This window comes from Pteropus vampyrus, unplaced genomic scaffold (assembly GCF_000151845.1).
Source record: "Pteropus vampyrus isolate Shadow unplaced genomic scaffold, Pvam_2.0 Scaffold27, whole genome shotgun sequence".
Lineage (NCBI taxonomy): Eukaryota > Metazoa > Chordata > Mammalia > Chiroptera > Pteropodidae > Pteropus > Pteropus vampyrus.
The window spans coordinates 10013833-10138630 of NW_011888808.1; the positions used below are offsets into that span (position 1 = coordinate 10013833).

Sequence of the window (124798 nt, forward strand, 5' to 3'; positions counted from 1 at the left end):
TAACCAGGCCCAATCCTACTTAGCTTCCAAGATCAGACATAAGGCTTGTTCAGGGTGTCATGGCTATAGACCATGGACCGTGGCTCCACTGGGGTGTGAACCCAGGACCTTCTGGTGTGTAAAGCAGACGTGCTAACCGCTACAGTAAGGAACCATGTCCGCTAGGCACTCTTAATAGTTAACTCAAATGACCAAAGTTTCTTAGTTAAAAAGAATGCTCTCTTTTTCAGCAAAGTGAATGGAAAACATTTGGAATCTTAAGTTTTCTAACCAAACTAGTTTTCTGATATGTTCTCTTATGTACAACTATTCCATTTCTCCCAAAATACTTGCTATAAAGCATGTTCCAGTTGTTTAAAAACTTTCTAGAATGCAAGACATTCTCTAGAGTCTTATGAAATGAAATCAAGTATATTATAGTGGAGAAAAGAACTCAGGGACAAACAGGGCTATTTTAAACTTCTCTCAATTTTGTTGCTCTACAGTCTCACATTCCCAGTTATATGGGCAGAGAATGGGAAACAATCAAACCAATAATCCTTCAGAAAAAGGAAACAAACCTAAAAGGTAAGTTAAAGCAAGAAAGATCACAGAAAAAAAAAAAAAAAGAAAGAAACTTTTTATTTTCTTTTTAAGAAACCTGAATGAGTCATCCAAGCAGAGATGAGCAATTGCTAAAGAGGAGGAAGAAAAACTTCATGGCTGGGTTTCTTCCTACTAGTTTCAGGCAGGAATTGGAAGGCCCGTCTACCCACAAATTAAAACCCAGAAGACACTTACCTGTATTGTTTTGTACAGCAGTTGCATAGGAAAACAGAAACAACCGTTTAAGCAGTTTAGGAGCCAGGGTATGATGAATTATGCCACTGACAATCTAGAAAATAACCAAGCAATGGCTACAGTCATGCTTTAGGCAGATAAACGCTGAGCTGTCTAGGTTTTCAGTCATGCTAATAGGCTCCTAGGGGCAGGTCGCAGGACGGGCAGGACGCTAACACTCAGGGAGGCCTGTTTGCATTTATGACAGTATCTCTTAGAATAATGGCCAAATAAATAAATCATTCTGTCAGATTGTCTAAGAGCTTTCAACTTCTAGGGAAATTTTAAAAACATCATCTAATTTCTCAAAAACTAAATGCTAAAAACCTCAGGTGCCATATTCAGATACTCTAAAAACCTGATATTAAAGACATACAGCTGATATAATCGCCAAAATACTTAACTATTCTGATCCACTATGGTCTTTAGGACTTCCTTCTAGAAGATAAGAAATCAACCCATTGTGCTTTTTGTTTGATGTTCCAAACAAAAGTATGTTTGGACAGATGACAAAAAAATCATCATTCAAAATGAAGTTTCTGGCTTCTCGAGGAATTTTCCATAGCTACACCACTCTTTTGCTCAGAATAGATACTGGAGTCATGTTTATTATTCTAACTGAACTTCCATACTACCTGGAAAAAAAAAACAAGGACCTGCCTGTAAAGTGTGCACAACTCACCATAGCCAAAGACAACAGATGAAGTGGCCTCTCGCTAGGTTCTCCTAATGCACTTATCAGGAGAGTGTAAGTTTGAGACCTTCGATTCTCAATAAGAAAAATACGGGAAGTCACAATGACCACTGTAACCACTTCACCATTATACATCTCATTTTGTTGTAGCAACCACATTAAGCTGACCACAGTGTCCAAAAGCCCAGGCTCGTCTAGTGACTTGGCTCTGTCCATCTGAACTGTGTACCTTCTCCTCCTTCCATATACTTCCACTACCTCCCAGATATGAACTCGCTCACCCAGAAGTTGGGGGTCACTATTACTTGGAAAGGCTGTCAGAGGCGAAGGAAGAGGCTTGCTTCTAGCTGCTCCCCCACTTCCTTTCCCCATCTGCCTCCAGACCCTGTTTTACCACTTCCCGGCCTTTGGAGCCTCCAGGAATAAAAAGATTACAAATTGAAGGATTAAAGGTAGCATGTGCCAAGATAACATACAGGCACGCTTTACCAAATTCTCTTTCAATTCCAATCAAAGTATACAGGGTTAGAACAACTTCAACTTTAAACAGTAAAAAGCTCCACTCAACCTTCATGCAATATAAGCAAAAAATAGTGGGGAAAACCTGATGGGAAATAAAACCTAAAAATATATGCAACTAGTTACCCTTTTGACTTCCTCTTCTTTTGTGTACCTCAGACAAAAGTGGAATACCCGGAGGTCTTTGCAGTGGATGATGAGTTTCTCGGGGTATTTCTTCAGTTGTCCAAAGAGAGTTTTTTTTTTCTCATCAAATACTGTATATCAACAATGAAATCAAGAAGAGAAATTAAGTTATATGGCAACAAGTTAATGCTAAAGAAACAAGGCAGACTATTAACTTCTAAAGATACCTCTCGAAAGTAAAAAGAAAGGTGCTACCTTCTAAGTAACTGTCAGCAGGGACCCAAGACCAAAACGGACTGGCTACTGTCAGTGGAACTAACGTTACTAACATGCTGAAAACCCAGCTCCGAAAGCTGAGCTTACAAAAGATGGTTGGAAGAGCACTAGGGACGTGCTTCGGGGACAGTCGACTCCTGGGTTCGTGGCTCCCTCCCTGTCCCAGAGTTTGGACCATGCAGCACCTACTAGTGTTAGGAACGTCATAAATGACTACTGAGTGATTTCCGGAAAAGCTCTGTCTACAAAAATAGAGAAGTAGAACAGAGAGAAGCTTGAAAGCAGAAAAGACATCAAGTGCAACACAACAGATCTTTGTCGGATTAGCCTTTAAAGTAAAACCTACATGGCTAACAGTGACAGCAAAAAGTATGATCAAAAATCTAATATGTAATGACATTGTGGAATGTTAGAAAGAACAGGTTCTAAGTTCAATTCCAAGCTCTTCCAGCTAAGTAACCCCAAACAATTTCACATCTCAATTTTATCTACAAAACTGATTTAAATGAGATATATATGTGAAGAACTTTTAGTAAACTATAAAACACCACAAAAACATTATCTTATCAGCTATACTTTCAAAAGCTGGCAACACCACAAGAGAATACAGACACCTACCTCCATAAATCTGATCGACACAATGGAGTGTAATGTCGTTTTCTCCTATAACCTTATTCTTAAATTGGGTCTCCTAAAAGTCAAAAGGAAACAGGTGTGATTTCTTTGTATGCACTGTTAGATATTTACAGAAAGAGCGAATCACCATTCTCTGCTTGCACATTAAGAAAAAAGGGAAATACAGCCACATCCCTAGGAAAAGGACAATGAAATGTGTAAGAAAAGCTGGTGATCACTGTTTTTTTCAAACCCAGGCAGAGCATGCCATTCCTGGGCTGCTCCGGGCAAACACACCATGCCACACACAATCACCTTGAGAGGTGCTGGGAAGTGGCAGGCAGGTTAAGGTTTCTCCACCACAGCAAGCAGGTGAGTGGCAGTTGATATAGGAAGAAACTAGCAGGGGACTCGAGTTTCTGTAAATGCTGTCTTTGCACAGGACTAGGAATGAAGCCGCTGCAGCGGACAGCAGCCCGGAGACCGCACCCTGAGACAGCGGTGGGGCCGTGGCTGTTTCGGAAGCGAGGGTGGGCAGGGACGGCTGGGTTTCCATGAGCGTACACCGCTCTCCGGGTGCGTGAGCAGTTCTCCCCCTACCACACTGCTCACTCTTCCTAAGTACGGACAGGTCTTCTGAGGACACTGCTATTCGGTGCAGAGTAAACATAAAGCAAACCCTAACTTAAATGCCGCGTTCAGCATCAGTTGCATAACTGAACTCAGTTCCTGAATTTAAGGAAGTGTTTTGTATAGTGAAAACGGGAACTAGTATATCTGGAGAGCTAAGATTCCAATGAGTGATATACACTGTGATGAAATATAAAAGAAAGTAAGAAAAAGCTGATCATCGACCTATGAAGTCAGACACAAGTCAGTGTGACAGGAGGCATGAGTGAGAAATTGCAGAATGGTCTTGCCACCGGAAGGAGATCCTGAGGGACTGAGCGCAGACTAGTGGTGGGGACTTCTGTCCTTCGGGTCTGTGTTTGCTGGGCATGGAGGAACTAAGAAGCTGGGGGAAAAAGACCCTAGGGCCATGACTGCACTGCTCCCCCAGACTCAGCCAAACGCAGCTCAAACGTACATCATTATCCAATGCAGATTCATCATCGCCCAAGAAAGCAATCTTGAAGTCTGTGCAGACGAGTTTCCCACAGATCCCACGCTGACAAGAATCTTCCTGGACATACTTCAGGACTGTGCTGGCTTCGCAAAGCAGCTGCTCACCTGGTCAAAAGCAAAACAAGTCCTCCTCAGAGTCCGCAGGGAATGTACAGCATGCAAACAGTGAAAGCTTCCACGGCTCTATTCACATACAGACCAACAAACTACAGCACAACACTTCAGAAGTTTAAACTTCCCAAAATGACAGGAGCTGCAAAACTTAGGGGAGAAGATAAGGCTGAGTGGGGACCACTGATAAGTGAAATCAAAATGGCTCACATACACCTTCACACAGGGCATTTCTCTATCTTCTCACTGTGAATAACGGAAGTTTCCGAAGAGGTGGAAATGTTCTCAGTTACACTTGCAAGCAAACGATATCAGTGTTTTCGTTACTTGGATGCAAGCAGACGTTCCACAGAATACCCTCAACGAGCGAAGCCAGGAAGGCTCGCCAGCATGCTCTGGAACGCAGATCTCAAGCCCGCTTTCTGATGAGAGCGGGCCATTTCCCACTCTGGGGTTGCTAAAAGTCAGGGAGGTGTCTCCCTGGCCACGGGGCCTTCAAGCAACTTCCTCAGGTACAGAGGATGCAGCACTACCACACTGATTCTGACTCCACAGACAAAGATGGGAGGAAAAAGGAGGCCAGAGGTTTGTGGGAAAAAAACTGTTTCCTCTCTTTCTTAGTTGAGAGCATTTCCTCTCAGTGTGTCACCTTTCCTGCTCTATCTGCAGGCACCCCGCCTGCATGAGAAGCTGTATTTCCTGGAGATAGAGTACTTATCTACACAGTCAAAAGATTAGGATTTAGGGATAGGTAAGCATTCTCTGCTCCCTGGAAGCACGGAAGCTCATGAGGGCTGCACGTGGGGTGAGAGGAAGAAAACGAAAATATATAGGAAATAAAAAACGAAGTGTAAACACTTCGCAACAAAAAAGAAACGAAATTTTCTCCTCCAACAGATAACCATCTTCCCCTCAATCTCCCTCTGGATATTTCCTTCAATATCTTTAAATTTACTTTTGGCTTAGAAATTCATTTAGTCTCACCTTCAGTCAATATATAAACAAAAAAGCTTCAGACAGACTATCGAGGGAGGCCCATTATGGTATTTTTTTCATCTTCCAAGGGTTAATTACTAAGGAGATACTGGAAGATGGCTCAGTCACTAGGTCAGCCTCTAGAGAGACCACAGTTTGAAGAAAACAATGAAGTAAGGGCCTCGTTAGGGTTTAAAATAATCCCAGAAAAAGTGCCTCAGCTGAGTCCCCTGGTTGAAAACATGTGAGCAAGGCTTCCTGTGTTTTCGACTCCGAGCATGAAACAGCTTTTAATAGTGAATCTTTCCCCAAGACCAGCCATCATCAGTCTGTGGTCACGCTCTGGAGACCAGAAACCAGCGTGCAGTGGCTGGCATGGCACATGGGCACGGGGCTGTGCGGGCACGGCGCGGTGCGCTGTGCATAAGACCTTGTGTGTGCGGACTCCTGACTCACGGGAGGCAGGAACTAGAAAAGATCTCAGTCTAGTCTGGGAAACGGGGGCTCACTGCATACCTAGAAGAGGCCATTGAGTAATCCTGGGAAGAGGAAAATATATGTAACCCAAGTGAAAAATAAAGTTAGCACTATCCATAACCCAAGGAAAGGAAAGACAATAGGGTCTGTGGATTAGGGTTTAGGCCATTATTATCCAAAAACCCTTTGAAACTTAAAAACACTTTTTAAAAAGTTACAAGATCCAATATATTTACCAAACAAGGAGGACCAATCAGAAACCTGTGCATATTCATATCCTCCCAGTAATAAAAAAAAAAAGTACCAGAACAAAGCCTCTATTGTTTTGGGAAAATGCTTCTTAAAAACCTCATGGAAAAAAAAGCATTTGGGATTAGAAAAAAGTGGAAGAAAAACTGAATGAACAGCTCACACGACAGCCCCACATATGAAGAGAATACACCACCAAGTTTCTGCTTCTGAATTCAGAAATGATTAAAGCTTAACTTAAGCTAGAGTCACTATCCCCATCTCAAAAATACCCAACCAATCCAGGAGCCTTGGTGATGACCACAAAGCAAAGAAAGCCCTGGCAGCCCCAGTGTGGGTTTGGTAAACCCCAGCACACCTGGCACTCAGATGCACAAGCAGAGACAACAGGTGAGGCCACCCACCAACGCTTGCCAGACAGCTGTGCTGGTCAGCAGCAGGTGGAAGAGTGTGTGGGGTGTAGGGCTTTGTGGGAGACCTGGATTTTCATGATTGAGGACCAGAAAATTGGATGGGACCAAGTAAGGCAACCTGGAAAAGGCCTCATTTGCTTGTGAAAAGAGGTGAGAATTTCCCAGGTTTATTTTCATCAGCTTGGGAAGAAGAAAAGAAGAAAAATTCTTTACAGATGTTGTATTACTCAGACCCAGGTGTGTAATTATTGAACTAAAGACCTTGATAATTTGTCCAACTCACTGCTGTTACATGCTGTCTGGATGAAAACAAAGGCATTTATACATAGTGATACTAGGGATGACATAATTTATCTCTGGCATTGAGTTGACATGAGGTATGAGGCTAACGTGACTGTTACCTGGCAACAAGTGAAGGGTTACTTCCTTCTCTGTTACTTCTTTTTCGTTTGTGTGAATTTCCTAAAAAAGAAGAACAAAGGGTAATATTTTTCTTTAAGGGCTCAAACGAATAACTTAAAGGCATGCTTTCAGAATACACACGAAAATATCATATACCCTCAGGAATTTTTTATTTGAGAAGCTAGTTACTATTTTAAAAAATATTTTTAACTAAAGGAAGACAATTCTAATAAATTAGTTTAAAGTATTAAACTACTTAGGACTGACAAATATTAGTTGTCCCAATAGGTGGGGCAGGGATGGGCACTCCCTATCTAAAGGATCAAATGTCAGACAGCAAAATGAGGCAGCTCAAACACTGAGTCAGAAAGAGAACAGAAGTCATTCCACAGAATGATTTCCATCTGCCTTCAGTGAGCATCAAGGATTGAAAGTAAAACACTGAAGAGAAAATGTACTTAGTCAAAGTCTTGAAGGTTAAGAACAGGAATATATGAATGTATTGAGTCAACACTAATCCATCTATTCTGTAGCATGCAAGGACTCGGTAAAAACAGCTGGGAACAAACATTCTTTGCCTGTTCTAAGTTACCTAAGACCCCAGGACAGTGCCATGGGATACAATCACTTCTAATAATGAATTAAGGCCAGGTTCTATGTCACTGTTTCTCAATAAAAATATCTTCAAAGGCCTCCCTGTTAGGTTCAGTGTTTACTGGATATTCAAAGATAAGCAGTAATCCTTAATGAATTAATGGACCAAAGACAGTCATAAATAACTGTTAACATAACAAGAGAGGCATGGTGGGCCTCCTAATGCAATCTGACATACCTATGAAGTATTCCTGCCAAAATAGCTAACCTCAATCTGTTTGAGCTTCTATGTCAATCTACCAATTTATAAGAAACACTGAGACAGAGAACCATGTTAAATGACACCATGGGGACTCAACCAGTCAAATCTTGACTAGAAAATTCTACAAGACACAACCAGTTTTGTCAACAAATAAAACTGGAATTTTTTTGTTTTGTTTTTTTGGCAGAAAGCTCCGGGTGGTGTGAGTTTGGTAAAGTTCTTAATTCAGACTGAAATATGGCATTAGAAGAAGCTTGGGTACAGCTAAGGCAAGGAGAGGCTAGACAGCCCATCTTGATGCTGAAGAAGAAAGTCATGGCTGTTTCAGAGAACCCATTCTGGACAAGATCTGTTTTAGAGATGGCTACAGTTTCCATCCCAGGATGGAGTCAAGTCCCATTGAGGCAGTGCTTCTCAAACTTGGGGGGTGTCAGATTATCTGGGGAGTTGTTACCTCTACAGACACATAGGCCTTACCACAAGCCTAAGGATTCTGAGTGTAGGGGATGCTGTTGGGCCTCTAGTTTTGTAAAAAGCTCCCCATATGATTGTGATGTATTGCTCTAGATCAGCTCCTATGAGAATCTAATGCCTGATAATCTGAGGTAGAGCTGAGGCGGTGATGCTAGCACTGGGGAGTGGCTGCAAATACAGATGAAGCTTTGCTCACTTGCCTGCCACTATGTGGCTCTGTTCCTAACAGGCCACAGACCAATACCATTAGTCCGCAGCCCAGGGGTTGGAGAGCCCTGCTCTAGGTTATGCACGAGAGACTACAGGTATACTTCACTTTATTGTGCTTTGCTTTGTTGCACTTAACAGATGTTGTATTTTTTTACAAACAGAAGGCAAGACTCTCCACCAGCAAAAAGATTACAACTAGCTTTTTTGTGAACCTTGCTTTACTGCAGTGGTCCAGAACTAAACCCGCAATATCTCCAAGGTATGCCTATATTCTCACATGTGTAAGTGCTATGTATTTTGGTAATTTAGAAATTCTCATTGAGAGTTTTCATCATCTGTCATTGGCAAAGAACTAAACTAAAGCACAATTATTTTTGACAGGTCTATCATCTTTCTCTGAGCAGAGAGCAAAGCTATTCATTAAATTCAATCAGCTGTCAGAAAACTCCAGTGATCATCTTGACTAGTGCTGGGGATTCAGTTCAAACACTGAAGCCAGCATGGAAAGTGCTACCTATTATGTCCCCAGAAGTATCTATCACCTTAGGATGATAAGAATTTATACTATCCAAAACCACCTACATCAATTCTTAAAATGATTAATGGAATTCTTTCTTTACATTCCATAAACAAAACAATCAAGAGACATTTTTTAGGATTCTGTCCTACCCAAAACTCCCTTTCTGCAGACAACGGTTCCCTGTTTCTGTGTCCTGGAGTGAATCCCCTGCTCCCCATCAACTGCATGGGGAAGCAGACAGCGGTCCGCAAAGGGCTAATCATTTTATCTTCTCCATTAATTTGGATGGGGGTGCTATACTTTAACTAGAGACTTGTAGATTTGGCTACACTATGGGGAAGCAGAGAATGAGACACATGAAGAGATTAAGTGGAAATAAAACCACAACCCCCAGACGCACAATCATGGCCTGGACTCCCACGGCTTTCCAGGCTTTAGTGAGGCCCAACCACACCTTTGGCCCACAGTTCCATAAAACAAACCTGTGTTTTTATAATAAATCCTCTTGTTGGCATAAGTTAGCTACAGTGGGTTTCTGCTGATTGTCACCAAGGATATTCGTATTAGGACAACTGCATTAACGATAAAGAAACCAGATGACTAGTAACACATCACACAACATGTCAATGAACAACACATCCAAGTTCACAGAATTAGGAACCACTGCCATAGGCACCACCTCCAAGTTGGCAGTGAAGTCAGATGCCAGAACTAGAAACTAGGATCTACAGCCTCAAGTGTGTGGGTTTTAGGTGGGATGAGGATGCATGAGGCCTCCAAGCTGTAAATCTTCAGAGGATTTTGCCATTATTCAGCGATTAAAAGCCCCTGAATGGCCTTCCTTGGCTGCTACCACCACAATCCCTGCATGACCTCTCCAGGTGTAGAGAGGCACATACCCCTCCTCCCCCTCCCCCAAAGCACAAGATGAAACTGACTTAAATAAGGAAAAAAAACCCACAGTAGTCTTAGCCTTGTCATTTTCAAACTAAGTCACATATGTATTTGCATATACATACACAAACATGTATACGTATTTAAAGCAAAGAATAAAGAAGACAGTGGAGGTTCATATATGGAAAGGGAGGAAATTTATAAGAGACAAAGATAACTTAAATGAATCCCTACCAAGTGCTGCTAGGTAAACAGGAGCTCGCAGTGCAGTGGGGAAAACTGACAATCATTAATACACAATCATTAATACAATACGATGGATGCTGTAATAAGGTATTGATGTGGGGACCTAAAGTGGGAGCTAAACTCCAAAGAGGGGACCTCTTTGGTGGGACCAATAAAGGGAAGAGGAGAAAGAGAGACAATTTAAGCAAGTGCTTCTGGGGAAGAGGCTTATGAGCAATGTCTACCAGTTCAAGAGACGGACAAGCAAACAGAAGAGGAAAGAGAAGGTACAAAGACACAGAGACAAGTAGTTCAGCAAGAGAGGTGTGAAATATGGCTGGACAAGTGGTGGGCTGGTCACAGCCTGAAGCTTTTTAAGCAGGGGAGTGAATTAAGCACAGAGCATTTATTATCCCCAATAAACGTCTTTCAGGAAAAAGCACAGGACTAACTCAGGAACCGGGGTAAGTCCTAGCCTACAAAGATATCAGGAGGATTTGGGGCAAGTGTCCTGGCCTCAGTGTTCCCATCTAAAAGGAATTAAGAGCTGGAATGCCTGTCTTGTGAGATAATGCATACGAGAGCTGTTCAAGGTCAAAATCATGACATGGAAGTCAGCCTTGAATATATGTCCCTAGAAAGGAGGCAGGGTCCTTGGTGCCCTTCCCTTAATGGAAATGGAAAAAGAAGACCCCCATAGACCCACTCGCATGATTCCAAATCACTCTGTCACTACATGGAACCATATTCTCAAAAAGATGAATGTCAGTCTACTAGAGCATTTCTGGAAGAAAAAAGAAAAAGGCTGGAGACCTTTTCCTACTCACACTCATCTCTGTCAAATGCCCCAAACGCTTACTATACAGTTTTCATTTTAAAAGTACTGACTGTTCTTCTTCCCTAGAATAATGGTAAAGAACTTTTGATGTTGGCAACAAGTTGCTGACCAAAAATTGATCTGATAGAGAAAAAGGAAAACACAAAGCGGCTAAGTCAGTGAGGAGCCACATTTTATGAAGCATTTGGTGAATTTCGACATTGGAGCAGGATGACAGAAAAACCACCAAGATTCCTAACAGGACTCAATTTCCTACTAAAATTGCCACCATTCATCAGACTTCCCTCAGCACTGCAGACAGGGAAAAGAGAGGTCAGAATAACAGTAAGATACACATTGCGGCTGCTGAAAAGCCAGCATCCGAGAAAAAGTATTCTACAGTAATCATCAAATGCACATGAGCTGCTGCCTCAAATGCCACTACACAAATTATAACAAAACTTTATTCACGCAAAACACAGATCACTCAGCAACCTCACCTATTTGCAACACTGTTGAAAAATAAAAGTCAATAAGGCTTCTGAGCAATAAAAACATATGTCCAAATTTGTGCATGGCAATCAAAACCTACAATCTCTTTGTCAGTTTTCATTTTGACTGCATGCTTTTGACTATAAGAGCCAACATTAAGCTTTTATTATGTGCAAGATAAGTACTCATTAGTATCTCATTAATTCCCACAACTTCAGTAACTAGTATTATGTCAATTTTACAGATGAAGAAACTGAGGCTTAGAGAGGTTCAGTGACTTTCCTTTTACAGGAAAAAAGCCACTAACCCAGGGTTCAAGCCCAAACCCTGACTCATTCTGGAGTTCACTCCCTTCGCTGCTGGGGAGAAGATCTAACAAACGTGGTCTCCAGTTTCCTACCGCAAAAGAGAAAATAGCTGTAATATCCACTGCCTACAACCGGACACCAGTCTCCTATTACAAAATTGATTAGAACAAATTAGAAAAATTCCCTTAAGAGAATTTTACTTCACCGTACATAGATTTGCCACATACAGGACAAAAGCGTGTGAAAGCTCAAGTCAGCTAACAATCCTGAGAATCTGGTGAGAAGCTGAAAAGCAGCCTGGTCATTTTCATTCCATGGGTTCTCAAGAAGTAAATTCTCTAGTTTCTTACCAAGTTCACGTTCAGGGTATACATCTTTTCAAAAGTATGATGGACTTAGGGTGCATGAGAAGGGCCTGCCAGAGCCCACCAAACTTGAAGAGAATGGGGTGGTGGCAGGGCTTCCTACAGTGAAGTTATCACAGGCCAAAGTACTTATAAATGTTCACATCACCACTTCGCTGCTACCAGAACTTTGAGTCAAAAACTGAAGCTGTTATTCTCAGTTCAATTTAATCCAGCCAGAGGAGCAAATTCCAAGAGGCGACATCCCTAAAGTTTCCAAAACACAATTTCTTTTGATTGTGTTTGGCACCAAAGTGCTAAAAGGACACAACGCAGACATTTTATGTCCTCATCTCTACTTCTCTAAAACGGACATTTAATACTCTTTGTTTTCTGCACTAAAACAGAAAATCTCAAGGGGGAAATGTATTTGCATCCACATAATAAGGGGACCTTAGAACAAAACTGACCTTTTTTAAAGCAGAAAGTTGCATTTTCGAGACAGCATAGTACTAATAATATTTGTTTTTCTCCCTTGTTCCTCCTGACGTCTCTCTGTGCGTGTACTAAAATAGAAATAATACAGACTTGGATGTCACAGTCCAAATCCAGCTCTGGTACTTACAGACAAGACCTTGGGCATGTCACTTCACCTGACTGAGCTTTGGTTTTCTCCTACATAAATGGAAACAATACTACCTAAAGTGAGGATTTGAAGAGATTGCGTGTGTAAATACCTGGCACATGTATTCAGTAAATGGGAGTTGTTACAGCAGCTCGACACAGCAGGATCTGTGCTGCTGCTCAATTTTTTTTTTTTTATCTCCCTTTCCTTTGATGAGAAAGCAATTCAAATATACTATTTATGAGCTGCAATTATTCAAGATTCTGTCCCATGAGTAATTTCTACTTCCTCTCTCAATCCTGCTTCCCACAGGAAAAAAAAAATTAATCTAACTCTACTTAGGAGGCGCCTCAATTCTTTTTCCGTGGATCAGAAACTCCTGCAATTACTACCACCCAAGCTGGCCCTAATTACTAAGCCTTTGACTACACAGAAATATCTGAAGCCACGGAAAAAGAAATGGCATTTTTCTATTAATAGGATTTGTTTTCTACAAGCTCACAATGATTTTGTGTCTTATCTTCTGCAATAGAAAGTACTCTGAATCCACCACAAGACCAAAAGAATAAGCTAATGGCTTTCTTAAGAGAGAACACCACATCCGAGGGACTGCCAAGGCATGCCATACAAAAGTAAAGCTTTTTGATTGATTTTATTGAAACATTAAGTTGCTGAAAGTTGGTAACCAATTAAGAATACTACTCGGACATAAAAAAGATGAAACAGTGCCATATGCAAGCAACATGCATGAATCCTGAGATTATGCTAAGTGAAATAAGTCAGATGGAAAAGGACAAGAACCATATGGTTTCACTCCTATGTGGGGTATGTCAGCAAATAAACAAAACAAGTAAACAAACAAAAACCCAAACTCATGGATACAGACAACAGAATGGTGGTTACCAGAGGGAAGAGGGGTGGTGGGAAGACAAAAGAGAGTAAAGGGGGTCAAATACATGGTGATGGAGAGAGACTAGACTTTGGGTGGGGAGCACACAATAGAGTATACAGGTATTATAAAGGTGTACACCTGAAATTTATATAATGTGAGTAACCAATGTTATCTCAATAATTTTTTTAAAAAAAGAATAAAAACCTATAAAAGCACTTCACATACTGGAATTTAAGGAGCCACACTGTAGACAATCATCACTAATTTCTAACCCCTCTCTGGTTAACACTTCAAAAAAATTATAAATGTACACTATTCAATTCTACAGATAATCAACACAGGAAAAAAATAAGTACCACCACTACTACCATCACCGCCACCCCCCATCAAAATATACACCAGTCCTGAGAAAAGCAATAATCTATAGGACTCCAATAAATTAGGGTACACAAAGAGGAATCATTAAAAAAACACACACACACCTCAAAAAAACTGAATTTTTTCTATATTTTCACAACTGGTTTTGAATACAAAAAAAGAAAAAGAAAGAACAAATATGGAGATGATATTTCAATGTTCCTGAGAAAGAGTTGAAACATCTGTTGCATGTTGATCCCAGGAGAATAAATATAGGTGAATGGAGGAGAGGGAAAGTGATTTCTGACAAGGGTACAGGAGTGCCCACATCTGGATGCGCCAAGTCTGGATATGGATCTGAAAGCATGTCACAGGACACGACGAAATTCCCACATGTATACCCTATTTCTGATAATGCTGTGTTCTGAATGTGTGTAAGCTATGGTCTTCAGGGGCAAACGTACTGGACGAGTGGTTGAAGGCTGTCCAACCTGACCTTTCCAGATGGTAAGTAAATACAATCCCTTCCTTAGCAACATTACAAATTACTACATTGTGACTCAGGGGTCGCTTGTGGACTGTAGAAATCACAAATGTCCAATCTGTGAATGCCAAAGTGGGCACTTTGGAGGAGGAACCCTTACTGAGGATGAGCAGTGAATAATGATGACAAACATTGCAATAAAAACATATGTCCAAATTTGTGCATGGCAATCAAAACCTACAATCTCTTTGTCAGTTTTCATTTTGACTGCATGCTTTTGACTATAAGAGCCAACATTAAGCTTTTATTATGTGCAAGATAAGTACTCATTAGTATCTCATTAATTCCCACAACTTCAGTAACTAGTATTATGTCAATTTTACAGATGAAGAAACTGAGGCTTAGAGAGGTTCAGTGACTTTCCTTTTACAGGAAAAAAGCCACTAACCCAGGGTTCAAGCCCAAACCCTGACTCATTCTGGAGTTCACTCCCTTCGCTGCTGGGGAGAAGATCTAACAAACGTGGTCTCCAGTTTCCTACCGCAAAAGAGAAAATAGCTGTAATATCCACTGCCTACAACCGGACACCAGTCTCCTATTACAAAATTGATTAGAACAAATTAGAAAAATTCCCTTAAGAGAATTTTACTTCACCGTACATGGATTTGCCACATACAGGACAAAAGCGTGTGAAAGCTCAAGTCAGCTAACAATCCTGAGAATCTGGTGAGAAGCTGAAAAGCAGCCTGGTCATTTTCATTCCATGGGTTCTCAAGAAGTAAATTCTCTAGTTTCTTACCAAGTTCACGTTCAGGGTACACGTCTTTTCAAAAGTATGATGGACTTAGGGTGCATGAGAAGGGCCTGCCAGAGCCCACCAAACTTGAAGAGAATGGGGTGGTGGCAGGGCTTCCTACAGTGACGTTATCACAGGCCAAAGTACTTATAAATGTTCACATCACCACTTCGCTGCTACCAGAACTTTGAGTCAAAAACTGAAGCTGTTATTCTCAGTTCAATTTAATCCAGCCAGAGGAGCAAATTCCAAGAGGCGACATCCCTAAAGTTTCCAAAACACAATTTCTTTTGATTGTGTTTGGCACCAAAGTGCTAAAAGGACACAACGCAGACATTTTATGTCCTCATCTCTACTTCTCTAAAACGGACATTTAATACTCTTTGTTTTCTGCACTAAAACAGAAAATCTCAAGGGGGAAATGTATTTGCATCCACATAATAAGGGGACCTTAGAACAAAACTGACCTTTTTTAAAGCAGAAAGTTGCATTTTCGAGACAGCATAGTACTAATAATATTTGTTTTTCTCCCTTGTTCCTCCTGACGTCTCTCTGTGCGTGTACTAAAATAGAAATAATACAGACTTGGATGTCACAGTCCAAATCCAGCTCTGGTACTTACAGACAAGACCTTGGGCATGTCACTTCACCTGACTGAGCTTTGGTTTTCTCCTACATAAATGGAAACAATACTACCTAAAGTGAGGATTTGAAGAGATTGCGTGTGTAAATACCTGGCACATGTATTCAGTAAATGGGAGTTGTTACAGCAGCTCGACACAGCAGGATCTGTGCTGCTGCTCAATTTTTTTTTTTTTATCTCCCTTTCCTTTGATGAGAAAGCAATTCAAATATACTATTTATGAGCTGCAATTATTCAAGATTCTGTCCCATGAGTAATTTCTACTTCCTCTCTCAATCCTGCTTCCCACAGGAAAAAAAAAAAATAATCTAACTCTACTTAGGAGGCGCCTCAATTCTTTTTCCGTGGATCAGAAACTCCTGCAATTACCACCACCCAAGCTGGCCCTAATTACTAAGCCTTTGACTACACAGAAATATCTGAAGCCACGGAAAAAGAAATGGCATTTTTCTATTAATAGGATTTGTTTTCTACAAGCTCACAATGATTTTGTGTCTTATCTTCTGCAATAGAAAGTACTGTGAATCCACCACAAGACCAAAAGAATAAGCTAATGGCTTTCTTAAGAGAGAACACCACATCCGAGGGACTGCCAAGGCATGCCATACAAAAGTAAAGCTTTTTGATTGATTTTATTGAAACATTAAGTTGCTGAAAGTTGGTAACCAATTAAGAATACTACTCGGACATAAAAAAGATGAAACAGTGCCATATGCAAGCAACATGCATGAATCCTGAGATTATGCTAAGTGAAATAAGTCAGATGGAAAAGGACAAGAACCATATGGTTTCACTCCTATGTGGGGTATGTCAGCAAATAAACAAAACAAGTAAACAAACAAAAACCCAAACTCATGGATACAGACAACAGAATGGTGGTTACCAGAGGGAAGAGGGGTGGTGGGAAGACAAAAGAGAGTAAAGGGGGTCAAATACATGGTGATGGAGAGAGACTAGACTTTGGGTGGGGAGCACACAATAGAGTATACAGGTATTATAAAGGTGTACACCTGAAATTTATATAATGTGAGTAACCAATGTTACCTCAATAATTTTTTTAAAAAAAGAATAAAAACCTATAAAAGCACTTCACATACTGGAATTTAAGGAGCCACACTGTAGACAATCATCACTAATTTCTAACCCCTCTCTGGTTAACACTTCAAAAAAATTATAAATGTACACTATTCAATTCTACAGATAATCAACACAGGAAAAAAATAAGTACCACCACTACTACCATCACCGCCACCCCCCATCAAAATATACACCAGTCCTGAGAAAAGCAATAATCTATAGGACTCCAATAAATTAGGGTACACAAAGAGGAATCATTAAAAAAACACACACACACCTCAAAAAAACTGAATTTTTTCTATATTTTCACAACTGGTTTTGAATACAAAAAAAGAAAAAGAAAGAACAAATATGGAGATGATATTTCAATGTTCCTGAGAAAGAGTTGAAACATCTGTTGCATGTTGATCCCAGGAGAATAAATATAGGTGAATGGAGGAGAGGGAAAGTGATTTCTGACAAGGGTACAGGAGTGCCCACATCTGGATGCGCCAAGTCTGGATATGGATCTGAAAGCATGTCACAGGACACGACGAAATTCCCACATGTATACCCTATTTCTGATAATGCTGTGTTCTGAATGTGTGTAAGCTATGGTCTTCAGGGGCAAACGTACTGGACGAGTGGTTGAAGGCTGTCCAACCTGACCTTTCCAGATGGATAAGTAAATACAATCACTTCCTTAGCAACATTACAAATTACTACATTGTGACTCAGGGGTCGCTTGTGGACTGTAGAAATCGCAAATGTCCAATCTGTGAATGCCAAAGTGGGCACTTTGGAGGAGGAACCCTTACTGAGGTTGAGCAGTGAATAATGATGACAAACATTTCCTGAGCCTTATGTGCCAGGCATTGTATAAAGGGCTTTATACTTACTAACTCATTTAATTCTCACAGCAAGCCTTTGAAGCAGGGTTATTATACCCACTGTTATCTCCACTTTGCAAATGAAGACACCCAGCTAGTATGTGGTGGAGGTGGAAGCCAAATCCGGTAGCTGTCTCGGTCTGTTCTTAGGTGATGCCAAACTACCTCTTATATAAATGAAGATACTATTTCTTATATACATGAAAGGAATAAAGGAAAAAAGGAAAACCAGGACAGAAAGGTCAGTGACTGTATCAGCGAGACTCACCTGAAACCAGGCCAAAGCAAGTGTCACCGAAGGTGCCCAGGAAAAGCCAAAGTGTTGTGAAGAGGCAAAAAGAGGCTGAAGGGGAAAAGCAAAGAGCAAAAAAAAACACCTGCCCCCAGCAGCATCGGCCAGCTGCATGGGGAAGAACGTGGGCTTCTTCAGCACCAGTGGAGCTACCTCTTACGACTGACTCCAATGGGCCCTCTAAGGCATAAATCTCTGATTGTCACCCCAACCAACCCTTGGGAGTGAAATGGGAATTTCCTGATGCACCACATTCTAAGAATGGCTCCAACCAGAAGCAACACTGCCACGCACTGCGGACTCTTCTGTGCCTCCCTTCAGGAGCATGTGGTCTACGGGTCAGCCGAAGAGCCCACCTTTATAACTCCTTCTCCTTCACCCTCGATATCTAATCACCAAATTCAATCGATATTACCTACTCAACATATCCAGAATCCATGCCCCTCTCCTATCTCCACCAGCACCACCTTAGCCCACACGATCATCATCTCCCACGAGGCTGCATCTGTCCTCTTTCTAAGCTATGCTCCACCCTAAAGCACCGGTGATCCTTTCAGAACACGGTGTGCTGTCGCTTACTGGCAGGGAAAAGACAATGATTTAACATGGCCTATGAGGCCCCACGCAGCCCGGCCCCTAACCGCTTGTCCGTTCTGGTCTCCTACCATTCTCTTCCTCAGTCTGTACATTGGCCACGCCGCCTTCTTTTACCCTCCCACACCTGCACGCTCCTTCCCGTCCTGGATTGTTTCCACAGGAAGTTTCTCCAAATGTTTCTCCTTTCCCTCTTTGCCCTGTGTATTTTGTATATCCTCCCGGTCTGAGGACAAGGGAAGACTGCTCTGATACCAAGTTCTTAGAGCCCCATGTATCTCTCCCTCCTAGTACTTGTCACAAATGCAATTTCACATCTGTTTATGTAATTATTAAGTCTACCTCCTCACCATCCTATAAACCTTTTGAGAGCAAGTCTTTTGTGTTTTTTTTGCTCACCATATAGCCCCAGAATCTAATACAGGCCTTGCACACAGTAAAAGATCAAAAGATTTCGTTGGGTAGTTTAATCAATGACTTTAAATAGCGAGAGGTTTAAAAAAACCTCCAGCACATCCCAAAGAAACACATGGGATATTGAGACACAGTATCACAGGGCTTGGGTGTGAACATGGATGGCATCAGCAAACTAACCACACTGTAGTACTGGGTAAAGAGTGCATTCCATTTAAGACTGTCACCTATGTGGTGTTAATCCAGAAAGAGCAGTCATGAAGCCTGTCCAGTAAAATCTCCAGGGGCACAACAGCCGTGGTTGGGCCTGCCATCATCGCAGGAACAGCAACCAATTCAGCCAGTGTCCATTGACAGCTGCCTCTGTCCTTCCTATCCCTGTTCTCTGGGGCGCTGGAACCTCTCAAACTGTCACCTGGTTTCAGTGGGCGTCCAGAGGGCCCCTTCACGTTTTGCTCCTTCTGTCCCACTCCCCTTCAACTCTGACACTCCTGACCCAGACTTTTCTCCGAAGACACCTGAAAACTAACTCAGTTCAAAGTGACGCAAATTTTTAACAAATGTGGCAGATTAAACATGGCCCCTGTGCTTTGAGCAGCACCTCTTGCTACTCCATCTGAATTTGGACAAAGCTTGCTACTATGGCACAGAAAAATAGCAAAGACTGCTGGCACTGGTCGCAGAATGTCCAGATTTTCAAACCCAGGGTGTCCCAGTGGCCTGAATTCAGTTAGAATAGCAACATGAACATAAATGGAGAGTAGTTCTGCCAAAGTGGTAGGATCGGGGCTGAGGTTTTGTTAATTCCTTATTTCAACATTTGCCCCAATGTTATGGCGATTCTTTTAGTTTAATTTAACAAGAGGATTAGGGCATGGATAACAAGTTTCCCAGTTTCTGCACATTTAACCCCACAGATCAAAAGGAGCTACATCTGTTCCTGCTCTCACTGTGCTCAACAATAATTCTAAGGGCCCCACCGCTGCCACTGCCCCCACATTATCTAAGAACCTCACCAAGAGCTGAGTCAGAAGCACCCACATTCTGGCCAAGTCGATGCCAAATACAATGTGAGAACTGCCACTCATTCTTCAGCAAGCTGTGGCCGAAGGAGACACACCTAACGGAAACTGCATCACACAGCTGGCCTAGCATTAAAAGTTGCCAATCTGATCTCTTCTCAGAACTATGTTTCTGAGAAGGACCAGCCCAAAGCAGGGGACCAATGAGCCTGAGAAGCGAAATTAGTGTTAACCCTCAAGTGGTATGTCTGGTTACTCGAAGCTGCAAGATGACCCATCTCTAACATACACCAATTCATTTCAACAAACGGTTCCTGAACATCCTAAATACCATGTGCCAAGGATAAAAAGATGAGTAAGAATTGACTTCTGCTTCAAGAAGTTCAGACAGACAAAAAAATAACTGGAACTCAGGATAATCAGTGCAATAAATACTAGAAGCCTGCAAAAGATTGTATCTCTCTGCATCATTGCATTTAATCTTCACAACCTTGTTAGCTACCACTATTGTTCTCATTTTAGAGGTGAGGAAAACGAAGCTGACCAAAGATAAGTGGGACTCGAGCCTCAGTTTACCTGACCACAGTCATGCTCTTCACTACAATACAACTTGCCTGTTCTGCTGACCACATCCTCCCCCAAGATACTGTCTCCTCCCCCTTGCCTTTCCTACACTTTTTAATTGATTGAACTGTCATTTCTTATGCACCTGCTCTATTCCAGCCCTGTGAACCCGGGAGTGAACACAACACAGAGCCCCACCTTCCCTAAGTGCATAAGAGACCAAGCACAGCACAAGCAATAATAAAGACGTGTGCAAAGTGCTACTCTAGAAGGATGCACTATGATGGGAACACAGCAGAAACACCTAGCCACATTCAGAGAGGGTCAGAGAGTACTGTTACCTCGGGAAATGCCATTTATACTGAGACCTGAAAATCAGCAAAAATGAGTTTCAGGCCAAACGACCAATACTCTTTCTGGCTGCTCTTCCTCAAGTCTCCTTTCCAGACACAGACAGGGTTCTCGTCCCTCCTCACAAGCCCTGCTCCCTGGATGAGCGTTCCTACTCATTGCCAACAATATATGCTGACGACCCACAAGTGGCTCTTTCCTCCAGCTCTCTCTTCAGAGCTCCATACTTGGACACCCAAACGGCCTCCAGGCCTCCTGCACTGGAATGTGCCTCCAAATTCACATTTCAAAATCAGTCATTACTCCCCCACACCTCACCGACCCTGCTCATCCTCCTATTGACTCCAGCTCAGTAGATGGCCCCATCATCCACTCAGCTAGCCATGCCAAACACCCAGGAGTCACCTTAACTACTCCCCACCCTTCACATTGTCTGCTCTGGTTTCTTACCAGCTCCAGCACCCGTCCACGTTGGTCCACCCTCCTGCTGCTTTCTTACTTAAGGCCACCATCATCCCTCACCTTGCACGCTCTGTGATTACAGACGCACTTCTTGTGTCTAGCCTCCACTGCACCCACTGGGCCCACCCGATCCACTGTCCCCTAGTCCTGCCCATCCAATTCACTGTCTAATCCACGGTCCACCCAATTCATAGCTTCCTTTGATCCAACCTCCTTCCTATATAGCGATAATTTCTTACCTTATCTGGCTTCCCAATGATGCTAACTGGAGGTGGAAGCTGTAACTTTATGTATTTTTAGCCTCAACTTCTAGCATATAATTTCTGACAGATAGTAAATTGTCAATAAAAGTCTACTGTAGAATAAATAAATGAAAACATACAAAGAGAAATAATTCTTGGTCCTGGTAATATTCTTTAATCCTAAACACAGCTCTTGAGAGATTAAAGAAATAGCTCTATTAAAAATTGCTACCAAAGTATATGATTAGTGCCAGACATTACTCAACTTTTGTCACACTCCTCCCTTAGCTGGCTTTCTGAAACACATTCTAGTCTCATCAACAGGGCAGTGGCATATTCAAAGCCAGACTTCAAATCTGAAGCCTTATCACTGAGGATACAGACTAGAGACTAAGTGATTCAATTGCTGTCCAGTTCTAGGGAGCTACAAATCAAAATAGGATTTGTTTACTGGAGCTGATTCCGAAGGCTGCCGGTTCCCTGCTCCTGGCCAGAGAGCTCTGCTCCCTTACAAGCCAGCCTGACCAGCAGACTCATTCCCCTCTGAGAGCATGACTCGGTGCTGCCATCACAGCTGGACTCACTAACTAGACCACTGTCTTTGGCAATTACAAGCAAAAATTACTCTAACAATAAACTAAAAAAACAGTATTTGAAGCCAAGGAAGTAGACATGAAGTAAGAGGCAAATTGACAACCCTTGTCTGGATTCAAGGTACCAGACCACAGACAGCCGTGCAGGTACCTGGTCTTTAAGGACTCTGCTATTTACTCAGCATGCAAATCAGTTCTCAGCCACAACAAGTGTTCACTTCACAGGGCCAGATGGGAACTTTCAAGAGCATTTCAGACTAAGCATTTATAATCCTCAAAAATATGTCTAATTTAACCATGTAAATATATACTTTGCTGGAGGTTTACTATGTCCACTTTTACATGTCCTATGTCTTTTAGTCTAACAACAATCCTGTAAGATTTTTCACCCCCACTTCACAGATAAGGCCAATGAAGCTCCAAAAGGTTAAATAATATGCCTGGGCTCATGCAGCTAAACAGGTGGTGACCGAACTTTTTCTCAGAAGTTCTGACACCAAGTTTAATACTTTTTATTCTTAACTTTGTTTTTGTAAAAGCTTTAAGACATAATTCACACATCATATAATTCACCCATTGAAAGCGTATAATTCCATTGTCTTTCGTATATTCCCAGAGTTGTACAGCCATCACCACAATCAATTTTAGAACATTTTCATCACGCCGAGAAGAAACCGTGTGCCCATCAGCATTCATCCTCTCGTTCTCCCTATCCACCCCTCTCCCTGCCCCCAGCCCTAGGCAACTACCAATCTTAAACTTTTTCCCTATTACAAAATATTACCATCGAGTGTCCTTTCAACTATAACAAGTCTTCAGGACAGAGAAATAGGCAACCACCTTTGAGAGTGCACTACCCTAATGGCTGAGCAATACTCACTCATGTGTCTATTCTAAATCCTTTCTTGCACATTTACACTGCTTTTTCCCCTTATCTCAGATTTTTTCTTAAAGGAAGGAATTAACTGCTCACTAAGACCCAAACTAAAGCCTTCACTGTTTTGACAGCTCATCATTTATTGAAGGGCAGTGAAAGTATTACTCATCCATGCTTCTTAGCAAGGATCACTCTCACTAGGCATTCCCCAGGCCTTTAAACAATCCAAACGCTTTATCAAGCTCTCCCAAGTAAGACTCTCAAGCTAGAGCTGAAATGGTAAGACCCAAATACCAGTGTAAGCCTCAGAACCCATAGATCTGATCTTACCAATATTTAGCTGGCACAATTCCAATAGAGGGTCTGCTCACTTGATGGAATAATTCGAAACTGCCTGAAGCAAAAGGCAGCCGAGACACGTCACAGGGAACAACTGTACTTCAAGGATCCTTGCAAGTCACTGGTTTAACAAACTATACTCACGGTGACAGCTAAAAAAAAATATTTTTGGGCAAACCACCTCATGCTAAAGCTGACTCTTGGGTCATAAAGATCAAGGGTAGAGTCAGCAGTCACAATGAAGGCATAACACAGTTCTCAACATCGACTCCACAAATCACTCTGCAGAATGATACAAGAGCCTCTGAATGACCCTCCCACCAGCTACCTTCTGAGGCCCCCTCCTGGGATGGCTGAGGGCCACAGTCCTCTCTGAAGCCACCTTGAGCTCCACATAGGCCACACAGTGGCACTACAGCCCTGCTCTGAAGGAGCCTACAGATCTGTTGGGAAAACAAGACCCACAGACATCGAGCAACTGTAACCAAGGAGTAGAGAATAAATGCTCAACTGCATCACCAAGAACCAAGAGCTGCGGACAGCCTGCATCAGAGACAAAAAGAAAGCGAGAATGTTGGGGAGGAAAGACTTGAGTATGCAAAGACGATGGAGTGGCAAGAACCTCTGAGACTGCCTGGTCAGGAGCTTTTCAAAGTGTACTCCTGCAGACTTTCTCTTATTTATGTTTGGGTTTCCCCTAAGATGTCATGTAAAACAGCAGCTCTCAACAAGGGATAGGGGAGAGATCACAGCTACCTGAAAGAAAAGCAGCGTCCTACTGCAGGTGCTCCCCCCACAGACACACACACCCTTCCCCCCACGGCATATCCGATCTCTGAAGTAAAACTTGGGACAGTATATTTTGAAAAAGTTCCTCAAAGAACCACGTTGTTTAATTAAGTTTCTTGTGCAAAACAGGTGTAATAACACTAGCCTGATCCAACTCTACAAATCAGGAAATGAGAGCAAAAGAGGCAAAGGGGCTCCACCCTCCGAGCCACACAGAAAAGACATGGCCACTACCCGGGTCTCCCAAGTCCAAGTTAATACTCTTTCAACCAACCAGAAGCGGGCAGAATCTATGGTGAGCATGAAAGTGTGTTAAGGTTTGGACCAGTGGAAGGGGCAGGGGGAATGGAGGACTCAAAGAGGAAAATGACACACGAAAGCTGCATCCCGGAGCCTGGCCGTACCGTGCAGGGTGACTCACGGTGCCGCAGAGGGAGCAGTGGCAGGTGAAGAGACCAGTTAAGCAGCTGTGGCTGTGGCCCCAAGAACAACAGGAGATGCTAGCGGAAAGGGCGGCAATGGAAATGAAGACAGACTACCACAGAGGGCCCCCTCCAAAGGGCACCCTGGGGACTATGCCTGGTTTAGAGTATGGTGACTGGAGAGAGAGGGGGCCACTGCAGGTCCTCCTAGAAACCTTGAGACAAAGGAAAATACTGTTACAGGAAGGCAGAGAGGGCACCCCTCTGAGTAGATGGGAAAGGTGCCGCTGTGAGTGTGGCACAGTCCTACAAGATGCACAGCACCCCAGCTCCAGACACAGCCGCTGAGAGTGCAAGGGAAGAACGATGCTGGAAGGGAATGGAGGCCAAGGCCTGCCAATATCAGGACCTGCACTGGTGGCCCAAAGACACACACACACCACACCACACACACCTCCCCCGCCCCCGCTACAGCTTCTAGGGAGAAGAGTAATAGCCACTACAACGATTAACATTTAATAAGTGTTTATTATATGCCAGGTACTGTGTTAACTTTTCATGGACCACCTCGTTAAAGACTAACAGCAATCTTACGGGCTAGATACTATTATTTTTATTCATTCTCATTTCACAAATCAGGGAACTAAGGCTCAGAGAGTTAAATACCCAGCCCAAATCCACACAATTAACAAGCAGCATAGCTCTAATTCCAAAGCCACACTCTTAACCACCACATGGAACTGAAAGAGGTGGCACTGAGATGTGTGCAAGTGCTCAGAGAAAGGTGTCAGGTGGCCGTTTGGGGGCTGTGTCATAATTTAAACTAACTGATGTGACTAAAAGCAGCTGCAGAAACACATGGCGTTGCCTTTGTGCCGCCCCTGCCCCTCCCCACCCAGGACTGATATATAAATACTGGGTCAGGAGATGAGCTGGCAAGGAGTGAAAAGCCTTGGAGCGGGAGCTTTTCCATGGTCTTGGAGCATGAGGAACCAGGGGGCAAAGGAGAAGGTGCCTACAGGCTCCCAAAGGGCCAGACCAACCTAATGATAGAGCAACTTCCAGAGAAAGGAAGACACTGTCCTGCACGTACCAGCAGCACCCCTGGGATTCCACTCTTCGGGTCTTCTCTCACTTGCACCCCTGGGCACACGCCTTACAGAAGGGATCAAGGCAGGTGCTCCAGCCACCTGGTACCAACACGTGCATGAGCCTTTCAAACTGTCCCCCTCACCTGCCCGCTGCATCGTTCCCCTGCTCCCCACCCCAGAGCCCACTTCGGCGCTGCCCTTTCCAAGTCCCGTATAGCCTCAGACAAGGCCGGCGCTGTGGCAAGCTCTGCAGGGGGCCCTCCTCCGTGTTGAGAGCATTCTGTGTCCTCTTCTCTTGTGAGCAGGCAGCACCCACCCCCGTGCATTAGAGCCATCTGTTGACTTGCTATCTCTCCAACAGAATGTGAACCTCCTGAGTACACGGCCTATTTTTTTGCATTCCTAATTCAAGCACAGTGCTTGGCAAATGGTAGATACGCAATCAATAATTCTTCCAATTCAAGTTAATATTAATAATAACAGCACCCAGCAATTGTTGAGTATCTACCATATGTCAGGTCCTGAGCTGGGTATGCGTGGTATTTCTTCTCATGCTCAAAATAAGCCTGCAGGGCAGATGGTCATCCAATGCTGCAGGTGAGGAAAGGAAATCTTGGGGTTGAAGTCACAATGGGAAACGGATTTCGAGGGATTAAAGCAAAACAGGAATTCACTTTTATGTCTGGAGAAAAGGAAGGAACACAGTGGGGTTTTTTTCACCCAAAAACTGGGCTCATTCCCTCCAAGGTATTCTTAGGAGTTGTAAAACTCTCTTAGCAAAAACAAAAGCAAAAAAAAACCCCAGCAGCTCTGGATCATTGTCTGAAAAAGGGGTTGGCAGAGGGAAAGGCAGACTTCAAAATACTTCACCGCTGTGGCCAGGGCTTCCATACACAAGGCCCGCTTCCCTGGTGGCTGGCCCTGCCTTTCCCTAAAAGCCAACAGCTGAGGGTTTAGATGCCACCTCTGAAAGGCTGCCTGCCAGCCAGGTCTATGAGGAACAATGAAGGATGGGCACAGGAGGGAAAAGTGATGACAATATTATTTTAGGAAAAGCATTTACATATGAAATCAAAACAGCATGGTCTTGCAACAGCTTTTGAAAGAGATAAACAGAGTTATTACTCCCAGAGGTAATTTGATTTTCCTTACTCATATCTTAAGTAAACCATTGAACAGATGTGATAAATGGAGAAAATCTGGCCTATGCAAGACTCATTAGAAATGAGGGAAGGGGCAGAGTAAGTCCACAGAATAAAAACTAGCAAAATGTCAAAGGCCAAATTTTAACAATGAAAAAAGCTAACCAGTAAGTGTTCTCATTAGGTTGGAATTTTAAATATAATCAAGTCATTCTCAAATGTATAAAAGAACAAAGAAAAGAGGAAAAGAAACTTTTAGAGATAGTGAAAAATATTCTAAGAAAGTTACCACACAGTTAACTTTCTTGGCATGATACCATGGGAACAATCGCAACAACTAAATAGTCCACACCTTAGCAGAGAAAGATGTTTGTATTCTAAGATTAATGATTAAGCACTTTCTGAAACCATCCAAATGGCTCTGACCAACAGCTTCTGAATAGCAACAATGACAGTCCACATCTACTGAAGGCTAACCATGTGCCAAGTATTCTAAGGGCTTTGCATGCATAATCACATCTAATATTCATAAATGTTCACATAAGACAAGTATTATCATTATTCCCGTTTTTCAGGTAAAAATTCAGCTGAAGCTCGCTCACAGCCAACAAAGGAAAGCCACTGACAACTGTTTGCTTCCCCTGGAGCTGTGACACTCAAGGTACGCAGACGAGACTCAAAGAAGGGGGCGGCCCGGTGGTCCTCCCAGCTCTCCCACAACTTCACTTCTTCCCAAGTCCCACTCTATTTTTTACCTCCCCTCTGTTTCCTTCCAAACCAATAGATTAGCGATTGTAAGAATTATTCCAGTTCAATCCTACCTCCCAATCTATCTTAAGAGGTTTATTTTAAATGATTTCATTAAACTACAAACTCACTATCCTTACAGTCTAAAAAAGGGCACATCAGAAGTCACAAGCTTAAGGTACTAATTAACTGAGGGTGGTTTCCTGCTGGAAAAACAACTCAAAGTATATGCTCTACTGACATGGAGCAACAGTCCATCGTCAAACCTGACAACCACATGCAGGTTATAGATTTGTACACATACGATTGCAAGCATGTAAGATACATGTACAAGGACAAAGCCTGAACATGCTAAAAAATGGAAATTAATTGCCTTGGTTAGGGCAGCATAATTAAAGATGACTTTATTTTTCTAACTTCCAAAGTCTGCCACTTTATTATATTGACTTTGTCATAAAAATAAGGTATATATCTCATATAGTGATAAAAAAATTTTGGTCCCTAAAAATCAAGTTTTCTCTAAAGCATGCTGTCATATAGGAGGGTAGAAGTAGTCCAAGGACATCAAACTGAGGATGTTGAGGATATTCAGAGAAGGATCTAGAACTTTACATTCCTAAGTACGGGTGCCCCACAGCCTAAGATTTGATGGCAGCCCTGGTTTAAACACCAAAGGCAGAAGCGGGGTGCAGAAGAGCATCTGGCTCTAATGTGGTGGATGTCCGCGTGGCTGCTGTGTGACCAGCAGGTGCTGCCTCACAGCCTCATGACATCTGCTGGTGCTCCATCTGCAGAAGTTGTGTGGTGCTGGATCCGACCCAGGGAGATGCCGCAGGAAGCACATGCCAGAGAGAAAAAGCGGAAGCTTTGGACAGATCATCAGGCTAAAGCCACAGCTAAGAAAGTGATCATTTTAGGAAGAACTTTTAATGTCCTTTAATGGCCTGTTAAATCACAATTAATGACCTCTAAGCTCAAGGAGATAATTCTGCCATTAAAAAGTTAGTTTGGAATAAAGCAAAAGTTATAGTCTTAAAAAAAAAGTAACAGATCTAGATTTTGCTTTTAAAGATATTTTTTATTGCTAGGACTGGGGAAGTCAGGCTGTTTTAGGATAAGCCAATCCCTTCTTGTCATCGATCCATCAATGTCATCAAAGTTAGTAGTCCAATACAGCAGTATTCTACCACAAAATAATCTCAATTATTTCACCTGTTTTGTATCCCCAACATCCAAAATAGTGCCTGGTACTAGAAGGTGCTGAATAAACAACTGTTGAATGAATTAACTATCTCCAAGGGGCCCCGTAAATGCTCACGACTGGTGGATAATCTAACAAAAGCCAAAAAAGAAACTGCTACTGGAGAACACAAATGAGAAAGCACTCTAGTGTGCAAATGCCAACCATGACTATACGCATGCTTTACTACTAATGTGCCCTGCATTCATAAACATAAGGGTAAGAGAAGGGCCCTGGAGTCAGACTGCCCTAGTTTAAATCCTAGCACCACCCCTTGTCAGCTATGACCCTGAACAAAGTACTTAGCTTCTCTGGGCCTTTCCACATCTAAACACAAAAAAGGGAGGTAATAGTAGTATCCACTGCATAAGATAGTTGAAAGGATAAAATGAGATAAACAGTTTCTGGGACACTTAAGTGCCTAATAAATATTTATAATTATTAAGTTTTTTATTTTGACATATACCCACAGTCATATCTCTGGAAAGAATATAGGATGATAGGTTCACTTCTCCCCACCAAAAGAAATGGCCTTAAATGAGGACCACACCATTAAATGCATTCTTTTTCCTGAGGGATTAATGGGAAGAAAAAAAAAAAAATCAGCTCTTAAGTCTGGATTTTTTTTTTTTGGACTGGTCTCAATCTTCATCTCTCTTCTTGCCTTTTCTTCCCATGTTTTCATAAAACCCTTTCTGAGCTCCTGTGAACCTGGCTTAGCCACTGCCCAGAGACAGCTCTTAACTCTGCCCTGCAATTACGCTGTGGCCCCGGGCAGGACATTTAACCCTGTGGGGCCTCATTCCCACATGTGTACAACAGAGGAAGAGTACAGAGGTTGAGCAGATTAAATTCTCTTTCAAATCTAAAACTCTACAAATAAGAAATTGACAACTATTATTAGTACATTCGAGTCAAACACTTTAACCATATTTGGAATACCACACAAATGTGGGCACAAGTACAGCAGACTCTAAAAGCTGAATTTTTTCTGTTCTTACTTTCTGGGAACAAACACACTAGTACAATGAAGTTTTTATTCAACTCCCTTATCACAGAGGAATGGACTCTTATCAAATCAGAACTTTCTCTAAGACCACCTAATGGTCCTTTACTTACAAGCTTCCAGGTACAGGCACTAAGCATTTCTAATCACTATAAATTACCAAACCAGTGCTTAAATCTCAAGGTAACTGAGCAGAAAGCTGGCAGTTTTGAAGAATCAGTACCAGAGATGACTAACTAGAAAACCATTTAACAGTCATACTACTTTCTTTGTGCTACCTAACATTTCCCCATCACACTAAATCTCTCTGTTGAGGAAAAGAGGTCAGATTAAAATGATGTTACAGGTTAACAATTGACATGGAAAGATATTTACAATATACATTTCTGGTGAAAAGGCAGATTACAAAATAATATGATCAGCAATATTAATCCCATTGGTAAAAAACATACGCATATACCTACATACATATCTTATAGGATATACCTCCAAGTTGTTTTTAAGCTTATAATTTTCCTGTAAAAAAGTTGTTTGCATATTTATATTTTATTTTTCAACAGTAAACACTTACACCTCCTAAAATAATTCAAACAGCTGTTTTATCTAACAAGAAAAATGGATCTGGTACCCAAACTATCACCAGATGCCTCCCTGAAGTGGAGCTCGGCACCCAGCGGTTCCCCAGCACAGACATCCTTTGCATCTTGTACCTGGGGCTAAGCTGGGGCAGGGTGCTGAGATGTTTTAGGTACCAGCCATCAATTACCAAAAAGATAGGCCCAGATTTCTCCACTCTGCTCACTTCAATTTTCAGAGCCATCAACTCCCCGCTTACAAGCTTTACTGATTTGGATGTAACCCTCTGGGCAGAGTTTACAAAACTGACCAAAGGTCCTATATTATAGTTCAAGATTTTAACTTTCACATTCATTGATTAAGGAGAATCAACGACAGAAGAGCTCAAGTTACTCTCGCAGAGATCCAATTTTAAAAGTTGGAGCTATTATCCCTCATTGGCTATTTAATGACAATCCTTTCTTATCGTAAGAAAAAAAAATAAGCCATCATGTTTAAAAGCATCATCTTCAAACACGTTACCCAGTTAAGCACTTTTGTTTTTCACGCAAAGTGCTAACTCTTGATAGACTCTTTGGCATATTCAAGACAGCCACTGTTGACCTTTCCAAGATCTGATCAGCCAAGAACAAGTTCATCACCAAGCACAGGTATCATTACACTGTAAGGTATAAAGATTGTTCTGGCAGCTCAAAGACCTATCAGAAAAAAAGATGTCTGAGAAATTGCAATTTCCCAGCAGATGAAAGCAAAGTACGTACAAAGACGTGATAGGAAGACACACACCCAAGGCAGTAAAGATAAAGGCAATATAAGGAAAAGCAGAAACAGCAGAATGAGTCTTCAGAAACGTGTTCTGAAGAACTCTTCCTACCAAGTAGCAAGAGAAGGTCACCAGACCCAGTGCTCTCAGAAGTACATACGCTGCATGCACACAAAGCTGCTCTCATGCATCTGCAATAATGGGATATCAAGCAAAGGCTATATACATAAAACCAATTTGCCTTCTCACCCTCTCATTCACTTACTTTTAAAAACCAACCACAATTTAGGTCAGGGCCTTATCCTCTGTTACAAAATATATTTGAAGACAGAGTACGACAAAGAAGCGTAGCATTGGAATCACATCATAAATTATTTAAATGTCTAAGCACTATGCTGTACACCTGAAACTAATATAAAAAACTGAATGTCAACTGTAATTGAAAAAAATACCTATCTATACATAAAAAAGACACATATTATCTATGCAGCATTAATTTATTGCAAGAAAAAACTGCCAACTCTAAGGATCTGAAAAATGTGACCACTCAGGCTTATTTTGGACCTGAACCACTCCCCTTCCCTAATTATCCCTCAAAGGAAATACATCAGGCTCTGTGGGCAAAGAGGGAAAACAAGTCTAATTACAACATGTGCACTTGGTGGATGAAAAATCTGAACATTCTTGAACTCTGGCCATGTTTCAGAACACTTTCCACTTGTAGTGTAGCCTCACAGAAGAGGAAAGGTTAAAGATCAGTCGTACTTCCACCAGTCTTCAATGGAAAAAGACACAAAGAGAAACTGACCACATTACTTACCCAAGCTACTACTAAAGGAAGCCAGCTGAAAATTCAAGATGACCCTAACTCCTTATTAAGCATTTACAAAGGAAGAGGAAGTGGTTTTTATTTTTAAATTAGAACTAACAATAAGACTCAATTCAAGAGTACTCTTCACTGGAGAAAATACACATTTTTAATTTAAGTTACATATGCAAAGGCTTCAGGCCCCAGGTGGTCTTACAGATGCATTTCTGGCTCAAAACCTCTCACCCACAGCCCACCTGCCTTTGCTTTACAGAGATGGGAAGACAGCTGAAGACAATGAGTTTGGTAGGTGCTTCTGCACAGTTGCTCATTAAAATGCAGGAGAGAGAAGCAGAACACCTCCAGTAATCCCAAATGAGAATGCATCTCATTAGGTATTTGGATTGAGAGCTATTGCTCAAGAAGCCCTCACCATGGGCTACAAGTTGTAACCTCTCCAGCTTCCCCTCCTATGACTATCCCCGTCACCCACCGGGCTTCAGAAGGCCTGGCTTCCTTGATGCTGCTCCAACATTCCAGACTATTTCCTCTACCAGCACTATTTTCCCCTCAGATCCCAGGCATCCTTCAAGTCTTTCTCAAATGCCATCGCTGCAAGGAGAAAAAAGGTGATACTTCTCCCCATATTTATCACCCTCTAATATATCATACAATTTACATATATCTACTTATCTATTGTTTATTCCTCTCTCAAATACGCTTCAAGAGAGCAGCGATATTTGTTTTGTTCATTGATGTATATCCCAAGCGTTTAGAACAGTACCTGGCACAGAATAGGAGCTCAAAAATACTTTCTGAATGAATGAACTTGACAGTAAAACTCCAGGAGGAAAGCAAGAAGGAGTGGAAAGGGTAATGATTAGTGGGTGAACTGAAAGGAGGAGAAAGCGACAGAGGAGAAGTCACAGGGGAGAGTGTGAAGACTGTGAGGCCGGGGCCGACCCATAGTTTCTCCCTGCAATGCTAATGGGAGGCGAGAGGCGGTGCACCGGATCCCGCCAGCGGCATCGAATAGTACTCTTAACAGGAGGCAGTTGAAATAAGCAAGCTCGGAAGACTCACTGAAAAATTACAAGGGTAGACTCACCCCGGCGGCGGGCTCCCGGCAGGCCCCACAGGGGTCTGAACCACCCAACCCTTCCCTTCCTGCGGTGTCCCGAACCCCAGCTCCTCCAACGTACCCAGGGATGTCCGGGGCCGCAGTACCTTCCCGGCTCGGGCCCCTTCACCTGGACGCCAACAAGCCGGGCCCTGCGCTCGGGCACCTGCCTGCCCGCGCCGGGGGTCCCCACTCCGACCCCTAGGAGGCCCCAGCGCGCCCCTGCGGGCCTCGTCCGGCCCGGTTCCCCTCCAGCACACGGGCAGGAAGCGCCTGCCTCCCTCTCTGCAGCGGGGAAGGGGATCGCGGCACCCCTTGCCCCGGCCACTCCAGCCCGAAGCCCCGCCCGCGCGGCACCCCCTCACCTCGGGGCGCACGTACGACACGAAAGAGGGCTTGGGCGCCTTGGTGCCGCCGCCACCGCCGACTACCCCTTTCCCCAGCATACCACCGCCCTGGGAAGCAGCAACGCGCGGGAATAGACGCGGTAGCTCAGGCTCCGGCAGCGGCGGTGGCCACCAGCACAGGCGGCTGGGGCTCCGCCCATCCCCAGGGCCGCGCGGGCCGCGGCACCGCCCGCATCCGGCTCCTCTGCTGACACCACTCGCCCCGCCCAGGCCCAAGGCCCCGCCCACTCAGCACGAGTTGGAAGGCCACGCCCCCTGCACTCTCGGCCGGCTAGTCTGACGCGCGGAGATTCGCCTACCGCGGTAGGATCTACTGCACCCTCGACAAAGCCCGCCCCCTCTATTTTCTCATTGGCCAGAAGCGCTGACGGCTGAGCCCCCACGCCAAGCCCCTTCTTGAATAAACCCGGAGAGATGTTGCTTCTGACCAATCCAAAGAGCGTTCTCTCCGGACTCTCCGGCCATTGGATAGCAAAAATGTCGCCGTCGTCCAATGATCCTGCGGTCACTAAGTAATAAGCAGTGGTTCCTGGCAGTCGTTCACTCGTTCCTTGTCCTTTTGGAAGTAGGTGTATCGAACCTCTTCTCCCCGTATGAGTTCCAAGTCCACATTAATGACTTTCGGCTTTATTATTTTAAATATGAACAAAACCAAGGATAATATTTGATTATAAAGGGCCTTGTGGATCTCATTTTCCCAACTCTTTTTTGTTTCGTGTTTTTAACAATATCAAAAGCCCTGAAGAGGCTTCTCTTATCCACTCTCAAAAGTTACCGATTAAACCCTCATTTTTAGTGAAGGTCGCGAAGAAAATTCATTTAAATAACACATCCGGCGCCAAACATTGCGTTAGAGATGAATAAGAGTACACAGCTCTCAAGAAATTCAGCGTAATGGAAAACACTAATGTTTGCAGTTAATTTTTTCAGTCTCGGGCACTGGGCTAAGCATTAGTCTCATCAGGAGCTAATACTCTTACCTTCTTCGTTACAATGAGCGTCCCATCATCACCGCTCCTCCCAAAGATACTCCAAATAAAATTAAGTGAAATTGAATGTGCTTATTTTCTCAAACAATATCAAGACAAGTCTTGTAGCCTCATTTTCAACTAAACTGCCATTGTTAAACCTATCCAATATATCGGCACTGGAGCCACCACTGAGCTGCGTTAGCCTCGTTTTTGGATGAAGAAAACAAATGCAAGTAATTCTCCCAGTTCACACAACTCATCACTCATTGACAGAGCTGGGATTCTAGCCCAGATTTGTCTGATTCCAAAGTTCAAGTTCTTAACGTTATAAGTATACAAATTAGGAAGGAACACAATGAAAGCCTCTCGATTCCATTTGGGAAGGCCAAGTCAGGCTTCATAAAGTAAGACACTTCTAAATTGATATAGAAGAAGTTATTTATCAGGGCTAAAAATACCACTTTATATTTCACAGCAGTTTTTACTTTGCAAAGTGAAATGGCAAGGCAGATTTTTACACTCTGAGCAAATTTTTACTTTCCTAAGTTCTTTTTCAAAGAACTCTGAGTTTCCATTATCTTTTGCTATAGTCAGTATGGCCAGGGCTGGCTTCTTGGACATGCAGCTAGTGCAGACACATAGGGCCTGCACTTAAAAGGGCTTAAGGTTTAATTATCTGTGATTAGGGCCTTGAAATTCTAAATCATTATATATCTGAATTTCTGTTTTTTTTAAGTGAAGTTTGATGAGACAATGGAGCAAGCCCAGGGGTCCTTCAAGCCTCATTCCTGCAGGGTTCCACTTCCCATCCTCTCCCTACCCGTTCTCAGGTGCCGCACTATGCTCTGGCACCCTCGCCCTCCCTAGCCAAACCTAAGACTGCTGCCAACCTCTGTCAGGGCAGCAACCCAGCCTCATCGCTGGGGAGTCTCGTGTTCCACCATCGCCATCCACACCTCACCCCTATGCACCGACCAGGAGATGATCAGGGTCTGGCACAGTCCCATGACCAATTCCCATGTCTCTGGGTGGGGTAAGTAGCCATCTCTACCCTAGGCTGGCAGCAGCATGCCAACTGACCAGGGCTTCTCGCCCACCCCCATTTAGATACTGAGGGGTGGCCAGACACATAGGCTTCAATCCGTTGGGAGTCATCCATACCCTGTGGGAAAGGGAATTGACTTCCCTGCCCCAGGCCAGGACCCTACATTTTCATTTTGCACTGGGCCCTGTCAATTATGTAGCTAGCCCTGCCTACACCCTTTATTTGTGTTCTTGGGCAAGTTACTTTATCTCTCTGTGCCTGTGTTTCTACCTAGGATGATAGGAACAACAATAATAATTACCTCATGTATTAGGGGATTGTTTTGAAGATTAAATGAGGTATCCAGGTAATACCTGGTAGGCAACAAAAACTGAATAAATCTGGCTGTCCTTCATACAATCCCACCAAGCGGGACATAATTTATCCTTCACCCAGACTGTAGAAAGAGAAGCAAAGTGACTTTTCTCAATAATAAGCTGTAGGACTTTGTTAAACAAAGAGGTTTCATTTGTTTGTTTTGTTTTTAACTCCTGGTCTAATCCTTGGATTAGAAATAATGGCTTTTATTTCTAATCTACCATACTAAATTTTCCTCCCTTTAAACTATCCTGTGTTATAATAATTACTTTATCCTGTTCTTCGGCATCCAGTTGTTTTGTGATGTGATGAATCTGGAAATTTGACACAACTACCGCATCCACACATGGTCAGAAAACTATAGCCAACAAGTGAGGAAAGTTTTTAAAGACTAAAAGGCCGGCTCTTTCCAAGGTCAGTTTTGACTCAGTGATGAAAACCCATACCTTCTTTAAGGAGCAGTAAGGGAATGAGGATAGAGAACAAGCTAACATCTGTTTCCATCTTGCTCTTAAGGTTCTCCAACTACCAGCATATTTTTACTTAATCTTTAGGGTGTGGGTCAAAACTCCTTAGGAGAGTCTCTCTCAACTGATTGAAAAATTCCTGTCATGTTGAGGCCAAATAATTCTCCATCTATTAATAAACACAGATAGTGGTAGCCCTTAGACTTTGAAATATTTTAATTTACACACAAAAGTTTAATGTCACTCTTTTCTCTTAATGCTGGCCGAAGCTTTCTTGGGGAATTATAAATAGGAACAAGTCAAAGCTTAGCACCCATAGAAACAAGTGCCAGACCAAAGGCAGTGCGATTTCTTTCCACAGACAACTGAAACCCACAGCGCACTCCCAGATGCGGAGAAACATTCTTCTGGCAGATAGCTAAGCCTAGCCATTCACATTTCCTCCTCTTTGGAGTCACTTGAAGCAGCCTACTTGTGTGTGTTAGTCATCTTTGTCTAACAGGTGCCAGGAGTGTAGTAGAAATTCAATAAATATTTGCACCTCAGTGAATGAAATAATAGTAGATGAAAAGCAGCCTGATTAGTAAGCAAGGGAAGCAGGAGTTAAAACTCTAGCATGCAGGTTAGAGCCTGCACTTTTAAATCACTTGGATACAAATTAGGACCTGATTATAAAATAAATAAATAGATAAATAATTATATATGACATATTATATAATACATAATTACATAATAGATTCTAATTTATCATTATAAATACATATTATATATGTATATAAAATAGTCAAGGACTAAAATGTGTTAAAGGCCTCTTGCCCAACTTCAGTTTTGGTCAACAGTCCGGATCTGAAGATTTGCCCTCTTTTTTCACTGGAAATAGAAAGTTCCTTGGCCTCTTGCCTCAACCATGGGTCTTACAACCCTCTTCTGAAGATGGTGAGGAACAGACCTGAATTAAGACACATCTGGATTGTTCCTAGCCTTATGGTACCATGACATGAGGGCTCACTGGGGAGACTCAGCAGTTGTAAACAAGGACTTCCTGATGATTTTTTCCCCTTTGCAAAACACACAATTGAAACTGCTCACGTGATACGGGGCTTGGTGAGCCTTCTCTAGGCTGTGACTCATCTCCCAACTTCTTCCAATAAAACCGGAAGTTCTGGAGAGCAGGGATGGTCTCAACTACAACTAGCACTTAAGCATTCATTGGGTGCTACACTATTAAGTGAACTCCAGGGAGGGCAGGAGAAACAGGGATTCTCATCATTACTGGGAGTGGGTGGTACATTGATGAGCAAGGGGGCGGGCAATTTTGCAATATCCGTCATATATTATATTAGGAATTTCACTTCTAAAAATTTATCCTACAGATCCATTTATACAGGTGAAATGCTTTATGTTCAAACTTACTTACTGTAACAATTTTTGTAACAGCAGATTAGAAAAATACTAAATATCTATCAATAGGGACAGGTTAAACAAATTACAGCATAGCCATGAAATAGGATACTACGTGTTTGTAAAAAAAGAATGAGAAAGTTCTCTAAGTAGGGTCTGGAACGTTAGGTGGTTAAAAGCAAATATTCTGGAGTAGCACTGCCTGGTTCAAGTCCTGGCTCCACCAATTACTAGATGTGTGACCTTTAACTACACATTTATCTTCTTGAATCTCAATTTTCTTGCCTGTAGACATGAGGGTTATGAGGATTATAATGGCACCTACCTCATAGGATTATTGCGAGGATTAAATATAAAGTGTTTAGAGCATTGGCACATAAGGTATGGGAGCCAAGATATATATTCAGTGATTAAAGCAAAGTGAGGAATGGTATGCAAAGTAGACTACCATTTGTGTAAAAAAGGATGGAAATAAAGACTACATATATCTAGCTCTTTATGTTTACATGGAACATCTTTGGATAGATACAACGGGAACATTAGTTCCCTTTTACAAGGGAATACTGGGTGTTAGAAGGAAAGATTGAGAGAAGAGTTTTTACTCTATACTTTACCTTTGGATTTCAAACCATGAGAATTATTACCTATCTCAACAATAAATATATTAAAAAATTACACACATACACATATACATACCTATCTCATGTAGGTTTTTTTTTTTTTTTTTTCTGGTTGTTAGTTAGTTAAGGTTTTATTGAGCCAAAATGCTAGCCAAAAGACTGGTCTTGGGGCATGGTATCTAAACCACCAGCAGCATGGCTACATAGAAAAGATGTCATGTCATGTAGTTTTTCTTTTCTTAATTGAGGCAAAAGTCACATAACATAGAATTAGCCATTTTAAAGTGAACAATTAAAATATATCAAATTTTAATTTTAAAACGAAAGCCTTTAATAAGACCTTGCCATTTTTGCCTCTGCTTGTCTTGACATTGGCCCTCAAATCATCCCATCCATCAGGGTCTACTCCTAATGCCACCACCTCTTTGACATCTTCCTTAGAGACAATTGGAACCAGTCTAGACCTCTTCTGAACTCCTAAGCATCCAGACTCTATGCTGCCTTGGCCTGCGAACTTAAGTACATCTTGGACTCATTGCAGTAGGTCCATGTCTCTGTTTTCTTCCTTAAGAGCTATGCCGAGCGCTCTTCACACTCAGAGGAGGCCCTCCTGTGCGTCTTGATATTTTCCACATTATTATCCTTGGTGCTTTGAAGAGATTATCAGATGGATGGAAAAGCCTTCAAACCGGACGGAACCACCTTGAACATTCCCCACACCGTAGAAGCCTCTGGGACAAGGAAACTGTGCCCTCTACAGGACTATTTAAAAAGTGGCGAGAGAGGAAGGCATTCTCAGCACAAATTGGGGTTTCCTCAGCTGGGGCACAGGATGAAGGAAAATGATAAAGGAGGAGGCTGGGGCCGTTCCTTCTCTGTCTGCCTTCACCAGGCCTCTTTTGGGCACACTTGCTGGGTCCACAACCATGTGAAACATGCAGTAGAAATTTGACTCAAGCCACCCAAGAGCGGTAGGACTACTCCCAGAGCTGGAAAAAAATTCATTTTGAAGAGCTGGGGTTCAGGGATGGGGAAGTCACAAGGCCCAGAGAAGGAAAACAACTAGTCCAAGATCACACTGCTGGTCAGTGCTGCTCTGGGACTTATATCTGTAGCACATGTTCTGATTTCTGAACGTGAATTCTAATTCACAGTGGTCTGACACAGGCAACTTAATCTGGTTGTTTCTGAGTTTTATCTTTGTCATTTCAAGTCTTCTAAGCCAGTCACAATCCATTTCAGAACACTTGTGTTTCAGAACTCCTTGCAGGTCTGGGGGTGGGTGGGACATCTTCCTGACTTGGTCCCATTGCTTGTCCTGTGTGTTCCTGAGCAGAGAACATGTCAGCTTGGGCCTGCAGCCACTCTGTCCTATCCCTGTGCAGCTGGCTGGCATGGCAATTCCTCTGAGATGCAGCTAAGTCCACAAACAATGGGTTTGTGCCCATTTCCTCTGCGGGGAAGCCTCCCAGCAGCACCTTGATTCTCTCCTACTTTCTAGATCTCACCTGGGGGCCATGGAAAACTGTGAATCATGTCCAAACCCCTTAGGAGACAAAGAAGAATCAAGGGATTTTTGCAAGTTCTCCAATACCAGGAAAGAACATACTGCCATTTCAAATACTCTGTGCCTAGGAGCAGGGGAATGGAGAGCATCAGCAGGACTCCCACGCTCCAAAAGTCCCATACAGGGAGGTCACACTCAGGCCCACTCGTCTCAGTTCCCATAACTGACAGGCAGGAAATAAGGGCAGGGAGGACCTACTTCTCACTCTGCTTTCTCTCCTAATACAGCTCTCTCCCTAGCTCAGAGTCCTGGGGTGTGTGTGTGTGTGTGTGTGTGTGTGTGTGTGTGTGTGTGTCTGTCTGTCTATCTCTGTCTGGAATGGGAGGTAGAGTGGGAGGGAGGAAACAGCAGGCATAAAAACCTATTATTTTTGTTGACTCTCCATTTAAAATTTCTCTTGATCCATTCCAGGATAATAGCAGTCAAGATCTGGTATCTGATTTAGAGGTGACCTCCAGGAAAGAGGAATGAACAAAGATTGTTGATGTCTCAAATTGTTAAGACTGATATAACTTCACACTTCACATGTCATCTGAAAGCTGTGTATCACAAAGTGAAAATACTGTGTCGTTCCTTCCTGAATTTTAACTGAGATCAAAGCATTAGGTTTAAGCTTTAGAATTTCTGGTACTACAGAGCTGGTTGGGGGAAAGTAAGGTACCTGGCATCCAGGCTGTTTATTCCCTAATCTGAAGTTAAGATAGCACTGAGAGAATCTTCTCTTCCAAGGTTTGCTTTGGGCCGAATCTGGTTAGAAAATCTGGCACAGCAGTGGGAGGACGCCTCTTTTCCACAGAGGAGGGCCACTGGTGTTTGGAACCTGGTGATGATCTTAGAGGTAAGAAGGAAGCTGTTGCTGTAATAAGGGCCCTGAGAACCTTCTCAAATAAAAACAGGCCAAGCGTGCCTCCCCACTGGGACATTTGATCTTCGCTCAGAGTACAGTCAGGCCTGTTTTGAGCTTGGCTAACCCATTCCCACTCACTGAAAACCTGAAAGGCTTATTGTTCAGGTAGCCATAAAAGAATACAGAAGTTGTGAAAGACCTAGTGTTTTATGTTTGAAATAGTCTTCTGTCCCAAGGTTAAAATGTATTCAAAATTGTTTTTTTAAAAATCCTTTTTGTCCAAAGGCAAAAGGAGAATGTAAGAAATGGAAATGGCTGTGCTGCAAAGAAACATCTCAGTATTTTTTTTCCAAAGTAACTTTCCTTGAGCGCAGTTAATGATCAGCCACTTCCCCATTCCTCCATTTCCTTCCAGAACACTGGAGTCTATTCACCATTCATTCACCTGGTCTCTGGAACCGATTCTGAGGGCAGCCAAGTAAAGCACCAAACAAGTCAATCTCAGACTTTGCAAATATCTTACGCAGGTTTAAGAAGTCTGAAAAGACGTTTTATGGCTTAGCCAACTGGGGGCCCAGAAAGAGGGAGAAAATCCATTCATTCTCTCATCCCATATGAGACGTCAACTGAAGAGAAAATACTAAGAGATATTTAATTTGAAACCACAGAAGGTCAGAGAAGTAACTGATTTGTTTTTAGAAAGAAGTCTCTGCTTTTCCTTTTTCCTGGTCTCCTTATAAGCGAGGGCAACACCTTCCCCCATCCCAAAAGAAAAGCTCAGAAAAGGAGCACCCCACATAGGCCTGTGAGGCCGACCTCAGAGGGAGCAGGACATGCACGAGGTGGAGAGGTGAGAGCAAGGGCTTTGCTCTGGGGGTTACACTGCAAGTTCTAGTGCAGGGAGTGGCAGGATGGGAGGCTGGAAGGACAGGTTGGAGCTACAGGGTACGGGACCCTGATACCATGCTAAGGATTTGGGAGTTTATCCTTAGGCATGTGAAGCTATTGGAGGGTTTTCACACCATTTTTTTTCTTTTAAAAGGATTATTATGTAGTAGCTGTTTAAGAATTATTAATCATTTATTATAATGATAAGAGTTATCATAGAAACATAGAGATTAGCAAACCTCCTACTCAAATAGAAATAAAATTGCCAACCTGAATAAGCCATAATCATACTACACAGAGGTAACCACTGGAAACATTTTTGAGAATGGTCTGTATGTGTATATGCTTATCTATTAAAACGAAGAGAGAGAATACTTTAAACCTGATTTTGTAATCTGATTTTTACATTAAACATTATAAATTTCTTCATGTATTGTTCTATGTAATTATTTTCAACTTTATTCCAGATTTAACATTCCCGAGGGAGCTGATACCCTCTCAAGAATAACAGGGGTTGAGTAACGAGAGGTTTTTAAGGAGGGGGCACTTAGAATCACTGGTCTATAATATTATTTAGGTGGTTGAGCTGTATTTCATTACTTATTGGACATTTTAATTGTTTCTAATCTTACACTTTTCAATAATGCTTCAGTAAATTTAAATTTATAGTTTTGTAAACTTATCTGATTAAATCTTTAAAATAAAATCTTTGAAGTTCAGTTGTTGGGTCAAAGGCTCTCTATCTGTATATATATTTTTTATTTAAAAAAATATGAAAGATCATTCAGATGTTGACTGAGCTAGAGCCTCTCACTTTTGCTTTTGAGATCTTGGTATTACTAGCTCAGACCTGATTTTCAATCTTTATAATCTTTGTCAATCTGATTGACAAAAATCTATTACCTTTTTTTAAAATTCGTGTTTATTTGATTACTGGTAAGGTTGAAAATTTGTTTTCACATGGCTATCAGCCATTTATATTTCTTTCGAGAATATATACTTTCTTTTGAGAATTGTCCACCCATGTACATTGCTCATTTACCCTTTTAAAGCAAGTTTTTATTTTCTATTATTACCAAAGTATTCTATCTTCATTGTCAAATCACCTGTATTAGTTGAAAAAGTCATCCAAAATCTTGTAACCCAGAAATAGCCATGTTAATAGTTTTGAGTTAGGACTTTTCTATGTGTAGTGTGTGCATATGTAGATGCATATCTTGCAAAAGTGGGCTCTTATACAGATACTAGTTTTACATATATTATTTGTGAACATCTAAGCATGCCAATAAATACATTGCTACAACATTATTCCTAATGATCCACTATATGGATATCCCATTTTCCCAATTCTTGACCATTTAGGTAGCAAATCTTTATGCTTGTGTCCAATTCTTTTCTTAGTGGAATCATATTCAAATGACTTGAACAACTTTATCAAAGTCAACTCTTTGGAATATGATGTTGTAATGGCTTCCCTAGTTATTTCTTTAAACTTTATTCTAGGATACAGTTAGTTTTATATTTTCAGTAATAAAATTCATATATTGATTTTCATATATGAAACTAGCCTTGCATTCTGAAGATAAACTCTGCTTGGTTGTGGTTATGTTTTTATCCGTTTTTGGTATCAGGGTAATTAATGATGGTCTCACAAAATAAATTTGGGTTGAGCCTTGGAAAAAAACTACAATAATTATAAAATTATTCATAAATAACTTTATGGGGTCACTTACCCTAACTCCCCCTTCTCCCCAATCTGCTCAGTGTTTCAGTTCTCATTTTCGATTCCCTGACCAGCTTTCTGGGGCTTTACCACACCCTGCCATACTCTTCCATAGCTGTACTCATGTTCAAGGCTAAGCAGTGAGTTCCTTTGGAGGAAGAGATGAGAAACTGTCAGTTTGATGGTATTTCAGTTCTGGTCTTCTCTAATCTGCCTGCCACTAATTATATTTCAGGGTCCTCAAATTGCTGTTCTAAACATTTTATCCAGATTTTACAGTTGCATTCAGAGGGAGAGAAAGGAAGGTGCTTACTTCTTATTGGGAATTGAAAATAAATTGTTTCAATTAATAATTCAGTTGTAGCTCCCTTTCCAATTTACCATATATTAAGCTTTCTACTTTCCATCTCTTTTTTTTTCTTAAAGCCTACAGCACCTGATCTTCCTAGGTGGTCTCCCATCCAAGTACTAACTAGGCCAGACCCTGCTTAGCTTCCGAGATCAGACAAGATGGGGCACGTTCTGGGTGGCATGGTCATAGTACATCTCTTTTGATGTACACTAAGATATCACAAAAAGAAAAAGATTAAGAACTTAGGCAATTAAGAATTTTGCCATCTAGAAAATCTTATTTTTTTTTTAGCCCATCTTTGCTTTCTTCAGCTCCCACAGCCTTTTGTTCAAACTCTTTCAGTCCAACTAAATAGCAGACAGACAGACAGGCAGGCTGCAGCAATGTTACTATGAGGTTTTTAAGAGAGAGATTTTAGTCTCTACTCTGAGATAAAGGATTACCTTAAGGCTGTACCTTGCTTAAATTACTGGTCTCCATCCTGACATTTCTCTTGAAACAATCAATGAAGGAAGTGAATCAAGTGGTTATTTATGACTGTCCTTTACATTAAATATGGATAACATCAAGTGTACTAGTGTATAGGAAATACATGATCAGAACTGAAAGTAATTTGATTCTCTGTGCCTCAGTTTAACAGATGAGGCTGTACACTAAAGTTGGAAGAGTCTATAGGTAAAATGGCTAGCATTGGAGATGTAATAAAACTAAATGCCCACAGGGCCGGCATGGCAGGCAAAATGGGGAGCAGCAGCAGCTGTGGTAAACAGTCTAGAAGCCTTGTCTTAAATTTATCTTCTAGAGGGAGTGGCCATTACTCTCAGTTGTAGCTCATTGTTACCATGTAGTAACACATGCCCTGTGTCACTGTACCTTCCAATTTTTCAAGAGAAGTCAAATTGGAATTTTTGAAATCCTGAATATAGTGCATATCATTTCTGACTTCCGGCTCAGGTAAAGGTTAAAAATGCAGAGCAGAGGAGATAGAATTTACTTTTTCCCTATCCTTAACCATTGACCTTCCAAAGAGAGAAAGCTTCGTAAGTTCTTTAGAATGGGGGTAGGGTAGGGTAGGGGACAGGAAGCCTGATTGGGTAGGCCTTTGGAGTACACCAAGTTTAGGATACTAAAATCTGTTTGCACACTATGTCTTGATCATTAAAATTCTGTAGAGGCTTGGCTAAAAAACACCTATAGGAGGTACATGGCATAAAGATTAAAAGCTCAGGCTTTGAAGTCAACAGAACTCTGCAAGTATGTAGCTTTCTGATGATGACTCAATTCAAGAGACAGTATAATTCAAATGATCTTTTATTGCAGCTAGTTACTTAACCTCAAACCCTGGTTTGCTCGTATGTAATAAATACCTACTACGTAGTACTGCTTTGAGGATGAAATAATATGTACTGTTTAACAGAGGAGCTGCTGAAGGGTCTTTTGAGTAGCAGTGATATATGATCAAACATGTTTTAAGAGAATAATCTGGGGGTTGTAGGCTGAATAGTGTAAATACTGGAGGCAGAAAAAAAAGCAAGACAAATTTGGATAGAGACAAGATTTGTAAGTAATTTTAACCAAAGGAGTATCTTGAAGATGGATGAGATCATCAATAACATGCACATACATATACGGAAGACTCAGACATCACCATGAAAAGTGCTATTTGGAAGCAGCAGAAGCAGAAAGGGAATGTTCAGAGGTAGGAGGAAAAAAACCCAGGAATTTCAGTGCCATGAGGAATAAAGAGAAAGTTAAGGTGTAGCAAAACCAGCACCCATTTTCCAAAATCTTATTTATAAATCTTATATTGGCTGCCATGAAATAATCCTTATCAACTTTGAGGCAATTGGCCGAGTTCTATTCGAATGAATTTTACTAGGTACATGGACTAATAATATAATAGTATTTTAAACTTGGAAAAGATCCGATCATCTTGTATACTATTCATACCTAATGCCAGGACTGCGACCAAAATCTTAAACAGGTGATTATAATTTTAAACACGGGCAATAAATTCTTTGCAAGTGGTCTCCATCCATTTTACTGTTGCCATTAACATTTTTAAAAAGCTGTTTCTTCAACTGATACTTTCCATAGCTGTTCATATTAGAAAACACTTATAATCCTCTCTCTCCATCATCTCTTCCCTTCTGCTCTGTGGTTCCAACTACACACAACATGGTTTTGAACAAATTCACTTTACTGGTGATTGAGTATCACTTAAAAACTAATGCCCAGAGCTGAATGCCATACTTCGAATATGGTGTGACCAATGCCAAGTATAGAACTATATGCAGTAGTCCCTCCTCATCCACAGGGAATGTTTGAAGATCCCCAGTGGATGCCTGAAATCAAGGACAGCACAGAACCCTAGATATGCTGTTTTTACCTATACGTACATTCCTAAGATAGCTTAATTTATAAGCTAGGGATGGTAAGAGGTTAATAAAACAATTACAATATACTGTAATAAAGGTTAGGTAAATGCATTCTCTCAATAACCAATCTAACCAAGATGGCTACTAGGTGACTAACAGGTGGGTAGTATATATACAGTATGAATACGCTAGACAGGAGATGATTCACAACCCAGGTGGAATGGAGTGGGACGGTGTGAGATTTATCATGCTACTCTGAGTGGAGCACAATTTAAAACTTATGAATTTCTGCAAACTTTTTTTTTCCGACAGTGGGTATCCGAATCCGTGGGGTAAAGGGGCGGCAGAACTGTCTCTTCTCATTTTGAATATCATTCAGATAAAGGACACAAGGAAGGTCCTTCTCAGTTGTTTCAATGCTACCCCACAAAAATTAGTTGTGATTGTTAACATAAGTTTTAACTTCCCTCCTAACCCCCACAATATGCATTAAAAGGCAGGCCTCCTGCTTTTACCTGCATTATATTGCATGCTAAGTTGCACTGAAATACAGCCTGCACTTTTTAAACAGCTCATAGCAAAGTCTGAGGTGAATTACAACACCCTGGACTTTTTCTCATCAGGAACCTGTCAGATTGCATTCTTCTGTATATCTTTAATACAAGGCCCACATTGATCCAAGCCACAGGTAGTTTTCCCTTTCTGAACTCTTTAATATTTTGAGTGATCAACCAGTTCAATTTAATTGACTTTTCATACTCTCATTAAACAGACTAAGAAAACATTTCACATTAGCTTAGTTACTAATTAGTCCTTTCCAAACTGAAGACTGGTATTTCTTGTCTTACTTGGGATATTAGAATAGGATGGATATAGTAGCTTTGTACTTAATATGGAACGAGTTTAAGTATTGTTCAAAAATATTATTCAGGCACTTAGTTATATAATTGTTTCCTTTTTTCAGATTTTATTTTATATCTAATATTATTACACTAAGCAAGATAAAGACAACCTGTCCACAGTTAATCAAAATTGCTTGGGAAATGGGGATATTATGATTTGATGAATATCCCAGTTAACTATTGCTACATATAGATAACATGGCTGTTAATACTTTTAATATTAAATTAAAAATACAATTTGGCTTTAGACTATACATTATGACCACTGCTATAAAGTATGTTTATTAAAGCATGATCTGTGTACCACCTGCATCAGAAACACCTGTGATTAAAGAAAAACCTAATTTGAAATGACTGTACAGAACTTCTTAAAAATACAATTTCCCTATGTATACTGATACAGAACAATCTCCAAGACCCCAAGACATAATAAATGGAAAAAAAGCAAGGCACGTAACAACATGTAGAGTACGCATTCATTTGCATAAAGAGCATAGGGGTGCACACATTCATGCTAATATGTGCACAGACCATGTATGGAAAGGTATACAAATAGGCAGAATTGACTGCCTCTGGGAAAGGGCAAGGGGAGGCAGGAGACATTTTTATAACATGGTCTGAACCATCCACGCAAATAAACACCTAAGAGAAAGCCAACTTAAAATGCAGACTCTTAAGCTTATTCTGGCCCTCCTCAGTCAGAATCTCTGTAATTAGGGAGGGCTTAGAAATCTTGACTTTTAGAATGTTCCCCAGATGATTCTCATGGACAAATTTGCTATGAACATTATCTTTCGATAACACTAATTTCCCCTTTATTGGGAAAAAAATTTTTAAATTAGCTATCAAATTCAGTATAAAAAATGGTAGCTGTTTACAACTTCAATTCATATCAACACAACGGCAACATAATAGCATGACCATGCAAAAGTTTATGCTTTTTATCAATAAGAAAATGATTTAAAATGCTGTAAAAAAATCAGATGTTTTGCTATGCTGTATATCCAACTTTGCATTCTTAATTCTAACTTAATTCATTTCCCGTTTAGAAAAAAAAAATAAAGCACAGCTTGCTGCTAGTGTTATTTTACATAAATATGTTCTTTGAGGCTAAAGCAAATCTGATTAGTTTTCAATGTGAAAATAAAATATAAAAACTGTTCTTAGAGTTATCTCTAAACAGAATGTGTCTCTAATGTATACATAAATCGGATTCACCAAATGAATCTTTGGCTAACAACTGTTCAAGAACGAAGTTAACATGGATAGGACTGCTACGTTTTCTAGGATTTAACATTTTCAGTAATTAAGAATTATTATATTTTGAAAATAGAAATAACACTACTAAAAACAGAATGCTATAAATAGAATGATGTCATTTTCCAAAGACTATTGATATGTAGAGCAATGTGAAAATAATAACAAAAGCGAGATTATTTCATAGCAAATTTTGGGAGTAAGGTTAGGACTGTAATCTGTGAGTTATCTTGTGTAAACTCTGCAGCCGCAAGTGCCAATGGTGAGTATTCTTGGGGCAAACGGGAAATGGGTTAAAGAAATAAAAAAAAAAAAAAAACAATGGTAATGAAGACAGACAAAATTCTAATTTGGACTGTATTATATAATTGGGGGTGGGACAGATAAATCAATTTGCTTTATTAGAATAGGTTATCATGAAATTACTGGAACATAAGCATGCACTAATAATAGAGAAAGCCAGCCTGAGATACAGAGAATAACAGGTAAGTAAATTAGTTGTCAAAATAATTGGTTGAAGAATGCAATAGCAAGGTGATAACCAATGCTGCTTTTGACTAGAGTTTAGTTTTCTTTAAAAATTGTGAAAGAAGATACTTAAGAATGTTTCATGTTATTTCATACAAGATGGTTAATGTGGGCCTGCTACAGCTATGAAAACAAGCCATGCAAAAATAATGAAATTATTTTAGTAAAAAATTTAAACGGCATCAATTGTATATCTGGAGGAAGATACCTAAACCAAATGCAAAATTTTTAAACATGAGACAAAAATATTTTTAGAACATAACTGCAAGATGAAGGGAGCAGCCTGGCAAAGTGCTGAGCATAATCTCTGAAACTGCTCAATTTCCACTCTGGCACTTAATGTGTGATCCTTACAGTTAGCCACTCTGAGATTCGGTTTCCCCATCTGAAAAATAAGAAATATAGCACCTTCACTTACTGTTATATTTTAAACAGGAAAATGTGTGAAAAGACCAAGCAGGCATGGTGTCTGTCATTAGTGTGTAATAAATTTCAATTCTTTTATTCTCTCCTGAGAGAACTGTGAAAAACAAAGTTGCAAAAATGTACTGGGTGACTAATTATTCAAAAGAGCAAAATGAGACCCAGAAAGATGAAAATTAAAAGAAATAAAAAAGGTTTGCCCAAGTTACATAGATAGCATGTGACAAACTTGGAAGAGAAGCTCAGCTTCCTATTCTAGTTCCCCAATGGTTGTCTCCTACAGTCTTCTGGTCCCCTAAGAGACTGGGGAAAGATTATGACTCAAGAAAGAAATTGAACCAGTATGGTACTGAAGCATAAAATTTTCTGGAAATTATGAGCTCGGGCAATAAACAGCTGTCAGGAATAACAAGATCTAAGTACCCAATACATTCGAACATGGTTTTACTGAAGTGAAGTCATTTCAAAGCAAAAATAGTTTATGATGTCAATTCTAACATATAATACATTTAAGTCATTACATGAATTTAAGTTTTTATTTGTGTATTTCACTGTAGTGCTGTGACAACAAAATGACATCTGTGTACCAGAGCATACATACATCAACAGTAAGATGTAACTTTTCATTACACCGCTGCTAGAATATTTAGCTTTTTGTAGGACACATAAGCATGTAAGATGGCCACACCAAATAATTGTTTTTTTCCCCTTAGATAATCTTAATTTTTTATCAGTAATACTTTATCAACCTCACTGTTAATAGAACTGTAAATTATCTGGGTGATGGGGTGTGGGGCGGAGGGGGAAGGACTCATTCAACTGTGTTATACTGTAATAATTGCTAGAGTAATCTCACACACACCAATAAGGACTGTCATCATAATTAAGGGCTAGTTACTGTTGTTAGTTGCACAATGATAAAGTTCTTTTCAAAATATTGGTTAGCCCACTTATAGTATGAAAAATGCCCTTTCCACTTATGCAGAAGAAAAAAATATTCAGAAAGTTATTTTTGGCCTTGCTATGTCAAAAAGTCAACTGTACAAAGATCTACGTGTCAAACCTAAAATTATAATTTTAAAAGTCTATTAAAAACAAAAATGTCATGCATTTTATTAATTATGTAGAGGCTTTAAAACTGTTGCAAGACCATATAGTATATATTAGCTTTTATACTGCTAATGCACAACTAACAGCAAACTTGATTAGATTAACAGAAATCTGTCTTAATTACACTTTTATATATCACACTAGAGAGACAAATGCCACAAGATCTGCAGAAACATTCAGTTCTGAGCACTTAAATGGCAGGATAACTTTTTGTGTTGAAATCCATCACATAGAATAACAAAATGAAAGAAAAAAAAATCTGCAGTCTCACGTTACAAAAAAACGTACTGCTGTAAAATATTAAGGGGCAAAGGATATCATCTATAACACAAAGTAACAACTAGTGTCAAAAAACAAACCAAACCTCTAAATAAAAATCTCAAAATACACATAGCAACTGAAGCACAAATACTGCATTAAATACAGTAAAGATTTAATAAGACTAGTTAATAAAAGACACAAAAAATAGGGGGAACTAGGGCAACCAGTAAATAAAAGCAAAATAATGGGGAAAAAAATCTGAACCATTGTTTTCCCCCTAGTTGGAGCACATTTTGGGGGGGATGGGGGGTGGGAAGGGTGGTATCTTTCCATTCATATAATACCTAACACTGTACATTAAGATTTTAATGTCATAGAAAAACTTGGTTCTTCCATGAAATTCTTTAAATTCTTGATAAATGTTTTCAAAGTAGACATTATTATGAATGAAAAAGCCAACAAATGGGCACCTGTTGTTTTAACACTGCAGATTTACAGAAACTTTTTAAAAGTTATCATAATCTTTTTTATCTTTTTTCCCTTCAGCTTCAAATCCATCAACTCCATCGCTATCCCTTCTTCGTTTCCTGTTGTTGTGGATGTTAAAACGTTGGCTCATTTGGGGTAATGGATCCATGCCTAGAACTTTGTGGATCTGGCGGAATGCAAGGAGTCTCAATGCAAACTGCAACAAAAAAGGTAAAAATTTAGAGTTAATTTGAAGAATCAAAGTAACAATTCTTATTAGGTTTATTATACGTCCTACATGTAAAAAATGTTTAATAAAAGAAATATCTTGAATAATATTAGTTTCTCAACTGAAATGCCCTATATGTTCTGTTATTTTCAGGCTTTTCTGTGTACATGCCATTTTGTTTTTAAAACATAACTAAGCTAAAAAATAAATCTTAAAATGTGGTTTTGTGTTCATTAAAAAAAAAATCCTGAAAGAATATATAGCAAAAAAAGTGTCTCACTCATTGAGCGAACCCCTCTTTGAGTCAGTCACATATTTTCCTACTTTTTCTGTGGATGCCCATGTGTGCAGGCTCAGCATGGGACACACACACACACACACACACACACACACACACACACACTTCAACTTGTTACTTCATGAACTAAGAAAAGATTTCACTAAATGGCTATGTATACACAGGAATACGTTAGGCATCGATGTCGTTATGATTTCATGAGATCTTGAAACTAGAGACTTCAGAGATGTATTTCATCTATTTCTCAAATTTATGGGAATATATACCCCAAGGAGATTTTATCATCATCTGGTTAAATGGCATCCTTTAACTATATGGTTATAACCCTCAATGTAACGGTTTAGACTATTTTGAAATATAATTCACGCATCACAAGATTCGCTCACCCCGACAACCACTACTCTGTAGATCTGCCTACTATGGATGTTTCATATAAATGGGATCATGTGGCTTTTTGTGTCTGGTTTCTTTCACGCAGCCTAAGAGTTTCAAGGTTCATCCACAGTGTAGCATGTATCAATACTTATTCCTTTTAATGGCTAAATAATATTCTACTCTGTGGATATACCGTATTTGTCCATCCATTCATCAACCGATAAGCATTTGGAATCTTTCCACTTCTTGGTAACTATGCATAATGCTGCTTTGAACATTCGTGTGTAAGTTTTTGTGAGGATGGGTTTTTAGTTCTCTTTGGTATATAACTAATAGTCAAATGTTTGGTATATAACTAAGAGTCAAACTGTTTTCCAAAGTGGCTGCTGTTTAGGCTATTTTTAACCCTTTATTTTCTTCAGCTGCGATATTTTTAACCTCTATATTTCTGAGAGTAGGGGGTGTGGGGGGGTGGAGCCATAGGAGTTTTACATTAATTTTTTCATTCATTAAGTTCACATTTTTTCCTTTTCCATAATTCTTCTTCCAATAGAACTGACAACTGATAACGCTGATAAGAGCTAACATAAAGCTAGACAATGTAGAAGAGTGATAAAAAACATGAAATATGGCATTGAACCACCAGAAAGACCAAGTAAGTGGGTCCTAGAGAAAATTAAGCCGGAAACATCACTGGAAGCAAAAAATGACAAAACTGAAGCTTTCTTACTCTGGACACATCATGAGAAGGCAGGGTTCTTTGGAAAAGACAGTAAAACTGAAAAAAGTAGAAGGCAGCAGGAAAAGAGAAAGACCAAGTAGGAGATGACTGACTCCATAAAAGGAGCCGTAGCTATGAGTTTACAGGGGCTGAGCAAGGCTGCTGAGGACAGGACATAGTGGACATTGCTCATTCACAGTTGCCAGGAGTCAGAGCTGAATCAATGGCATGCAACACATGTTATAGTTACACGTGTTAGCTCATTTAATCCTCCCAACAATCCTGCTTGAGAAAGATACTGCTGTTTTCTCCATTTTATAGATGAGATAGCAGAACTGGTATTCAAACCCAGAGAGTCTTTACTCTAGAGCTCACACTTTTAATTACTACATTAGATGGCCTTTCCAGTGGCAGGAGGGGCTAAATTATAACAATAATTACATAAACCATTCAGCACATCACCTCTGTACAACCAAAGGAAGTAAACAGTTTTGCTACCGATCTTGATATATAATTTAATACTCAGATTTAATGAGACAACGATAACACAGCTGCACTTTTACATTTATATAATATACTTAGATACACATACAGTTAAAATAAAATTTAAGTTTATATTAGTGAAATGTAGTTTAAATTATAATCCCCTCTAAGGGCTTACTTACTAAAGCAGCAGTAGAATGAATACTATATAGTATTTCTTCTAAAGACAATTATAAAAACAAAACCTTAAGGGCAGTGACCCAAGAAAGTTTTGGGATTAGGAACACACAGGTACCTGTGCACTGGATGTGATGTCTTCACGCTGCTGGTCAGTCATTGTTGCCAAGGTATCAAAGGGATCCTTCTCACAAGGATCCAGAAGTCCAGGACTACCTACAGGAATCACCATAGTGAGGAAAAAAAACATTAGCTTTTTGTAAAAGAAAGAAGAGTTCTTACTCAATTATCAAATACACAAACATTAAAAACGAAGTATAACTTACCTTTAAGAATAATCCCTGAAGAAATGCACTCAAAAACTCTTCTCAGTGCATCTCCAGGGCTCTGAGGACTAGAAGCACTACTGATTGCTTTCTCTACTAGTAACTCCATAGCCTGAAAATAAAAACATAAAAAATGTGCTTAACAGCTTACAGACCAAAGGAATTTACTGATCTGCAAACACCAGAATGACAAGCTACTTAATGCAAATTAAAAACTTTAAAGACTTAAAGTTATGTAGAAATGATAAAAACATAAAATAAAAATTATAGTAATATAAAAACAATCAAAATAAGTAATGAAAACAAAACTCGTAAGGCAATATAGAATTTACATTAAAAAATCTTTATAATTCATTCTTAAGAAAAATGTAAAAGATTAATAGGTTTTTTATTATTTTAATTATTGTTATCCTTTCTTATTAAAATGATAGCCCTTAAAATTCTTTAGTTAATTTAATTTAGGGCTCACATACATTTGTTTTTTATACCTACAGAATGATGATACCAGGGAATTAGAGCAGGTCAATTTTCTAAGTGAAGACCTTTGTTTTTTCTTTACAATGTATATTATCTAAATTTTTATTTAATGCACAACTGAATTTCTATTATTCCTAAAGAAAATACAAATTATACTTTCACTGTAAATTACATTTGAGAAACTAAAAACCTAAACCGATGAATAAAAGAAAGAAGGAAAAATTGATCTAGAAAGCAGCCTATCCAGGAAGTTCCTTGAAAGGTCTATTAAAAAATTTCCTTTTTATTTAGATTTTAAAAATTGATATAATTCCCAAAAGATTCATTCTTTCAACGTGTAGAATTCAGTGTTTGTGAGTGTTTTTAAGTATACTTACAAAGCTGTTCAATCACAATCACTATCCAATTCCAGAATACTCTCATCACTCTCAAAAGAAACTCCATACCCAACGGTAGTCATTCTCCAGTCTCCCTTTCCTACAAACCCCTGGCAACCACTAAACCACTTTCTATTTCTATAGATTTGTCTATTTTGGATATTTCATACAAATGAAACCATGTAAAATATCCCTTGTGTCTGGCTTCCTTTACTTAGCATAATGTTCAAGGTTCACCAGTGTTGTAGCTTTTAACAATTCAAAGAAAAAAGATCAGTAATAACAATTTAAAGAAATCATGTACTGGAACTATGATGAAATCTTTAAAATGATAGAGGCTGAAAATACCTTAGTGAGAATCCATTTTTAGTTGCATCTTTAAAAGCTCATAGATTTAATCATAGGTAAAAAACTAAGTCAAGCTGTTCATTCCAAGGTCATTACTCTTATCTTTTAAACAAGAAATCTTGGATATGTAAAATAAAGGCTGCAGTTCTGCCCAAACAAATTAGTAATAAATTGTAAAAAAGAGAGAGGATTTTAAAGAAACAGTGAGCATTACAGCAGTAATAAATGATAGCTGGCAGCATGAGAGATTGAAATAAAATGGAAAATAATGTTCATAATGATAAATGTAAATCACAACTAAAAAAATAAGGTGGTTCAGTTTATCCAGTTTAGAATTACAGATGTTCAAGACATTTTTTTAAAGGATTTTCATTGAAAAGTTTTAGTATTTTAAGAAATTAGCTTCAGCTTTCCATTTAACTCTATGAATGTGTAATATCTTTCCTTTCCAAACAAATCAAATTATTTTACGATGGTCAACAGACTGAAATCCTGAAGGATAAGGTCAATGTCAAATATTCTGAACCCTTTTGCCTAGCGTAAGTGGTCAGCATATAGAAAATACTCAATAAATGTTTATGAAATGGAATACTCTTGGAAAGAATGTAAAAATAATCCTGCTGATAAAACAAATCAAAGGTAATAAGCAAATTACTCACTGATGTTGTGCTTAAAATACAAAACTGAAGAAGTCATAAAACATGCAACTTTCCATAAATATCTCAAACTTTTACTGAGTACTTTCAGGGATTGTTAAAGAGAAAAACATATATTAAATAATCACCTATAATCTACATGCCAAGATAGAGAATGTGTCAAGTAATTCAAAACTTTTTCAAAATCTGCTAACTGCTTACTAAGTGTGATTTATACTTGCATATAAAGGTAGAAACTAATTAAAAACCAAGAAAAAATATTTATGGAAAACAAAGTCAATGTATTTAAACACACAATGAAACTAAGTCGACTATCTGACTTCTGAAATTATTTACTGTGAACAATTTAAAAATATTAATTTTCTACAAAATATGGTTATTCTCCATACAGTTAGGAAAGCAACAAAAGTAGAATACATGTGGTTTATGAATTCTGAAATGTATGCGTTCAAAAGTAAAAGGACAACATCAAAGATGAACAGAATCAAATTAGGGAAATGATATTTAGGCTGTAATGTAAAAGATCTTGGTGGCTAAAGTTATTTAAAGAGGATTTTTCCTTCTCATCTCTTATAGTATTAATAACGATAATGCGTACTAAGTGGCAGGCATCATGGTAAGCACTTTAAATGCATGATTTCATTTAATTTTCATAACGAGATACTATTATACCACAATTTTAACCCATTTCCTATTTAGGAAAAACAAAGTGCAATTCTCTACCAGCATTAACATGACATGTGAGTGCGATGTTTTCTAGGATTTGACATTTTTGGTGATTGGGAATTACTCTATTTTGTGAATGGAAATACCACTATTACAAACAGAGTGATGTCATTTGTTTCCAAAGTTATTAATATGCTAGAGCAATGTGAAAATAATAATAAAAGTGAGATATTTTGTGGCAATCTTTGGGGGTAAGGTTAGGACTGTAATCTGCAAGTTATCTTGGGATAAATGCTGCGGCCGCCAGTGCTGCCAGCGAGTATTCTCAGGGTAAACAGGAAATGGGTTAAAGATTAAAAAAACAAAACAAAACAAAACTAAACTTAAGTAACTTGTCCAAGGTTACACAGCTAGAAGATGAAGATTGTGTTTAAAGGATTTGAACCCAAGTGTGTCTGATTCAAATCCTGTTTTTTTTTAAACTACAATTATATTTCAATAAATATTCTTTATCAATGATGATTCAGACAAATAACATTAATTAGGTTTCTTGGATATTAGTTTCTAGCTCTGTTACAGGTCAAAGGCCATAAAAAAAAACCCTACGAGATTGTGGTTAACACAGGCACTTTCATTTGGTGGAAGTATAAACTGGCAAAACCTTTTTTAGCATACAACTGCCAAGTTCAAAGGCACCTACCAGCAATGTCGGTACTAAATTATACTTAAATAGAAGCACAAAAAATATTCAATGCAGCTGTTTATCTGTAACGAACTGGAAAAAAACCTGAAATATCTAACACTAGGAATTCTGGTTAAATAATAGCAGTATTAGCAGTTATCTTCTTCACTATTAAAACTAATAACTGAGTACTTCTTATATACTGTTCTGAATCTTTATATACATTCACCAATTTTAATCATCACAATCACTTTTTGGAGACAGATACAACTATTCCCATTTTACAGATAAATATGTTTTTATTAAAATAAGATTTTATGAATACCACTACAGTAAGCAACTGTATACACAAAAGCCATTTCTATATTTCAGTTGACATAGGGTATTATTGATACATGCATGACAGACTTCCATTCCTAAATCCATTTACAGGATGTTATATTTTTGTATTATATTTATGCACAGCACCTTAATCTCATACTCAACAATTCTTAATAAAAACTGTCAAGCCTTGTGAAAAAAGTTTACTCACAGCTACTGGTGATTTGAGAGTTCATATGCATTTAAGTAGGTTTTATTAAGGAGTAATCAAGGGCTGAGTTATTATTTTTAAGCTAAAATGAATGAGGTGATACAGTCTAAGTATAATTTGCTGATTCTTTTGCAAGAAAACATAGTGTTAGTTTTTTGCCCTGAGATGTCAGTGTTCTATCATTTAAAAATTCTTCATTGGTTCTAAAGGTAACAGACAAATTCTCTTATTACAAGCCACTACCACTAATATCTAAGTAACTTCCATCTATCTAAAATATTCTTGAAAATACAATGAAGTACGTGAAAAAATATTAAACCACATATCTCAACTGCTATTTGAGCAGAAAGTATAATTACGGCATTTTTCTCAGCCTCTTCTTTTGGAACTGTCCTATTATATTTGACAGACCATTCTTTTAAAAAAAATAAGTGAGGTAAAAATTTTAAAAGCCCCTTACACATTAAGCAGTTTCGCCCCATTCCATCCTTCTACAAGCCTATGGCAACCACGAATCTGTAGTCTGTTTACGGATTCGTCTATTCTAGATATGTCATACAAGTGAAATCATATGTGTGACCTTTTGTGTCTGGCTTCATTTGCATGTTTTGGAGGTGCATCCATGTTGTGACAGGTCATTCTTTTTTGTAAAATATTCCTCACCCTAATATACATTGCTTAGAAAATATACAATAAACACTAAAAAGTTAACTATATATAGCCTTTTGTAAATTACAGCAGGCATATCATTCTAAAGATTGACATACTACACAGCAATCCTGATACCAGACCAATCTTACAATAGAACTCTACCTGTATTTTCATTTCATCAGCATGCATTCAGTACCAAAGAACTAATTTGAAGGCAGAGTTCCATTTGCAGTACTCATAGCAGTAGTAAAGAGCCTAAAAGCAGACATTGTTACTTAAAGATTTATTCAAATTAACTGAATGCTAAATAAAATGGAATACAGTTCATAAGAATTTCAAATTTCCTTTGTGAAAATCAAGAAGTTACTCTCTGCTTAAGGTGATAGTAAAAAGCCAAATCTCATGATCTCTTGTCCCCCAAACATGATTATGATTAAGAAATATGCTAAAACACACACTACTGCCACCCAATCACAGGCTGTAACAGCTTCAACAAAACAGCCAGTGAAAGAACGCTTCCACGAACCTTGAGTGGCTTGGCCAACTCTCCATGTAGCTCTCAACTTGGCTTTCTAGAAAAAGATGGGGTTGGGGTTGGCAGCTGAATGAAAAAAATTCAAAAAATTTCACCAATAACCTTCCAACTCGGAGAGGTATTACACATCATGTTGCAGGTAGTCCCAAGAAAAGAAAGTTTCCTAAACGTTAAAACTCCTAATGACTACCTTCCATCTCACTAGAGAAAGGTGAAGTAACAGAATTCACCATCTGAAAGACTGTGGAAGTTAAAAAAAAAAAAAAGAGCAGAAGAATCCTAATTATCCATAAATAATAAACAGATATTTGACTAATATGTAGATAAAAGAAAAAAATAAATAAGCTCTTCCAAAAGAGTAAGAGGGGTAGGGAAAAGTAATATCAAAGAACTCTCAACTGTGTCCCAAAGTGGCTTCACATACCCAAAACCCCGTCTTGGTTCAGGGAAATAGAAGTTGCTCCTGAAAGGAGATGGTGAATCAGCTCAGAAAACAAACATAGCAGATTCTGCAAAGGCGAAGGCCCCAAGAGCCCATCCTGGGTTTGAAATCTGAAGCCTAAAAGTATGCCAATGGAATCCACCCCTTAAAGAGTACCACAGCCCACTCAATCGAGACACAGGAGAAAGCCCATGTCTGTAACGAGGCTGCATGCAGCCAAACCCTACTTCTTACCATAAACAATCCTCAAAGCAGAGCTCGCAGATGAACAAAAAAAAAAGAAGTATTTTAAAACGTGTGCATAGATTCAAAGACAATTCTTGTTTGGAAGTCTCAGCACAAAAAGCTGATTTTTGTATTGCAACTGATGATGCTAAGCACCAACAAGATGAAAAAACAAAAACAAACCAGGCATGACATCTTGTATTTGGGTACAACATAGCACGAAAAATAGATTAAAAAATAATCTATTTTCTATAGACTTTAAGTGATAATGATGGTTAACAGAGGTTCATCACTTATAACAAATGTACTGCTTTATTGAGAAATGTTGATGGGGAGACTGTACATGGCAAAGGGTATACTGGAACTCTATTTTCTGCTCAATTTTTCTGTGAACCAAAAATTGCTCTAAAAATAATGTCTGTTAAAAAAAAAAATACATTCTGGAAGAATCTTAAGGGAATGAAGATATAATCTGCTAATGTTCTGAGTTATGAGAAAATGTGACGAATACAAAAACAATGAAATTAAGAGCTCAAAAGTAAAGATGAAAAGATTTCAGAGCTGATAAAGAAAATTGAAATGCAGAATAACATTATTACACAACAAATAAATGAATTATAAATAGTACAGAAGATTGAGACATAGCTGACAATCAAGTTACTGACAAAGAGACAATCACAGGACACACAAAAGGAAAGAGAACTAAGATTAAAACAATCGCAGAGAAGACAAGAGATATGCAAGACAAAGGGAATCCAACATAAGGATAACTGGTGTCCCTAAAAGAGAGAATCACATAATTCAGAAATAACAGAAGATTGTTCTTCCTTCAAACTGAAACAAAAGTCAAATCTGCAGGACAAAAGAACAAAGGTTTCAATGAAATGTTGATACTGAAGAACAGATTCCAAGACATAATTTGGTTAAGCTACTGAAATTCAAGGATAAATAAGGAATTATTTCAGCAGCCTGTAGAAAAAGCAAGGGCAAAATAATTAGGCTGGACTTAGACTTAGCAATACTCAATGCTGGAAGATAATGGAGCCAGAAATAGAGAAAAACTGTGACCCAAAAATGTATTTCTCATTAAAATACAGCAATTGGTAGAGATTCTCAAACATGTGGTTCAAAAAACTTAAACACTTTTAAGTAAAAACTTCAACGATAAAATGCAGTTGATCAAAAAATGAAAAGCCCTGGTAAAAAACCTAGTGGTTTTTAAAATAAAGATTATAAACAATCATAAGGAATAAGATTACGTAAGATAAATGTAGTTATTTTCAACACTTTTAAGGCTTAAAAAAGTATAAGTGTTTCTTCCTTTTCTAAGTGCAATCAGAATTTGAGTCAGATAACTCAAGGAACAAATTTAAGTATATTAAAGAAATGAATAAAACAAATGAAAGAAGAAAATATAACAAGAAGCCCAAAGGGGAAGAGGAAAGAATAAGTGACAATTTTCTCAGTTTTTATAAATGAAAGGTTGATATCATCTAAAACTGTTCAACAAATAGATGAATGAGAATATCACATAAAATTAGAAGGGCAACAACTAATTGTCTAAATCACAAGGAAAACATATTCGTAAAAAGGAAAAAGGATAAGAATTACGGAAACGACAGAAGAAAACAGAAGGAACATGAATAAAATCATACCGAATGTAACAAAAGGTTAGAAATTCGATATTAAAAAGTGAACGATTCTTATTAACTCATGGCATAAAGTGTTAAATGAGGAGCCCTTTATAATGACAGAAGGTTCAGATTCACGACATAACTGTCTTAAGTGTTTACGTCCAAAATATCACTGCAACAAAACAATAAAGCAGAAACTGTAAGAAATACAAGAGAAATAGAAACATAACAGAAGTAGCAGATTTTAATTCACTTTTGTCGGTCCATGGTCAGATGAAGTAGACAAAAAAATATGTAAGGAAATAACACAGAAGGTATGAACAAAATGATGGATCAAGCTGAACTAAGACATATATATTGTACATTATACCTTCTCAAGAACATATCTTTTAAATGCCCAATTAAAATTGTACACATTATTGGACCACAAAGAAAAAGTTCAAATTTAAAAAACTGCAAGTAGAATACATTTATTGGATTACAATGCTATAAAAACTAGAAGTTATTTACAAAAACAAAAACCACCCTTCTTCAATCACGTAGAGTTAAAAAATTCCCTCAAAATTACTCTTGGTTAAAGATAATGTTAAAACAAATTTTAGACAGTATAGAAAACAAAGAAAAAAATATTACATATATAGCCAAAAATCTGTGTTCAGCTTTAAAACCTCTACATAATTAAAGTGTGAGTGAATGAAGCAAGTATCCAACTCAAGACATTTGTAAAAGAGCAAAGAAAATAAACCCAAGGAGAACAGAAATTAGAAATTAATGATTTATTAAAGTATAAAATGGTAGATCTGGCAGATAAATCCAAAGAGTTGATTCTTTGAGAAGAGAAAAATCAAATAAAACAGATAAACCACTGTACTACCTAAAGAATATAATACTGGGAGTAATTTTTAAATGTCAAAATACTGACGTTTTGGTGTGTTTCCAACCACCAAAATACAAGTGTGCTACATGTTATGTGTTCATGATTTCAAAGATCAGCCAACAGCTTTGCTCATCCTTCTTGGACTCTTCCATCATTACCCTGCCATGGTCTATGCCTCCACAATTCCTTTCACCTGGGCATCTTTCTTTCCCACTGAGTTCTAACAGCTCTGTAATCTCAAAGGAGAGGGTGTTCTCTGAAGTTGATGGCTCTCTGATATGGAAGGAAAAAAAGGTACAGGACCCTCCAGACTCCAAGAGTGGTCTAGAAGGAATGGCCTGAGAGTCCATTCTCACATGAAGTTTGGACTTACTACCAAAAAAAAAAAAAAAAAAAAAAAAAAAAAAAAAAAAAAAAAAATGCCTTACGGGCACCTGGGATGAGGGGACTGAAGTTGAAGGAAGCAGGAATTATGATCCCCAATAAATACTGAAACACTCATTTGTCATTTTGCTCCTATATAGCAACCATTATTACTGGCTAGTCTAATCAAACAAGGAAAATTAAAAGCAAAAAAAAAAAAAAAAGGAATAAAGATTCTATAAGGTGTAGGAACAAAAACTTCCAAATTGTTTTAACAGAGTTTGTACATTATTGGCTTAAAATCTGACAAAGAGGACAAACATAAAACTATAAAAAATTATGTCACTGCAAAATTCCAAAATAGACTATTCAAACAGAACCTAACAGTTTATTAAGATTATTCTCATACACTGTATGAGGCTCACCCATGGAATGCAAAGGCAGTGCAATGTAAAAAAATCTGTATAATACACAATATTAACAGATTAAAGGGAGAAAACTACACACTGATGTTAATAACTTGAAAAATTATCTGATGAAGTTCAATTTCCATTCCCAATTAAAAATTACTTAGTAAACTAGGAAAAGATTGATACTTCTAACATGACAAAGAAGTAAATAGCTCAAATAAAAGACTGTATAACATGCTTACTACACTTTATACAGTAGAATCATTTTCAACACAATTACAAACATAACATGCAAGGGAAAGTATTATTTCTTTTATGCTATATTTACTGTAGAAGTATCAATTAAATAAGAAAAAAGAAATAACGAAAAATAGTGGGAAGGCAAAATACCACTTTTAAGTATGATTTTCAGACTAGAAAACCCAAGAGAATCACATGAAAGAAATTATTACAAATAAAAGAATGCAGTCAAGTGGTGGGTTACAAAATTCATTTCCAAAGCTAATAGCTTTTATATACATAAACGATAACCAGAAAATAGAATGTGAGAGGAAAAAAAATTCTAAAAGATAAAATACCTAGGTACAAAAAACCCCAAACACTTAACATGCACAGAACCTATTCAAATCTAAATAGGTACAAAAACTGAATTTCAGTAATGTAAGTAGAACATCCCATAATATAGGCTAAGAAAAGTTAGTATTATAAAAGTAACAATATTCTCCAAATTAATCTATTAATTCAATGCAGTACTATTCTAACTTAGAAAATGTGAAGAGAGAACTATGGAGAAACTGAACAAAATGGTAGTCAAGTTCATTTGGGGGAAAAAAAAAACCATGAGAAAAGCCAAAAAAATTCTTCTGTGCAGGATGGCGTTTATAATGGGGGGCAAAGAACAGAGAGGGAGAAGTGTGATGAAAAGGACATCAGAACTTTGAAAACAACTATGAAGCTTTGATAATTAAGAGTTTAACATGTGAAAAGAAAATGGGCTGAGGAATTAAAGACAACCACATAAATAGGCCCACAAAAAAGAAACCAAAAATGTCTCCAGACATTGCCAAATGTCCCCTAGAGGGCAAAACGGCCCCTGGTTGAGACCACTGGTTTATGATAATGAAATTTCTAACTGGGGGTTGGGAGGGCAGTCATTATTAATTATTAAATGGTATTGGAATAATTGACAATTGGTCCGGTAAAACATATAGCTAGATCCATCTTTAATCCATTTATAATTATTAAATTAATTTTTTAAGTTTACAAGCAATGAATGTATGTATATTTTATCCTGATAAAAGCCAAATATTACCGATCTCAATCCTAATCATCTCTCCCTCTCATTCCTCAGAGACAACCACTAATTCTAACTTGGAAGATATCCTTCTAGGAGCTTTTGTTAGGTATTATAAAACCTATATGCGGAGAGGATTCAAGATTGCATAGAATGTAGAAGTCATATACACCTGTCCTCTAGTGGCCACACCAGAGTTATAACAAAACTACAGAGCAACCAGTACGCAGAGTCCCCAGAGGTCTGGCTGAACAGAAGCCCTACAACTACATCACCTCAAATTTGAGGCCACCTCAAATGGTAGGAGGGGTGGAGATGCAGAATGGCCTGTTCCCACGATCGTGTATGGCAATGGAGAGTTGGGAGGGCTATCTTGGCTGCAGAGCCACCTCCCCCACCTAAGGAGCCAGAGGTCCTGGCCACACACTAGGCCTGGCCCAGGGGTCCAGTGGTGGGAAGAGAAGTCCCCACCCTCCAGCTGTGAAAACAGTGTAGACTGCAGCTGAATGAGACAGAGGGATACAGGAAGCAGAGACCTTCCTCTTAAAGGGCCTGCGCCTGGCTTTACTCAGTGATGAACTCGCTCGCTCTGAGCTCCAGAGCTGCGAAAGCGGCTCAACGAGCGCCAGGGACATACAAGGAGGCACCGAGCTGTTGGACTTTAGGGTGAAGGCTAGAGGGGTGGCTGGCTCTCAGACAGGTGCAGGCAGAAGCCACTGTTCCTCTGTTGAGCCCTCCCCACTCCCAGGCTGCACATGTAGGCGCCATCAACCTGGATAACAGAGATCGCTCCGCCCAGGGGATTCCCTGAGACTCCACCTCTCCCAACTTGTGGGCCCACCCAAGTGGCTTCTAGTGATTTATTCCATACAAACAGGCTGTCTTGGCTCCTGCTGCAAACTTTCAGAAAATCTCTCAAAGACTCACAAAACCCAAAGAAGCAGCATCTGGCCTCGGCGTGCCCTGTACCTCTTGCTGAGCAGCCCCAACCCCCGCACCAGTGGCAGCCGGCCTCAGTTTCTGACTTGGCCCCTCAAGGCACCTATAAGCCCAGCACAGGTGGCAGCCATATGTGGGGACTGCTTGGTGACTCTTACCAGGTGGTCCCAGAGGTGCACAAGCTGCACTGAACATGGCCTGCAGCTGGACCCCTCCCAGGTCTATGCACCACAATACACCTACTACATAAAGCCACTCTAGGACCAGGAGATTTAAGATATTCTACCTAATTAACAGAAATAGACACAGGGAGGCAGCCAAAATGGGGAGACCAAGAACCATGTCCCACATGAAAGAACAGAACAAAGCTCCAGAAAAAGAACTTCACCAAAATGCAGACGAGCAATATACCAGATGAAGAGTTCAAAACACTGGTTACAAGGATGCTCAAGAAACTTAAGAGAACAGTAGATGAACTCAGTGAGAACTTTAAAAAAGAGATAAAAAACAAAAATGGAGATGGAAAACATAATAGGAAGCAAGTCAGAAATGAGGAATACAATATCTGAGATGAAAAGTACACTAGAGGGAATCAGAGTGGATGAAACAAAGGGCTGAATCAGCAACACAGAAGATGCGGTAGCAGAGGACATCCAATCAGAATAGCAACAACAACAAAAAAGGAATCCAAAAAAATGAAGATAGTTTAAGACGCCTCTGAGATGTCAAGCATAACAACATTCACATCACAGGGGTACCAGAAGGAGGAGAGAGAGCAAGGAACTGAAAATCTATTTGAAAAAATAATGACAGAAAACTTCTCTAACCTGGTGAGGGAAATAGATATACAACCCTAGGAAGTTCGGAGACTTCCAAACAAGATGAACCCAAAGTGGCTCACACCAAGACACATCATAATTAAAATTCCAAAGGTTAAATTCAAAGAGAGAATCTTAAAAGCAGCAAGAGAAAAGCAATACGTTATATACAAGGGAACATTCATAAGACTGTCAGCTGATTTCTCAACAGAAACCCTACAGGCCAGAAGGGCTTGGCACAAAATATTCAAAATGATGAAAACCTAGGACCTATAACCAAGATTACTTTACCTAACAAAGCTATAATTTAGAATTGAAAGAAAAACAAGGAGCTTCACAGACAAGAAAAAGCTAAAGGAGTTCATCATCACCAAGTCAGTATTACAGAAAATGTTGGAGGGATTTAAAAAGAAAAAAATATGTATCAAAAGTCTAAACAAAGAATGGCAATAACTACCTATCTATCAATGAGTACTTCAAATGAAAAAATAATTAAATGCTCCAATCAAAAGACAGGGTGGTTAAATGAATGAGAAAACGACCCTTACGTAAGCTGCCTGTAAGAGATTCACTTCAGATTAAAAGACACACAAAGATTTAGAAGTAATGGGATGGAAAAAGATATTTCATGATGGACCTAGAAGGTAGTGTGCTGAATTGAGTAGGTGAGAGGAAGACAAATGCCATATAATCGATTGCATGTCTATGTGGAATCTAAAGAAAAGACAAACAAAAAGGCAAATACAGAGAACATTTTGAGGGTTACCAGACAGGAGGGGGGTTGAGGAGTTGGTGACAAATGGGGAAGAGATTAAAAAGTACAAATTGATAGTTATAAAATAGTGACGGAGATAGCAAGTATAGCATAAGGAATATAGCCAATAGAATTGTATTAACTATATATGGCGTTAGAGGAGCACTAGATTTATTGGGGTGATCACTTTATGAGTTAAATATAGGTGTCTAATGACTATGTTGTACACCTGAAACTAATATTATATGTACTGTATGCCAACAAATGAAAAATAAAATTATTAAAAAATATATTTGCACCTGTAGAAAATAATTTGATACGGAAAAAAGCTCTGATTTAACCTAAAATATAAGAGGATTTTGTAAGTAGAATGCAAAATCCAGAAGTCATAAAGGACTGAGTTAGAATTTGTAAAAATCAAAAGCTTTAAATAGGAAAAACTATCATAAAGTCGAAAAACAAACAAAATTTTTTTCCCATATGAAGGCTAATTTATTATACAAAAAATATAAATTATTAAGAAAATGATGATTAACTAAAGAACTGACAATTAAAAGAGAAAATTACAAATGGCAGCAATTACTCAAAGAAATGTAAATTAAAAGACACTATTTTTTACCTATCATATTGTTAAAAAGTGTGATGATACCGCACAGTTAGTGAGGGTGTGAAGAGAAGGATCATTCCAATAGTTTTTGGAAGTTTTAAATGACTCAATGTCCTGGTAAACAACTGGCACATGTTCTTTGACCTTGGAATTCCAGCCCCAGTAATTTATCACGTGTATTAATACTCACAAAAGTTTGACAATATGAATATATAATAGCAAAACACTGCAAACAACCCAAATGTCCAGCAAATACAGATATTAAATAAAATATGGCATGTTCATACAATGGGAATACCATGTAGTCAATGCAGATGAGGTAGATCTGACTGCCCTTCTCAAAGAGCTCCAAAATGCATTTGTTAAGAAAAGATGCAAATAATGTAAAAACCATGATTACTTCAGTGTTTAAAAAAAAAAAAAGAAAAGAAAAGAAAAAGAAAGATAGACTTAAGGTAACCCTGTCTATTCAACTCTCACTAACCCAACCCAACTCTGGAATCAGTAGGTTCAACTGTAATTCTGAATGATTCTCTCCACTCTCTGAATTCGTTCTATTCAGGAATCAAAAAGGTTCAAACATCAAAGAGATACTTGTACATGTATAAAAACAGAAATGTATATAATGTCTATGTACGTCTTTTTTTTCTGGAAGAAATCACAAAAAAACCCGGTAAGATGTAATTCACGTTTAAATGACAAGAAGGCTTTCACTTCTTTTGTGTTTCTGTATTATTCGAATTTCCTACCTTTATTCATTATTTTTTAATATTTCTGAATTTTTTAAAATCTTAATCTTAGCCACTTTTTAAAAAATGTCAACAGAATCCTGCAAAGGGAGACTAACAGCCAATTTTTAAGTCTTTGTACCTCTATGTATGTAAAAGCCAATTAATAATGGCTGTTAATTAAAACAAAAAAAGGAGAGGAAAGTAAAAAAAAAAAACCCATCAAGTGCAATTGTTTAAATAGTAAATTCTCAAAAAATTAAAAACTCTAAGACCACCCTCCAAGATTTCTTACTAGAAGAGGAAAGAAACTATATTTAGGAAATGAAAATAAAGTTGGTAAGTATTTGATAAGTATTAGATGAGACTATAAAAATCATAGAAATATTTCCTAAATGTTTATTTTTCACACCGTATAGTTACATACTACTTACCCAGCTTGGAAAATCAGACCAAGTTGGAACTCGCTGACATAGGTCCCGGAGAATACGTATGATAATCACACAGGACTGCAGACCATTAGCTCTAGCCTTGAGAGCAACACAAAAACCAACTGAATTAATCTTAGAAATATTAAAAATATCCCTTGATGAAAAGAAGTTAAAATACCACTGTTCAATGGAAGCTCAGATAAAAACAGAACAAAAATAACCACACTTAAAATTGGATTCAATGAGCTGCCATTTACAGCAATATTTTATGCCAGGGTTAGTATTTAAAAGCTGGTATTTTAGGTCAAAGTAAACAGATTATACAAGAATAATATTTCTTGATCCCCTGTGGACCTTGACCTGTGTTCATTTAAATCAGTAAATTAAAAAAAAAATCTGCCTACATTAGAAATAAAAGAAAAAGTAAAGAGCTAAAAAGTTTGTCTAGGGACTGAAAGGTTAAGGAAATCTGTTTGGTTTCCCTTCTGTGCCTTTGCATGACTGCAAAGTCACTAAACCAAACAGTTGCTTCCTCACCTTTCACTCCCTACACTTATAAACTTAGAGAAAGAGGGGGAAAAATCTTAAAACTATACACAAAGCTTTAAACACATATTCCATTATTTAAAGCAAAGTTAATCTGCAGCCTTATGGAACAAAATATAGATACACAAACATGTGATGTTCCTGAACAAGTCAACTTTAAATATAGCCACTAAAAATAAAAATAAAAAAACCCAAACTACAAAACACCCCCAAAACCTAAGTTTATTGTCAAATTAATAGTAACTGCAATATGCAGATCTTCAAACTCAGCTTTCTATGTTAACATATTTTCTGGAATTTAATTTAAAATAGTGTTGCTTGGGCAATCTTTTGCAATGTTTAAACACAGTTAAACATGTTGTACTGAACTACTCTCTCTCATAAGGCTACAATAAAAAAGTAAAATGATGTTCCGAACCTGGAACCACTTAGCGTGGCGTAGAGCAGCCAGAGCGTCAAGGCATTTTTGCCTGTCCAAGACGTCCGGTGGGTCTTTCACCATACCCGAGGTTACATCTAAAATGGATTGAATTGGCAAAATGCAGTGAGGAATGGGTGTTTGACCAGGTGAGCAAGACACTTCCTTAAAGTAGCATCAGTGTCACACGAGCCATTTGAGAGTAATCTGCATTTTTATGCATCCAGGGAATTATTTTAAAAAAATTTACATAATCCAATATGACAACCAAAAGAATTAAACTCAATTTAGGAATATAATATTTTTTGCAAATCTAAACCCTACCCACCAAAATAAAATCAAAAGGAAGGATTACTGGACACAGCGCACCAGCACAAAGATAACAAGACAAGAGGGAACACAAAAATCCACCATAATAAATGAGAATGTACAATAAACTATTGAGTTTGTTCAGTATTCTAAATAGTCATAGGTTATTCTGGGGCTAATATAGCAAAGAGTGATAAATATGAAATGACAATAGAGCAATAATCACAGAAAAAAACCAAAGAGCCAAAATTGGCATTTCTAAGAGTTCAATACTTTCTCTTCCATAAGTGGATTTTAGCTGTAAGGGAACATGAAATGCCCTTTATAATTCAGAGTTCCTATAAAGCGTTCAGAGTTCCAAAGAATAACTGGAGAGAAACAGTGGGTAATGTACAAAAGGGCAGTTAGGAACTAGCATGGTTAACAGAACAAGTATAGAAATAGAAGAGATGCAATAAGCAGAATGCTTTGATGATAATATGTAGGGTCTAAGGTTATAATTACTAATTTCATTCAGATTATTGTTATTAAAACATAAATGAGCTAAAGAAAACTTGACAAGAAAATCCAAACCTGAACCAGGACAAGAGGTTAACAAGAGGTTCATAAAAGCAGTTGCAGGGCCAGCTTTATATTCCTCTAAATATATCTATAAAATGTATATAAATATAAAAGCAAATTTGCTCATCAAATATTCATAAGTAAACAATGATTAAGTCAATCTAATTCATTAACTCTTGATGATTTTAACAGTATATTTTCCGAATACAGAGAAATTACATACTGGGCAACTAATCTATTGAATTAAACGGTCTTCTGCCTAAAGAGCATCAAAATTATGGGGGCATTTGGAATAAAATTTATTAAATCCCTGAGGGCACCAAATCAATGAGGAAGAAAGAAGAAATGTATATGATAAAGGTAAAAGTTAAACATGATTTTACTTTAAGAGTACTACTGGGCAAGTACTTGACTATACATTTTATATGAGCATTCAGAAATCTTAAGGGATCCTTGACCCTATTTTCAGTAGATAACATATAAAAAAGCATATTTTAAAGTAATAAAGAATTTCATCCTGTCTGGGCTTTCTTTTGTTAGTTCTTACTCCTCAAATATTCAGATGGCACAGATTTTTCAGAAGACATATTAGAAGGGAGATTTACAAATAATCAAAGTTAATACTATGTGGTTTTCTGAGAATGAACACTAAGAGGAATCTGGGTACTAAAAAGAAACTACTGAGACAAAAATACTAGTAATTTTTAAAGATAATCTCAAAACCTGTACAACCAACTACTAAATCCAGAAATATAGTGAACATAAGAAATGGGCTATTCTGAGATAAGAAAAAGGAACACAGGAAAGCACAGTTAACTAAGGAAGTAAAAAAGAAAGGGGTGGGGGGAAACACTCCTCAAAGCAGGGTTAAGAACATGCTTAAGGACTCTCTGAGTCCCTATTTATTTACTTTATTTGCTAAAGCTAGAATGCAAATAGGTGACGATGTGCAATCTCTTTCTAAAGTTTCTAAATTTCTAATGTTAATTCAGAATGTTGTGATTTCCAACAAAATGTAAGAAAAAAACTTTTTGCACACAAACTTCATAACTTTGGACATTTCAATAATACAACTCCAAAGATGCCAAGACACCTATTGCAATTTAAAAACAAATTAAGAGTTATACATAGAAAATTGTTAAATTTAGAGTGTGGATTTTTGCACCCATTATGTATTTCAAGTGGATTAACCCCTTAGACGTATTGTACTAAAATCACACTTGTTGCCTAATACCCAGTTAAAACAAAACAAAAATCAGTTAATTTATTAAAAAAATAAAAGCAAATTCTTACCCTACGTGAATGTATTTCATAAATTTAAGGGGTTAATCACCAGTTAGAAGACATGCTGTGTCCACACTATTTTATGATTAAAAGTTAATGGGAATATATTAATTTAAATTAACATGGTTATGTAAAATATATAATCCACCCAACCATTTAAAAACTAGTGTGAACACTGCTCAATTCTAGAAGAGACAAAGACAAAACAAACAGAACAATCACACAAAAGACAATAAATGCCAGGCTCTGCATCCAAAATCCCTTCTTAATCAAATGGCAGGTGTGACACTGAGCTTTTGAAAACCTTGGTCAAAAATCCTTCCGATGTCTTGGCAGCAACCCCTGACAGGAATCAATCCCCTCTGCTAGAAGGCTTTGGACCGGGCCTGATAAGCTACAGGTGGAAAAAAACACACACAATACTTGACTTGCTGCAGAAAACACTCTGTAGCAAGGGTTAGAGCATTTTGAACATTTCAAGCTTCAAGTCAATTAAATGTTTACTTAATATTTAACTGTCAAACACAGTACCATAAAATAGATCTGTCATGCGTTTAACAGTTATTTGGGCAATTTAATCACTTCCTTTAAATCATTTTGATATTAAATAGGACCATTACGCATGGAAGAGGCTACCACACTATGCGCAAGTCTCCCAATTTACAATTGCTCTTCCGGCAAAGCCTTCCTTACCCCCTGTACTAACTCCCCAAAGCAAGCTATAGGCTTTAAATGATTTTAAGACACAGAGCACTGGGAGCTGCAGTGAGAAAGAATACATACCGTTATTCTGCAGCAAGAAAGAAGCAATCTTCATAATGAAGCTACGGACATGGTTTACTGCAGTTATCTGCAGCAAGGAACTAAAAATGTTTCTACACTTTTTGCACATCTAACTTTTCAGCTCAGTGTCTTGAAGTAAAATCTTCCAATTTTGGACTGATCATTTTTCTCACCATAATATTTATGAAATTCAGAACAATAATTCTAAATCAAGTCTGGGTCAGACAAAAATATAATTTTGTTTCCTTTAGAAGGGATAGGTTATCAAATACTCTACTACAAATATGATACAATTAACTAGACTTTTGCAACATAATAAAATGACTTGATACTGCATAAATTAAACTAAGCTTAAATACAAATGGATAAAATATGCTCTGAAATAGTTAAATGCTTATACAGATATAATTTCATCCTAAGTACAGCAATTTTACTTATAATATATATTAGAAGATTTCTTTTTCAAATCCTAAGATCAATATGCTGCATATGAATTGACCGCATTGACTCGGGAGCTGTTTTTCCAGTAATATCCACCAGTAGACCTTAAGTGGAAACTCATGTTTATATAAAAGATCCTTTACAAATATCCTATTTATTTTTAAGATGCAAAGCTTATACAACATACAAGTCCTGATATGATGTATATATAAAGTATGCAAAATTAGACATGCCTCCTAATGACCATATTTGTGAATAAAATATTCTTTTCCTGGGTTTTAGAAAGCCCAGTGCCTTAAAAATTGCTTTGCTATATGAGAAATCAAATTTAAAGTGACAGTAATTGAGAGCCTACCGTAGCTATTTTAGACAAATTTTAATATTCAATATATAAAATTCTTTTCTTCTTTACATCTATCACAAAGAAATATTAGTGTAGATTATAACTCCATAATCAACAAGTTATGTACAAAAACAACATGAAAGGAAACAAAGTAAATTTTATCTGACCCATAAAACAACAGAACCAACATTCGGCAGACACTGACCATGCTTTTTGGCTTAAAAGCTTTTGAAGCTTTGAAAATGTTACAGAATAGTCCCTAAAGCAACATTGCTGGCACCAGCAGGATTTCATATTCTACAATTGTGAAGTAAGTTTAAAAACCCTGAGTTATACTATAACTCACAACTACACCTACACCATGTATTTTTCAATATCTCTAGTATAATATTGGGTTCAAAAGCCCAAATCTACGTGCATTAATTAGGATGCTCTCCATTTATAAAAGCGCTCCAAACCAAAGAGCAACCTCAGAGAACTAGAAATATTTACTACAAGTCAAGCCAAATCCATGCATGATTACATATATAACGATACCTCTTAAAAGTAACATGAGTATTTAACCAATTTTATTTCTGAAACTCTCGTCTTTTTATAAGACAAGAACTTCTTAATGGAAGTTAAATTTGTGGCCCCTTACTAGCAACATTTAATTTTTTTCATGTGTCAACTATGCCAGTAAGAATTATTTTGACTTTTTTTCCAGAAATCTGAGGTTAGCAAGAAAAGAAAAAAAAAATCAAGAAAATCAATAATACCATGAGTGTTTTATATAAAAATACATTACTAAAAAGAGCATTTACTTGCTGGGAAATGATCTAAAGCAAAACTGTTTGCTACGTAAGTCAAGTCTACCAAATTCATATGTAATGCCAGCATGTTGCCTTCTAGGGCTTAATGCCATCTTAAAGAGTAGATAAGTGAAAAAAAAGTTAATAGAAAGAAAGGTAGAATGTTTAATGGCTTTCCAACCTCCTTCCCTCATGTTCTCTTCTCGAATAATTGGAGATGTCAGGGTGATAGTGACTTGCATTTTGGGTTCCACACACGAATTCAAAATTATTGCCGCTTCGGACACAGCACACTTTATGTCATACTTCTCGGGACTTATAACCTACATAAGGAAGAGCACAAGAAATTTAGTTGGACCTTTTACATTATCAGACAAGGCAGTTTCATTATGGCTCTTTCATTTTTCTCACTACTTTAATGCAAATATCATTAAACTCTTGTTCCACTTTCTTTTCAGAATTCTTTGAATTCCCCTAAACCCATTTCTAGAAAATGGGGAGAGTAATTCTATCTAATCTATAGGACTGTTGGAGGATTAAGTGAATTAATTATAAAAAGCAATTAAAACAGTACCTATAGTACATAGTAAACACAATATAAATGTTAACTATGACAACGATGATGATGAAGAATTCTATTTCTCTTGCTTAGCCACTTGTACAGTTAAATATGACTGATTTGGAAAAAATATTCTGCTTTTAGCTTAATTACCTGTTAACTACTTAGTTAAGATATAATATTTCCTGCCTTGTAGTTTTACTAAGCACCACAATTAGGATCAAGGTGTTTCTTATAATTCTTTCAAAGACCTCAAACTTCTTCTGTCTCCTCATTGTCCTAGCTGTTTCAAAGGAGTAAGAAGTAGACACATAATGCCAATTCTGCTGGCTTCTAATACTTAAAAAGACTCACCCACAGCAAGAAACTTATTTGGAACAATGGTAACATAAAGCAAACAACAGTAAGTGCCAGAGTTGTCAGAGCTTAAGTTCAATAATGTGCTTCCTTATCCCTTTTGTTATTAGTTGGTGTGCTGTGGTCAGGTACTATTCTGACTCATTACTACAGAATACACACTACCAGTGACATGTCAATTCTTGGATTTAGAATGCCTAATTAAACTGCGAGAGATTTTATCTTAAATCTCAGTCAGAGTTTCTGACAAGCTAATTTGTAAAAGCTTTTAAAATTCAAATTTAAGAAAAATTGCTTTTGTAGGACCAAAAGGGGATATTTTATTAATTGTGCATTGTCATGATTTGCTAACTGGACACTGGAGAAGCAATTCCTATTGTTATAAGATATAGAAAATTGAAAATAATCAGAATAAACCCAGGGAAATTTGAACCAGAAAGACTATATTTTAGTAAGTATACTTTATTAAAAACATGTATTCAAGCAAATAGACAAAAGGTTCACAAATTTAAAAAATTTATGCTTGTTTTATTAAAAAAAATCACTTTCTGTTCTGAACAAACTGTCTTCTTGCTGATGATTCAAATCTTGTAAAAGGACAGAAAGAGGACATGCAATTTTACATTTTAATTAGCAAGATGGCTTCATGCCAAATACAAGCACTATAAAACCTAAAAAGACAAAATAGAAAATAGCTCTACCAATTTGCACAACCAAGAAAAAACTCAATAAGCAAAGTCAAGCCAAAAATTTAAAGGCTGGCTTAGGTTTAAAATGAAGTGCAGTTAGTCCTGCCAAAAACTTTGAACCAGACAAGGGGTAAAATGAATATTTCCATAATACTTACAGCAAGTTGTTTGGGTAGATTTTCTGCAATACGGCTTAATAATGTCTTGGAAGGTTTCTCTGAGCACAGCAAAACAAGGTTGACATTTCTATCTCCTCGGAGCAGTAATCCTTTTGCCAATACTCCCACTCGCAAAACTCCTTTTAAAGCTCTGCAGTAAAATCAAATCAAATTATGACATTTCTCTTCTTAACCAGAACCACGATAATCTCTAAACACAATAGCAAATTAAATAACTCTCATATTACTAAATTTTTCATCAATTACAGTATAAAACATTCAAAATTTTACAATTATCCTTCCTTTATATAAGAAATGTAGATAAATAAATCAATTAAGAGCTAAGTTCTCATAGGGACAAGTAAAAAGCAAAAAAACATTGTCACATATTACAAATCAGAATCAGTGCCATTCCTAATACAAAAAATTTTCCAAATAAAGGGATCAAGAAAAGTTATAGATTACAATGCAAAACTTATGAAAGATACTACTAAAGCTTGGGCTTCATGGTCAATGTATTAAGGAAAAAGAAGTCACTGCAATGAAGACTGAACATGGGATAGTTGCAACAAATAAATAAAAACTGAATAGCAACTGAATGCAATTAGAAGACTGCAAAGGCAGCTTTGAAAACAGACAAAATAGTTTTATATAAATTTAAATAAAGCAGTTGAATACATTATATATCTAATACAAGCATGATAAGACATGTAGACTCACAGAAGAGGGTTTTCAGTCTTTATAACTTTTACTGCCAAGTTTAAGAAGTCCATGTAAGGAAAAGCAAAAATGTATTATGTATATAACTGAAAACAAACACACCTGTCTTTACCTCCCTCTTTCTTATCATCTCCCTCTTTGCTCTTGCTCTTCTCATGTTCAGACAAACTATCTGAAACAAGTTTTAAAGCACGCTCAGTGATGGAAACGATTTTCTGAACTGCCTGTAATTCCTCTTCAGTTGGATAAATGGTTGCATGTTTTGTCATCACATAACGGTCATCTGATGAGTCAGGACGACGTAAGGGCTAGAGAAAAAAATGTTACGTCATTTTAAAAAGTTTCCTGAGCAAAAGAGTAAACTATTATTTCTTAAATATACATATTTTTGTCATATCTTTTTAATAACGAACAATTATGCAAAATGTCCCTTTAAAACTATCTTCTCTTTTGCTGTTTCAATAAAAAGAAAAATGCAAACTATGGCAAATTATACTACCAAGGGTGTGTATGTATGTGTCTATATATATATTTTGCCTTAAAACAAGTAAAATTATCATATGCATCAAAAGTTATTAAAACTTTTTCAAACTCTAAAAAGCAGTGATTCTGAAACTTTTTTTGCTTTTCAATAAAATGTTTTATGTTCTGTGTAAAGACAAATGAGAAACAAAATAGGTTAAAAAAGAGAAATTTGCTGTTTTCTAAGTGCTCTCTAAAAAACCAAACAAATATCCTCTTGTTATCTCGCAGTCTAAACTTCTATGAAATGTTCCTCACACCCAAAGGTGTCTCTTCTTTTACCCAGCTTCCACAGAACACAAACTCTAAGATGCAGACCTTTCCTACAGTTTTCCTAATTTATCAACTGTGGTGCAAATCTTGAACTATTTACTTATTACTCCTGATCCTAGTAGTAGGTTTTAGATAGTCAGGATCTGAAGGAAAAGATACGAAACCACTGGTAATGGAATTATAAGAAGCTCTACTCCCATTGAACTTATATTTAAAAGAAAGAAAGACTCATGGAAACTCTATGAAGTCCTTATACATAAAGACAAGAGCTAAAACACCTGTAATAATAGAAGGAAAAATTCTAAATCAAATTAAAGTTACATTGAGATTGCGAGGTTACTAAATCTTAGTCTCCCAAACTGTTATCTTCTAATTCTTAACCAGGCTTACACTTTTGCCCCATTATAAACAAAGTGAACACTCACTGCAGGTCCCTGCGGCTGAGGAGGCATGCCTGGTCGGACTCCCAGAAGTCCTAATGGACCTGGGGGACCATGAGGATAGCCACCATCGGGCATTCGGCGGCGATCATCCCAATGATGCTGTTCTTCCTCCATTCTTCTCCAGTACATGTCCTCTTCATAACGTCTGAAACACAAAGAATGACATTACAAGCCTGTAAGAAAAATACAGCACAAGAACTTATGGCAATAACATAAAAAAATTGTTAAAAAAAGCCCCAAATCAGCCTAATACCTTTTTTTCCTCCTACATCTGATTTCCTTTATTGTTTTCATCCAGAAGTAAATGGAAGTGAATGCAAGTAAAAAGAGAAGGTGAGAATACAAAGAGAAAAGCAACCCAAAATTTCACAGTTTGAGGTCTAAGTTGAAATAACAAGCATCCAAAACCCGAGTTCCTTCCAACATCTCCCTCTTTAAGGGAGAGATTAACTTAAATGCCCTAAAGTGGCCAGAGTGATGATGTGTGTGAGTGAAATACCCAAAGCACATTAATTTAGAAATTTCTTCGTGTCTCCAAAGAAATGTGCTCTTTTTCTCTTTAAAGAAAACCTCTTACAACTACCTTTAATTTCTCCTTTTACGATATAGGCAGGGACAAAGACATTTTTTCTACTATGAGAACAACAGTGCAAGACTAATGGCAACTTACATTCTGTCTCATTCTTGGCAACATATTAAGGGTGATGGAGACTACAGTAAAGTAGAAAGTATGAGAACAGCTGTGACTTAGCTCCTATTAATTACTACCATAAGGTTGTTATCTGAAGGTCATCAGGATTTTAATGTTTTTAAATGTCTTTAATGTTGGTTTTTAAATGCTGGTTCAAATTTTAAAATGCCATGTATACCAAATAAAACACCCATGGGCTGAACTTGGACTGTGGGCAGCTGGTATGTAGCCTCTGCTTTAATGGCCAACATTTTCAGAATTTAACTTTTCACCATCTCACACTCTGTTCTATCCTCACTTTTAGCTTCAAACTAGGATACCAATAACTCCCAAGTGAAATCATATCTCTAAAGCAAATTTTTATAGCAGTAAGGTTTTACTAGACAAATGTGTTCACTACAAAATCTAAGAAGTATGCTTCTTAAGCAGCACTGCAGAAACTACCCATTATGTCAGGTTGGGAATAAGTAGTGCTTTTTAGGTCATCCAATTCAGGACTTTAGGAGAAGCACAGAACAATATTTCTATGTTGTTTAGGCCTTGACAGAAAATGAATTAAAATACCTTGAAGGCTCTGGGAAACCACATTCATACCAGTTTCAAATAGTTTACTGTTATTACTAAAGATGTTTAAAAGTTAAATAAAGGCATTGTTCACCAATTCACATTCAGTGCCTACTACTTCCTGGCAAATGGTAAGTACTTAATAAATATTTGCTTATTGGAGAAAAAAAACTGCACAGTCTAGGTATAGAGAATTTCCAACGTACCACAAAGGCAGAAATTTCATAAAGAATGTGACTAACAGATTTTCATACATTTAAAAAAATTGATACATAAATAACAGCAAAAACTGTTTAGAAGTAACGCATTAATAATGGCTTAATAGCTACAACATAAGAAGTGTCTGTATCTGTATGAATCAACAACACCTAAGTAAAAACAGGCAATTTAAAATGAAAGAAATATAAGTGGTCAGGCATGAAACAAAAACTCAGTTTGCTAGTCATATAAACAAAAATGGCTTTCATGTTTCACTCTTTTATTGGTAGAGATTTTAATAAGTTACAGCAGTGGTTCTCAAAGTGTGGTCCAGGGACCTCGGATGGTACCTGAGACCCCTTCCGGGGATCCATGACATCGAAATTACTTCCATGATATTAATTTTCCATTCTCTTTCTCTCATGAGCATACAATGGAGATTGAGGCAAATGTGGTTATCATAACATACTGAACATAGAAACAGATATGTGAACTATGCTGCCTTCTCTTAAGCCAGACATTAAAGAAATTCACAAAAATGTTAAAACGATGTCATTCTTACAGAAAGTTAAAGTTAATTTTTAGCATGTTATATCTATTAAATATATTACGTTTAACTACATTTTAAGTTAAAATGTCATTTTAAAATGAATGAAAAAATATTTAAACTTCTCAGTTTTAATTTCTAATACAGCAAATCTTGACAGTTATAATCTACATAAACAAAAGCTCTTAAAAGTTTTCAAAATGGAAATCAAACACTTCCATTTTGGGGTTATTAGCAACTAATCATGATTTATAGCCTCAAGGATAGCCCATGTAGTCATAATAGGAAAATACTGGAAACAATCTACATATCTAACAACATGGAACTAGTTATAAAGAATATTTTACCTCTGCACAAGAGAATAAATACTATGTTCCCATAAAAAAAAAAAAAAACCTGGCTTAATTTTAAGATATGTAAATGAAAAAAAGTGGGTTATAAAGTATGTGTACATTATGCTTCTGTTCTTATTTTTTGAAATTATGTTTTAAAACTGGTATGCAAATATTCATAGGAGCAGCATTTGTGATAGCAGTATCTATGATAGCCCCAAAGCAGAAATAACACAAATGTCCATCAACTGATGAATGAACAAAATGTGGTACATCTATAATAGAATATCATTCAGCAATAAAAAGGAATAAAGTACTGATAAATACAATAACATGCATGAACCTTGAAAAAATGCCAAGTGAAAGTAGCCAGACACAAAAGACCACATATTGTATGATTCCATTTATATGAAATCTCTTGAATAGGCAAATCTACAGAGACAGAAAGTATATTAATAGTTGCCTTGGGGTAGAGGGAAGGGTTGGAGAAAAAATGGAGGCAATGATTGCTAATGGGTTCGTGGTTTCTTTTAGGGGTGATGAAAATGTTCTAAAATTGATTATGGTAATGCTGCACAACTTCTATGAATGTGAATTGTACAATTTGAACATCTGTCAGTTATTATCAATAAAACTGAACATATCTCTGGAAATTATGTTTTCTCATTTCTCCTTCCTTACAGCCTATAAAGTTTCTATAATGAAGTTTCTTTTTATAAAAACACACTAAGATGTCTAGAATCTACCAAATCTTATACTTGGAATATTTTTATCATGGAACCAAATGTTCTATTTTGCTGTTTTAAACTGAGGCATTTATTTATAATATTAAATTATTTCTCCATATAATTAACCACATAATGCCTAATACCAAAGCCATGATCAAATACCAGAACACCCAATAACTTAATTTAATGCATTTCTTTTCTAGACCTGGGATCTTCTGAAAAGCGAATATTAAAACTACATTTTATAAATCTGGACTGCTTTGAATAGAAGATGCATACTCACAATAGCTAATATTTTTAGAAAGGCTGAACCACTTACTATTATGCTGCTAAAAGTTAAAGATATTACCTCATTTCCATTCTCCAGCGTTCTTCTTCTTCTCGTCTTCGCCAATACTCCTCTTTTTGCATTTGTTTCCTCATTTTTTCTTCTTGAATCTTTCTTGCTCGAATACTGGGCTTTACTTCCACTTGCAAATCTGGATTGACTTTTTTCTGTTGACAAGACATTTAAAAAACTAGTACTCCTGCCAACAATCTACACATTTTTAAAATCATACAATCACGGACACGGTTCCATAGTGTAGCGGTTAGCACATCTGCTTTACACGCAGAAGGTCCTGGGTTCGTGCCCCAGTGGAGCCATGGTCCATGATCTACAGTCATGCCACCCCGAACAAGCCCAATGTCTGATCTCAGAAGCTAAGCAGGGTTGAGCCTGGTTAGTATTTGGATGAGAGAACATCTAAGAAGACCAGGTGCTATAGATATAAATAATAATAAACAAGACAAAACAAAACCCCAAAAAACAAAACTGACAAAATAAAATCATACAATCATGCATTTCTTTTATCATAGAGGCTTTTAGTTGCAAATTTCCTATTATATAAGAGTAAAATCAGTATGTAAGTTGAATCAGAGAGAAATTCAGAATACATTAATAAACATCCTTTTCTCCCTCCTATCCCCCAAATTCTTAATTTTCCAAGTTTAAAATTAAATACTTAGCATGGAGAAAGTATGTAACATTGGCCGACAGAAGAGATCCTCAGGGGACTAATGGATACTTAATTTTCCTGTATTTTTTTTTGTAAACAGATGATTCTAAATGAGATTTAAAAGTTTCTTTTCATAGAAAGGTACTGCCCTTTAACAGACTCAATTTTTATGAACTCTGAGTTTATAAAAGAAAACACAAATCTGGTGCATTAGTCCAGCCTTATTAACACAATATTTAGATTTAACTGAACACTTGAAGTGTTTTCAATGAAGAATTCTTCATCTCGAAATTCATTTTAGTGGGAATTCTACCAAGATAAAGTAGGTGAATGGAGACTTTACACTTCTTTACATGATTATTTGATCTAAGGAATGTTACAGTTTTATTTTGCTACAGTCACTGAAAATGATGAAATATGGTTATAGTCTTAAGTACGACAAACTAATCAGAAAAAACCAAGCACCTGAATCTAAGCAAGACATGACATGCTCATCGTAGAGTGGGAGTTCACGGATTCAGTGAGTTATGTTTAGATGCTTTGTTTTGCATCTAGAATGTTCCAAGTTGTTTTAAAAAAAAGAAAAGAAGATAGTTGAAATTTTTACTCACTTTATATTGAAGTCTGTGTCTTCGCCCTTTTAAGTGCATCTCTTTAGCATTGGGATCATTAAAGCTGCACTCACATAATTTACAATGGAATCGAATTACTTTTCCTTCATCATTTCGTACCTTGGTGTGGAAAAAAAAATCCAAGAATAATTGGAATGTTATGAGTTGATAACTTCATTCATACACCTGCCCAGATTCTCGATTAAAAAAATGCTGTGCAAAATCAAAAGTTTGAAGTGAGGAAAAAAAGAAGCAATGTCTATAATTTTTTAAAGTATCATTTACAGAAACAAACTGCTAGAATTTTTAACTGTTGTGTGCAAGATGTGTTAGCATGTATTTGCTTTTGTAATTAACTTTAATTTTAATACTTCTGTCTATATGTAAACATTTAAATGCAATTAGATACCTTAAATTTTCTAACAAATAGTTACTGAATACTAGGTAATGTTGTTGGAGATGAAGATAAAGATAATTAGATTTTATATATCTAACTAAAGAAAACCCATGGCAATTTTTTTTCTATCTGCACAATCATGAAGGCAAGTTTAGACTCGAATGCTATTAAGAAGTCTATGAAATATATTAAGTTCAAAGTGTACAAGCTTTAAAGAATGGCTCTGAATGCAAAAATCTGAGGTTTAGGATTATTTAATTAACCAATATCATTGGAGATTAAGGTGTTCTGGCTGTGTACATTTCTTAGATAACCTAATCTTGATCTTTTAAGAACTATAATTTTAAATTAAAATTGTATGTGAACTATTTATAAACTACATAACCCAGTTTTCCACCTTGTAAATAAAGAACATGACCTAATAAAACAGGAATTGTTTTCGAATCAGCTTAAGAAACCAAATAAAAACAATCTTTTAAATCAGCAACCTTAATTTTACACATGAAATTGATTGGTCAGAAAGAGAAATATGGCTATCAAAATTTTTGCTGCTCACAATTTTACTTTCTATGTTCAGGATAGTTGAAAGATACAGGAATGACTACCAAATAAATGGAAAATTACTTTACACCAGTGATGATGTTAACACGGAGATAAGTTAAAAAAAAATTGTAGTATCACTTAGGTAAACTTAAAGAGCATGCTTTTTAAAAACCCTTAAAGCAATCCCTTTGATTTTCCTTCATAAGTAAACTAAATCTAAAATATAATTGAATACAATTTAATCTTACATGTAAAGCATGCTTACAACAAAGTGGCACTTTTACTCTTTAACCTCACGGCAACGGTATTATCAAATCAATACCTCTTCCACATAGTCATGGCCCACTGGTTGCACATCACTCTGCAAAGCAGCAAGAGATGCAGGTGTGACTGGTTCTGACACTGTGTCTGACTTTACTTCTGGAATCTGTACAGAAGTGACAGGAGTGCTTTTAACACATTCGGTTCCTTTTAAATCTTCTGTTTTATTTCCTGTTGATTGCAGCTTATTACCACCTAGAAAAGCATTAAAAATTATAGCAATTTTAACTTTCTTTTTGTATAAGTGTATAACCTATAGACCACATGGCTTTTTAATCTTATTAACGAATAGATCTTTCCTTTCTCTACCATCCTACACCCAATGATCCTCTCCATCACCACATGCCTCTCTTAACAAGTGAACAGCAAGTACCTGAAAAGGTAGGGTCTAAGTGTAATTCGTTTGTATTCCTAGTTCTTTCAATTCCAAAGAACTGTCCTACATTCTGGTAATATAATAAAACAGTGTAGCTGCCTTTGAGGTGCCAACAAGTAATTATAATACAATGTGATAAGCAATGTAATAAGTATGAACAGATTATGGAAATGTAAAGCAAAGGAGTCACTACCCTTTAACCTGATCTGATTAGGAAAGGCTTTACCAAGGGTATGACCCTTGAGTTGGGCTTTGAAAAAAGAGTAATGAATTGAACTGGCCAAGCAGAGAGAGACTGCTGTCTAAACACAAAGAATAGTATGTACAAAAAAGAACAACAACATGCAGTTAAGAAGACTATAGTAAATTCAGGGAGACCCAGTAATTCAGTATGATTTATGAGGTGATGACGTATGAGGCAGAGGGCAGATTGTGAAGAGCTTGGATGACATAACTAAGGAACAAAGAGTTTTTTCCTATATGCACAGGGAAGGCCACTGAATATTTTTAAAATCAGGACACTAACCCAATTTGATACTTATTTTCACAAAATGACTGACGAGTGTTGAGACTGGATGCAATGAGAGACAAAGCTCTGAGGAAGAGACTATGAAGGCCTAACAAGGCAGTGGCTATGAAAAAATTTTTTTGTTGGTAAAAATATCGTAGTGATAGAAACAAAAGGACTAGGTAGACAACTGGAGGCAATAAAAAGGAAGAAATAGTGTCACAGTGAAGTTTCCCAAGTGAGAAAGCAGCAATTTAATGAGATTATTTCATGGTACTCTTGTTATGAGATACTGAGTTAGAATGAAACACTGGTAGGCATCCACAAAGCTGGACAGATAATGATGAGGGAATACCTAAAATGTGGCTCTAGAACTCAGATGGGAGTTCTAAGTTTGCTCAAAAGATTTTAAAGTAACTGTATGCACTGGAATGGAAGAGACCACTCACGAATACTGGGTGAGTAGAGTAAGACCAGAACAGAATTAGCATCTTAAAATGCCAACATTTAAATGAACATGAAGGTAAGTGATCCAATAAAGATAACCTGAGAAAGGGGTGGGTGGACAGGTAATAGAGACATTTCTCAAGCTTTAAGGTATAAGAGTCAATTGTGTCAAATGTTAGAGACCAACAGGATGAAACTGAAAACTGGCCACTAGATTTGGCAATTAGGTCTTTAATGACTCTTGAAAGCAGTTTCAGAAAAGGGTAAGAGGAAATACTATAACAGACTGAGAACTAAATAGGAAGTATAGAGACAGAGAAAGTAAGAACTAGGTGAGAAGCTTGAGAGGATAACAGCAATGGAAAAGGGTCTTTTTTAAATTGAAGACTATGAAGACAAAGGTATACCTTCATGGCTGAAGGGAAGAAGGAAGAAACGACTAGAGGATTAAAAATTCAAAAAAAATTACAGATATGTGATTTGACAAGGTCCCAGAGAAGAAAGGAGATAAGTATAAGAGCACAAGCAGAAGGGTTAGTCCTGGACTGGAAGAGAACTATCACTTTGCTGGAGTTAGGAGGAACATAAAGAATCTTTAGTACTTGCCCACAAAGTTTATTTTGGGTGTAGATGTCTTCTTAGCAGCCATATTTGTAGGCACTGCTGATACTTTAGTGTTAGATGTGCTATTAAGAGACGAGTTTCCTGGAGTTGTAAGACCTTTCACTGAAGATGTTGCAATTGATGAAGTGTTCACAGTACAATTGCTTGCTGCAATGCTTGAAGGAGAGGCAGTCGGTTTTGAAGCAGACACAGCTGTTGAAGAAGTAGCTTGACTAACGACGTTTGGTTCTGTTGAAGGAATGGGTTTACCAAGTTTTGTGTGTAATTTAACCACCTACAAAATAAAAGCACATTCATCTGTCAGGAAACTCGAGTATAGATTTTTAAGTTTGTCTAAAAGACATTGTTGTATTTTTCCTTTCCCATATTTTCACACACAAAACTCATTACTCTCAAAAGAATCTCTGTGAAGCATGCATACACACTCACTCTCTCTCTCTCTCTCTCTCTCTCTCTCTCCACCTAATACTAGGTGAGGAAACTAAGGCAGAGAAAGATGAAATGACTTGGCCACACGTATACTAACCTAAACTTAAACATGACAAAAGGAGGAAAATAATCATACAACAAATTTCCAATTGGTGGAATAAATGATCTAGTTCAATTTAAAGAAAGGTCTCTAGTCTTTCCCTCTTTTAAGCAATGACTATTTAATGTCACTTTTACGTATATTACCATATAAATAAGGCTTATAATTCACTCAAAATTTTGAAGTTTTGGAGCCACTTTTACTTAATACCCCTCCACACAGACGTCGCTGCTCCAACTAAAAAAGTAAAAGAAAACAAAGTAAGACATAAGGGTGCGTGGGAAAAAAAACACCTACTTTCTGATGCTTCGCACCACGAATGTGGGCAGCATATGCATCTGCTCCTGTACAAGACACATCGCAGAGCTCACAACGGAGCTGATTTTGAGTCCCACGAGTAGAGTTGCTGCTGCTGCTGGTATTTTGTGAGGCTTTCAATGCGGCTTCTTTTTTTTTATGTTTCTGTCCTTCTAAATGTTCTTTGTAAGTCTGTTTCAAACAAAAGAATTAATTTTGTTTTATTCATTTTCTATTTACATTTGAAATTATTCAACTCTCAAATCTCTAATACTCATTTAAAAATGAGCACTAAACAATTTAAAAAGCAACTAACTAAACAAAAGCATGTGGGACTCCCTACATATGTGACATATCTGTGGTTCTCTTTACCCTGTTTACCAAGAATACATTTGTCTAACACTCTGACTTATAGTGGACTTTCATATATAGCCCTAATATCAATAAAGTAACTGCTTTTGGTTTCAAAAGTTTGCATCTTTACTGCTTATGTATGTTGGATAGAGAAAAAGACACAGTGATCGTGCCATAAGGGAATTACTTAATTATAGGACTAAGATGACGGGGGAAAATATATCTATAGCACAGAAGAGAAAAAAATTACTGTATAATAACAAGACTCTTCACAAATAAGTATGTTTATTCATAAAACTGACTTTTCTAACTCAGAATGCACTCCACATTGAATTTCTTGCCACCCTAAACAAGTATCTATTTAAAATATACTAGCCAAAATTGTACATAATTGCAAGGAAAAATACTGTAATATTAGTCAATAAAAAAGTGAAATTATATATTCAAACAAGAAAAATCCTTTCTAGAAATGATATTATGCACGAATAAGGAAAATTGCTCTGCTTTTTAAACAAAGAGGGAGACCTAAGACCCATTTGGTTCTTCTCTCCTTTTCTGTGGCAGCCCGAAGCAGCTCCATGAAGCACTTTAAGCCTCAATTATTTAGGACAAGTCCCAATTATAAAAGTGAGGAAACAAAAGCCCAAAGAAGTTAAGGTCTTTGACTTGCCCAAGGACCTTTACCCTGTTTACCAAGAATACATTTGTCTAACACTCTGACTTACAATGGACTTTCATATATAGCCTTAATACCAATAAAGTAACTGGACTAGAACCATGACACCCTTAAATCTGAACCGAAGTACTCTCTCTCCTTACATTTACACCTAGACTCTTAATTCACAATCTCAATGATATTTTTCTCTAAGGCTCACTAACCCCTTAAGGCACTGCCTCTGACTTGCAGAAGTTCCCCTGGCCTGTTCTTGTGTAACCATCCAGACACCCCAAATCAATGGTCAGCCTTATACACCTACTCATTCTAAATGCTGCTATTAACCTATCACCCTAGAGCAATGTTCTACCCTTCTAAATGAGTACCATATATTCAATAAATCTCTAGGTTATATTTGCCACTTATAGCACCATCCTCTCTAAACGGCCATCAGGAGAACAGGATACACTCCTCAAATACTAAGACCAACATCCTTGTTCCCTTTTATGTTTAATTCCGGTCACTATGAATATTCCCCCCCACCCTCCTCCAGTCATGTAATGACAATGGAACTACTTCCTATCACACTCGAAATAGGGACAAAAAAAGTTTTATGTAACTAACTACATACAATAAATTTATGTAATTCAGGGAATGCTGGTTAACTAAAAACACCCCCAAAATTCAGTATTAAAAAGTAGAACTAATTTAGTAAATTAAAAAGAATATACACATATGGGGCAGGGGTGGAAGACAGATAAAAACTGGAAGAAACTACTACAGAGTCGAAATCTGGTCTTTTCAAATAATATGCCTTTTATTTGCCAAACTGCTTATCAAATTTTTATATAAAAACTAGATGCTCTTAAAAAAAGAAATAACAAAGCTGGGAAGAGAGTTGAACTCATTATAATAAACAGACTTGTGCCTAAATCACTTATTTTAAGGTGTAGCAACTAAGAAAAAAAAAAAAAAAAGAACAAAGATTCTACATGCTCAAGTTGATATTTTTGAAAAAGACACTTCCCTATGCCTTTCTTGCTCCCCAAATTCCTATTCTCTCATGGAGATTATAAAGAAATAAGTAACATTCTATAAAGCATATACAAAAGCCAGTCTCACTGGAAATGTTATTCCAAAAATTGATTAAAAAAAAAACCCTTAAGAATTTTTTAAATTCCAGAAAGACAATGCCTTCTCCTATTCATGTTCCAAAATATAATACATCTGACAAAGTCCTCTTATCATTAATGTAAGTGTGTAAACTGAATTATCTCTCTGTGATCATCCTTTTTCAGCTGTAAAATTCTATTCCCCCAAAATGGACCTTGAAAAAAAGAGCCAAGGAAATCAATAAACTGTCTTAAGTTGAAGAATTTTGTATAAAAGCTTTACAAAGCAAGTTGTGGGTGATAAAAAAGAAATAAAAATTCAATCTTTTCCCCAAATCCCAATTAATTTGAATATAAAATCTTTAAGCTAAATTTGTTTTATCTGAAGAGCAAAGTATCATTCTTGAAAAAAAAAGAAAAGCTCAATTCGCCCATTTTTCATTTATATTCATAATCACTTTTACAGTTTCCTCTTAACAGAATTCTTATCTTTTTAAAAATAGTCATTTAGCAAAATATGTGTATGTTATAGCTAAAAGGTAACAGGAAAGAAAATGTAAAACTTTGCAGGCACAAGACTTAGAATATCAACCATACTTAACTATCAAAGTTAACCATTGAAGACTCGTGGTAAAACATACAACATAAGTACCTGTGGTCCAGCACAGCTGATCTTACAAACATCACAATAGTGAATCTGGGGTGGTTTGGGAGGCTGTTTTGGTTTCAGTTGTTTATTTTGGAATGGTGCTTTTTTAGTAAAGGTGGTCCCTGTCCAGGCAGCTGTTGCAGCAGCAGCAGCAGCTGCTGCTGCTGCCTGCTTCTGTTGCTGCTGCTGCTGTTGGTAGTAGGAGGATGCAGCTGAATACACTGCTGCTTCATAACCTGAATAAGATGTACCTTATAAATAAAATCAAACAAAGATTATGTTAAAAAGGCCAAGTTAAATGCTGTAAATTTAAATTCAATAAATTCTGCTAAAAAAGGTAGGTTTATACATGCATATTTACAAATAATGTGTATCTTACAAAACCTAGAAAACATATTATTTATCTTCCTTTTATACAAGTCAACAAGTATTTTATTTAACATATGCCAGGTGTTATGGAGGTATAAAGAAACTATAAGATTTAGTCCTTGTCTTCAAGAAGCTTATAGTTCATTTGGAAGGATGTAATAGAATATTTGGTAAATTTATGTGGCTACAGAACCTGTTAATATTTCCCCAAACAGAATTCCTCTAAGTACAATTGTGAAGTGTTGGACTTGAGGAAGGGTCTGAACTAGGATACTAGATAGAAAAAAATAAGAAACTCACGAAATTGAAATTTCACATGCTTAGTGGCTAAGAGGATAAAAGACACGAAAGAAGAGGAAAACACACAAAAATGACACCAAGATTTAGAATTCCAGAGTGACTGATGGGTTGTGCATCTGAAAAAAACAAGGAGCTGGTAGAAGCTGGTTTGGAGAGGCAAAGTGAATAAAGCTTAGCAGAAATCCATAATATGGAGCTGGGGTTCAGATGAATATATAGGACAACAGATAAAAGGTTTTGGAATTAAGAACCAAAAACACCGGGTTTCAGTTTCCAGAAGACGAAAAAGCACTATATTTTCTGGTTAAATGTATGGATTCTATCCATTTCCATTGTTTAAAGTTTCTAATGAACAAGCACATTAAGCTAGGTATTAACATAATATGTACATGTTGTTTATGTTCAGTGATTTATAGGCTTAGAGATCTATAAAAGTTTTAAATTTGACAAAGTAGTTGATTTTATTTATGAGTATAACTCGAAACTGAAAAACTTTACCCCTTCCAAACTAAGGTTTCTAGAAATTTCATGGACTCTCTATCATATTCTAGTAAGATTTCTTTTTTCCCTGAAGTGGAAATGAGTGAGCAAAGAGTCATGCTAAGGTTCAAGAGAGATTCCTGGTTGCCAGGAGAACAAAGAAGAACTAGTTAAGGAAAACTAAACTTTAGTCTCTCGAGTGTAGACTGCTATATTGAAAAGTAAAGACTTATGACCCACTGACTTCAATGCATCCACACACAGAGGAAAGAAAACATGAATTGTAAAGGTGAGAGTTAAGAGCATGGGAAATCACAATTGTAGGCATCTGAAACTAAACATATCCAGGAGAGAAACTGGGCAACTTCCACAAAAAGCTTTCCTAGACTTTTATGGCAGGTTATTAAATTATGTAAATTCTTATGAAGATACGAAGAAAGTATGGTAAGAAAACATCTAAAAATCAAAGTAGGAAGAAGTAGATAAACATTCCAATAATAAATATATGTTCAGAGAAAAGACAATTAGGAAACAACTGATATAAGTGGTTAAAAGAAAAACTATAGATCAATAAACTGTTTATTGATCAATTCTATCAATGTCCTCTATTGTTGAAGAATGTGATAAAAGAACCAAGTCAAGCTCACAGCCAAATGCTTTCAAATTTATAGACAGAAACATGTATGGCTTAAATTTTGCTCTTAAAACACCATAAAGTTGTCTAATTAAAATAATAAAGCTATTTTTATATCATTACCATTTAGGACCATGAGTTTTATATGAAATCTTTAAAACAAACATTTTCTGAATGACTAGTTGTTATGTACAGAAACTAAAAATGACACTTAAATATATCAAGAAAATAAAAGTAGAATAAGACCAAAAGCATTCTACAATGCTGGATGACCAGAAATTTTCGTTTTTTTGTTTTTTTTTTTAAATGAGAATCTATAATATGGGAGGCAGTATTCCAAACACAGTGAAGTCTCAGAACAAAACTTTAGAGCAGGTATTACAAACCTTACTTTACAGATAAGAAAACTGAGGCTAAGAGATTGTGAAGTCCTTTAAACAGTGAGTTATTTAAACCACAAAAATCACCAGGTTAAGCTTAATATTGACAAAATAATCTCCTTCATTTGCACACAGTCTAATAAAACCAGTAAAAAAGCAAATTTAATTACAGTTTACTACTTAGTTTTTTAAATGTCAAAGTATGCACTGAAAGGTGGGCTAAAGATTTAAAGAACATGTTTAAATCTATTACTACGAGCAAACAAACATACATTTGTAAAAGCATTATGGGAAAACGTATATACGATTGTATATCTAATTTAAGTATAAAAGCTCAATTTTTGAACGCTAAAACAGTTTTGCTTAAAAGTACTTCTATTAAAAATGTTTCTCAATTATTAGTAAGGTACATAATTTTAACAGTAGAAATATAATTTTTAATTGTACATTATCAGAAATAAAAATGTCACTTCAGTAGTAAATTCATCATGCTACAAGTCACTGTTTAGTAGGTACCAATATTCTAGAACTCATTTTAGTGATAAAAATAGCTGATCTAAGTTGTAGCTGATATAAAATTGCAGAGAACTCAGAGGCCCTAAATATGATCTCTCAATGGTAATTTCACACAGTGTATCACATATTCTTTAAAAAGTGCATACTCTTTGACCTAACAGTTCCAGATATAGGAATTTATCCTAGTGAAAAAAATTGGCAAATATACAAATCTTTACGTACAAGGATTACTTTACCCAGTGTTGTTTCTAGTTTTTCCCTAATATGAAATGTGTCCCCAAACAGAAATTTGAAAATATATTACATCCATACAATAAAATATTATACAGCCATTAAAAATATGTATATTGAAACAGAGATCTTGGTTTATAAATACTACTACCATGTATGAAACCAAAGATCTTTTGTAAGATGGCTAACTGTGAACCTAAGGCAGGAAAATATCTAAGCATATCTGTAACATCTTAAATGTGCTAGAAAGGAAAGAAGTGTTCAAAGGATTAATGACACCAAGGCCAAGACTCAGGAGCTGGTTTGAAAAGGATCCCATTGGCCAAATTTGGGACAATGTGTACCTCAAAAAGTAAAAAAGGGAGAGTAATGAATCATACTACACTGAATAAAAAAGAACAAGTCCAGTAATGCCAATGGGGTGGCGGGGGGAGGAAACGGACACTCTTCTTGAGAAAAATGCCTAAGAATCAACATAAAAGGATTCTGCAACCTTCACTTTAAAACTTGATTCCGTTAAGAGATTTTCAAAGGATCTAACATTATAGAGTCAAAGTCAATCTGTGGGTAACAAGCTCACAAATTACTTGGTTAATTACAAAGGGAAGAGGCTATCTTTACAAGGAAGAGGTCTGGTAGTCACCACTTTAACCAGTAATTATACTTGAAATCATCAATAAGGAATAAACTGACATTATTTCTTATGTGCTCCTGATATCATAAAAAGAAAAGTTCACATAGTTTTATTGACTAAAAAGCTACCATAATCTTAGCATATAAAGAAATCAGATAAATCCAGATTGTGGGATATTCTACAATATCCCACAAGAGCCTGAACTCTTAAAAAATGATAAATCCAGATTGTGGGATATTCTACAATATCCCACAAGAGCCTGAACTCTTAAAAAATGTCAAGGTCATGAGAAGATTAAAAAAGGGGGGGGGGATCATTCTATATTAAAGGAAACTGAAACCAACAAGACATGACAACCAAACACAATCAGTGATCCCTAATTGGATCCTGAATTTAAAATAAAGCACAAACACACAGAAAGCCTAGCCACAAAAGACACTTGTGGAAAATTGGAGAAATTTATTAGATAATATTCATGTTTGATTCCTTTTTATAATATTTGCATTGTGGCTATGTAAAAGAATGCCCTTAGGAAATAATGCTGAAAAATTCTGGGCCAAAAAACCCACGTCATCTGCAACTTTTGTGTATTGTTGACCCATTTGAAAATACGTTTTAAGAGGAGAAAGCAAATGCAACAAAATATTCATAACTGGTGAATCTAAGTACTGCTATATGGTATTTGTATTATTTTTTCAACTATTCTGTAGAATTAAAATTTTCTATAATAAAAAGTTGGAGGAAAACAAAGGAATGATAGCTCTTTATTTAGTGACATGAAAGGACATTCACAGTAAGAATAAAATAGTTTACATGATATCATGTATCAGGTAAATTCGTTTTTGTAAAGAAACCATAATTCCATGGAAAAATGTATAGAAAGACATGCACTAAAATGTTAACAGCAGTTAGGGTCTAGGGGTAGATATCCAGCAATTTAACATTTTTCTCTGTATTTTCTAGTTTTAAAATAGGAATGTACTATTTATGTAATAAAGCAGTACATAAAGGAAGGGATACTATTGTACTCCTTATTTGGAAGCTAATGTGGACATTTAGAAAAAATGCATTCCACTCAGATTTCATTAAAATAATTCCATTACAATTATAACTGGTTAATTGGATAAAGAGAGGCAGAAATGCTGTATCTGGGCAATTCTGAACGACAGATCTAGGAATAATATCTCTTCACTCCAATTCATTTCCATGTGGTTGTCACAGTTAACTTACAAATCTGTTCCCATTGCTCCCTGTCTTTAAGATCTCTCGGTACCCTTTCTGCCTACATGATAAAGACAGACAGCATAGCGGAGCCTGTAAGGCTTTTTTTCACACTGATATTTCCTGCCTCATCTGATATTTATTCCATACATCCTATATTCTAGACACAATGAACTCTTGTTTCCAAACACACCATGCCTGCCTAATTCACCACTGTATCCCTACCACTCACCCAGCATAGCATCTGGTACAGGGTTAGGGATAAAAAAAATCTCGAGAAATTAAAAAATATTTTTAAATTCAGTAGCTGGGCTTCTAACACCCAAGCTACAACTAAGTATATCAAGGGGTTAAGTACTGAAATTGACCATGTCACCTTAAATCCTTCATGTAACAAGATAAGGTATTAAGAAATAAGTAAAATGTAAAACAACAAACCACAAAGTAGTACAAGACTAAGTATCTACAAAAAAATAAAAATATGATCATTTAAGAAAAATAAAACTACTCTATCCCTCTCAGCTGTGTTATATAACCATTATCTTATAGACGTTTACAAATGCTACCTGATATTTTCAAGACTACTTATTCCTGATAATAAATATGAAGAAATAGCTCTTTGAGGGCTAAAATAATCAATATAATTCATCGATGGTATTCCCCTGTTAACTTTGAGTTTTCAGATTCATTTGGAAAAGTCAGAAAAGAAACAGAATACCAGTAGAATACTAAGTGTTATTTTCTCTAATTGTAATGCTAAGCCTAAGACTCATGACTAGCTTTCAAATGCCCAAAGAGCATTTCATGTTCTGCAAAACTCCTAAAAAAAAAACCCCAAACCACACAACTTAAGAGTATGATCCATTTGTCACATTGGGCACATATATTTATATAAGGTCTATTAATTAATTCAATTCTTGCTACTGGGAGTAAGATTATTCTACAGAAAATCAAGATAGTTTCTAGTAAGTTCTTTTTAATTTCTTTATTCATTTAAACACTGTTTATCTGTCTTACCAGAATAAGTAACTGCCGTGGTACTGTAAGTAGCACTCTGGGTATAGGATGGCACCACAGTAGCTGCAGCTGCTACTGGCTGTACGGTGGAAGATACAGGATAAATGGAGAAAGTAGTGGTAGCTGGACTTGGTGTGGCTGGTTTTATGGCTGTCACTTGTCGAGTTTGCTGGGCTTGTGTATACTGAGTTGCACCTTGGCTATAACCTGCTTTGGGGGCTAAATTGGGAAAGAGACAACAGAAAATTAGAAGAACGAACCATTTACAGTACTCACTTCACTGCGGTGGTATGGAACTAAGCCCACAATATCTCCAAGGTGTAACTATTAGGCCAATATCCTGGATAACTAGAAAAAATAGGTGTAAACATTAACTGTAAATCTGATGCTAGTAATTTCTTCTTGGCAAAAGGGGTAAAATTCTTATTACCAAATGAACAAAATGTAACATTTATATAAATTATTTTACTGTCCCATCCCAGATTCTTTCCACATTATTTCCAAAATGGTATTTTGTAAATATTTACAACTAAAATACCAGTACTACTTTAAAATGGTATTAACAAACAAAGTTTTTGGAAAAGGAGTGTGTGTATGTCTATTAGGCTAGTCAAGCTACTTGACAGTTATCCTTAATGTTGGAAACTGAAGAGAGAGTGCCTCGAAGCATGTACTTCAATTCACAGTAAAAATTTCAATGTTTCATTATATGGAACTTGTTCATATACCTGTAATCTCATTTTACTGGTTTATCCATAGAGAACTTCAATATGATTACAACTCACAAGGTGCTACGGACTTAATTCTTCAAATATCAATAACTTGAGTGCAGCTCTTCTCAAAGGGCCACCTAAAAGTTCTGCAAAACTTTCTGCTGCCTTTGACCACATTCAAAACAAATGTGTACTTTAAAAATCTTATGAGCCTTATTATCAATCACTAATCATCAATCACTGAGAAAGGTCCAAATATCAGGGGGCAAACTCATTTTATGCTTAATTAAGGTAGCTTAAATAAACAGCACTTAAGAGTTTATAAAACTATGAAATCTGACCCACACAATACAGAGATGAGGACATTTTTAAAAAAGGAACTAATGTCCAAGAGCTAAATGACTTACCAAGTCACATAGTCAATTTCATAACTTAGACTAAATCAAGGTCATCCGACTCTTACATAATTCAGTACTTTTAAGACAATCTAACTTAATTAACTAGCAAGTTCACCAGAGATTGCTGCACTCACAAATCATTAGAGAGTAGACTATAAGAAAAGTGAGGGTTATTATAATTCAAAATATTTTTAAACCACTTTTAAAAAATGCATAAAATCTTAGAAGTACCCGAGAGAGTTCTGGGTCAACTAACTCACAAATAAGAGAACAGAGATGAAAAGAGGTAAAAATCACTTGCCCGCATTAATCGTAAAGCCAGTACTAGAAGCCAATTCTACTCTTTCCTAATCCAAGGCTCTACTCACACTTTTGATGGTTCTTCAAAAATAATTAAAATAAAGGAGCTGCCAACTTTTCAAAACCCAGAGAACTTTGTTTTAAAAATTCTCAATTAAATCTCCATGAAAAAAAATCCATACTTTAAAGATTACAAATGTAATACGTAGGATTGTGTGAAAACAAAACACTTCCTGCATTTAAATGAACTATAATATCAGTGGCTGGTTACAGAACCAACTGTCATTACAGATCAGAGGAAGATGATCGAAAAATATGGGCCTACAAAGGGTCTCCACTGGTGACAGAGGCAGTCAGCAGTTATGTTCTGGGAATTTCTGGAAAAGATATGAAGGCAGCCAAAAGTTATCACAACTTCTTTTGTACAGCTTATTTCAACAGGGAGAAACTATAAGCTAAAGACCCAAAATGAATACACTTCTAAGAGAGAAGAGCATGATTATGAATTGTTTCCATGGTCTTCTCTTTGGGACTCAAAGGCATTCTAGCAGAGGAAGAAAAGGACATGGCTAGAACCTGCCTCTCAAAGTACTATAACACAATGTTTAGATGGACTCAAAAACATTATCTTTATTTAAAAACACCATGAATAATATATTTCAATAGTATACAATGAAACTGTGTATATTTAACAAAACCCACCTGTCTGATAGTAGGTTTCAGCAACAGAAGGCTGAGGCTGGGCAGCAGCAGCTACAGCAGCAGCAGTTGCTGTTGGCTGTTGGTAGTACTGCTTACTATCATAAGCTACAGCAGGAGCTGTGGATCTTACATATGAGTACGAGTCCTAAGGAAAGAGAATGAAAGAAAATCTTGCTATGAGTGAAGAGGCAGGAATCCGCATCCCCTCATCTTTACCATATAAATGTGTAATAAAGAAAAACAAAAAAAAAACTAAGTACAGGGTAGCTCCATAGTGTAGTGGTTGGCACGTCTGCTTTACATGTAGGAAGTCCTGGGTTCACGCCCCAGGTGGGGCTGCGGACCATACCCCGGGTGCGCCAGGCTCTGAGCATGTAGGGGGAGACACTCCACCTTCAGAGATCCAGTTCTTAGGGGGAAAACAGCAGCATTCATGGGTTGGGGGTGGAGGGGGGGAATTAAAGAGGGGGTAAAAAAATAAAAATAAAAATAATGACCTTAAAAAACAACAATAACAAAAAACCCCACTAAATATATACCTAGACTAAGACATGAGTCAAATTCAATACAAAGGGAATTCATTTTCAACTTCATTAAATAAAGTCAAAACAATTTCAAGCAGTGTTTAACTTTTACAATCAGAAAAATCAAAACATCATAAAATATTTTTATTAATTTTATTAAAAAATTCATGGCAGTTTTTTTAAAGATGGACTCCATAGTAAAGGACACCTAGGTATTCTAAACTTTGTTGATTGCTCCAGCTTTCTTTTTCTTCATCCTTATTTCCTACTACCATTAAGAAATGAGTAGAACCTTCCAGATGGAAGGGGAATGGAGGTTCCAGGGAGAAGAAACACTATATATAAAAATCTCCAAGACAGTGAAGATCAAGGTGAGCTGGGTGAATTTTGACACTGCATAAAATGAGGAAGGATGGGAAGGTAGGAGGGTAGAAAGGCTAAAGAAATAGGCAGGACCCAGAAAATGATGGGCTTCATACACCCTATTAAAAAACAATGAAAATAATCACACGTCAAAAGGAATTCCGAGTTCAGTAACTTGCCAAATATTAATAGCAAATACTAATATTGTTGATTCAAATGTCAATTTCTTAACAAATGCCTATACTTTAGAAAGAATATAGAAAAACTAGGTAAAGTCCAGAAGTATCAAAGTTTAAAAAACATACTAAAAGCAAACGAACAAAAAAAGGTTAAAGAAATTAGGACCAAATTTAATTAAGCAGTAATTAAGTACCACAATAAACACAAATAGTATAAAGATAATTAGATCTTCATGTCCCCGTAAGGATGAACAAAAACTAACTATCTAGCAAGATCAATTTCGGTTACATACTAAGAACACCCTGGGAGAAGAATGTATAGGCAACAGAATTTTCACCTTTGATAAGTTTCAGGAAGATACTATAATTTGTCTGTCCTATATAACTTAAGGCTCATGGTTCTCAAAATAGGAGACACAGGTGTGTTCCAAGTGGACAAATGCCACAGTACAAACAAGGGGCATTTTCCCCTATATCTTAAGTTTTCTCAAAAACCTGCGGTAAAATTAAAATGTTTAAACCAGTAATCAATGTAAGTTTTTTTTTTTTTTAATTAAAGCAAACAATTATAAAATGGAGTGGAATGGACTGGGAGAAGTTATTAACATACAACTCACAGCAAGGAAACTTAATGCTTGGACTATACCCTTAAATTTCTTAAGAATACACATTCATTTTTCTCTATCATTACAGGTATATTTTAGAAGACCCAAGTTTCAGAAGCTCTGGTTTGGACATTATATCATACATTGAGGACACTGAAGTCTGTGTATTAAGGCTATTGAAACTAATAGTTTTCTTACCTGGTAGTTCTGTGTAGTAGCTGGGGGTGGTGGTGGTGGTGCTTCTTGTTGCCTCTGGGTATAACCATAATCCGTTGCTGTGTGTGCAGTGGGGTAGCCTCCATAAGCAGCAGCTGTTGCAGCAGCAGCAAGAACAGTTACAGCAGCAGCAGCTGTTGCAGCAGCTGCAACAGCTACTGGAGCTGGTCTGGCAACTGCAACTGTGGCAGCTGCTGGTGCATAGGCAGCAGTAACTGTGTGAGCAGCTACTGGAGCCTGATGGACAGTGTAGCTAGCAACTGTAGTTGGATGAGAATAGGCTACACCCGAAGCTGGCTGCTGGCTATATTGTGGAGTAGAAGAATAAACACAATACAATTTAATTTTAAAATCTAGGAGTGTAATCAACTTAAATATTTTTTTTTAAAAAAGCATGTTTCAAGTAATTTAATCACAGACTACAAAAGACCAAGTATTTTATTTGAACTTAATAAACCTCCTAATCATACCATAGTTATTATATAATTTTCATTCCTTAACCTCAATACATGAAATAGTCACACATTATGTTTCAGATTATACATACCACAAAGAAGGGATGACAAACAGAGATAAGAAGCAGTATTAGGAAGAAAAAAAATGATCAAACTCAAAAGTCTTAAAAATATTTCTTGTACATGAAGTTCTTTATTATGCTCTACAGTTAAAAAAAACTCTACAAAGAGATCTTAAGAAAAAATACTGCAGTCTAACTCCAATAAAGAAAAACATTTAACGTAGAAACTATTACCCAGTTGATTTAAGAAATACTTCTGATACTCTAGAGCAGTGGTTCTCAACTGGGGAAGATTTCACCCCCTCCCTATTCTCCCAGGGGACTTTTGGCGGTATCTGGAAATAATGATGGTCAAACTGCAGAGAAGGTGGTGGTGATGTGTGCTACTAGTATCTAGTGGGTAGAGGCCAATGATGCTGTTACATATCTTACAATGCACAGGACAGCTATCCACAACCAAGAATTATCCAAAGAATGTGTATAGTGAAGAGGTTAAGAAATTCTGTTTTAGGGTACAAAACCTACAATGAAATATCTATTAATAAATTTTCCAGATTATAGGCATTTCATTACACACATTATTTTCTCTTAAAAATGTAGCACACGTTACAAAAGGAGACCTAAGTCAGATGCTCTTCGATCATAACCATTTAAACCTCAGAGGCAAAAACATTTTCCAAAACTGTAAATCAAATAAAAATTCCAGATAAAATTCTTAAAATTTTTTTTTTTACTTTTAAATTGAGAGCCTATGTCACATAAAACCAAGGCCTAACAACGTTAGCATATGAAAGTGTATCTGTTGTTCTAGGATTTCTGAGTAATACACTCATAATTAAATTGCTAAAGCTATTACCAAGACAGAAATGCCTTCTAAAAAAGGAGCACTCCAACAGTTACTTAGCTGACAGGTTTTAGCTGACTGTAAGTTTTAATATGAGTTAACAGTTAAGAATAGCTAAGAAAAAAAATACCTGACATAAGCTCAAGATGCACTAGTAAACTATAATGTATGATTCACGAGTTATAGTATAGGGTATTCTTTACTAGTGTGCACAATACCATAGAAATACCACACAGAATTAAATTTTAGGGCCATCGTGTTTTAACTGTATTATGGAAATCTCTGATTATTAGGAATTACTCAAAGAGAATCATAAATATGAAGCTTACAAATATGGGTACTAGTTCATATAAAAAGTAGAAGACCTGGGGACATTCAGCCTAGAAAAGGTGACTACAGATGATAGCTGCGTTCTAACAGAAAAAACTCCATGCTGCTCCAGAGAACAGAAGTAGAACCAATGGATGGAAGGGTGGCAGATTTCAGCCCAATATAAAAAAGAAAAAGAAAAAACAAACCAAAAAAACCAAAACAGAACAGAGTCCAAAGTAACCCTTACAGTTTCTATTTGGATGAGGTTTTCCATATTTTGAAATTAAAATTAAGCTTTCATTTTTCTAAATATATGCAATTATAAAACAGGAAAAGTTTATATTGTAATAATGGAAAACTGGGCTGGGATTGGTGTTTTATACAGATAACTCCACATCCCTAAGAAAAAATGCCTATTAACATTATACTTCTTCAAAATTCCTAGAACTGAGAAAAAGAATTATATTTAAAATATAAATACACCAGTTCTGTGAAACATGTATTAAACAAGCTAACTAACTAGGCTGGCAATTTGACTTATTCTGCCTCTTATCCTTAAAAATCTATGAAACTCAGGAAAGAATGACCATATATTCTGGTTTAGTCCTACTTTCCTAGTACAAATATAAACAGCACTCACTTTTACTCTAAGTATCTTAGTATGAACAATAAATTTTAAAGTCACCCTTCTGAGGAACCATATGAAAAAGACATTAGTGTATTTAGCAATTGACCATATATATCCGTAGGGCTGTCTAACCTAATTCTGCTCTGAAGAGCCAGGTCCTTACTTACACATCATCTGGGCTGGAACCATATCTTCCATCAAATGCATCAGAAGAATGATGATCCAGTTCTAATTCCCAGAGGGTCAAAGGCTAGTGCAGCTGATCGCTTGTTGTTCAGAATAAAGAGTCTCTAGGTAGTTATCTTAGACCCATCTGGGAAATTCTCTTTCAACTTCGAATATCCTTAGAAAAACTGACTTTTATGTGATGTAGGTGACCAGACTGGACTATACCAATTCAATTAAATATCCAGTGGCTAAGTCTATGTAAACAAGTTAATTTTTAAAAATTCAGGTCAAATCAAGTTCGAATTGGTTGAAGTTGAGGGATAAACACAAGATAAAGATATGAAAACTATAAAAGAGAAGAAGATAAATCTAAGAGGTCCAATACTGAACTAGAAAGAATTCTAAAGAAAAAAGTAGAAGAAATTAAGAAATAAAATTTCCCACTCTTAAAAGGAGGCACACATTTTCAAATTCAAAGGGCCTACACAGTGCAAAGCAGATTGAAAGAACCACACAGAGAGACATATTTACAGCATTTCACACCCCACACCACCTCGACAAGAAGATCTTTTGAAGAAAAACAGGTCACCTACACACAACTAAATGAAAAATCAGACTCTTATTTATAATGCTAGTGCCTAGAAGACAACACGATGTCTTCAAAATTCAAGGGCAAATGACTATTAATGTAGAATTCTGCACCCAGCTAAACTATTAAGGCAGAATATAGATTTTTTTTTGACATTCAAGGACTGAAGGAGCTTACATCCTACATACCTCTTCTTAGAATGCTACATGAAGATATATTTTGGCAAAAATAAACAAATAATAAACCAAGAAAGAAATCATGGGATTCTGTAAACAGCAGATCCAAACCCAGGAGACATGAAAGGCCAGGTCAGCAGACATGCAGCAGGCCCAGAGGCAATGAGCTTAGATTGGAATAGAAGGAAGGAAAGTAGCCTCCAGGAGCAAGATGTTCAGGAAAAGAGGATCAGACAACAGACAGATTGGGAGCTTGGAAAAAATCTTAAAATATAATCCAAGCACCGAGATTAAAAAAAAAAAGTAATGAAAGACTTCAGGAAATATAAAACTGCAAGAAAGGCATAATCCTGGTAAAAACATCACAGCTAAGTAAATGGTAGGTATGTGTCAAAAGAGAGAAAACCCTTTTAACTTGTGCCTCAAGTTTCTTCTATTAAGTGAAACAGGGTTGTAAAAATAAAACAAATTAGAAATTACAATCATAGGACTAAATACTGTTTATAGCCATAATAAGGAAAATTTTTGCTATAAAGTTTTAGAACCAACTTAAACTACAGAAGGTAAACTATGATTACAGAACATAATGTTAATGTTACAAGTAAAACTGTAGCTAAGTTGGGGATGGAGTGGAGAAATAGGGAAAGTAAAGCTCAAGAGTTTCAAGATTCTTTTCCTAAAATAATACAAAGACACTGTCTACCTTTGATAGAACTGGAAATGGAGTAATACTGTCTACAGTAACAGAAATAGCCATACACTGATTCTGAGAGAAGAAATGAGCACGATAAGGTATGTACTAAATCCTAACTATGATTGTAGGAAATCAAAATAAAATGAATAAAGTTGACAAATGAACACATAGGAAAGAAGCATATTATTTAGTGATACAAAGGCTCAAAATAAAACCAGAATACATAAAATATGGGGTCACCAGGAAGTAGAATTGGGAGGTGGGGAGAAGGAAAATAAGAGAATGCTGTTTTCATTATAAGCTCTCTATGCAACTTAAAAAAAAATTATATCATGTATTACTCTGGTGGAAAAAAAGTATAAAGATATTGGAATAAAATTCTCAAACTGGCAACATGAATGATTAACAAACCAACCCAATTTAAATATTCCTTTCTAGTTTTTCCAACTCAACTCTTAACTTCTACATTTCTGGCCTCAACTCTAACCTATATCCAACTCTGGGCCCATTTTTAGTGCTCTCAAATTCCATTATTATGACCTGGCTTTATATTATACTAAATTTATAGTCACTACAGAAATTAAAATAACTTATGTGCACAACAGCTTGTCCATATAAGTAGCATCTGGTACCAGGGAAAACATTTGTATGCCTCCTTTAGTTTCTATACAATACAGGTTCTCGAAATGTGATCTGAAGACTTCTAAGGGTCCCTAAAAACCCTTTTAGAGGGTCTAGGAGAAGCTCTCTTTTTCAATTACAGATTGCCTTCGTGTATTTTAATCCAAACAATTTATTAGAACAGACTGAATGCAGAAGTAGGTTTGAGAATCCAACCAGTTTAACTGAGATATTATTTTTCATAAAGATATTTTTGGTTAACATGTAGGAGTTTTATTATTATTTTAAAATCATTTAATAAATATATTTTTGAAATTTTTATAATAAGTATTACTATAATCCACATGAACAAAAGTTCTTTGGGGTCTTCAATAATTAGAGGTGTCATGGGGTCCTACAACAAGTTTAAGAACTATCATTTCATGAGACAGAAAACTCAGAGTAGTCACCTTTCAATTTTCCTGCTCTTTAATTATTTTGCCTTTAAGTAAAATGATTTCTTCTATCCTTTAACAGGGAAACAGTTCTCAGGGAAAAAGAGCAGTACATGAAAATGAGCAACCAAAGCCCCAAGACTGTTACCTGTAGGTGTGATACCTTTATCCAGGGCTCTAAATCTCCTCCCAGTTTACTCAGTGTGCTGCTGAACAAAAACCATTTTCTGTGTTAGCAAGATCCATGAAAGGCACTGGGAAGCAATGGCCTAGAACTATGGGACTAACACAAGAAACCAACACAGATGGTGAATTATGAAAAAACCCACTTCCTCCTTTAAGGAAGAACTTTAAGGAAACTCCCATCTCAGTCCTGGCTCTGGGTAAAGGAGAGAAATCTTCCAGATGATTCTTAACCACAAGCCAGCCCTCCCCTAAGTTTGGGTTCTGGAATTCACATTATCTGACCAGGAAAACTTTAAGCCAAGAAATTAGTTTAATATATCTCTGGGATGACAGTACTTCAAAGTGCCACAAAAATGCATATTCCTCTCTAAATGATACAATATTCCAAGAAACAGAAAATCTCAACCAAAAAAATCACAACAAACTCCATAAGGAAACAAGTTACTATAAGCGAGAGTATGCAGAATCGAAAAATTCTTGAAAAGATTACAAGTATTAGAATTACTGGATATAAAATATAAAATAAGTACACTTAAAGAAGAGACTACCAAATCTAAGACCAAGGACCAAGTGATTTATCAAAACAACTAGATGAATATTCAAAAAGAACCAAATGGAACATCCAGAAATGAAAGAGTATATAAAAGTTATCATTAGAAACTCAGGCATTACATAACTGATTAGGCATGGCTGACAAAAAATAAGCGAACAAGAAATGTCTATAAAAATTACTCAAAATGCACACAAAGACAAAAAGATGAAAAAAATTAAAGGTTAAAAGATCTGGAGGATAAAATAAGGAGTGGTAACATATCTAATTATAGTTGCAAATGGAGAAAAAGAATGGGAGAGAAGAAACTTCTAAAAAGAATATCTTGACATTTCCCAGAATTAATGAATGATAAAAATCCTCAGATTCAGGAGCCCCAACAAAACCCAAGTAGGAATAAATAAAAAGGAATTCTCACCAAGATAAAGTAAAACCATAAACCCCAAAGACAAAATGAAGCACTTATAAGGAGCCTGAGGGGGAAAAAATTGCCTGCAGAGACTTAAATGATGACTTCTCAAGAATGAGGAGGGCAAACTATAGACATTTTAGGATTTAAAAAAAGTGTACTTATAGAGCCACATTAAAGGATATTCTCGAAAATTTACTTCAGGAAGAATGAAAATGATCTCAGAATAAATGAACGTTAAGTAAAAAAAGTGGTAAATGTGAAGGTAAATTTAAAGGTAAATATATGACAATAATAATGTTCAACTATGGTTGTGGGATTTAAAAAAATCTAAAATATTGTACAACGGTAGCACAAAAATGAGAAGGGAATTGATCGAGGTTGAAGCATTTTAAGTCTTCTTATTGTTTAGGAGAGTAAGGATAATAATTAACCTTAGACTAAGTGAAGTATTCATGCTAAATTTCTAGAGGAACCACTACAGAATAGAAGCAGAATGTTTAATTTCTGATGTTGTAAAAGAAATGAGGTGAAAAAAATCCCCATTAAGAAAATACAGACAGCTTCTGTCACTTATGTTATCAGATGAGCTTCTTCTCCTCTAAAAAACATACTGTGTCTATGCGTACTTGTTTCAATTTGGGGTAATAACACGAGGTAAATGGTAGATCTAACATGCTTTCTTTTTCATTTCACACAAAACACAATCTGACCCTTCCATTAGTCCAAACTAATGTTCAACATTGTTGGACTTTTCTATGTCAAATTATAGTATTTTATGTATCTACAAAATTATCGACAGATTTAACTTCTTTAAATTAGATTTAATATTTTATAATATTGAAAAAAATGAAAAATTAGGCCTAACAGAATCACCCCAAAGACAAATCACCTGTAACTATTCCTTACACTTGCTATTGTAATGTCATGCTCCTATTACCTTTACAATGCTATAAAAACAATAACTGTATCATTGTAGAATTTTAAAAGAAATTTCAATTCAGGCTCCATTTCTTCTTAAAAACTAAAACAATAACCAATCCTACAATTTCTACCAACTCATTAGACTGTAGGCTATATGGGAGAAGGGTGATTAAATGTAATATAAAAACTGTTAGTATAGGCATACCTCATTTTACTGTGTTTTTTGCTTTATTGTGTTCCATAGTTTTTTTGTTTTTTTTTTTGAACAAACTGAAGGCAACACCCTCCACCAACAAAAAGTTTATAACTCACTTTATTGCGGTGTACTGGAACTGAAATCACACTATCTTCAAGGTATGCCTGTAGTTTTCTTGGGATTTTAAACTTTTAATATACCAGGAAAAATAGCCATTGCCATTACCATTTACCATTTACCATCTACCATCTAGGTCCATTGTACCTTTTACATTTTTGAAGTCATTTGATGAATAATTTATGTAAGAATGAGGAAAAAATATCGGAAAATTGTAAATAAGCATAATAAATCCAGATTTTTATTCCATATTATCTTGATTTTAAAGGGATATAAACAAAATAGACCATGTTCTCTGAACATAATTGCTCATCATCTTTCACACATGAACCTGGAACATGGCCATCTCATAAATGCTGACTCTGGATTTCAAATATATCTCTCAGTTCTAACTCATCATTACTTCTGGTTTTTCTTCTTGCACTTGAATTGTTAAAATGCAACGCTTAGAAAATTTTTTGAAACATCTGATTCATATTTTATTGAAGAGACATGGTCATCTTTGCTTCATAACTGCAAAACATTTTCAGCTTTAGGTTTAGAATGATTACTCTCATAATGAATCTTTATTTTTACATCATCTATTTCCTTCCAATAACCTTTGTATACACACCTGCCTTCAGCATTTGTCCACTAATGAATCATAGCAAGTAAATTCTGATGCACAAACATCACAAAAGATGAAAGAATTCTGCCACATACATTTAGCAATACAGAATGCCTGAACTGTCACAGAATATTACATGACGTCCTTCCTACTGACTGACTAGATGAGAATACCATATTTCCCTTTTCATACTTAGAAATACAGTGTTCGCTCACTGATTAAGTTAAAAAAATTAACCTAGGACATTGTATATAAAGACTATTAGTCTGAGATTTTGCTTAAACAATTTCAATATTATCATTAGTCCACAGTGGTACTGTATTTTACATTCATCTCATTTATTTATCAAACCATATTCCTTTGTTGACTTTGTTATCTATGCTAGTATGGACAGAAAATGATCAATTCTGAATCCTGAACTGTGTTGAAAGTAAAACTAAAAGGTAGTCTATTTTCTTTCATATCTCCATGAAAGATGCAGCAGTACTCTGGGAAATGCAGTATCTTTTAATTATTTCACTATTGCAACACCTTTCTAGGTGATTCTAACATTCTTCCATTTTCCCATTGTATTAGTCTTTTTTTTTTTTTTTTTTAGCATATTTGGAAATAAGTGACAAAGTAGAGGAAATAATTCCTAGGATGATGAAATAGCAAAATGTTTCAAGATATAGAAAAATAAGATCTCTAAGATCCTATACTGTAAATCTTAGACCTTTTCAAAGGAACCAGTTAATCCATAGGATAATCACAAAATAAATTTTATTCAATTTTTAAAAATGAGCAAATTGTTTTCTTTGGAAGACCTTTAAGAAATAAAAAGTTACGAAATGTCAGTCCTTGTAACTATTTATAAATAGAACTGCTCAAAAAAGAAACTCACAAACTACTGGGTACAATAAAAGTGGATGAACACCATAAGTTAATTAAATCAAGTGCCATAACTTTCAATAATCAACAAAAAACACATTTTCATCATTTCTCAAATGTGTTAACATTTCTTCAGGGAAAGGTATGAATAGTCACATTAAGTGAGATAAAAAAAGCACTTCGGGTCAGTTTTTACTATCGAGTTTTTTACAAACCTACTTGTATTTTCTTAAGTTTTTGGATTTCATAAATGTGAATAAGGAATTATAAACATATAGAATAAGATCCTGAAGTCCTATAAATATAAAACTAGGATAACCAGATATTCTGAAGTAATGGATAGTCAATGAAGGATTTTAAGCAGGCAGTATTTTGATTAAATTTACATTTTATAATGACCATTCTGCTTACATGGTACGACTTGGGAAGTGAGAGAAGCTAAAAATCATCTCCATAAATCATAGCATTCTTGCCCTCATACGGTTGTTTAAAAGACTTTCTTATTGTTTTTTCCTATAAAAAGGTGTCAAATTTACTCGAATCTCTTTTCAAGGATATTTTTGCCCATTTAATGCTAACTACCATACCAATATGATGCATTTTATACAATATATATGGTAGTGCCCCCTTATCCTGTTTTGCTTCTTGTGACTTCAGTTATCTGCAATCAACTGCAGTCCAAAAACAGTAGATAAAAAATTCCAGAAACAAGCAATTCGTGTTTTAAATTGTGTGCCGTTCTGAGTAGGGTGATGAAATCTCCTGCAGTCAGCTCAGTCCCACCCAAATCCCTTTGTCCAGCATATCCAGGTTGTATAAGCTACTCACCCATTAGTCACTTAGTAGCTGTCTCAGTTATCAGAGTGACTGCTGTGGTATCACAGTGCTTGTTTTCAAGTGACCTTTATTTTACTTAATAATGGCCTCAAAGTGCAAGAGTAGTGATGCTGGCAATTCGGATATGCCAAAGAGAAGCCCTAAACTGCTTCCTTTAAGTGAAAAGGTAAAAGTTCTGGACTTAAGGGGAAAAAGAAAAAGAAAAAAAAAAAAAACAACAACAAAAACCAAAAAACCCCAAAACCCCATATGCTGAGGTTGCTAAGATCTTGCATAAGAACAAATCTATCTGTGAAATTGTGAAGAAGGAAAATGATATCCATGCTAGTTTTGCTGTCACACCTCAAACTGCAAAAGTTACAGCCACAGTGCATGGTAAATGCTTAGTTAAGATGGAAACAGGCATTAAATTTGTGGGTGAAAGACATGGACAGAAAACGTGTTCTGACAGCAATGTATTTCTCCAGAAAGCACTGAGCCTGTAGTAGCAGTTCCTCCTTATCTGCCAAGAATATGTTCCAAGACCCCCAGTAGATGCCTCAAACTGTCGATAGTACCAAACCCCATATATATTGTTTGATCCTCTACATACCTATAATTAAGTTTAATTTATAAATTACTCACAGTAAGATATTAACAATAATAAAACAATTATAAAAAAACAAAGGTTACTTGAGTACAAGCACTATACTGACTAACAGGCAGATAGTGTATAGTGTGGATATGCTGGACAAAGGGATGATTCACACCCCAGGCAGGATGGAGCAGAATGGTGTCAGATTTCATCACGTTACTTAGAACGATACACAATGTAAAACTTATGAATTATTTCTGGAATTTTCTATTTAATATTTTCAGACTGTGATTGACCACAGAAAGCAAAACCGTAAATACAGGGGGACTACTGTATACAGACTTCAAAAGGTTAAGTATGTATAGGAAAAACTAGAATAAAGTTTGGTACTATCCACGATTTCAGGCATCCATTGGGGGGTCTTAGAACTTACTCCTTGTGAGTAAGGGACGACTACTGTATATCTTTTCGCGGAAATAAAAAAATGAATTAAAAAATCTTCAAACACAGTGCTTCCCATCCCAATACTTTAAGCTCATTTGACCTCTAGGACCCTCCAGAATTAATTTAAATACTAAATTAAATTTAAAAATTTATTTTATGGAAGCAAAGTGTCCTACAGTAGATGATTAGATAAAGATGTGGTACATATATACAATGGATTACTCAGCCATAAGAAATGAAATACTGCCATTTGTGACAACATAGGTGGATTTTGAAATAATCATGCTAAGTGAAATAAGTTGGTCAGACAGAAAAAGTTGAAAACCATGTGATATCACTAATATGTGGGATATAAATCTAAAAGCAAGGAACAGGACAGAGTCTCACGGACATAGACAGTGGACTAGTGGTTATCAGAGAGAAGGGAGGGAGGGGGGAACAGGGGAAAAAGGGGTCAAATATGTGGCAACAAAAAGAAATATAACTTTAGGTGGTGAACACACATGCAATATATATGACATGTTGAACTGTACACTTGAAACTTATTAGATTTTATTGATTGTCTCCCCAATAATTTTTTAATGAAAACTATAATTCTAAGCAAAATTTTATGTCAGTCTTTCTGTAGATCCAAATGATACGACTCTAATTTTCCTGTAACAGCTACCCATTAAAATTATATCAATAATTTGAATCCTTAATCCAAACTTTCTAAAGCCCCAACACTGCTGACTACCTCTCCTTTCGGTTTTTATGACACTACATTCTCACAGCTCTACCCCGATCCAGTATTTGTTTCTTTCTCTGGCCCTATCTTTAAACACAGATGTTACCCAAGTTCGTAACCAAAGCTCTATTTTTTTCTATTTTTCTTTCATCCATTCAAAAAATGTTTACTAATGTTTGGTGTATGCCAGGCACTGTACTTTATCTGGTTTCAACCATACAGCTACAATGGGGGATCCACCACCACATGGATAATATTCAGATTTACACAATCCTTATCCCTTTACTGAGCTCCATTTCTAACTGTCTACTTAATATAATACCAACACTGATGGGGTTTGTAATATATGCCATAGACTATTCTGAGCACATTCAAATATTACCTCGTTGGATTCTCAAAACAATGCAATGGAGACTGGAGAGGCTTTCCAGGATGCTGATAATGCTGTTTTTTTGATCTAGGTGCTAGTTATATACTTATGCTCAGTATGACATTTCATAAAGCTATATTGTTATAGATGCAGTTCTTTTTATATATAGTACACTTCAACGAAGAATTAAAAATAAAAGCTCAATCCCCTGAGCAAAGAATTAGTATTATCTCCAGTTTATAGATGAAAAAACTGAAGTACTAAGAGACTGTTTACCCAAGGTCACTTAAGGGTAGTAGAGGGAACCAAGTTTCAGCTGATGTAGGCTGACTTCAAAACCCATCTCTCACTCACATCAACCAACTCTTACATTCCTATCTGGGCTCAACACACTTCTTTTGTCTAAAATGATCTTCCCTCAATTTTCAGAATGAAAGACCATGAAGTCCACCTCAAATTCCTAGCCAGAATCCTCCAATTCCTCATTTTATTATTTCATTAAAACTCAGTTATGACCATTATCATAGCTTAGTTATTTGCCAGTTTATCTGTTCCCACTCTCATCTCCCAGAACTGTAAACTCGAGAGCAGGAACTATACATATTGTAGATGTTCATTAAATACCATGAGTTACTCTCTATTTTAAAATACATGTTATACAAAACTAATATTAAAACAAAAACCCAATGTTATTTCATTAATTTGTGCTCTGTAAGCATGAATTAAGAGCTGCATTGCACAAAGCTTTCACAAAACATTAAGAAATGCCACATTCAGAACAATGGCCCTAATTCTAACAGAGCAGTGCCAAGGGCAATTTATGAAGAAGCACAGTAGGTACACTCATCAACTTTAATCATGTCTCTAAGCAATTCTAACATACATTGTCAATTACTAAATTTATAAGCCCAAGGACTGTCTTCTGATTAACCTAATGGTATATTTCTGAAAAATTGGCTGATTTGCTTTTTTTTTTTGGACAAGTTATCTCTATTTAAATAGCTATACATTCTAATTCAACCGCCCATAAGCATAAGTCTATCTCTGGGATCTCTATTTTAATCCAGTGATTTGTCTGTCTTTGTACCAATACCACATCTTCCTGTTTCATAAAGTTTGGATATCTGATAATACAAGACCTTCCTTATCATACCTTACAGATAGATGGTCATGGCCGCTTTTGGACAAATACTCTCTTCAATATCAACAGAAGAATCCCTTTATCAAGTTACTCCAAAATTCCTGTTGAGATTTTTATTGGAAATACAATAACTATATGTATACTTAGGGGAAATTTGATGGCACTGATTTTTTTCACTCCACGAGCACAGCTCTTATTTATTTATTTATTTATCTATCTATTTATTTATTTATTTATTTATTTATGTCTTCTTATATGGTCTTTATATCCTAAAGTATTTTTTCTTTAAAGCATTTTGCATATCTCATTAGTTTTATTCCTACTTACATAATTGGTTATATATAAACAAGACTTATTTGACACTGAGACTGAGGCCTACCAACACTCAAACACCTACTTTTAAAACATTGTACTTTGAGATTATAAAGCTCTATATTAAGTGTATGATAAACATCAACTAAGGAATTCTTTAAAAACTGTTATAGTATTATCCAAATCTCTACAGAAAAGTAACAGTGGTAAATGTCTATTGAAAATAAGACACCAGGCTATGAAGTTTTGCATATAATCTTCACACCTGAAGGCAAGTTAGGTGAGGAAACTGAGCTTCAGAAAGGTTAAGAAACTTGGCCAAGTGAATGAAGGGACAGAGCTGGGATTCAAATCCCATGCCATTTTCATAATAGTATTTTGTAAGACAGTTTACAAAAGTACAGTCAAGCATACATATACCTTAAACATTCTCTACGGGGTTATTATGACTCACCCTACTCTTAAAGCTATTGATAGCATATACAGGGAATATCAATTAACAGCAGCGATCCTTCTGGAAAGAATATTTTCATTATTTCAAACTCATTCATGAAATATGAATCCTAAGATTTCTGATTCGACAATGGTAGAGCTAATATAATTAGCAGTTGTGGTAATTTTTTTTCTTTTTTTTTTATAGAGCCAGTAAATTTCCATGACCACTATTGGCTTCAAAAACCCGTTCACCTGGTTTTTTCACCTCAGTGATTATTCCTTTTTCTACCTTACTACTGTTACTTTTATTCTTTCAAGACATAATATTAACACTACATTCAAATAAAAAGTAAAAAAGAAAGGGAAGGAAAAACGTGGAAAATTCACCAGCTAATCAGCCTACCCAAGTTATCTTAGCAACACGAAGTGATACCTATCCTTCAGGAAGACTGTCCTAAAGATATCTTGAGAATCATTAGATGAGATGCCCCCTTTTAACTGGCAGATAATTTAAACAAATGTCCAGAAAACAGTCAAAATCCACTTAAACATTTATCATTTAACATTTGCTAAGACTCTAAGAATATGGAAATAAAGTAATTACTTTGTACCTTTATACATTCTCTGAAGTCTTCAATAAATTCAATAAACACTGGATATAAAAATGTAAAAAAAGTTGCCAAATGATTATTTTAAAAAGCTAACTATACTGAAGGTAGAGTTACTTCAGATATCAGTGATACTAAGAGTTATATGTAGGACCAAAAAATTTGTTTAATAACAGGATAAAGATTTAGGTTACCCAGGTAACAGACAAGTATCTTGACTAGATAGATGACAAAAAAACTGACTAGATAGATGACAAAAGAATACGTCCAACGCTTTTCTAATGAATAAAGAAAACAGGCTGTTTAAAACTCTCAAAGAAATGGTTATGTCCTATTAACAGTGGAATGTAATGGGATTTCTTTGCTTTACATTACATGTACATATATTTGTATATGCCGCAAATCCCCTTCAAAAACTCAAGAACTCCAATGACAACTTCTCTATCACTGCCAATGAGTGATTTTGATTCTATGAAACTATTAGAGTATTTCTTTTGAGAATTCCTTCCTTTCATTCTTTGCTACCCTAAGTCCTTATAACTGTTAAAAATATTTTCCAAGTTTATTATAATTAGATTTATCTGTCTAAAAGTCTATCTTCTCAGATAAAAGGTACTCTTGAAGTTCCAACCAAGTTCTCTTTCTGCCATAAAGCCATTCCTATTTTTTCACCATGCTTGGGATTTGTTTCGTCCTGTGCACCCAGAATTAACATTCTATCAGAAACAGATCTATATGAACACATATAAATACTTAAAAAAATTTTTTTGATTTCTTCATTTCTAAGGGTGGGGAACAGCAAACGAAAGGTCAGAAAATGAAAAGATTACATTTGCAAGAGTGGCAAATGGCATAATAAGTTTATTTACTTGCCTTAAAAAATACAAAAAGCAGGAAGAAAAATTCTCAGTAGCTGATGGAACATGTAACATAAGGACGGAATAAGTGCTTACCACAAAAAATGTTTAATATGCATTATGTAAATTTATCTAGAAGTTATTAGTATCAGAACTTATGAATTTCAAATATTAACGAGCAATAAAGTCTAAGCTTAAAATAAATTTAATCAAATATCTTACATTGCCATAACCAAGAAAACTAAACCCTAATTAAATCTAGACGTAATAACTAAGTTACTTTCAATTATCTGTACTCAATGACAAGTTAAGCAACTATTTACAGCATGCACATATAAATACTTATGATTTCCTTGAGTTTGCATCCTTCAAATTAAAATATATACATATTTTTTGCCAAGTAAGCATTGGCCTTCCATGTCTAAAAGTTACATTGTAAGAATTTCTAGACAAAGAAAAATGAGCACCATCTTTGCATTTTTTGCATATGCTTTTATTATTAATGCTATTGGTTCATTTTCCTTGAGTCAAAGTATTAGCTTTGTTGGACATGATTTCTTCCCATTAAGAGCAAACAATTTCCATGTACCGTATTTATATATAAGGGCAGAGGATCTTAAATTAGTTTTGCCAGTACGTGCATAAATAATGGTCAAGATTAGTCTTTTCTCACTAGACATGCATACATAAAACAATAACTGGACTGTTGTCAGTACATTCTTTAAGCTTCCTAATTGGGACAAAATACATACATCTATTTTACCAAAAAATTATTATCTTTAAATGGGCATTTCCTCCCCTCATATCTATCTGGAAATTCACCTTAGAAAATATTTCAAAACTGCCTCAAAGAACCCACTATGTTTTCAGTAAATAAGAACTCACTATATTTTCAGTAAATAAACAGTTAATAATCCAAAAAGCTATGCCGCTGCCCATAGTAACAGAAAAACACTGGGTAATACAAGTAAAAATTTTAATGGTTAAATACAGCCTGTCTAGAACACAAAGTACTTGGTAGCACTGGATTTACCACACAGATGCTGATTAGCTATCTCTTGTTTCCCAAAGGGTGGGGGGGAAGGCTTAATTTTTTTCTCTCCCCTAAAATTATTAGCCCTAAAAGGTTTTGACAAAGTAGCTGAGACTCTGAGGTGTTTAATCATGACAACCAGTAAGTAAAGAATTTGTTAAAGATTTTGTCCCCATTATTTGTCATCTCAGATCTTCTGGAATATAAGCCTCAGAATAAAAGAAACTTGTAAAAAAAAATTCTACATGCATTCAAGGAATTCGATAATTAGTAAAATACCAATTTCATCAATAAAACGCACATTTATACATTTTAACATCTCTTAAAAATCAATCGAGTCCTAAGCATTGTGTCTTATTTTACTTTTTTATTTCTAAAAAAATTTTTTAAGGCGAGGCAACCCTTGGTTGACTTCACAGACTGCAAGGACCTTGTCAGCTTACAATCCTCTTTTTTTTATTTTTACACCTACAACACCTGGTCCTCCTAGGCGGTCTCCCATCCAAGTACTAACCAGGTCGGACCCTGCCTAGCTTCCGAGATCAGACGGGATAGGACTTGTTTAGGATGGCATGGCGGTAGTCGCATTGTGTCTTATTTTAATTGGTAGCAATTTTTTTAGTGATACCCCTTACAATAAAAGGCATCTTAGAATGCCATGAAATATGGCAACTTTCTCGGTTTTACAAATTTTGACCCAAAAAGATAACCGAGTATTTCAATTAACAGACGAGGAAAATGAAATCACAAATAAGTGACGTTCCCAACGTAATAAAATGAAGAACAAATGAGACTAAAACCCAGGTCTTCTGATTCCCAATGATACCCTTTCCATAACAAAACCCGATGCCTGAAGTGAATGAGATGAAAAATTACCTGGGTTTAACCACTAGCGAATATACACAGGCATGTAATATAATTATCTCTATGACAAGCTCATCACTTTAGCACTGAATGCTTATGGCTTGAATCTGAACAGACTGACTCACAAGTAACAACGGCAACAAAAAAAAAATCTAGTGTTTTTCTTCCTTTTGATAACGAACTACAGCCACCTGAGAAATTAGAGCTTTCCTTAAGGTAGGGATTTCATAAGGTGCATTACCGTAACTCGGTACACTCTCACTTGCATTTTCTTTTTCCCAGGGGAAAGACCCGCTAAGGGAGTTACTGGCCGATCTAAAATCTAAACTCGATAGCTAAACAGGGCTGTGGACTCATTTATCAGCACTAAAAACTTCGCACATCTCTTCCAGTCTACCAACTACACAATTCACAGGTGGTTGGTATGTTTACATCTCTCCGTGGAGGGAAAACTAAAGGAACCCAATAACTGTAGTGACACCCGCAGTTTGTTTGCAAGGCTCGGGTAGTAGGCCAAGGGAAGCCACAGAACGGAGTAAAAGTACCCGAGAAAACGACACGTTATCTGGGATCAGGGGGCCGCAGCACCGGGCGAAGACTGGTGCACGGGAGGGGTCGCGGAAGAGGCCGGCGGGCCGTGCGACTCAGCACTCCCTTCGCCCATCCTTCTCAAAGCCCAAGTGGGAAGGAGATCAGAGGTGGGGGCGGCGACTGGGGGGCGATCCGGGACTCGGCCTCCGTTCCCTCCCTCGGCTTGCCCGGCGGGGGAGGCGGCTGGGCTCCCAGGCCGCGGGAGGCCATTTTAGCTGCGGGGCCGCCGAAACCCCGGCAGCCTTCCACGTCCCCAAACCTTCGCCGTCTCTCGTCCCGCCCCCACTGGGGGTCGCTCCCCGCCGTGAGCCAGGCGGGGCGGGAGAGGCCGCGGGGCGGGCCGCGAACTGGGACTCGGGGCCGCCAGGCGGGGGCCGGGGTGGGGGCGTCGTGGCGTCGGGATCCGGGCGGAGGAGCGAGCAGGGGGAGAGAGGGGCGAGGGCGGGGAGCCGTTACCTATACTGGGCCGCAGCCGCCGCCGCCGCCGCCCCGCTGTGGGTGAATCCAAAGTAGTTGCCGGTCGCCATTTTGGCATCTTCCCCCAGCCGGCTGGGCACTGCGGCGGGCATGGAGAATCGGGTCCCATGGCGGGAGAAGACGCGTGGAGGAGCAGAGACACCGAGAGAGGGAAAGGGAGAGAAAAAGGCGCTGTGAGAAGCCGCCCTCCCCGGCCGGGGCCGCGGCGTCTCCCCCTCCCGCCTCGCACTCCCTCACTCACTCGCACGCCCGGGTGGCGGCCGCCGCCTCCTCCCCGGAGCCAGCCCCAACCCCCGCACCTCCCCGCTGCCCCGGGCCAGGGAATAAGCCGGGCAGGGACCTCGATGGGGGCACATTATACTCACCATAGGTGAAAGAAACTACAGGGCATATGGGAATCATGGGCTCGGGCTGCTGCTGCTGAACTCTGAACTCTCACCCGCTGCCTCCCTCCTCTGCCCCGCTCCTCCTCAGCGGAGAACAGACCGCCGCCTCCCGCCGCACTGCGCAGGCGCCACCCGCGCTCGGCACCCTGGGAGCTGTAGTCCGCGCCGCCTTCCTGGCTACCTCGTGCGCGAGCCGAGGCCTCCGCGGAGGAGACTAGGGGGCGCCGGCGGAGAAGACTAGGGGGCGCCCGCGGAGGGAGGCAGGCCTCGCCTGCTCCGAAGTAGTAGTGACGGCGAGCGCAAGCCTGGCGATAGAGCGCCTCGCCCAACCGAGAGTGACCCAAGAGTGACGTCTGTTAGCCTTTTCTTCTTACTTTTCGTTCCTCTTTCACTCGTGCGTGTGCATTTATTCTCTACTTTTCGGTCCTTGTCTCCTATGCACTTTCATCAAATTAGAGCTGGACTAATTTGGATTCTTCCTTATTTCTCACATTGCCGCTTCTTGTTCCTAGCCTCTAAATAGGGGAGGGAAAGTCGGAGAGGAGAAGAATGGCAAGTGAGCTATTATGTTGGATTGGAAGCACGCCCCCAAATATCGCCCCCGAACACACCTCTTCCTGTCCCCTCTCCCCTACCTGCATTCACTCCTTGAAGTCATTCAACGTATCTTGAGCCCCCACAAAGTGTCAGGCTAGGTACTGGAGATAGAGAAGTGAGCCAAACAAAATCCACGCTCACATGGAATTTAGCTTGTGGGAAAGGGGGAAGGGTGTACGACAATAGCCAGGTAAATAGTATGTTGGGTGGTGATGGCAGTTTAAGGGTAAAGCAGGGTAAAGACGATAGAGAGTGGGGGGCAGTGCTATTTTATGCAGGGTGTGGATAGGGGGACCACTTGAGTAGAACCCTGAAGAAAGTGAGGAACAAACTGTAGGTAAGTGGGGGAGGGACAGCAAGTTGAGAGTCAAAGCAGGAGTTACTCAAGGGCAGCAGGGAAGTTAGTCTGACTGGAGTCAGAGTGATGAGATGGGGTCAGAAGGGTCCGTGAGGGTGCCAGATCTTTCACGGTAGTGACAGAAGGATACTGTCCCCTATGCAAGCATTTCTTTCTCCTTTCTGCTTTCTCACAGTTTTCTCTTTAATTTCCAGTTGTTTCCAACCATTCCCTTTTCTCTTGGAGTCCCTCTTCCGGTTGACTAATTTCTCCACTATTACCTCTTTCCTGCCTTCCATCAAAGTGTAAGTGCTCCATTTCATCTCTTCCTCACTTTCTCTGTGGCCATCCCCTAGGCCCTCTGCTCCTGGTTTCTGCTCAGTGTTGGCTATGAGCATTAAAAAGAAATGCAAAGGGTGAATCAGATCTCACTCATGAAGCTTAGGCCTTTATCCCCACCTTCTTATGCCAGAGCAGAAACAATATCTCTATTCCTGTTTGTGCCAACCCTGCTCCCCCACACCTCCTACAAAGGTACAGCTTCTAAGAACCTGCCTAATTTATCCTCTTACTCGTTTTTTTTAAAAAGAAACTGTAGAACATTTAAGAAAAATCAATGTCATTGTTTTGGGGAATACTGATATTTCCCCAGGAAAAAGTTATCTGTGCTCCAAGTGTGTTGCTAGGAAAAACAAAATTCTCTAACACATAGGATGTTAGAACTGCATTTTAAAGGTAATTTGCCTTAAACTTCATGGAGCAATCTAACCTTCAAGGCACTGACTGTAACTGCTTTGATAAATTTGCATTATTAGTTACTAGGCTATTTGAATAAAACTGGAGAAAGACAGGTGTTAAGCACTTGCCAAAGAAGATGCTTTTTAGGCCAATTTTATGCGTGGTTGCTCAGCAGACCTAAAGGATGGAAGAGGGCTGCTGACACACCCCAACAAGCAAGCAGATAACTAGAAAGAGGGAGGTGTGCCTCTTTTATTTGGTAACTGTTTCCTAGAGGTCAGAGTAGGTGTGGCAGTAGTGAAAATTGTTTACACTACTCAAAGAGGGAATCAGTAGGAAGGGCCTCGACTCACCCCTCACTTGGGCTTATTTAAGGAGAGAGTTTTGGAATGAATTTGGTATGAAGACTTGGGTCCTTTTCCCGGACATTTAGTAGTGGAATGATCTAGGCACATTATTTAAACTTTTTGAACCTGTATGACAGGAATAACAATATCTTTCTCATAGGACTGCGGTGGAGGTTAAATGAGCTAGCAGTTCTATAAAACAACAACAAGCACGAGATATTTATATAAAAAGAACTAGGCTGGATGATTGCAAATCTTTTAAAAATCTACCTTCTAGTAAGTCAATGTATTGTGCAGGTCACTCACCTAAAACCCAAAAGTAAGTGGCTCTGCCCTAGAAGGGTTTATGTCCCAGAGTATACCCAGTCTAGGCAACACACAATGTGCAATCCTTCGGATCAACAGCAAAAGGTGGGAGACTTGACTGGAAGCAGCCAATTATAATATCTGTCATCCTTCGTATCCAGAAATGGTTGGCATCAGAATACAAAAAAAAAACTATACTTAATAGTCATTCTCTACACTTTAGCTAGAGTAACAGGTTCAAAATGCGAACCTGATCACACTCTCTGTGCTTTCCCCCCCTCTTAGGAAAAAGCAAACTCATCGGTATGGCTCACAAGCCCTGTGTGGTCTGGTCTACCTGCCTTTTCAGCCTCTTCCTCCTTACTCTCTCCTTTTCAGCTACCTTGGCTTCCTGTTTACCATGCTCCCTCTCACCATGGGGATTTGCATGTTCTCCCTCCTAGAATGTTCTTCCTCTCTTCACCTAGCTGACTTTCATGCTTCAAGATCTCCTTTCAGTCAACTCCTCAGCCTTCCCTGACCTCCTCCATCGATCAGACCTTTATTATATTCTCAGAGCACAAGGCATCTCCCCTTTGTTGCCTTTGTTACAGGTGCAATCTTTTAGTTATTGCGTGATTATTTGATTTACATGTATGTTAAAAAAAGAAAAGAAAGAAAAAACAGTCCAAAATGGAGTCACTCTTGCTGAGCCACATTGCCAAAACAAAACTCAATAACTAATCTAATTGCAGTTTCTGCCACTCTCAGGTGTGAAATTTTAAATCAATCAGTCTGGAATTTCCTGCTTAAGACCCCTTGTTTTCTCCTAAGGGAAGGTGATTTTTTTTTTTTTTTTTTTTTTTTAGGCGAGGCAACCCTTGATTGACCTCACAGATTGTCAGCTTACAATTTCTTTTTTTTTTTTAAATTTTTTACACCTACAGCACCTGGTCTTCCTAGGTGGTCTCTCATCCAAGTACTAACCAGGCCCAACCCTGCTTAGCTTCCGACCCTGCTTAGCTTAGATCTGATGGGATCAGACTTGTTCGAGGTAGCGTGGCTGTAGATAGGGAACGTGATCTTGTCTGAAATAATCCACTTTTTTACCTTCTTAGCTCCACCCTCTTTTGGCCTATACAAACCTTCCATTTTGTACAACTCATGGGAGTACCCTTCTAGTTGCTAGATGGGAAGCCTACCTGATTCATGAATCGTTTAATAAAGCCAATTAGATCTTCAAATTTACTCAGTTGAATTTTGTTCTTTAACATATGTTTCTCCCATAAAACAACAGTTTGATGAAGGCAGGGTGCCTGGTCATAAGCTCTCTTATTTAGTGAATGAACAAAGCTATGCACAGTTTAATCTCTCTTTGATGATTCAGGAACTTGTAGTGCCGGGGTCATTTCTAGGAACCACAACAGCGTCTGAGGGCAAATGAGGAAATGTTATTTGGTAGACCATTAACCACAAGGTGGAGCTAGCCTGAGAAAGCCTGCCTTTAAACCCACCGTAAATGTTTCTAGTCTCCTTTAGTCATACCTTGGAGTCAAGGCCTGGTATCCTGAAAGGCCTTGTTTAAAAACAAACATGTCAGCCAGGAAAAATAACATAAAAGCTACTCTATACCAAGAGGAGTATGGCCTGGTGAATAAGCGTGTAGACTCTGAAGCTGGACCCATCTGGCTTTCATTCTTAGCTTTGTCACTCACTGCTGTGTCACCTCAGCTACAACTTCTGCGCTTCATTTTTCTCCTCTATAAGTAGAGATGATAAAAGTGGTATCTACAGCAGGGGATTGTTGGTAGGGCTTGGCAGCCACCTAGACAGAAAGCATCTTGATCAGTGCTGGGCTCATTGCAAGCGCTCCGTGAGTATTGGCCATTATTCTAACCAATACTCATTCTTATCACAATTTGGAAAATAAGCCAAAGGAAGAGAATGCATTTTTTTTTTTTTTTTTTGGAGAGAAAGGGGAAGTTCAAGACTGAAGAGAGCATTAAAATGGAGGTATCTGGATAGGGGTGGGCAGCATGGAGCATCATAGTGACGTATGCAAGGGAGGCAAGGGACAAATGCTGCTGCTTCATTGTTTGCCCTGACCCCAAGGAGAGAGCAAGAAGGCTACTCAGCAAGACGAGGAGAGGAGCCAGCATTTACCAGTTTTGTTGACAAAGAGCCCAGAGGATGTTTTTTGAAATTTTTAATGTGCTGCCATGAAAGCCCTTGTTTTTCTTCTTCATTACTTAAAAACTCATATCTCTACAAAATAATATCACTTTATGACTTCTAAAGGACAGAATACTCTAGGCACTTGAAAAAAGATTTAAATATTAGAGACTCTGTAAATCCAGTGAGTGTTTCCCCTAACTTTCCAATGATAAAAACCACCTAGGGAGTCTTCCAATAATACAAATTCTTGGATCTCATTGCAGTCCCACTAAATTGAAATCCCAGGGTTTATGGTCTGGGAAACCAGATATGGAATAAGTCCTCCCAAGTGATTCTTACCTGTAGGGAAGTTTGGGGAATGCTGAGCCCAGCCTCATCATTCTAAGGATGAGGATGCTGAAGCCCAGAGAAGGTGAATAAGTTATCAAGGATACCTCCTTTTCTGTGCTTGCAGAAGCACAGGCTGCTCCTGGAGGAACTGTGCCTTTCTTTGGGGAAGGAGCCCAGAGGACAGGGAATCTAAGAAGACAAAAAGACTTTATTTTTTTCCATTTTTCAAAACTGCCCTTTTGTGGTGGTTGGAAAAAAGTTTTCCCCATACAAAGAATTAATTAATTTTGCAATTAAAAACCTAGTTCTAAATACATCTGACTTGCATACATCTTAGAAATACAGTCGTTTGTACACTGGCTCCCTCCCCTCCCACCTCCTTGAGTCTGCTTTCCAGCTGTCAGACAGCCCCCTCATTTCTCTTTCTTCTGCCCACTCCAGACTCCTCCATCTGTGCAATCAGCCCCAAGTTACTCTAGTTCAGCCATACTGGAGGCCAGGACCATTTGAACCACTCCTTCTTTGCTTAGAGTTGAGTCATCCTCCCCCTGAGATGCAGTGGGAGCCCTGGAGCCCCAGAGACTGCTGGGCTTGGCTGTGACTCAGCCACGGCCTTTCTTGTAGCACTTGCCAGCATTACTGCTAAGCAGCACTAAACTCTGAGGACTTTCAGAAAGGACCACATTTTCACCTTTCTAGTTTCTCATAGCCACATCTTAAAACCACGTAGGCAAGATTCTGTGGCAGGTGGGATTAGAAGACTACATTTAAACATCTAAACATGAGAGTGTGGATCAAGGACACCTAACTATCATAACTGCAGTGAGAATGCCAATTATTTTAACCACTTTGGAGAACTGCTAAAAAATCAAATGCATACTTACTACCCAGCAATACTACTCCTAGGTATACCTATAGAAGTGTATGTGTGTGTGTGTGTGTGTGTGTGTGTGTGTGTGTGTGTATGTATAAAGATATGTATGAGAATATTCATAGGAACAACTATTTACGTTATCTAAAATTGGAAACTACCCAAATATTCATCAGTAGTCAAATGGGTAAAATAAATTCTATTATACTCACACAATAGAATATTACCAGCAATGAGGCTGAATGAATTATTGATACAAGCAGCAGTATAGGTGGTTCTCACAAATATAATATTGAGGGAGAAGAGCCAGACATAAACAAGTTTATATGATATCATTTATGTAAAGATTTTTTCTTTTTCTTTTTTTCCAGCTTTTTTGAGATATAATCTACATATCACATTGTGTAAGTTTAAGGCTTACAACATTATGATTTGATACAAGTATATAACATGAAACATTTGCCACAATAAGGTTAGTTAGCACACCTGTCACCTCACATAATTATAATGTTTGACATGAAGTTTTAATTGAAAACAGGCAAAATTAAACTCTGCTGTTATAAGTCAGAATAGTGAGTGAAAAGTGACTGGGAGTGGGGAGTCTTTTGGAGCTGGTAATATTAGGGTCCATCAGAAGAGATGAGTAACTGATAAAACTTTAATTTATAAACATAAATTGGGTGATAGATGGGTAACTTATAAAAATCCACTTAGTTGGTCCACTCATGATTTGTGCATTTTTCCATATATATGTTTACTTTCATGTAAAGTTTACTTAAAAAATTAGTCCCCATAGAGCCGTGGTTTTTCACTTTATCAAACCCAAATGCCTCCCTTTTATAACAAATGTTTTATAACACCCACTGTACTCTCTTGAAATGAAAGTTGTAGGTAATTGTACATACTACTTGTATGAATTTAAAAAAATTCTTTTAAAAATAAAGTGTTAATTTTATAATTACAAAATCAGCATAGTGCCTTAGTTGAAGTATAAAGAAAAAAGGAGAGGGAAAAACTTTATAATAAGATAATGTGTATTTCAGTGTATTAATGTTTGGTCATGACTACTCTAGAAGACATTTAGTGTATCAGGTGCTTGCACCTAGTATGACAATCTTCAGGAATGCAACAGTTGCAAGTACAGATGGCATCAGGTAATGTGCTCGCTAATTACTAGGGCACTGGTGACGTGATTTTCTGAAATGGTAAACAATCTGTGCTAAAGTCTTAAACAGAACATAATACAACCATCCTTCCATTTGTGCAATATTGACATTCCTTTCAAATCTAGATCATGTTAAAACTATGCAAATATACTTTGTGTTTATATGTCAAAGTCAACTTAGATTCTTGGCTTAGATCACTTTACATGTACAATTTGATATTATAAAATCATGTAGGATGTGAGATAATCCATTGTTGTACAGGACTGTGCATTGCAGGTTATCTAACATCTGTGGCCCCTGACCGTTAAATGCCAGGGATGTCATTGCAACGACAACAAATTCCAGGATTTCCCCAGGGGGCAGTATCATTTTGGTCAAGAATCATCCATATAGAGGGTAACTTCTAGCCTGTGCACCGTTATTGTTTTCATTCACAAAACCCTTAAAGATTTACGTGCATCAAAGTAATCTGATGGGCATAACAATTTGAATAAACTCTCAGGTCTTCAAGACTTCTCCCCTCATTGTATTGCAGATCTGTCCCAAATTAAACTCCCTGGAGTACTAGATAATGAAGGTTCGGTTGTTCTGTGGTTGGTTAAGAGTCCATCAGAAGAGATGGGTTATGTTCCAGGACAAATAAGTGAAAATTATGCCTATAATTTCAAGCTAGATCCTACTTCTGCTCTGCGAGCCCCACTCCCTTTATAAATAAGACTCCTCAGATGCTTCAGAGCAGAGACCCCCTCTTGATTTGTCAGCCTGTACGATCAAGGGTTGCATGAATCTATGCTGGACATTCTTGTCCACTAAATACTGCAGACCTTAT

At 37.5% G+C, this 124798-nt stretch overlaps 2 protein-coding genes and 1 pseudogene across 5 annotated transcripts in view; all 3 read right to left on the reverse strand.

The window, feature by feature from the left end:
* The window catches only part of MTMR12 (myotubularin related protein 12), a 63694-nt gene extending 29984 nt beyond the window's left edge, over positions 1 to 33710 (reverse strand). The window contains exons 1-6 of one of the 2 annotated variants that reach the window (XM_011356451.2): positions 33504 to 33710; positions 6801 to 6861; positions 4137 to 4279; positions 3053 to 3125; positions 2159 to 2289; positions 781 to 874 (exon numbers count right to left, since the gene is read on the reverse strand). In XM_011356451.2, the coding sequence (XP_011354753.1) occupies positions 781 to 874; positions 2159 to 2289; positions 3053 to 3125; positions 4137 to 4279; positions 6801 to 6861; positions 33504 to 33584 (583 nt within the window). In that variant the 5' untranslated portion in view covers positions 33585 to 33710. The remainder of the gene's footprint in view (positions 1 to 780; positions 875 to 2158; positions 2290 to 3052; positions 3126 to 4136; positions 4280 to 6800; positions 6862 to 33503) is intronic. The other variant, XM_011356450.2, reaches the window with a different exon arrangement.
* A 10145-nt stretch (positions 33711 to 43855) lies between these two features.
* Positions 43856 to 43974, reverse strand: LOC111737492 (annotated as a pseudogene).
* Positions 43975 to 49785: 5811 nt separating this feature from the next.
* ZFR (zinc finger RNA binding protein) lies at positions 49786 to 117260 on the reverse strand. Of its 3 annotated transcripts, XM_011356454.2 has the most exons (21): positions 117103 to 117259; positions 116717 to 116816; positions 98773 to 98929; positions 98608 to 98733; positions 96739 to 96883; positions 94626 to 94844; positions 88847 to 89094; positions 86074 to 86265; positions 85230 to 85521; positions 83294 to 83487; positions 82032 to 82151; positions 80772 to 80917; positions 77345 to 77507; positions 76227 to 76432; positions 75405 to 75555; positions 73823 to 73964; positions 69130 to 69227; positions 68169 to 68264; positions 53720 to 53831; positions 53512 to 53609; positions 49786 to 51327 (listed from the first exon to the last, which is right to left on the reverse strand). In XM_011356454.2, exons 1-21 carry the CDS (start codon positions 117137 to 117139, stop codon positions 51148 to 51150), a joined length of 3222 nt encoding a protein of 1073 aa, XP_011354756.1. In that variant the 5' UTR covers positions 117140 to 117259; the 3' UTR covers positions 49786 to 51147. The 3 variants fall into 3 exon arrangements, 2 of the variants coding, with proteins under 2 accessions (XP_011354756.1, XP_011354755.1); XM_011356453.2 differs by having other exon boundaries at positions 98608 to 98929; positions 117103 to 117260; XR_002779443.1 differs by lacking the exons at positions 49786 to 51327; positions 53512 to 53609; positions 69130 to 69227 and having other exon boundaries at positions 53800 to 53831; positions 98608 to 98929; positions 117103 to 117260.
* Between the last annotated feature and the right edge of the window lie 7538 nt (positions 117261 to 124798).

What these genes read in the sequence shown, in the direction of transcription:
- ZFR (XM_011356453.2), bottom strand. Translation starts at nt 117,139, where the DNA reads ATGATTCCCATATGCCCTGTAGTTTCTTTCACCTATG. An exon ending in GCGGCTGCGGCCCAGTATAG is followed by an intron (nt 98,930 to 116,716) that starts GTAACGGCTCCC and finishes TCCACAATATAG; the next exon opens with CCAGCAGCCAGCTTCGGGTG. An exon ending in AAAGAGGGAGGTAAAGACAG is followed by an intron (nt 75,556 to 76,226) that starts GTGTGTTTGTTT and finishes ATTTTACTGCAG; the next exon opens with AGCTTTAAAAGGAGTTTTGC.